The sequence below is a fragment of the Gorilla gorilla genome, chromosome 13, assembly GCF_029281585.2.
Source record: "Gorilla gorilla gorilla isolate KB3781 chromosome 13, NHGRI_mGorGor1-v2.1_pri, whole genome shotgun sequence".
NCBI lineage: Eukaryota > Metazoa > Chordata > Mammalia > Primates > Hominidae > Gorilla > Gorilla gorilla.
Genome location: NC_073237.2, coordinates 95,418,541 through 95,562,719, shown reverse-complemented (window position 1 = coordinate 95,562,719; position 144,179 = coordinate 95,418,541). Strand labels below are relative to the sequence as shown.

The 144,179-nt window shown below is 41.3% G+C and overlaps 3 protein-coding genes and 2 long non-coding RNA genes across 7 annotated transcripts; 1 reads left to right on the top strand and 4 right to left on the bottom strand.

The window, feature by feature from the left end:
- Positions 1-3,004: 3,004 nt before the first annotated feature.
- LOC129524460 (uncharacterized) lies at positions 3,005-9,029 on the bottom strand. Its single transcript, XR_008668225.2, has 3 exons — positions 7,260-9,029; positions 5,669-5,776; positions 3,005-3,277 (listed from the first exon to the last, which is right to left on the bottom strand). It is a non-coding gene; the product is annotated as an uncharacterized lncRNA (long non-coding RNA).
- A 4,132-nt stretch (positions 9,030-13,161) lies between these two features.
- SEC61B (SEC61 translocon subunit beta) lies at positions 13,162-21,560 on the bottom strand. Its single transcript, XM_004048347.5, has 4 exons — positions 21,411-21,560; positions 21,134-21,231; positions 15,769-15,870; positions 13,162-13,438 (listed from the first exon to the last, which is right to left on the bottom strand). The coding sequence occupies exons 1-4, from the start codon at positions 21,411-21,413 to the stop codon at positions 13,351-13,353; spliced, it is 291 nt and encodes a 96-aa protein (XP_004048395.1). The 5' UTR covers positions 21,414-21,560; the 3' UTR covers positions 13,162-13,350.
- A 248-nt stretch (positions 21,561-21,808) lies between these two features.
- Positions 21,809-27,373, top strand: ALG2 (ALG2 alpha-1,3/1,6-mannosyltransferase). The gene is made up of 2 exons (XM_004048346.5): positions 21,809-22,230; positions 24,949-27,373. Exons 1-2 carry the CDS (start codon positions 21,883-21,885, stop codon positions 25,849-25,851), a joined length of 1,251 nt encoding a protein of 416 aa, XP_004048394.3. The 5' UTR covers positions 21,809-21,882; the 3' UTR covers positions 25,852-27,373.
- Positions 27,374-37,207: 9,834 nt separating this feature from the next.
- LOC134756892 (uncharacterized) lies at positions 37,208-78,435 on the bottom strand. Of its 2 annotated transcripts, none has more exons than XR_010130298.1 (4): positions 78,352-78,435; positions 52,070-52,161; positions 49,210-49,294; positions 37,208-37,396 (listed from the first exon to the last, which is right to left on the bottom strand). It is a non-coding gene; the product is annotated as an uncharacterized lncRNA (long non-coding RNA). The 2 variants fall into 2 exon arrangements; XR_010130297.1 differs by lacking the exon at positions 37,208-37,396 and adding an exon at positions 45,347-45,726.
- Positions 78,436-90,847: 12,412 nt separating this feature from the next.
- TGFBR1 (transforming growth factor beta receptor 1) lies at positions 90,848-139,726 on the bottom strand. 2 transcript variants are annotated; one of them, XM_055350044.2, is made up of 9 exons: positions 139,540-139,726; positions 115,400-115,645; positions 111,764-112,006; positions 106,438-106,668; positions 101,839-102,006; positions 99,659-99,815; positions 97,929-98,053; positions 96,754-96,884; positions 90,848-95,353 (listed from the first exon to the last, which is right to left on the bottom strand). In XM_055350044.2, the coding sequence occupies exons 1-9, from the start codon at positions 139,634-139,636 to the stop codon at positions 95,228-95,230; spliced, it is 1,524 nt and encodes a 507-aa protein (XP_055206019.1). In that variant the 5' UTR covers positions 139,637-139,726; the 3' UTR covers positions 90,848-95,227. The 2 variants fall into 2 exon arrangements, with proteins under 2 accessions (XP_055206019.1, XP_030870590.1); XM_031014730.3 differs by having other exon boundaries at positions 111,764-111,994; positions 139,540-139,725.
- Between the last annotated feature and the right edge of the window lie 4,453 nt (positions 139,727-144,179).

Genomic DNA, 144,179 nt, shown 5'->3' with positions numbered 1-144,179 from the left:
AAAAGCCTTCACACTGCAGGATTTGGCTAGCTTGCTCTTCACCTCTTCTGCCGTATGAGCATGCAGCCCTTATAGTAGATGCAGTCTTACCAGACAATGAAACCGAACCTCCTAGTGCCTTGATATTGGACTTCAGCACCTCCAGAACTATGAGGAATACACTTCCATTGTTTATACATTACCAGTCTGTGGTATTCTATCATAGCAGCCCAAAATGGACAAGCCAAATGCCTACTTCAAGACTTCTTTTACCTGAGAGAAAAACCTTAGACCTCATTTAAGGCATATTTTACAGGTCTCTGTTGGGCCAAAATATAGTTTCTAAATGATAGAGAATTGATGAGCTTAGTGATTCTGTGTTTTGAAGTGAAGAATGGGGAATTTCTGGGATGAACCCTGCAGAAAGGTTCTCTAAAAAGAAGAAGCAACAAGCAACACAGTGATGCAAACTTCTCTTTCCTCAAGTCTTCTATAATGGCAGTTACATGTGTGTAGATGCTTGTGTGCTTATGAGGGGAAATCAAGGAAAAGGGGTTGCATTTCCTCAACAATGTGGTATGAGACCAGAACAGCACATGTGAGAAAGCAAATTGATCCATCCACGAAATTAATTCAAAATAAACAGGATCTCAGAGGTAGAGAGGACAAGGAAACATTAACATCTATACCCCCCTCCGACCCTCTTTCCTACCCAGAAAGTCTAGAGAAGCTTGTCTCACTACACTGGGGTGGCTTTTGAACCAATACCATTTGCATCCCACAGGACAGGTGCTGAAGTTAGCATTGGGATAAGAGGAAGTCAGCTCATTTTATAATGAGGACCAGAAAGGTGAAGGGACAGCTGGATTGAAAGTCAGCTCTTCCAGCTTCTGCACAGCAAAAGAAACTATCATCAGAGTGAACAGGCAACCTACAGAATGGGAGAAAATTTTTGCAATCTACTCATCTGACAAAGGGCTAATATCCAGAAGCTACAAAGAACACAAACAAATTTACAAGAAAAAAACCCATCAAAAAGTGGGCGAAGGAGATGAACAGACACTTCTCAAAAGAAGATATTTATGCAGCCAACGGACACATGAAAAAATGCTCATTATCACTGGCCATCGGAGAAATGCAAATCAAAACCACAATGAGATACCATCACATACCAGTTAGAATGGCAATCATTAAAAAGTCAGGAAACAACAAGTGCTGGAGAGGATGTGGAGAAATAGGAACACTTTTACACTGTTGGTGGGACTGTAAACTAGTTCAACCATTGTGGAAGACAGTGTGGCGATTCCTCAAGGATCTAGAACTAGAAATACCATTTGACCCAGCCATCCCATTACTGGGTATATACCCAAAGGATTATAAATCATGCTGCTATAAAGACACATGCACATGTATGTTTATTGTGGCGCTATTCACAATAGCAAAGACCTGGAACCAATCCAAATGTCCATCAATGATAGACTGGATTAAGAAAATGTGGCACATATACACCATGGAATACTATGCAGCCATAAAAAATGATGAGTTCATGTCCTTTGTAGGGACATGGATGAAGCTGGAAACCATCATTCTCAGCAAACTATCACAAGGACAAAAAACCAAACACCGCATGTTCTCACTTGTAAGTGGGAATTGAACAATGAGAACACTTGGACACAGAAAGGGGAACATCACACACCGGGGCCTGTCATGGGGTGAAGGGACGGGGGAGAGATAGCATTAGGAGATATACCTAAAGTAAATGACGAGTTAATGGGTGCAGCACACCAACATGGCACATGTATACATATGTAACAAACCTGCACATTGTGCACATGTACCCTAGAACTTAAAATATAATTAAAAAATAAATAAATAAAAATAAAAAAAAGAAAGTCAGCTCTTCCAATGTCAAGGTTTGTCTGTTTTTTATAATGCCTTAGTTACACCTGGACTCAAGAGGAAGAGGGAGAGAGGAAAGAGAACAGCCACCTAAGCAACCAGATAGGCCATGTGGGTCCTGGCGGCCAGTGACAACAGCTATCACTGCCAATTCCCTTGTCACAAGCATGTTTACGTGTACACGTTGCCTCCCTCTCATGGAGGTGTGTATATGAAAGCCAGGTACGTATAGTTATTTTAAGAGCTTCTTATTATGGTAGCAAGAGCATGAAGTGTAAAAATCTAGGCTTGAATCCCAGTTCTGCCTTTACTACGTGCATGACCTTGGGCAAATTCCTTCCCCTCTCTGGGCCTCAATTTTGTCATTACTGTCAGGAAGGAATTGGTCAAATTAAGTTCTAAGGTCCAATCCTGCTCTAACCTTCCAGAAGCTTATATAAAATATATCATTAAAGTAAGATAAAATCTTTTAAGCACTGAGGCCTGGCGTAGTGGCTCACGCCTATAATCCTAGCTATTCAGGAAGCTGAGACATAAGAATTGCTTGAACCGGGGAGGCGGAGGTTGCAGTGAACCGAGATTGCACCACTGTGCTCCAGTCTGGGCAACAGAGGGAGACTCTGTCTCAAAAAAAAAAAAAAAAAAAAAAAAAAAACTATTGAGCACTGAGAATAAACTCAGCTTTTTATAAATAGATGTGGCATAACAATGAGAAGCCATTATTTCACAAATTGCAGTTCTTAGGGGAACAGTACAGATCTATAACTAGATGAGCCACGAATGCACAGTTGCTTATTCCTATACTATCCTTAAATCACTCCATTACTATTTTGATAAATATTACAGCACATTTCTAGGTCTTCACACCTAGGTACCTCGGTACCTGCTTTAAACCTTGAAAATAATTTCCTTTAAATAAAAATTAAATAGACATAGTAAGAATTTAAAATATGTTCTGGTACTGGCTCAATAGCACAAGAGCATGTGACACGAAGCTATTATAGTAACATCAGCAGGGCCATGGGAGGATTTTATTAGACATATCATATACTTTATTAAACACCCAGAGCCTTCTCATCATAAATGCAGCCAAGCAGCCCCAGAATGATGGGGAGGAAGCCCCTCGTGAGCTCTAATCTCTTTATTCTGGTATTTAATAAGTATGAATAAGCAGGGATGGATGGTATCGTTTATAAGTCGTCATGAACCCAGGAAAAGGGTGATTTCAAAGGTTCCTTTGGGGTCGTTGAGGCCTTGTCTATAAAATGTGCCTGGATCATCTGGGTTTCTCTTCATCCGCAGTACCTCGTCTTCCTCTTCATCCGCAGTACCTCGTCTTCAGCTGCACTAGACTCCCAAGAACTAGGTAAAGGGAGACTCTGGAGTCTGGAACCCTCACCTGCAAGTACGTCACTGAGTTAGCCACAAAAGCCTTCTCCAATTGTTCGATCTTGTTCCCTAGCAGCCTACATTATTGTACCTGAATAGGGAATAGGGAAAGGCTTCCTGTTCCCTGCAACTGGAAAGCAGTTTAAATACATCACACATGTACACAGAGCTCTTCCTTGACATTTACAGAGTGACCCAAAGAAGGCAGGGATTCCCCAAGAGCTGTGAGCTGCCCCATCACAAAAGGTCTCCTAGCAAAGTCAAAGGCTGAATAGAGGATTTCATAATCAAATTGGGAGTGGGGAGGAAAGGTTGGCCTACAGGACTTCAGTTTCCTTTTCAGTCCTAAAAGTTGAAGATTCTATGACTGATGTAGGACCAAATGCTACTCAATGTTGATAATATTTGTTATTTAAGGCTTATGTGCCAGGAAACTGTGCTGAATACTTTACTTCAATTCTTTCATTTAACCCTCACATGAAATAAAAGTCAGCCCCGCATCCCTTCTATATGGTTCTATATCTGATTATCCACAGACCAGGGAACTGAGGTTCAGAGGCAGCTGAGCCACGAGATCACATGGCTCATTAAGTGCCAGGCAGGGTCTAAAGGCCCCCCCAGAGCCTGTGCTTTCTACCTTTCAGGGGTGCTTCACCCACACAGGGGCAGAGTTACACAACTGGATTGTAAAGGGAGCTTGCCAGAGCTCCAGCCTGAAATCGTTCCTCTACCTCTGGCCACTATTTGTCAAGGATCTGTACAGGAAAACAGGAGATCCAGGGGTGACAGAGGTGGGAAAATCAAGAGTTTGTGGGCTGCAGGGAGAAGACTCAAAGGTCAAAGCCTTTTAGCTGCTGTACAGTGAACGTGAGAAAGATGCTCAGGAGTAGGTTTATCCCCAAGAGGGACATTCCAGGGAAGGGAAATTCTAACCAAAAGTATTCCTTTTTCCTTTGAGTCACAGGCTTAGTTCCTCTGGGGGACCTTGGCCAGGCAGGATGTTTGAGGCTAGAGCCAGCCCTTGTTCCCCCTCTTCACTGTGCAAATCCCTCCTGGCAGAAAGCCACCCTCTCTCAAGCCTGGGCTGCTGTTTTTAGAGCCCTCCCTACAATCCGTTCATGGCCTGAGCCCACCTGAGGAGCCAGAGGTTCTCTGGCTATTCACAGATGCTGAGATTAGAGTCAGTAGAAGGTGGAAGACAAATTTAAGAGGCCTGGCTTTCTCTCTCTCTCAAAAGGCAGCCCCCAGCAGTGTTTGTTCTCAGAGCAGCCCTGGGAAGAAGGATGGTCACTTTCCTTTCTCCCAAAGATAATTGAAGAGAAGTAAGAAAGTACCTGTGCTTGAAAGCAAAATGACAACAATTAATCTCTAAGCACAGGGCCTAGCCATTAAATTCTTTGCAGAAACAACTTTAGGAGTTTAACGACAATCAAGAGCATAAAATTGAATTAAGAGAAATAGTAATTAAATCAGGAAAGAAGTTTTTGCAAAGGGGATGGTAAAGGAAATTAAAACCAGTAATGTTGAAAAATGTGGTGGGCAGAGCTGGGGGAGGTGGGGCTTGGTGGAGAAGAGCAAAGAGCCAAGCACAAAGCAAACTAGGTTGGGAGATGCAGAATGTATGGCACTCAGAAAAGGAATTTGGAAATTGTTCTCCTTGAAAGACTAGGTGTCTGGCACTTCCAATTTGTGTCTAAATATGCCCAAATCCTAAATGGGGACAAGCTTTCTTTTATGAAAATAGAAGCATCCACTTGGATAAAGTATTTTTTTTAAAAGCTGTAGACTTAAGTAGGGTGACCAACAGTCCTGATTTGTCCAGGACTATCTCAGTTTTAGTACTCAAAGTCCCATGTCCCAGGAAACCCCTCAGCCTGGAGAAAACCCCTCAATCCAGGGCAAACCAGAATGGTCACCCTAACTGGGAGGCAGACAGCCCTGGCTCCCCTCTCTGCTATACAGTCAGTAGCTATAGAACTTTGTGTGAGTCACTCCACCTCTGTGGGCAACAGTATTCTCACCTGTAAAAGAGGTTGTCATGAATTCCTCAAAAGAGTACAGAAGTTGCTATATGTCAAGATATCTAGAACAATGTGAATGTTGGAAAAGCTTTCAGTAAAAGTTTGATAAAGCAGAATTGAAGTTAAGAATATTGATAAAGAAAATAAAATATTAGCAAACACAATCCAGCAGCACATTAAAAATAATACATCATGACTTTTTTGGAGGTCCCCACGACCACCACATATTCAATGATTTTCTAGAATGACTCAGGTTTCAATATATAATTGTCCTCACAGTTAAGGATCATTACAGGGAAATGACACGTATTAGTCTGTTTTCATGCTGCTGATAACGACACACCTGAGACTGGGAAGAAAAAGAAGTTTAATGAACTTACAGTTCTGAATGGCTGGGGAGGCCTCACAATCATGGCGGAAGGCAAGGAGGAATAAGTCACGTCTTACATGGATGGCAGCAGGCAAAGAGAGCTTGTTCAGGGAAACTCCTGTTTTTAAAACCATCAGATTTCATGAGACTCATTCACTATCATGAGAACAGCGCAGGAAAGACCTGCCCCATAATTCAATCACCTCCCACTGGGTTCCTCCCATGACACACAGGAATTGTGGGAGTTACAATTCAAGATAAAATTTGGGTGGGGACACAGCCAAACCATATCAGGACACAACAGAATCACCAGAGGAAAAAGACATGGGTGGAATGGAGAAATCCATGCACAGTCTTCCTATATTCTCTCCCTTCTGTAAGGGACACTGCAAGCAAGTTCCTTTCTCCAGCAACAATCAATGCAATAATGTTTCTGCCAGGAAGCCTGTTAGAGACTCAGCACCCAAGGTTTTTTTGTTGGTGGCTGGCCACATGGGCCTCTTCTGCCTGGCAACTACCAAAATTCCAGACTCTCAGAGGAATTCCCTTCCTCAGAAGGAAAGCTGGTGTACTGGATAAACCACATTGTCAATCAGCCCAATCAGCCTTATCAGTTAGGGAATGATTCAAATGCCAAGTTTTCAGACACCAGCCAAGGGCCAACCTTGCAAACAGAACATTCTAGAAATAGCAGGGTCTGGCTGGCTATGATAACTCTTTTCAGCACAATGACCAAGTGGAGTTCATTCCAGGAATGAAAGAATACACATAAGTGATCACTAGAATCTGGCTCCCTAAGCTGCTATGTGTAACAGCAAATCCCAGCTGGCTCTGCCTTCACTGGTCCAAGTTCTATACATGGTGATGTGAATGCCATCAGCTCTGCTAAGCAAACTGGTCACTACCAGATTCCCTGCTAAAAATTTACCATCAGCCAAGGCCTTCTTGGCTTCTCAAATCAGAACACTGGATTTTTCTCAGTTCACCTGGAGATGAACAACTCAAGATGACTAGATCCAGACCAATCTAAACAGAAACAATGCTTGCCTCATGCATAAAGAGGCCAACTTTTTATTTACAATGGAGGATATATCCTTCTAGTGAGCCAAAATGCTTGTGTTTCAAATGTGGGGTACCAACTTTCTCAAGAGTAAGATATCTGGAAAGCATAATCAGTCATCAGAAAATTGCTTTAAGCCAGGCATGGTGGTTCACACCTCTAATCCCAGAACTTTGGGAGGCCAAGGCAGGGGGATCACTTGAGGCCAGGAATTTGAGATCCTACCTCTACAAAAAACAAAAAAAAGTTAGCCAGGCATGGTGTTCATGCCTGTAGCCCCACCTACTCAGGAGGCTGAGGCAGGAGGATTGCTTGAGCTCAGGCAGCATGTCTTCTGATATAGCTTGGATATCTATATATAGTATCCCTGCCCAAATCTCATACTGAAATGCAATCCCCAATGTTGGAGGTGGAACCTGGTGAGAGGTGATTAGAGTATGGGGGTGGTTTCTCACACTGCTATAAAGAAATACCTGAGACTGGCTAATTTGTAAAAAAAAAAAAAAAACAAGAAAAAAAAAAAACAGTTTAATTCACTCACAGTTCCACAGGCTGTACAGGAAGCATGGCCGGAGAGGCCTCAGGAAACTTAGAATCATGGCAGAAGGCAAAGGGGAAGCAGGTACTTCTTACATGGCCGGAGCAGAAGGAAGAGAGAGGCAGGGAGGTGCCATACACTTTTAAACAACCAGATCTCACAATAATTTACTACCACAAGAACACCAAAGGGGAAATCTGCCCCCAGGATCTAATCACCTCCCACCAGGCCCCACTTCCAACACTGGGGGTTACAATTTGACATGAGATTTGGGCAGGGACACAGACCCAAACCATATCACCCAGTCTCAGGTATTTCTTTATAGCAGTGCGAGAACAGCCTAATACATCCTCTATAAAAAGAGGCACTGCTATGCAAAAAAGAACAGAATGAAGGGCTCTGTGGTTTCTCAGGACCTTCCAGCTCTACAGCTATGACTGTGCATCCCAGCAGGTGCTAGTACACACATGAAAAGTGTACTTCCCCAGACACAGTGCAGACAACGCAAAACAAATAGTACCATGGTTACAACTTCAAAGAAGAGAAAGGAGGACAAATTTAACACACCTGTTTGGGTGATGGGCCTAGAATAAAGTATATGCCCAGTGACCCTGGCCCCACATTGTGATTTCTGCTTTGGGCTCCTGCTTTAGGGAGTGGAGACTCCCAGTTGAGTGATCTCAAAATCTGCTATGTAGCAGCTGCAGATTCCTTCCAGGTGCCCCTGATGCATGTTAAAGTTTGGGAACCACTCATCTAAGCAGCAAGTTGCTCTATATTCTACAACCCAGACCAATTTAGATAGATCCCTAGAAGAATGAGCATGTTTTCTTACTGGCAACTGTATTATTGAGTAGAACAGGAAAGACAATAGAGCACGCGACTACATGATTCATTATCTACGATGCGTGTGACCAGAGTCAATGGGAAGAAAAATGAGTATGCATGTTTGCAGGACTAATTTAATCTTTATATATGTAATTCAAATTCTTCCCCTCATGTCTTCATTTGCTTTCTGAGGCATAAACTTCTAGACCTTTCCTTAAAATGGAGCAATCCAGACTTTGTATGACTACACCTTTGATTCCGATTTGGTGCATTTGCATGTTTTATCCTATTTTAATGCCTTCAGCATTGGGAAAGAGACCCAGTTGCCAGAGTGACCAGGAATAGCATTTCAACAGTTTAGCCCTTACTCAAACCTTAACCCTACTTGGTCAGTTTCACTGTGTTCCAGGCTCACCTAACATTTGTGGTCACAAAAATGCAAAACACTGCAGTTCTGCTAGCTGCTTCTCCCTATTTTGTCTCTATAAAGTCTCATGAACTTGACTTTCTCCTAAAGTTGCTAACATAGTTGATTTTATTTTTTACTAGCTAGTCTTGCTGTCTTCACTCCTTCCCCTTTGATTAACAATGCCCACTATTCAAAGCCTACCACTTAGTTTACCTACTTCCAGAGCCTACCCTCTAGAGAGGTCAACAGGCTTATGCACAGGCTCAAAACTGGGTTCATAGTGCAGTACTGGGAAGAAGCCCTGGTCTGGAAACAGGAAAGACTGGTTCTGGCCTCTGTTCTGCTGCAAACCTGCTGCACAATCTCAGGCAAGTCCCTTCCCCTCTCTGGGCCTGTCTCCTCTGTCATACAATGGAGAAAACCCAGTGAACTCGCAGCCCTTCCAGCTAGGGCATCTCAGGATTCTCTGCTTTTCCTCTGTTGGACAAGCGATCACACAGTATGGATTTCCTGGGGACAGTGCCAGTTTTGCAATCCCTGGCACCACAGCCCATACACCATGAGCATACTAGTTCTTAAACTGTGGTCCTGACTATTTGATTTCACCAGTGGCAGGGGGGTTTGAGAGGGCTCCCTACTGGTTTTTCCATAATCACATAGCCATTTCTAATTTGTAGCCCCAGATAGGAATAGGATCCTAGTATACAAATGCCCAGTCCCTTTAAGCTAATGACCTTGCCAGGTCATTTCTAAAACCCCAATAAAAGGGCATGGCACACAGTGCTCAGTAAATGTCTCCTGATGCCTAAACACTATGCTTTCTCTATAACTGCAAGAGCTCCATAGAATGAACAAAGCTCAGAAGGACTGAAATACAAAAACCAATTCCTTCTGCAGAATCTAAAACCTCAAACTAAAGCTATGTAAGGCTTGAATTACATCAAACAATAATGGGGCATATTCTTGGGACTGTTATTTTTAAAGGCACTACCTTTCAAGCTCTATTGTTGTGACATCCTTCCCTCACCCTAAATACTTAAGAATCCCATCTACATAACTCTAGTAGGTCAGTCAAAGATCTGCAGTGAAATCGCAGCTCTTCCACTTATCAGCTGAGTGGCTTAAGCTTCAGTTTCCTCCTGTGTAAAATGGGGCAAAGAGCAAACTCCTCATTAGATTGCTTATTAAATAAAAAACCGTCTCTCTAAAATTGTTGCAAATGAGCGCTTGTTAACTGTCAGTCAAGGAGTTAAGGATGATCGACCCCAAAATATGCCGATTTGATATATTGATTATTTAACGAACTGTAAGCACTTAAATAACTGTAGTTGTGGAAAGGGTTATCTGACCTGTACTTTCCTACATGTAGCAAACCATAAAATATCCTTTGAGGAGGATGCCTTCCCCATACCAAGGTGAGAAAATATCAGGCCCTGAGCATTGCTGCTGCAATGAACCTGTACAAATAAACTTATTGAAGAAACCCTTATCTTCCACTATCTCTACAACCCTCCACTCCATATATCTCTTGGTGACTTCCCTAGAATTTACTGCCCCCATCTCAGATCCCTTTGCCCTGTCATTTCTTCACAAATTTATTGTTCTTTGTCTAAAACCTGTAAGTTTTCTCCCTTGGCTATTTCCTAGGGTCTTTATTCTCTTGTGAGGGTCCCCATGTACAATGTAAAAATTAATACCATGTGCATGCTTTCCTCCTGTTAATTTGTCTTGATCAATTTGATTCCAGACTCAGCTGAAGATCCCACTGAAGAACTAAGATGGTAGAGGTGATCTTTAGCTTCCCCTACATTAGCTAGTTAACGCAGCATTCTTACAGCTTTCTCGTCAAATCTCTTATCTGTTGGGAATTATCACACCTATACTCATTTATGCATAAGAAAAGTGAGATCCAGAGAAGTGAGTTGCCCAAGATCACACAATTGCTTATGTTTTAGGGCCAGCAGTTGAACCCACGTCAGGAACACTTCCGATCACAGAAGATGGAGTAAAGTAGATTCGCTAAGTTTAGAAGGTGCACCCAAATAATCAAACAAACTTGGTCCTGGCCCTCCTCCGGCATTTGAAGAGAGGGACAATGGCTCTGGAGCTACCAAGGGGCAGCTTTATGGGAATCAAGAGCATGGCTCCCTGCACATAGGAGCTCCACATGCTTGACAGTATTTTCTGTTGAATGAATCCAGCTTTGTGGGCATTTTCATCTATTTTAACTTGATGCCAACATTTGCATGATTTCAAAACATCCTTTTCAATTCTTTCTGTGGGGACACTGGCACCTGGAAAAAAAGACTGATACGGACAGGTGTGAAAACAGAAGCTACAACATATTTAGCTTCTCCCAGGCACAGATGCTATCCTCATCCACTGTCTCACTGGAACACGTCTACGGTAATATTAGGGCCCACAGACCCTACTCTTTCTAATCCCTACTAGTTTCAGGGACTCACTGGGCCTTTTCTCTAACATATTTTTTCCCCAATGGCTTAACAGGCTCGACCCAAACTGCAGTTATAATGTAACTCATTTTTCCAGTTTTAATTACTTAGAGCTTCTACTCAGCATGTGCTAGCTTATGCATCCATCAGAAATGGTTAGAATTATAGTCCATGCTCAAGGGAGACTGAGGATTTGTTGGGCCAAGGTAAAGATTTAATTAGGCTTTCAGACTTACTATAGATCCCTATTCCCTAGGGCTCAGGAAACAACAATCTAGGAATACCTATTAAAGAGAATACCTTAAAGAGAAAGGAACACTTAAATGTAGTATAGACACGTAATATTATTGTTCAGTCTTTAGAAAGGAAATTCTAACATATACTACAGCTTGGATCAATCTCGAGGACATTATGCTAAGTGAAACAAGCCAGTCACAAAAAGACAAATACTACATGATCCCACTTATATGAGGTCCATATGGACTGGGGCAGGGAGAAGGAGTTATTGTTTAATTCGTGGAGTTTTAGTTTGGTGATGGTTGCACACTATGAACGTACTCAATATCACTGAATTATATACTTAAAACTGGTTCAGATGGTAAATTCTATGATTTATATTTTACAATTAAACAAACAAAAAAAAGGAACAGATTGGACACGATTCTCAGCTATGTATGAGCATTGTATCATCAGAGCCCAAAGCAGCTACATAATAGATGTTGTACATCTTTATGCCCAACCCCCCATTTTCCTTCTCTTCCTTCTGCTGAATGAAGCATCTCCCTGTTCTGCCACTGAAACTAGCATCTTATAAATCACTAGCTCAGAAAATTCAGTGACTTTCAGCTAGTAGTCCACTAGAGACCATGGCTAGGAAGATGGGTGCAGCAAAGAGAATGCACCCCTCACAACCAAACAGCTCCCCCATGTGGCTGCAGCATCTCCCCCAGAGGAAAAGGCCCCTCTGGACAGAGGGACAGATTTCTTTTCCAAATTAAAGGCATAATTTTTAGCTATAATTGGTACCATCAAACTCGGTATCAGGGAAAAAATCCATTATGGGTACTATCATCTTTAATTTCTTCCAAATGAAATTGAGACATTTTTCCCTGCATTTCAAAAATGAAGACACCTGTTTCATGTAATAAGCAACTCACAGGATCCAAGAAAACCAGTTTCCCATCAATTTTTTCCCAATAAAATACCATTTGTTAGAATTTACAAGAGCTCACTTACCAATATATTTCCCTAGGAAATCTTTTTTAAAGATACATATTCTCATCATTTAAATTTGACACTTTGAATCTAAAAGTACTTTACAGCTAGGATTTTAAAGAACACTTAAGAAACTGCTTAACTGTTCAGACTTTTTCTCAAAAATAGGCTTAGTGTATGAAAAAGATGTTTTTAAAATTATCTGTTTTTTCTTAACTATTAATAATATACCTCTTTATCATTTTGTGACTCTGTTGGACAACTAGGACACTTCCCAGGGAATGCCCTCTCTTGTCAGAAATTCTGGCTTGGAGTTCTGGCTGGAGTATGCTACCTTTGAGCAATTCTCAGTATTTCCTAGGGCGTACCAGAAACTGACTATTTATACCCAGTATGGCAACATAAGCTAAGTGAAACTTAAGTTTTATTTCTGGTTAGAATTATATCGACTCAGTGTAGAAATGCTAGTATCTCACTCTGATTAGATAAGTCTTACCAAATTTTGAGAAATCCAATTTATCAAATGGATTATCTCAAAATGGGTTTAACAATAAGAGGTAGATGAATGGAAATCCCTGGTCTACACTCATAAAATTAAGAACTGAGAAAGAAGAGGCAAAATATAATCTATGGCCCTATTAAAGACAAAGAACAGACTGCGCCAACATTTCATCCGAGATTTCTGGTTTCTTGTTTGATTGTTCTCCTAAGTACTAGCTTCCTTTGGACACAGATCTGTCTGATGGAGTCAGAGACACACTCCTTGATAACCACAGAATACCCAAAAGGACAATTGCCAGGACAGAAATACCTAGAAGAAAACAAGCCAAGGGCAATTACAGAATCTTGGACTTGAATAACCACATGGTCATGTGAGGAACTGTCAATCCAACAAAAAACTCAATATTCACCAGACATATTTGCTACATATTTACTTACAAATCTAAAGGCAGAAAGACTAAGGGCCCTAGCAGTGAGGCATCAATGATCAGACTCAGTATAAGTGAATTAAAAAGTTTATTAGCCATAGAAAAAAACTGATTCCTCAAAATCAATTATTGATAAATCCCCCGTAAAACAGCAAGCTTACAGAAAATTTCTCTCATGAACAGATAGTCACTATACTTTTGGTCCAAGAAATGTTGGGTTTTTTCCTCCTTCTTCAGATGACAGATGGATGTAACTGAATCTACGAACGAGTGTACTTGCCCCAAATGTGCAACATAAATACAGAAGCGATGAACAGAAGACTCATAACCAATACTGGAACAGGGCCACTAGAAATAAGAAGAGAAAGCATGCTTACTTTTAGTAATAATATATTATTAGATCTGCAATACTAAAGATTGCCTAGGGGAAAAGTAGAAGTAAGGTGGGCAGCACTCAAGGTTCATCCAGAAACATTATTTGTATCATTTTAAAATATTTCTAAAATTATTATTGTGGATACTTTTGAAGGTTTGATGATGGCACTGCAATTGTGTTTAAAAAGGACGAGTCCTTATCTTTTAGTAAAACATACCAAAATATATACAAATGAAATGATCTGATGTCTTGGAGACATTAATCTAATTTCATGTATTTGTTGTCTTCTCAAATAAAAAGAAGAAAAACTCTTTCAGTGCAAATGAACCCATTACCAAACTTTTTTTTCAAATTAAGATTTATTTAAAGACAACCTTCTGAATAAGACCTAGTATTTGCCAGCACACCAACGTGACTATAGTAAAAAATAATTTAATTGTATATTGTAAAACAACTAACAGTATAATTGGATTGTTTATAACACAAAGGATAAATGCTTAAGGTAATGGATACCCCACGCACCCTGATATGATTATTACACATTGTATGCCTGTATCAAAATATCTCATATAACCCATAAATATATACACCTGTATACCCATAAAAATTAAAAATTAAAAGACAACCTTCTTGAGAAGGGTTTAAAATGAGTCCCCTGAAGAGCAATGGGCTACAAATGTTCTCTCTGAGGTTCCCTCTCATGCCTATAATCCCAGCACTTTGAGAGGCTGAGGCCAGGAGTTAGAAACCAGCCTGGGCAACACAGTGAGATTCTGCTTGTACAAAAAACTAGCCAGGCATGGTAGTGTGCACCTGTAGTCCCAACTACTCAGGACTAATTAATCCAAATTTATCCAATTTTGTCTCCTGGAGTAAAGATCACTTGAGCCCAGGAATTCAAGACTACAATGAGCTATGATCATGCCATTGCACTCCAGCCTGGGCGACAGAGCAAAACCCTGTAGCTAAAGGAGAAAAAAAAATTCTCTCTGAAATACTCAAACTACCTCCACCAAAGACCAAAAGGTTGGCAGTCAGGATACCCCCACCTCACATATCCCCAACCCCAAGAATTACTTCCTAGATATATTCTTACATTATCATATAAGTCTCCAATATAAGAGAAAACAAGAATTCCAGGGAAGGCTTTGTAAACTAAATTTGTGATCCTTTTGTGACTTTGTAAACTAAAGTCAAGGTGCTGGTCAAATTAATTAAAACTAATTAAAATTATAAAAACTAAAATTAATAAAAACTTTACAGATTTGTAAAGTTACAAATTTGTGACTTTGTAAACTAAAGTCAAGGTGCTGGTCAAATTAATTAAAACTAATCCAAATTAATTCAATTTTGTCTTTTTTTTTTTAACCAGATGGACAATATGCAAAGAGCATAGGACTTAATCACAATATCCAGTTCCACCTCTTGTTGTGTGTCTTTGAGCATATCACTTTGCCTCTCTGAACCTGAGGTCCTCATCTACAAAATGGTAACATCTCTCACCTCACTGGATTGCTGGGCAGATCAAACTAGACAACAGACATTGAAAGTTCTTTGCAAAGTACAAAGTGCTATGTAAATGAGAGTTGCTGTTATTATTTCGAATCCTCATCCACCGAGTTTAGTCAGGAAACAGTTGTAGGCAGTGGTGTTCTGGAACCTAACAGAAATCTGTGGGATCAGATCTGCCACACAGCACCAGAAACCCTGAGCAAGGCATGGGGACAGGGGTCCCTGGACACCCATTTCCCATCACCTAATGAGCACTCCAAGGCCTAAGAACTTGAAAGTGTTATTATATGTTCACCCTCCTGAGTCTACTCACCACCCACCAAAGGCAAAGAGGCCAAGGAACTCCTGGTAACACAGCCTAATGGGAAAACGCCATCAGGTTGTAGTAATATCAGCTTATGCCTTCAGGAGAACTTTGAAAAATCACCCAATTCCTATTCAAATGATTACTCCTATTTCTTAGTACGGGGCAAGAACACCAAATGAAGAGCAATTTCATCTAATTAAGCAGTTTTCCCTCCAGTTCTCTCTGTTCTCATTTATTTTGACATAGCTCCATGAAGAACTTCCTTTCCTTTCCCTCACTCCATGAAAAGATGTCATTCCTGGCCCTACAATGCCTAATCGGTTGATAAACAGGCAAACCAAACCCAGTCCGCCTGGCACAAATGAGGCTGTTGTGTACAGTAAATCGCATCAAGGCAAACGCTATTGGTGACAGAGACAGAGCGCTGCCACTGCTGCTCTGCTGCCACTGGACAGAAACACAAGGACTGTTCCTAAGACTTACACTTTGAGCCCAGGTGAATCTTCTGTGTAGAATCGCCACATCCCCCCGGTGCCTGCCGAGGTTGTGCGGCCTGCACTTCTTGTCCCACAGCTGGCATTTTTCCTGAAAGAGAGGAAAATGTTACAAATGGCCTTTTCTGGAAATTATTAGACTAGCATTATAACATATGCTACCATTATTACACAGTTAAGGAATAAAAAAAAAAAAAAAAAAACTTTCTTTGCTAGAATCCACCCAAATTCCTGCTTTTACTCCTTTGATCATGATAACCACAATGAACTAAGTGCCTACCTGATGCCAATGCATACAATAACCCTGAAAAGCAGTCACGATTTTTCCATTTTATAAATGAGGCAAATTGGTCTCAGAAAAGGTTAAGCAAAATATCTAAGACCCTGCAGCCAACAGGTGGCTGAACCTAGCTCTGACCCTGGAGCCCATCTGCATGCCCAAAACATCCAGCTGTCTCATGTGGACAAAGCATTTCACTTTCTCCTCACATGCATTTTTCATGAAGCCAAATAATAAATCTCTGTTTTAAAATGCCCTGAATCCATACAAGCTGATCTTAAAATGGCTACTTTAAAAGATGTATTTTAAAATTAGTATATTTACTGCAAAGAGACAAAAACTTTAAGCTTTAATTATACCCAGGGCCCAAGATAGAGTATACACTTTATAAAAAATTACTTTGTTATGTGCTGTCACTAGTTTTTTTTTTTTTTTTTTTTTTTTGAGACGGAGTTTCACTCTGTTGCCCAGGCTGGAGTGCAGTAGTACAATTTCTGCTCACTGCAACCTCCGCCTCCTGGGTTCAAGCAATTCTTCTGCCTCAGCCTGCTGCTTAGCTGGGATTACAGGAGTGCGCCACCATGCCCAGCTAATTTTTATATTTTTAGTAGAGACAGGGTTTCACCATACTGGCCAGGCTGGTCTTGAACTCCTGACCTCATGATCTGCCTGCTTTGGCCTCCCAAAGTGCTGGGATTACAGGTGCAAGCCACCGCACCTGGCCGTGTTTTCACTGTTTTAATATAGTGATCACAGATCTTGCACAGAGAGGTAGAATGTAAAAACAACGCAGGGAACACCCAACCAAAACGTGTCTCTCACAAGGGGATCAAGGCTTGTAAGATACACTATGTAATACACGCAGCCCTGGCAGACAGAAGCACCCTAGCAGCACTTAGGACTCTGCTGCCAAGGAATAGGCCCAAGGAATCCTTTCTCTCCTCTTTGGGAGAAGCCCTCAGTCACCGGGGAACCCCACCCAGCAACTACCCTTCCCTGCAGTACTTCCCCAACCCCAGCTGCTCATCGTGCCCCATGTTGGAGTGGTACAATATGGGGGTAAGGGGCAAGTGGTGAGAAGTCACAAGCAATTTTCTTCAGACCATGTATCACCAACTCAGAAGTCCTAGTGGGGAGGAGAGGGGAAGCCTATCTCATTGCTGCCTGCACCATTCAGCATCAAATCCCAGTATACCCTCCCTCAAAATCTCATTCCAGTATCTGTGGGCTGATGATTCTGGATTTTTGAAAAAGGGAAGGGCATATAGGGAAAAGAAGAGAAGTGAAAACCCTATCCCTACCATCTCTTCTTGCTTTCCTCCCCATTCTGGTCCTCATGCCTCCTTTACCCAACCACAGTCTTTACTCCACACTCTGAATGCAGGAAGCACTGTCTACAGCACGGGGAGCCTGCCCTGCTACATGACGGAGTGGGAGAGTGCAGTCCTGGTTCTAACAGGAAGAGCTGTGTTCATGCCAGAACTTTGAAAGCAATCAGTGCCAAACCATGATTTGGGTCTATTGTACTACAAGGATTATATTTCAGACACATTAATTATGGGCTACGTGGTAGCCTGGGAACTTAAAACTTCATTGTGTGACCATTCCTATGGGAAAACTGATTGTAAATGGCAAAACATAACTGTACAGGGATTTACAGAAAGATTCATGCCCTTAGAAAAGGTTTCACACACACAGATATATGTCATTCCATCTGTGGGGTATGCAGCTGAAATCTTCCTCCTTGTTCATTGAAAAGGATTTTAAGCTAGAAGATAAACCCAGTGTGAACATATTATAGTCATGGACTGAGCCAGGACTTGGACGCATGCACTTCCTACTATTCCCACAATATCCCACCTCCAGTTCCTGACTTCAAAGTTTCCTGGAATTACAGGAGCCCCAGAGGAGTCAGGCTGGCTTCTCTTAAGATTTCTTATTTCTGCTGGCGCATGGAACATAGAAGAGTATTTGAAAACCAGAGCCCCTAGAAATACTAAAGTGTACTCAAAATACCTCCCATTCCCTAGGGGTAGCTAGGTAAAGGTTAATAAAACACATTGAATCTCTCAAATTTGTATTTGGGGGCTATTTTACCCTTTCTTTCTGGCCACTGTATAACTGCCTCTCCCTTCTATACCTCAACACAATGGTTTTCATAACTAACCAGTTACACACTTGGTTCTAACATGGTGCTTCTGTTGCTCCTCAAAGCCAACCTCATCGACCTCAGAATCTTCATACTTACCCACTCCTTTTGCCTAGGAGGCCTATTCGTCCCCAAACCATTGTGTGATTTGCTCTCTTGCTCCTTTCAGGTATCTACTCAGGTATTACCTACTGTGAACACTCTATCTAAAACAACTACCTACCTTTGCCCTATCCCCACCACTCTCTATCCCCCACCCAGCTTTATTTATCTTCATAGCCCTTATTGCCTGAAATTACATAGTCTTATTTTCCTTGCTTTTGATCTCCCACACTGGAATATAAGGTTCATGAGTACAAACCTTGCCTATCTTGTTCACAGACCCATCTTCGGAGATGAAACAGCATTTGGCATGTAGTAGACCTCAATACCTTGATGTCTATACATTGGTGGCTATTCCGCCATCTTAATATCCCTGATTCCCATTAATCCTGCTAGAACACTATGTGGCACTTCACACCTTTACAGTTTATAAAGCATTATTGCTCCTCACAGCAAGTTCCTTTTATATTGTATTTAGGAGAGCAAGAACACCAACTCTGGCCTGAGCTTAAATTTAATAACATTTCTCCTCCAAGGTAGTATCTATCACCTCATCAAGCATGGAGAAGGCAACTCTACAGACAACATAATCCAAAGCACTATTATGAATCATTAACTTCCAATGTTTTCTCAAAGACTTATAAAGCAAAGATATTCTTAAACAACCAACACTTATTACATTATACTCATGAAATGATACTTAATCACTACCATTCTAGAAGGAAACACTGTCAGGTCTCTCAATACATACAACCATGGTCTTTCTAGTTACACTAGCTCTATCACACTGAATCCTAAAAGATGACACCAACACCCACGACTTTAAAAACTGCATCTGTCTGTCTTCAAATGTTTCAGTTCTCCATTTCACTTGTGCATCAGTTATTTCATTTTTACTATTAAATAAATTATTTCATTATCATACGTACATTTGATAAATATGTGCTTTTTCTTTTATTTCTTTACAAATTCTTGGATGGCCAAACTTCCCTGCCACAGTATTACCAATTCTCATTAAGCAGAACCATTCCCAAGGAACCGCACCCACAGGACATGTTTTCCATTCCTGCATGAAAAATCTCTAAAACCCAGGGTGGGAAGGGGACAGCACTCAAAGCCCATATAAGTTAAACCACAGCCTGATACACTCCTCATGAACATCCCAATGACAGGGAACTCAAAATCATTCAGGATAATTTTACATTTCTGCCAGTTCTATTAGAATGTCTTTGTTCTGATGTGAAATATTTCATGTTAAGTTCAAATCATCAGTTTTAGATTTACCTATTGCAGCCAGAAAACGTCACATCCCTCTTCACATCCTTCAGAAGTTTCCATGCATGTGTTCAAGATTTTTTCCTCCCTAGATAAAACCCCACTAGTTCCTTCAAAAATCCCAAAACAACTTGGTTGCTTGATTCCTTCCTTCAGTCATTATTTATTGTGTCATGCCTTATGGTGGGTACCTGGGATAGAAATGACTTGAGCAGGTTCTCTGTTAAAGTCTCATGAAGGAGATAAATATGGAAACATCACTGGTCTTAATGATATGAACAAAATGCTGTGGGGCAAAAGGGAAAACTAATAGCTACTGCTGGCTTACAGTCAGAGAAGGCCTCAAGAGGAAATAACCCCTGAGCTTAGTCTTGGAAAATAAGTAGAAATTTGCCTTGAGATGAGGGAGAAAGTTTGTGAATTCAGAAAACAGTAATGAGTTCACGAGTGCTGGATCATAGGACAGCAAAGAAAGATTAGGCTAAAGGCCGGGCGCAGTGGCTCACGCCTGTAATTCCAGCACTTTTGGAGGCAGAGACGGGAGGATCACAAGGTCAGGAGATCGAGACCATCCTGGCTAACAAGGTGAAACCCCGACTCTACTAAAAATACAAAAAATTAGCTGGGTGTGGTGGCACGTGCCTGCAGTCTCAGCTACTCAGGAGGCTGAGGCAGGAGAATCGCTTTAACTCTGGAGGCAGAGGCTGCAGTGAGCTGAGATCGTGCCACTGCACTCCAGCCTGGGCGACAGAGTGAGACTCCATCCCAAAAAAAAAAAAGGAAAAAGAAAGGTTAGGCTGAAATGACCACTAAGAGCTTTGGTATCCCCCTGGGTTTTTTTGGTTGTTGTTGTTGTTGTTGTTGTTTTTAGTTCAGCAACAAGAAAGTAACAGAAACTACGCAGAAGAGTAACAGCAGAGTGAACGATGGACTGGAAAGCAAACAGCCTGAAGAAAAGGGTTAAGTAGCAAATGCAAAGCAGTAGAAAGGGAGAAGGAAAGAGCTTATGAGAAAGCTTTCAAGCAGAGTTTAGAGTCTGGCATATGACTAGAGAGAGAGAGAAAGAGCATAAGAAAAATCCAAGATGACGCTGACGTTTCTGGCTCTGAGTAAATGAGTGTACAACAGTGCCATATGGAAGTAAGGAGATATAATTGAGAGTGAGAGAGCTGAGCTGAAAAGAGACTAAGTTTTGTGTAGGACGAGTTATCTGTAGGACAGATTGCTTATGGGGCCGCCAGATGGAAATGTGAGTGCAAACCTCAGGTCCAGAGACACCAGTTTAATGACATCGGTTTTCTCAAAGTTATCTCTGACTCTATTCCAGTTTGTTAACTTTCCTTTTTTAAGAGTGGTGCCCTAAACTGAGCAACGAGAAAAAAATGTCGCCTTCCTCCCAAAAGGCCTTTAACTACTCCCACGGCCACGTCACTAGAAGCTCATTTTGCCTTTGTCAATCTTCACATGCTAGGGTCTCCACCTCAGAATCAGCGAGGTTCTGGGTCCTATCTCCGAGTCTGGAAGCGAACGAACTGCAGGGTTCCTTACCTCTGCCGGACAGTGGATCCCGCCGCCCGGGCGGCCACTGCTTTGCTGGGAGAGCGCCCTGAGGATCCCACGTTAGTGCCACTGGGGGTCGGACCAGGCTGTAGAGGGAGACAAGCAGACAGACGGGTGAGCGCGGCAGGCCTGCCCCAGAACCCCGGCCTAGACACCCACACCCGAGGCTGGGGGAAGCAAGGGAGCTACACAGGAAAAGCACGGCGCAAAGCAGGAGGAGTCAGGGCTTCTGGGAGAGGCGGGGATCATGGAAAGGCCGCCATACCATATTGGAGATGAGGGTGGCAAGGCGCTGACGCGGACGGATAGAAAGTTACGGAGCCCCCGAAGGACCGGCAGCTGGCGAGACTGGCTCAGGCCCCGCCCCCGGACTTGCAGGCAAGGTCCTCTCTGACTCCAGGGACGCCTGGGTCGTCTCACGATATGCCTGTAGACAGTCTGCCACAGACAACTTAGTTACCTGCTGTATGGGAAGTAGAGACCTCCGGCCTCCTTCCTTTGGATCACAACGTCCTTCAGAAAGTCCAATCCCTACCGAAGGAAAAATATAACCGGGGTGAGACAAGCTATTTTCTCAGGCAGTTACTAGACCCTCACAGATTTGCGCTGATGTGGCCTAACTGACGCACGTACGGCAGGGCGGGGTCGGCCCGCAGTGGCCAGCTGGGAGCTACGGGCGCGGAGCTTGCGCAGAAGACCCCCATCAGGGTGCGGGGTGCAGTTGCGGCTCCAGGGCTATGGCGGAGGAGCAAGGCCGGGAACGGGACTCGGTTCCCAAGCCGTCGGTGCTGTTCCTGCACCCAGACCTGGGCGTGGGCGGCGCTGAGCGGCTGGTGTTGGACGCGGCGCTGGCGCTGCAGGCGCGCGGGTGTAGCGTGAAGATCTGGACAGCGCACTACGACCCGGGCCACTGTTTCGCCGAGAGCCGCGAGCTACCGGTGCGCTGTGCCGGGGACTGGCTGCCGCGAGGCCTGGGCTGGGGCGGCCTCGGCGCCGCCGTCTGCGCCTACGTGCGCATGGTCTTCCTGGCGCTCTACGTGCTGTTCCTCGCCGACGAGGAGTTCGACGTGGTAGTGTGCGACCAGGTGAGGCGGCCGCGGGGCCGGCTGCGCGAGTGCGGACCTCGCCGTGGAGGGCGGCCGCGGGCATGACCCGTGAGAGAAGACCTTCCCTGTCTGCGGTTCACAAAGATCGGAACTGACATGGAGAAGTCAGGGTTGTGAGCGAGCCTGTGGTTCTCTAACTTTAGTGTGGGCCCATTTAAAGTTGCAGATTGCTGGGGTTCCATCCTCCAGGAAGTTTTCATCCAGGTGCCCTGAGGTGGGGCCCAGAAATCTGCATTTTAACTGGGTTATAGGGTGATTCGGAGGTAGATAGTCTTTGGGGCTCTGAGAAACGCTGGTACTAGAAGTCAGCTTCATTCACCTTTTACTAATGAGTAACTCGCGTGTTGTCTTCCCACTTACCTGTTATTTTTGTTGACTCTCCTTTCAGGCCATTTGCATCCCACTGTCCTTGTGTTCGGAGCCAGGCCACACCGTCCTCAGCAGTGTCATGTGTTAAAAACGCCAAGCTGAATATATCATGCCCCTATTAAAACTTGTACATGGCTCCCCATTGGTTTTTGGAGAAAAGTTCAAGCTTTTTGCCTTGGTAAATAATGTCCACCTGGGTCTGCCCTGTAGCTATTCTTGACTCTCCTTCGTGCATTTTTCCCCATCCTAAAAAAGATGACTTTAAAAAGTAACATTTACTCGATTAAAAATTTAGTAGTATAGAAGGATGTAACCTAAAAGCCCCGTCCTATTCTACTCCCTGAAGATAGCCACCGTTAAGTTTCTCTCGTATTTTTTCAGAAGTTGTGGTGACACCAGCCTGTGTCTTTTCATAGGTATATCTATATCTTCTTATTGGTACATAATTGGTATTATGACATACCTAGTATTAGGCATCTTCCTTCTTTTTCAGCAAAAATTTATTTATTTATTTATTTATTTTGAAACGGAGTCTTGCACTGTCTCCCAGGCTGGAGTGCAGTGGCGCGATCTCGGCTCACTGCAACCTCCGCCTCCAGAGTAGCTGGGATTACAGGTGCGCGCCCCACGCCCGGCTAATTTTTTCTATTTTTAGTAGAGATGGGGTTTCACCATGTTGGCCAGGCTGGTCTCGAACTCCTGACCTCGCGATCCGCCCACCTCGGCCTCCCAAAGTGCTGGGATTACAGGCATGAGCCACTGCGCCCAGCCGGGACATTCTTATGTATCAATATTAGAGATTCACTTCATTCGTCATAGTGGCCAGAAAATCCACTTTTGTTTAAGTGTGTCATAATTAAACATTCTCCTTAAAGGACACTAATGTTGTGACTAGTTTTTTGTGAATAGATCAGTGTTGTAATGAACATCCTTTTACTTCTTTTTTTAAAAATATTTTTGTACTTCTGCAAATACGTCGTTTGAGGAAATTCCTAAAGTTGGTGGGTCTAAGAGTTGTTCATTTTAAATATCAATAGCTACTGCCAAGTTTGCCTACCAAGGAGGCTGTGTCATTTTACTCCCCCACAATGTATGATAGAGCCTCTTACTCCATGCTTTTGTCCGCCTCGGATATTAACCATTCTAATCTTTGCCAAACTGATAGGTGCAGATGGCATCACATTTGTATTTGTGTTTCTTTAATTATGACTCCTGAGTTACTTTTGATCATCCTTGCTTGCATGGAAGCTTTCTTTTTAAGTAACGTGGACATTTACCAAACATCCTGCATGTGTCAGTAGGCATAAGGCAGCTGAGACTATAGTGGGTAGAGGAAAAATTATTGGCTTGGAAATAGGCATCTTGGATTCAAGTTCCGTATCTACTGCTTTAATTAAGTGGCTTTGAATAAATTGCACATTATCCCTAAAGTTACCTTCTTCAGGTTTTAAGTTAGCTGAGACTAAAATGACTTGTAAAGATTACCCAACAAGAAAGTCTGTAGTAATGCCAGCATGTAGTTCATGCTCAATGATGACTAGCTTTAATATTTATTGAGCACATACTATGTGCTAAACTCCATGTGTTTTGCATATATCAGTGCATTTAATAATCACAAAAAGTATATGGGTTTTTTGAACTATAATTGTCACCATGTTACAGAAGAGGAAACTAAGGCCCAGAGTGGGATAAATTACTTGATTGTGGCCACACAGTTAGTAGAGCTGAGATTCAAACCCTGGCAGTCTTGAATCTAGAGCTTGTGCTCTAAACTACTATAGTTCATTCATTCAGTTCCTTAGAAGGAGAAAGATCCTAGAGCGGCACTGTTCAGTATGGTAGCCACTAGCCACATGTGGCTGTTGAGCACTTGAAATGTGGCTAGTCTAAGCTGAGATGTGCTGAAGTTAAAATACAAACCGATTTTGAAGATGTAATGTGAAATATATGTATATATAAAGTATCTCATTAATATTGTTTAGTATTGGTTACATTTTGAAATGATAATGTTTTGGGTAAATAATATGTTAAAATTAATTTCACCCTTAAAAACATTTTTAATATTACTAGATTTCTATTAGACAGCACTATACAAGAGGAAATCACTGGACTTGAAGCTTTAAATGTTTAGCACACATCTAGCAAACGTCTGTAGCCTTCTGTACACCAGGCATATGGTACTGGGTGAGAGTCTTGGGGAATAAAATAGAATCAGACATTGCCCATGAGGAGCCCACAGACTAGCCAGACAGGGTGGGTGTCTGTGTTTTTGGTTTGGTTGAAGTTGAGTTGACCACTTTATCCGCTGTTGATTTTTGCTTTGGCTAGGTGTCTGCCTGTATCCCAGTGTTCAGGCTGGCTAGACGGCGGAAGAAGATCCTGTTTTACTGTCACTTCCCAGATCTGCTTCTCACCAAGAGAGATTCTTTTCTTAAACGACTATACAGGGCCCCAATTGACTGGATAGAGGAATACACCACAGGCATGGCAGACTGCATCTTAGTCAACAGCCAGTTCACAGCTGCTGTTTTTAAGGAAACATTCAAGTCCCTGTCTCACATAGACCCTGATGTCCTCTATCCATCTCTAAATGTCACCAGCTTTGACTCAGTTGTTCCTGAAAAGCTTGATGACCTAGTCCCCAAGGGGAAAAAATTCCTGCTGCTCTCCATCAACAGATACGAAAGGAAGAAAAATCTGACTTTGGCACTGGAAGCCCTAGTACAGCTGCGTGGAAGATTGACATCCCAAGATTGGGAGAGGGTTCATCTGATCGTGGCAGGTGGTTATGACGAGAGAGTCCTGGAGAATGTGGAACATTATCAGGAATTGAAGAAAATGGTCCAACAGTCCGACCTTGGCCAGTATGTGACCTTCTTGAGGTCTTTCTCAGACAAACAGAAAATCTCCCTCCTCCACAGCTGCACGTGTGTGCTTTACACACCAAGCAATGAGCACTTTGGCATTGTCCCTCTGGAAGCCATGTACATGCAGTGCCCAGTCATTGCTGTTAATTCGGGTGGACCCTTGGAGTCCATTGACCACAGTGTCACAGGGTTTCTTTGTGAGCCTGACCCAGTGCACTTCTCAGAAGCAATAGAAAAGTTCATCCGTGAACCTTCCTTAAAAGCCACCATGGGCCTGGCTGGAAGAGCCAGAGTGAAGGAAAAATTTTCCCCTGAAGCATTTACAGAACAGCTCTACCGATATGTTACCAAACTGCTGGTATAATCAGATTGTTTTTAAGATCTCCATTAATGTCATTTTTATGGATTGTAGACCCAGTTTTGAAACCAAAAAAGAAACCTAGAATCTAATGCAGAAGAGATCTTTTAAAAAATAAACTTGAGTCTTGAATGTGAGCCACTTTCCTATATACCACACCTCCCTGTCCACTTTTCAGAAAAACCATGTCTTTTATGCTATAATCATTCCAAATTTTGCCAGTGTTAAGTTACAAATGTGGTGTCATTCCATGTTCAGCAGAATATTTTAGTTATATTTTCTCGGGATTATTGCTCTTCTGTCTATAAATTTTGAATGATACTGTGCCTTAATTGGTTTTGATAGTTTAAGTGTGTATCATTATCAAAGTTGATTAATTTGGCTTCATAGTATAATGAGAGCAGGGCTATTGTAGTTCCCAGATTCAATCCACCGAAGTGTTCACTGTCATCTGTTAGGGAATTTTTGTTTGTCCTGTCTTTGCCTGGATCCATAGCGAGAGTGCTCTGTATTTTTTTTAAGATAATTTGTATTTTTGCACACTGAGATATAATAAAAGGTGTTTATCATAAAAAAGAAACAGTATTAGATTTTGGTCTCCATAATCTATTTTGGTATTGTTACGAACATGGATATGACAACCAAACTGGAAATCAGAACACTAGGGTAAAGTGGATATTGAAATGAAGCAAGAATATTGTCACACATGTGTTGTGCATCTTGTTTAGGGTATATTTCTTAATGTCATCTAGGTCATTAGTTTTGTTAATATTTGTGTTGTCTTGACCAAGCTCCTACTAAGTATAGGACACAAATGTTTTTTATCTTCCAAGGCCTGGCTCAAATGCCACTGCTGCAAAGCTTTCTTTGACCCTCTGGCCACCTCCCAAGCCAGAAGTTATCTTCCCCCTCCATGTACTCTAGCCTTTTCATGACACTGATCTTTTCGTGACACTGACTTATAGTTCACTGTTTACCTGTTGGTCTAACAGCAAATCATAAACAGTAGTTTTCAACATACTTCTAAGGCTAAATTCATTTCCAAAAGTAGCAAAGCTTACTAGCCAAAGGCTCCACATTTATCAACTCTTAAGAGCTAGACTTGAGAGCCTAACAGCCTATATGATTTTGTGTAAATTGATCTCTATACCTCAGCTTCTTCATCTGCAAAGTGAGATAATTGTACTATTCTACTTTCCTCATAGTGCAGTTATAACAGATTATGATAATATTACAAAGTACTTAATACTTGGCATGTAGTATATATATTAGCTATTAGTATTTTGCAATTTGGGGATATTGAAAATTAGAAATTGCATGTTAGTTCATGCTGCACTACCATATTGTTCTTTTGGGGCTCTTCAATGGGTGAAATTCCATTTTACAGTTTATCATGTGCATCTGTATCACAGGAGTATTTTTGCAAAATGATTCTGTACCAAAAAGGAGTACTATAAAATGAGTACTATAAAATGAGACTCCAAATATATTGAGTCTTTTATGGGATTAAAAGTTCTGTTGCATTCCATTTTCTTTGGCATTGTGAAAGCTTACCATGTAGTACAGAAGGTATGATTTGGTTCATGTGTTTCTGAGAAATGCAGCCTTTCCAGGAAGCCTGGTGGCTCTTACCATGGAGTTTAGCACAGATAGAGTTGGCCACACTGTGACCTACAACATGGTGCTTACCTTACTAAGCAGCACTAAACATTTGCATATTTGACCATTTTTATGCAAATCCTTTCAAATGGACTACATGGGTTCATGGACCCTGATTTTAGCTTCACTTCATTGTCCTAAGCCGGAGTGAGTGACAATAAGATTTCACAGGTCTTGGAGGGATAGAGTCCTGCCTGCCATGATCTTCCAGCTTCTGACCATTAGTTCCTGGTTCCTGGACCCTAGAATGGAACTTTGCCCTTAAGAAGTGTTCACACCTTCCAAAACTAAGCTGAAGTTAGGGAAAGTAGAAGCATGAAACATTGAAGGTGAATTGTTGGGGCCCTATCCATAGTAATTCTGCTAATTACTTTGTGCAGGGCAGGAAAGGAGATACATACATAGCAGATGCTTAATCCTCAACAATTCACTGAGATGTAGGTATTCTTCCCTTTTAGATGAATGTAGTTAAGCAAGTTGCCTGCGTCCCATGGCCTTGAAGAATGGACAGAATCTCAAGGCCCTCTGATTCCAAAGTCCAACCACTTTACTATTCTTCAGTGTGCCCTCACCCTAACCAAATTCTTTGTGTAATGTTTTTTCAGTACAACTCCCTCTGCAGCACTGCAGTTGTAGTTGTACAGGTCTTTGGGTTTAGAAAGACTTTGCTATTTACTGTCCATTTGCCTCTTCCCATCAGTCTTCTGAGGTGAGTATGATTATCCCCCATCTTACACACAAGCTCAGAGAGGTGAAAGACTTGCCTGAAGGCACACAATTGAAAAGTAACTGAGACAGCATTTGGCCCTTAGTTACCTGAGCCATCCGGGACTTTGCACATACCAGAATTTCTCAGTCTCCTCCTCTTGGATATGCATCAATATCATTTGTCTTTCATACATACACACACACATACACACATAAAAACACGATGGGCCAATAGAAGAGGGAGTATCATGTCCATAAAGAGACCCACTCAGCTAAGGGGGAGCAGTATTGCAGTTCTTTGATACAGTGACAAATGTCTACTGAACACGTATTTGGACAGCCTTTAGAGCTTTTGCAGAGCTCGTTAGAGGTTGTCTCATTTGCTCTTCATAGCATCATTTCAGGTAATTATTATAGGCATTTTTAGAGATTGAAAGTCTGAGGCTTACAGCTAGGAAGCAGTGGAGCTACAATTCAAACCCAGGTATGTCCAACTTGAGGTTAACAGTTCTTTTAGTTGTACTACAGTTGCCTCTTCAGCAAATGCTTCATGACCAGCCTGACCAAAATGGAGAAACCCCGTCTCTACTAAAAATACAAAAAAATTAGTGGGATGTGGTGGTGCATGCCTGTAATCCCAGCTACTTGGGAGGCTGAGGCAGGAGAATCGCTTGAACCTGGGAGGCAGAGGTTGTGGTGAGCTGAGATCGCACCATTGCACTCTAGCCTGGGCAACAAGAGCAAAACTCCGTCTCAAAAAAAAGAGTAAAAACAGCACCAGAGCACTTCGCTGCTCCACTCTGCTCACTCCATCTTTAATCATAACAATCAGCCCTTCTCTGTCCACCTTTGCCAGGGTCACTAATTGTCCTGTGATCTCCTTCCTTTGCATTTCCACCTCCCAGAATCAAAGCCAGTCAAATCTGACTGGGACCCCAGAGGCCACCTAACCTAATTTGGTATTGCACAGATGGGAAAACAAGCCCAGAAAGAGGAAGGGACCTGTCTGAATTCACACAGAGGGACAGTTGCAGCCCTCCTCTACTTCTATCAAAAACCACTTATATTCTATCAATCACTTCCTTTGAACCCCTTACTCCATTCCTAACCTTAACCCTCTGGAACTCTGTCCCAAATAGCCTGAGAAGGTGCCACCCTCCAGACACCAGTGCTCTCATGCCTCTCAGCTAAGGCGAGAGGAGTCTTCCCAATGACCCACTTTCTAAACTGTCCTTGATAAAGCATCAAATCTTGGGAGGTAGGGGAAGGGAGAATTTTACCATCCTGACCCCTGAGCCAAGGGGCTGCTGGAGCCAGCAACTCTGTTTATGCCAAGAGGACTGGAGTTTTGGTGTTGGTATCACAATGAGAGTGTCCGGGCCAGAAATTTTTTGTTTATGGTTTCTGATATTTCCTAAGTTAGATTTTTTTTCCTCAGAAAAGAGAAATTTGAGCAATAAACTATAAAATAGTCTTGTTGGTCATTTGTGTCTACTAAGTTTTCAACATAGTAGACATTTGTGTTTCCAACTAATGCCCTGTTTGAGATATATAGTTTGTTCTTTATAATCCTTATTATTATATATTGAGATTACTCCAGCTTTTTTCTACTATAAGCAGTCCAGAGGAAAAACAACTGACTTTAAATTCTAAAAGCAAATATTTAAAGTTTTAAAAGGCAAATTTGAAAAGCAAAAATGAAAAATCTAAAGAAAAAAAGACATGAAAAGGTTGCAAAACTGCTTAGGGTACACCAAAAAAAAAAAAAAGCAATTATCAAAAAAAAATCACTGGTGATGTTTATTTTCAAACCAAATGATCATGTTAACCAGTTTGCTTTCAGCCAAATTGTATGCTTCCTTTGCATTATAGAACCTGGAAACCTAACTTAACACTTCAATTCAATAGAGTAATACACGATCATATGTTAGGTTATATGGGCAAATATTTAAAAATTTTAACCCAACCCTAGCTTAGGCAGAAAGGGAAGATTTTTAGGAAGCTACTGGGATAGATTGTGTAATTCAAGGAAAGTTACAGAATTGAATCAACAGAAGTATGAGGATGTAGCTAGGCTAGATGTTCAAATGAAACCAGGAATTCAAATGCCACCAGAACACCATTTCTTTATGTGATACTTCATTGTCTTTCGTTATAGACTAACTTCTCTTTTGTAGCAGGAAACATGCTACCAGTGAAGCCAAGCCCTCCACCTTAATACTTCTACTACCAAAGAGGAACTGGCTCTCTTTTGCAGAGTTTGAAAAAATAACAGAGAAGGGTTAAGATGGACCTTTCCTGGTTCAGGTGCCCTTAAATTAGTGAAGCAAGGTTGAGAGGCAAGGTACTATGGGTTGCCAGATTCAGGTCAGCAATCTAATCTTGAACCCATCAATTGTGGCCAAGATCTAGGATCATACAGCACCAGAAATCATATCGCTGGGAGAAGGGAACAGAGTGTATATTGAGGAAGAAATTGGAAGCTGTTCCCAGAAGAAAGTGAGATAAAGTAAGAGATCCCTTAAAAACTTATACCTAGTTGGTGGTATGAGTCATCAGAGAAAGGCAAAAGCCAACTAGAATAGTTCCTAAATGCAGTTTTAATCTTGTTTGCAATTATTTTGAAGGGGTAAGACCATCTGGATGAGTCCTAATCATCCAAGAGAAGATATATTATTATTTAATAGAAACTTGGTCAGCTGAGGCAGCTTAGGGACATAAGCCTGGGAAAAAGAGACCTAGGGGAAGGCTTCAAAATGGCTGACTAGAGGCATTTGAATAGAGCATCCAAGAGAACACTAGAATTCAACAGAGAAGTGACAGGAAACAGTTGAGGCATGGAAGGAGAGGGAAATTAGGTAACTGGCTCAGCCAGGATTGGCTAGGTGCCCAGAGAGGCTAGTGTGGGGAAAGGGAGAGATCCCCAGTGAGAGATCCCCAGTGGTCCACATTCCCACCACAGACTTGCAACCCTAGCCATGGGACAGCCCCTGGATCTTCATGGGCCCAGAGACCTAACATAGGGAGCTGCCTAGAGACCACGCAACAGCATTGCTCAAGGGAGAGAACTCATGCTGGGTCCCATGTGCTCCCTGAGTCCTAAGCAGCTATAGCATGGCACCATTTTGCAAGCCCAGCCCACACCAGACTGCATTCTACCCTGGGGCACAATGGCCCCTGCATCTCCACATGCCTGGAGCCCTACTGATATACCCCCATGTACACCCAGAGGTCTACAGGAGCACAATACCAAATGGACCCAGCAGAATACCAGGGTTCCCAGCATTCTAACACACATAGTGTCCTACACCCTGGGGAATGAGTGGTGCAATGGACCAGGGAAGCTACCCCTGGGACAAAGGGTATAAAAAATGCATGTTCCCTAGGGCCTGATAACTGCCTACCTGGGAGAGCTACCACAAGCAGCAACTCAACTGCCCCCAGCAGAGGAGCTGCTGTGCACATGCCCTGAGGACAGGCTCTGCCACTGTCCACTGCAGCCACTGCTGCTGCCACTGGGAAACCAAAGCATATGCCACTGGCAGTGACTCCACCTGCCAACAGCAGGACCACTGCTACATAGTTGCATGTGCCCTAAGGACAGGCTCCCCCAGCCACTGCTGCTGCTGCAGCCACCAGAACATTCCACCAGGGGCCTGGGGAGCACCCTGCCCTGCCCAACACAGCCAGCACCTGAGGACACCACCAGGAGGCCTGAAGACAGGCCTGCCTGGCCTGGTACAACCCCCACCTGCCATGCTCAAGCACACTACCTGGGGGTATGGGGATTGCCCTGCCTCATTCACCACCACTGGCATCTGTGCACTCCTCCCAGGGACCTATGGATGGGTCTACCCAGCCTCCCCCTACTACCCCAGTGGCTCCCCCACCCCCACATGCACCACCTCCCAAGCCTGTTGCAGCCACCACTAACACCAACATAGGCTGTTTCAGAGTCCAAGTGTTGTGCCACCACTGCTACTGCCATTGCCTATGCCACATACATTATCCAGGGGTTCATAGACTCAGCCACACACCCAGCCTACCACTGTCACTGCCAGCACTATAGCAATGGCCTCCTGGAGGTCCAAGAATCGGCATGTTTGGACCCCCAATGCTGGTGTTCACATACATCTGGAGGCCCACGGAAAGACACACTTGGCTCGCAACTGGGGCATAAGGACTGATAACCTGGCATCCCCATCCTCAGTAAAACCTCACCACAGCCTCCACTAACAACTACAGCCTAAGTCACTGAGGAAATCACAGACACTACCAATGCTTTTTACACTAGAAGAAATCATATGGAGACTACACTACTGCATGCACCCAGAAGCAAAGCTAAAGTGCTCTACCCAACACCATAGATACATCTTTAGGAAAGAGTCTCTCCCTATCAAAACCAATCCAAAAAAATGGAAGAAGTTACTGTTAAAACAGATGCACAGATGTCAAAGTAAGGACACAAGAAACAAGAAAAAGCAAGGACATATGACACCTCCAAAAAAAACCCAGTAATTTTCCAGTAATAGATTCCAATGAAAAACAAATTTATAAAATGCTGAAAAAAGAATTCAAAATAATAATATGAATGAAACTCAGTGAGATACAAGAGAACACATTAACAATTACTTAATTGTATTGAGATTAACAATACAATGAAATTTTAAAAATTCAGGATATGAATAAGAAATTCACCAGAGATATAGATAGCTTAAAAAAGAAACCAAACAGAAATCCAGGAACTAAAGAATTTAAGGAATGAAATTTAAAAGAATACACTTGAGAGCTTCAACAGTAGACTAGATCAAGCAGAAGAAAGAATTTCAGAACTTGAAGACAGGTCTTTTGAAACAAGCCAGAAAAAAAAAAGAGAGAAAGAAAGGGGAAGGGGAAGGGGAGACAGAAAAGCAACAGAAAAGGAGAAGTATGAAAAAAGAAGAAAAAAGTGAGCAAATATCTGAACTGTGGGTGTTCCAGAAGATGAAGAGAAGACCAAAGTTATAGAAAACCTATTTAATGAAATAAAAGTTGAAAACTTCCCAAATGTACCAAGTGTACATCCAGAAACAGGATACAGGAAGCTCAGAGATCCTCAAATAGATGTAACTCCACAAGTTTTCTCCACAGCACATTCTAGTCAAGCTGTCAAAAGTCAATGACAAAGAGAGAATTCTAAAAACAGCCAGAGAGAAGTCACATATAAAGGAACCCCCATCAGACAGCCAATTTTTCAACAGAAACCCTACAGGCCAGGAAAAAATGGGATGATACATTCAAAGGGCTAAAAGAAAGAAAAGAAAACTGGCAGCCAAGACTACTCTACCAAGCGAAGCTATCCTTCATAAATGAAGGAGAAACAAAGTCTTTCCCAGACAAGCAAAAACTAGACGAGCCCTACAAGAAGTGCCTAAGGGAATTCTACACCTGGAAGCAAAAGGGTGATTATCTACTATCATGAAAACACACAAAACTATCAAACTCACTGGTAAAGCAAACAAACGAGGAAGAGAAGGGACTCAAATGTTATCACTACGGAAAATCACCAAACTGCAATGATAAACAAGAAAGAAAGAAAGAAAGAAAGGAACAAAAATTATATAGAACAACAGGAAAACAGTTAACAAAATGACAGAAGTAAGTCCTCACATATCAATAACACTCTTGAATGTAAACAGATGAAATTTTCCACTTAAGAGTGGGAAAAAACTGACGGAACGGGTTTTTTTTTTTTTTAATGACCCAACTATATGCTACCTATAAGAAATTCACTTCACCTGTAAAAGACATGCAGACTAAAAGTAAAGGGATGGAAAAAGATATTCCATTCTAATGGAAAGTACAACAGGCAAAAGTAGCTGCATTTGTATCATATAAAATAGATTTCAAGTCAAAAACAGGGTGATATATCCAGGTAGTTGTGGTGATGCTGGCCAAATAGTGCTTGGCAGGTGAGAATGTAAACCCAGGTTCAAGTGAAGTAATAACAGCTTGAATGTTTTTTCTTTCTTTCTTTTTTTTTTTTTTTTTTTGAGACAGAGTCTCGCTCTGTTGTCCAGGCTGGAGTGCAGTGGCACAATCTTGGCTCACTGCAAGCTCCACCTCCTGGGTTCATGCCATTCTCCTGCCTCAGCCTCCCCAGTAGCTGGGACTACAGGCGCCTGCCACCACACCTGGCTAATTTTTTTTCTTTTTTTTTTTTGTATTTTTAGTAGAGACGGGGTTTCACCATGTTAGCCAGGATGGTTGTGATCTCCTGACCTCGTGATCCGCCCGCCTCGGCCTCCCAAAGTGCTGGGATTACAGGCGTGAGCCACCGCACCCGGCCAAGAGCTTGAATGTTTTCATGTGCTAATGTTGCACACTTGTAAAAAAAACTTTGGAAATGGAAAATATATATTAGTGCACATTGACATGCATTTTGAGGCAAAGACATATTGTTTGGTTCCACGATTTGTCCTTAAAGTGAAAGAACATTTAAAGTTTAGAATTAACCTAGCTGTAGCAATGCTGTTCTATTAACAGATTAACTAGAATTATGTTCACATTTAATTTATGTTAACTATGTAAAACCTAGTAGTGAGCATAATAGTCAGTAAATGTTTGGATTCCTCTTACCCCTCAATAAGTTTATTTTTAACATATTCCTGCCTGCCTTTCTGACCCTGTTGAATCAGCCTGTGGACTAGAGTGTTAATGAAATGTTATTGCCAAAAAGATTATGAGAAAATTGGTATATCATGTAGATATCATACAAAGTCTTCTTGTAACATAAAAAAATGTAGTTTTATTATTGTTTGTGCCTCAACTATTTAAGTGAATATTAAAGGGCTTAGGAAAAAAAAGTCAAAACAGGAAAAAGAGACAAAGAGTGTATTATGTAATGGTAAAAGGATCAATTAAGCAAGAGGATACAGCAATTCTAAATGTACATTCACTCAATACTGGAGCACCCAGGTACATTCAGCAAATTCATTCGATCTAAAGGGAGAAGTAGATGCCAATGAAATAATAGTTAGGGACTTAAACACCCCACTCTCAACATTAGACAGATCATATAAATGGAAAATTAACAAAGAAATAATGTATTTAAACTGTGCTTTAGAAAAAATGGACCTAACACTCATTTACAGAACATTTTCTCCAGCAGCTGCACAATACACATTATTCTCATCAGCACACAGAACATTTTCCAGGATATATAATATATTAGGCAAAACAAGTCTTAACAAATTTCTACAAATTGAAATTATATTAAGTTCTTCTCAGACCACAATGGAATAAAACTAGAAATCAGTTACAAGAGGTACTTTGAAAACTGTACAAATACATGGAAATTAAACAACATGCCTCTGAACACCCACTGGGTCAATGAAAAACTTAAGAAGGAAATTTTTTAAAATTCTTGAAACAAATGAAAATGAAAACACAACATACCAAACCCTATGGGATACAGCAAAAGTAGTACTAAGAGGGAAGTTTATAGCAATAAATACCTACATCAAAAAGTAGAAAGATTTCAGATAAACGATCTAATAATGCACCTTAAAAAACTAGAAAAACAAGAACAAACCAAACCCAAAATTAGTAGAAGAAATAATAAATATCAGAACAAAATTAAATGAAATGGAAACCAAAAATACAATACAAAGGATTAATGAAAAGTTGGGTGTTTTTGAAAAGATAAAATTGATAAGCCACTAGCTAGACTAACCAAGAAAAAAAAAAGAGAGAAGAGCCAAATAGACAAAATCAGAAATGAAAAGGAGACATTGCAACTGATAACACAGAAATAAAAAAGAACATTAGAGACTATTATGAACAGCTATACACTGACAAACTCAAAAACCTAAAGGAAATGGATAAATTCCTAGACACGTAAACCTATCAAGATTGAATCAGGAAGAAAGAAAAACCCTGAACAGACCAAGTAACAAGATTGAATCAGTAATAAAAAGTCTTCCAACAAAGAAAAGCCCAGGACCACGTGGCTTCACTGTTGGATTCTACCAAACTTATAAAGAAGAACTAACATAATTCCCCTGAAGCTATTCCAAAAAACTGAAGTGGAGATAATTCTCCCTAACTCATTCTATGAGGCCAGTGTTATGCTGATACCAAAACTGGACAAGGACACAACAAACGAAGGAAACTACAGGCCAATATCCCTCATGAAATAGACACATGATAGTTTGTACATTTACAAAATACTAGTAAACCATATTCAGAAGCACTTCAAAAAGATAATCCACCATGATCAAGTGGAATTTATCCCGGGGATACAAGAATGGTTCAATATACGCAAATCAGTAAACATCATATATCACGTAAACCAGTGGTCCCAACCTTTTTGGCACCAGGGACTGGTTTCGTGGAAGACGTTTTTTGTATGGATCGTATGTGGGGGGTGGGGGTAGTTTCAGGATGAAACTGTTTCACCTCAGATCAGCAGGCATTAGATTCTCACAAGGAGCACACAACCTAGATCCCACACATGCACAGTTCACAATGGGGTTCTGACTCCTGTGAGAATCTAATGCTGCCTCTGATCTGAAAGGAGGTGGAGCTCAGGTGGTAATGCTCACTCACTGACTCATCTCCTCCTGTTCCAGGAGGGTACCAGTCTGTGGCCCAGGGTCTGGGGACCCCTGACATAAACAGAATGAAGGACAAAAGCCATAAGGTCATCTCAATAGTTGCGGAAAAAGCGTTTAGTAAAATTCATCACCCCTCATGAAAAAAAAAACAAACTAGGTGCAGAAGGAACATACCTCAACATAATAAAGCCCATATATGACAAACTCAGAACTGACATCATCATACCAAATGAGGAAAAGCTAAAAGCCTTTCCTCTAAGAACTGGATCAAGACAATGATGCTCATTTTCACCACTTCTATTCAACATAGTAGTGGAAGTCCTAATGAGAGCAATCTAGGCAAGGGAAAGAAATAAAAGGCATCCAAATTGGAAAAGAGGTAGTCAAATTATCCCTCTTTGTTTTTTTTTATTATTTAAAAAAAAGTTTGTAGAGATGGGGTCTCCCAATGTTGCCCAGGCTGGTCTCGAACTCCTGGACCCAAGCAGGCCTCCCTCAGCCTCCCAAAGTGCTGAAATTACAGATGTGAGCCACTGTGCCTGGCCTGTTTTTCTTTGCAGACGATGTGATCTTGTATGTAGAAAAACCTAGACTCCACCAAAAAAAAAAAAAAAAAAACCCTCAGATCTGATAAACAAAATCAGTAAATTTGCAGGATGTAAAATCAACATAGAAAATCAGTAGTTTTTCTATACACCCATAGTGAACTAGCAGAAAAAGAAATCAAGAATCCAATCCCATTTACAATAGCTATCAAAAATATATAAAATACCTAAGAATAAATGTATCCAGCAAAACACTGATGAAATAAATTGAAGAGGACACAAACAAATGGAAAGATGTTCCATGCTCATAGATTGGAAGAATTAATATTGCTGAAATGACCACACTACCCAAGGCAATCAACACATGTAATGCAGTTCCTTACAGTGCAATCCCCAATGCAATACATTATAGGGCTATAGTAACCAAAACAGCTGAGTATTTGTATTAAAAACAGACACATAGATTAGTGGAACAGAATAGAGAACCAAGAAATAAATCCACATACTTACAACCAGTTGATTTTTGACAAAGGCACGAAGAACATACATTGGGGAAAGGACGCCCCCTTCAATAAATGGTGCTGTGAAAACTCAATATTCCTATTCAGAAGGATGAAACTAGACTCCTGTGTCTCACCATATACAAAATCCACTGAAAATTGATTAAAGACTTAAATCTAAAACTTGAGACTGTGAAACTACTGGAAGAAAACATAGGGGAAACACTTGAGGACACTGGTCTAGGCAAAGATTTTATAGCTAAGATATCAAAAGAGTAGGCAACAACAACAACAAAAAACAGACAAATGGGACTATATTAAACTAAAAAGCTGCACAGCAACAAAAACAACAGAATGAAGAGACAACCTGTTAAAATAGGGGAACATATTTGGAAACTACTCATCTGATAAGGGACTAATATCCAGAATATACAAGGAACTCAAACAACTCAACAGTAAAAAAAAAAAAAAATCCGACATTTCCCAAAAGACATACAAATAGCCAACAGGTATATAATAATATGCTCAATATCACTAATCATAGCTCGTTAGTGATGTTGAGCACTTCAACATTTTACCTCAGTTAGAATGACTGTTACTAAAAAGACAAAAAGAAAAAAAAAATTGGCCAGGCGTGGTGGCTCACACCTGTAATCCCAGCACTTTGAGAGGCCGAGGCAGGTGGATCACCAGGTCAGGAGTTCGAGACCAGCCTGGCCAACATGGCGAAACCCTATCTCTACCAAAAATACAAAAATTATCCAGGCATGGTGGCAGGCACCTGTAATCCCAGCTACTTGGTAAGCCAAAGCAGGAGAATCACTTGAACCGAAGAGGCAGAGGTTGCAGTGAGCCGAGATCCTGCCATTGCACTCCAGCCGGGGCAACGAGAGCAAGACTCCATCTCAAAAAAAAAAAAAAAACAGAAAAAGAAAAAAAAGTAGATGCCGGCGAGGATGCAGAGTAAGGGAACTCATACACTGTTGGTGGGAATATAGATTAGTACAAGTATTATGGAAAACAGTATGGAGATTTTTTAAAATAATAATAAAAATAAAAATAGAGATACCATACAATCCAGCAATCCCACTACTGGCTATTTATCCAAAGGAAAGGAAATCTGGGCCAGGCTCAGTGGCTCATGCCTGTAATCCCAGCACTTGGGAGGCTGAGGCAGGTGGATCACCTGAGGTCAGGAGTTCGAGACCAGCCTGACCAACATGGTGAAACCCCGTCTCAACTAAAAATAAAAAAATTAGCTGGGCTTGGTGGCATGCACCTGTAGTCCCAGCTACTCTGGAGGCTGAGACAGGAGAATCACTTGAACCCAGGAGGTGGAGGTTTCAGTGAGCCAAGATGGCTCAACTGCACTCCAGCCTGGGCAACAGATCAAGACTCTGTCCCCCCAAAAATAAATAAATAAATAAAGGAAAGGAACTCAGTATATCAAAGGAATACATGCACCTCCTTGTTTATTGCAGAACTATCCATAATAGCAAAGATATGAAGTCTTTGAAACATGTCCATTAACAGATGAATGGATGAAGAAAATGTGGTGTATATATTCAAAATGGCATACTATTCAGCCATAAAAAAGCATGAAGTCCTGTCATTTGCAGCAACATGGATGGAACTGGAAGTCATTATGTTAGGTGAAATAAGCCAGGCATAGACAGACAAATACGTTCTCACTTATATGTGGGCACTAAAAAAGTTGATCTCAGCTGGGCGGGCTGGCTCACACCTGTAATCACAGCACTTTGGGTGGTCGAGGTGGGTGGATCACCTGAGGTCACGAGTTTGAGACCAGCCTGTCCAACATGGTGAAACCCCGTCTCTACTAAAAATACAAAAAAATTAGCTGGGCGTGGTGGCGGGTGCCTGTAATCCCAGCTGCTCAGGAGGCTGAGGCAAGAGAATCGCTTGAACCCAGGAGGCGGAGGTTGCAGTGAGCCGAGATCCTGCCATTGCCCTCCAGCCTGGGCAACAGAGCGAGACTCGGTCTCAAAAAGAAAAGAAAAGAAAATTGATCTCATGGAGATAGAGTAGAAAAATAGTTACCAGAGGCTGGGAGGGGGTCGGAGGGATGAAGAGAGGTTGGTTAATGGATACAAATATACAGTTAGATTGAAGAAATAAGTTCTAATGTTCAATAGCAGAGTAGGGTGATTATAGTTAACAACAATGTATTGTATATTTCAAAATAGCTAGAAGAGAACCTGAAATGTTCCCAACACCAAGAAATGGTAAATACTCAAGATGGTGAACACCCCAAATACCCTGACTTGATCATTACACATTGTATGCATGCAACAAAATGTCATGTTACACTGTCAATATGTACAAATATTGTGTGTCAATAAATTTATTTTTAAACTTACCCTCAAGAGGTCCTTGCAGGCAAATCATGCCTTCTCACATACCTTTCACTCATTGCTTCCACTTCCACAATAAATCTTACTCATATATATTTAGGACCTACCCTGTGCATAGCACTGAAGATAAAGAAATGAAATTAGCAGTTTAATATTCTTTGACTTACATAATTCTGCATTGTTCAATACTAACATCCTCAGACCTGACTTTCTCTTTGTTCACATTAAATAATCATATTTTACCCATATTTTAATTTTGAATATTTTTTGGTTTGTCTAATAAATAGAGAAATCTTAGATTTAGTGTTCTTTCTTATAGTATTGGCTTTTAATATTTTATTAAAGATTACTGAGGTTGCTCTTATTACACCTGTGTGTGTATATACACACACACATATATATATACACACACACATATATATACTCACACACATATATATACACATATATACAGACCTGTATATATGTACACACACATATATATACACACCTGTATATGTGTACACTGTATGTATCTATACACACAAGTGTAATACATATATACATAATATATATGTGTATATATCCTTTGTACCATCCTTTTTTTTCTTAAAAAGGACACTAGCTTTCCCTTCTGATTTTCTTCATTCTTCTGCTATTCATTGATGTATTTCATTATCCCATTATTTCAATATAAATAATTTCTTTCAAATATTTTAATTTTTTTATTTCAAGTTTGATAATATATTTACTGCAGTTGTTTGGACTTACTTCAGTACAATCAACTGGTCTCACTGGTTTCTACCTTAGATTCATTGTTCCCTTTCTATGGAACACATCTTTGAATAACATTTTTTCAGAGAGAATATATGCATTTGTATAATTCCTATTGTCTTGCATATAAATAGCTTGATTATATATAAAATTCTTGAGTCACATGTTTTTCTTTCAAAACTTTGTAAATGTTTACCTCCTAGAGCTGCTTTTCCTATAGTATGTTCCAGGGAAAATAAGCTGTAAAAAATGCTTCAGGAAAAAGGGCTCCATGGTTATATAACTATAGGAAAAGTTCCATTCCAATAGGAAGGGTACATTTTCTATCGGAAATGTACCAGGGAAAGTAGCATAGTATAGGCCATGAGCTCTCCTGAGGTAATGAAAATGGATTAATTTTATTTCCAGTGTATCCAAGCTACTTGACCACAGTAATACTGAGAGAAAGCAAATGACCAACAATACAGTAACAGGTAACTGGCACTGTTCTAGCACTTAGTCTGTGTACATTATCTGATTTAATCCTCACAATAGTTCTAGATGGGTGGTAGAATTTTTCAATCTGTTTTAACAAATGAGGAAACAGAGGCACAAAGAACTTAAGAAAATGAGCTAGAAAATGCTGAAGCTAAATTGAAACCCAAGTAGTTAGCTCCTGAACCGTTATTCATATCCTTAAGAGTTGGCAGGGAAGGGCAATAAAGGCAACTTCTATATCTTTCCTAAGCCTGAAAAACACAGCGAAACATCTAATTGTACCAGAAAAGAAAGGGAACTTTCCACCAACCAGAAGTACACTCTGCTAGACTGTCCTAGAATTTGCTGCTGAATTATGGCACAGGCACTTTGGGGGGTAATCTGATGATCATCCATGCAAGTGCTCAACCTCTGCTGTTGGCCAACATCCAGGACCCATCATTGAATACTCATCACCTCATCAATTCATCCTCCTCAACTGACGGGCAAAACAACATCCAAATATTCATTGCACATCTGTGCCGGGCAGATTATACATTAGCAATTCAAATCTGGCCGGTGTGCTGGCCGTTCCTGCAAATGCGTCTGTTTGGGTGAGATGCCTTGTTGTCTGGGATGGATAATAAGGCAACTCGGTCTAATCTTGAAGAACAATCAACCCATCTTGCGAAGGTGACTGGCTGTGTGTGTTCTTGCCCTGGCAGCATTGGAACAATGGCCCCATAATGCACTCGACTCAGCTGGCAATGAAGTCCCATCCTGATTAGTAGCCGTGGCTGGTGTCAATCACCACAGGATGCATCATTGTCCCCTGGTCCCCAACACAGTTTATTTACAGGAAAACAAAGGCTTTGGGGGGCCATGGCTGCTTCCCAGAGATTGCAAAATAGATTGAGCTGTCAAGCACACAAAGTAGATGAAGATTAATGAGTTGTGCGGACAATAAATATGAAGAGATGACCATGAATATGCTAATGGGCATTATCCATATACACTGTAATTGCTACCAAAATTAAAAGGTGGCGCGAAGAAGATGGGTCACAGGGTGACAGGGAGATAATCTTGGATGCTTGAGACACTCACTCAAGATAAGGCTCTCTACAGGTTTCCTTTTTCCCCATTAAACCATCCTGAGGCATCATTATTCACAAGCTATCTGAATAAGCTCCTTTTAAACAGGGATATAAGGGGCAGGGTGAGGGTGGGAAGCTGGAAAAGTTACTTTAAGGAAAGGTGTAATTAGAATAAGAAAGGCTTATCAAAGGCAAGAAGTGATCAGCTGTCAGTCTCCCACTTTATCCCCAGGGGCAGAATTGATGAGAGATGTCACTTCAAACTTCAGATTCCCCACGATAAGAGCCACAGGGATTATTGAGAATGGTATTTAGAATACCTTTCAGGGCGCACTGGGTGATTTTTCAAAGTATTCTAATATTCTGATTTAAAAACAATAATAATAATAATAATAAAGTTGAATAACTTAATGTTTCAAGGCAAATGAAATCTTGCGATCATGAATGATTGGATCTTGGAAAAGCTATGCTCTGTAGTACTGTGGCATGGCCGTGGCATGGCTGAATCTCACCCTGCCTTGCAGTCAGTCCTCACAGTCCCCCATGTGGCAGGATGGTGGTCTCTGTCTCCATTCAACACCTTTCTTCCTTTCCACGCGTATGTCTGTGGATGGGGCTTAAATTATCCTAATAACACACCTAAGTAATGCTATGAGAGGCCGCAAATAACAGAAAGAGAAAGAAAGGTTTTCTTGTTTCATGGGTTCTCTGTTCTGGACAATCTGCTCCCCCAGAGGTCTATGAGATGCTTCCCCGGGTTGTGGGAACACACCTTTGCTCCTTCAGGATAGAGACCAAACATGTTCCTTGGCCTACCCCAGGTGAAGGACTAACAGGATGAAACCGCAGTTTCAGGATGAAGAGCTAAGGGTGAAAAAGAGGAAGTCAGGAAAAGGAAGGGGTTCCAGTCTGAGGCTGGACTGAAAATCCGCCTAACAGGGAAAAAAGGAAAGTTTGTACAAATGTTTGAAATAAGCTTACTGAAATGGGTGAGAGAAAAAGGTACTGAACTAAGTATAACTTTAGAAATGAGTGAGGCCTGGCCAAGAGAAAGGCCAAGGGAACGGCACATAAGCACTGTAGTCTAGTGACAAAGTCGTTTCCCATGGGGGTATGGGCTAACAATTCTGAAACCAGCACTTACGTATACTGGAATTAAACAATGAAGTAAATAGGTAGCAGATGGTAGAAGCCAGGTTTCTCACAGTTGGAGTGAGAGGTTACAGGTAAGCAAGGGGAAAAGGCTACACTGATCAATGTAGTAATAGAGCAGAGTTGAAGACATCAGCAAGCACTCATGTGAAACTTAATATAGATCCAGATGGCTACACAAAGAAATATTTATGGATATATAGATATGCACCGGTTAGTGTACACACATATATTTCCTTGCTCTGTCAGCTGAGAGGGCCTAGAAGCAATGACACTCCAGGGGCAATGACACCCTAGTAGCAACACCCATGCCTAGCACCTAGATCTTGATTTCTTTTGTTTGCTTGTTTGTGTGTGTGTTTTTTGAGATGGAGTTTTGCTCTTGTTGCCCAGGCTGGAGTGCAATGGCGGGATCTCAGCTCACTGCATCCCATGCCTCCCGGGTTCAAGTGAGTCTCCTGCCTCAGCCTCCTCAGTAGCTGGGATCACAGGCACCCACCACCATGCCCAGCTAATTTTTTGTATTTTTAGTAGAGACAGGATTTCACCATGTTGTCCAGGCTGGTCTCAAACTCCTGACCTCTGGTGATCCGCCTGCCTTGGCCTCCCAAAGCCAAGAGCACCAAAATAAAGTAGTACTAGAGTGTAACCCAAAGTGCAAAATAAATATCCATGGCATCACGCTGATATAAATAAACGAGTGAATAAATAAGCAGGAGAGAATAGAATAGATCTCTCACTTATTTATTCACTCACTTATTTATATTGGTTTGGAATAAATCTCCCTTGCAGAATTCCAGATAGCTTATGTGGGTACCCCACTCTCAAGGATGTAGAGTGTAATTCCCTACTCTAATTTTAGGATGTGTATAGTTCCTTCCTTCCAAAGAGTACAGTATGAAAAGGGGGAAAAAGAGTAACTTCACAGCCAAGAAACCTGACATCCGCTACCTCAACCAAGTGATTGAGGTCAATGTCTTATGTCATGTTGATAGGATGTGCCCTTGATCTGATGTAGCGAGAATGGCACTTCACCTCCGTGGTCTTCTTCCTCAAAACCCATAACCCCAATCTAATCATAAGGAAAACATTAGACACGTGCCAGTAGAGGGGCATGCTACAAAATACCTGACCAGTCCTCCTCAAAACCAAAAATAAAGCCTGAGAAATTGTCACAGCCAAGAGGAGGCTAAGGAGAACTGACAACTACATGTAATTTGGTATTCTGTATAGGATCCTGGAACAGAAAAATGACATTAGATGAAATGGGTAAAAATTAAGGAAATCTGAATAATGTTTGGACTTTAGTTAGTATTAATGTATCAGTAATGGCTTATGAACTGTAACCACTGTACTTTACTAACATAAGACGTTAAGAATATGGGAAACTGGCTATGGAATATATGAGAACCCTTTGAACTACTCTGCACTTCTTCTCTATGTCTAAAACTATTCTGAAATCAAAAATCCAGTTCAAAAAAAAAAAAAGTTTGCAGCATCTTTTGTGCTCAGTAGAAAGCTTTCAATAAGACTAGTCATTTTAGTAATGGATTGTGTCTGCATGCCCTTCCAGAAGTTGTGCATATAACAGCCAGGGTGCTTAGTTTGCAAGCAACAAACTAATTTTTCCTGATTTACACCAGAAAGGAATTTATTGTAGGATATTGGATAGCACACAGAGTATATGAGAAAGCCTAAAACCAGCCTTCGAGGCCATACAGCTGTGATGATGTTGGAAAGCAGGCTCAGAACTGGCCCTGTGCAGACTCCGCTGTTGCTGCTGTGGACCTGCAGCTCATAGTTTACAATGCCAGCCCTCTGCTGTTCCATTCAGATGCAGCCACCAGATCTGCCGCCTCGGGAAACTGTTGTGGCTGCTGTGGCTGCCAACACCCTTGCTAGAATGGATCCTGCAGGATCCCTCCTTCTCCACTTCATTCGCTTGTAATTCAGCTCAGGAGCGATGAGTCTGATTGGCTGAGCCCAGGCCACGGCTCTGCTTGGTGCAAGGGAGATTGGGATGTGTCTGGCATTTTCAGCTTCTACAGTGGGAGGAAAAGCCATGACTGGGCTGAGTTTTTCTCCAAGTTGTGAGAAGTTGGCATTTCCTTTCACTTACAGCCTACAACCAACCATAGGTAAAGCCAAGTGGGGAACTGAGTGACCTTAGTTAAGGGGGAGAATGCCACCATTGAAGAAAAGTAAGTAGCTAGGACATGAAGATCTAGATGGCTAGCTTCACTCTGCTGAGCCCAGCTTAGATGTGACCAAACAGTTTTGTTTTGTTTTGTTTTTTTAAGAAAAAAAAAAACACTTTGAACAGGCTTGCAGGGCGATTATTCTGGAGATAGCGCTGCTTTTGTTTTCTTTAAGCTCATGCCATCACTTCTGGGGAATGCTGTGAAGAGAACCATCATCATTCAGAAGCCACCTACATAGAGCTGGGGTCCATGCCTGCTTGGGTGTCACTGTTGCTCCCTCCACTGGCTGCTGTGGACGGCAGAAGGTGCAAGGGAAGAGGGGCAGGGTTCCAGCTTTGTAATTAGACAACTCACACTCTGAGTCCCTGCTCTGCCACTCTCTAGCAGGTGACATTGGGCAAGGTATGTTTTGGAAGCTTAGTCATTCACACCCTTCATCTATGCTCACACGCCAGCTCTCCTGGCGCACTTACCACTCTGAACTGGAACCATCTGTTAATGTATCAGCGAGCCCACTGGACTGTGCCCTGCTCATCCATCTCTGGACCCCTGGTGTTCAGCCCAGGCCTGGCACACAATAAGCACTCAGAGATGTTTGAATAAATAAACGTACATATAAGGGTGGCAAGAGAGCTGTGTGCCTTATAGAATGCCCTCAGTCAGTAAGAATTGCTTATTGAAAATTTTGTGAACTTGAAGTCAAAGAAATGTTGATTCAAGCTCTTCTTAGCAGCTTGATCCTTGGAGCAAATAAGAACTCTTCTGAGTCTCAGTTTTTCTTTTGTAAAAGGAGGGCCAATTATGAGGCAGACAGTGTTAAGTGGCCACCCGAAGGAAATTCCCAAATCCCTTCTCTCTTCTCACCACTACAGAGGCTAAAAAAGCTCAACACTCAGTTTCCCAGTCTCCCTTGTGGCTAGCGGTGACCAAGTAACACATGTTAGGCCAATGGGTTGAGAGGGGGAAGATTAAAGAGAGATAAGCACAGAGTGGTCCCAGAAAATCCAGTTAATTTAGGAAGTTTATTTTGCCAAGGTTGAGGATGTGCACCTGTGACACAGCCTCAGGAAGTCCTGACAACATGTGCCCAAGGTGTTCGGGGCACAGCTTGGTTTTATACATTTTAGGGAGACATGAGACATCAATCAATATGTGTTAGAAGTACATTGGTTCAGTCTGGAAAGGCGGGACAACTCAAAGCAAAGGCAGGAAGACTCGAAGGGGAAAGGGGGTTTCCAGGTCACAGATAGGTGAGAGATAAATGGTTGAATTCTTTTGAGTTTCTGATTCAATTTTCCAAAGGAGGTAATCAGATGTGCATTTATCTCAGTGAGCAGAGGAATAACTTTGAAAAGACTGGGAGGCAGGTTTGCCCTAAGCAGTTCCCAGCTTGAATTTTCCCTTTAGCTTAGTGATTCTTGGGGCCCGAGATATTTTCCTTTCACAACAGGAAAAGAAAGTTTCTCACAGCTATAGCCTCTACTCTGCCTCCTGTCTTTGAGTGCAGATGTGGGGCTCAGTTGCCATACTGCAGACGCTCAGGAATAAGCCCAGTGGAGAAGAAGAGAGCAGAAGGCTGGAGGCCTTGATGCCACCACTGGGCAGCTGAAATAAGGCCAGCATCCTCCTCCTCCATCATGTTAAGTAAAGGATAGATGTCTTGTGATTCAGGCCACCATTAGTTGGGTTTTGTTACTTGCAGCCTAAAGCATCATAACCAATCAACTTTTCTCATAGGGTTGCTGTGAGGACTAATTAGACTCATCCATGCACCTGGCATGCAGTGAGCACTCGATAAATGGGAATTTACTGTTATTGGTATGGACCACAGCGCCACCCACAGGGAGCTCTGTGTGGTTAAGAAGGCAGAGAGAAAAGGAAGGTGTGAGGAGGAAGAGCAGAGGGAAGAGGGAGGCAGAAGGGACTTATGAAGAGGTGGGGAAGAGCAGAATGGAAGGGGAATGAAAGGAGGTAGAGGGGATTAAGGGGAGTGGGTGGATAAAAGAAAGGGAAGGAGGAAGGAAGACAGGAAGGGGGACCGCAATAACAACTGAAGCAGAATGGTAAAAAAAAAAAAAAAAAAATCATGGTAAAACAAGAACTCAAAGAGTCCAAAGTTGACTTAAAGGAAATAAAGAATAATAACATTTCTTGTATACCCAGAGCCCTAAAAGGAGATATGGTCCCACTATATTCTGCAGAGTTTCTGTGAGTATTTAACAAGATAATTCATGTGAAAGGCCCCTGCACATGGTGGACACTTAATATTTTCCAAATCAAATGATATCAATTCAAAATTGGCAGCTGCAGAAGGGGCTGAAGAACCTAATTTCTTGCACCCCATTTCATCCTACCTGAGTGAACATCAATTGGTCCATAAGAAGAGAGCCTAAGCTCCTCCCAGGTACAGTTAGAAAGGGGAGGTGAAAGGGTCCAGCTTTTTCAAGACATGGTATTTGATGTTATTTAACAGGAAGGTAGAGGGCAAGCTTGGCAGAGCCTGGTGATTTTCTTTTAAACAGGACTCTGCAATGCAAGCAAATGCTATATGGTGAACAGACATGCCATTGGCAACAGTGATCAAAGGTCAGTTTTATTCCAGGTAAGTAAAACAACAACAATAAAATCAGAGTAGATTAAAATAGGTATAAAACCCATTTTCGGGACATTAGAATATAGATGATATTAGATGATTTTATAGAATTATGTTTAACTTTCTTAGTAATAATAGTAGATGGTAATAAAGGAATATGTTCTTACTCTTAGGCAATCGTCTTACTCTACTTGGGCTGTGATAACAAAATACCATAGACTGAGTGGCTTAAACAACATACATTTATTTCTCACAGTTCTAGGAACTGGAGGTCCTAAGTCAGGGTGCCAGCATAGTTGAACTTGGGTGAGCGCCCTCTTCCTGAAAGCTGTAGTCTCAGCTTGCAGACAGCTTTGCCTTTTTACTGTGTCCTCACACAACAGAGAGAGAAAGAGCACAAAAGCTCTCTGGTATCTCTTCTTACAAGGGCACTAATCCCATTGTGAGGGCTCCACCCTTGTGACCTCATCTAAACCTAATTACCCCCAAGTGCCCCATGTCCAAATATCACATTTGGGGTTAGGGCTTCAACGTGTGAATTTGAGGGGGACACAATTCAGTCCATAGCAGAGATTTCCATTGAAATATATAGGGATGAAGAATCATGATGTCTGAAAATTACTTTCAAATTATTTTGAAAATAAAAAGAGAAATAGAGATATAAGGTAAATATGGAAAAATGTGAAAGTAGATAATAGGCTTATGGAAACTGGTTAGCTTGATTTACTCACTTTTGAGTTTCTCTTCATCCACTCACTGCTTCCCTCCCAGATCCATTCTTTCATCTGCCTGGCCAATGGTGGATGCTCAATATGTCTGTTGAATTAATATTAAAAATAAAGTTCTCCTTACCTGCTAATATCTGCATGACTAAGTAGAGACGCGGTTTTAAGCCATTTGCAAAAAATACCCACAATGAATTACTTAAGTAAACATGATTTGCTTAAAGTCACAGTTTAACCTTGCTTTTTTCCTCCCAGCATTAAGTATCAGATGAAAGGGTGCTTGCTCTCTGTCCCCAGATGCCCCAGGCTGTCCCTCCAGACTCCAGAAGGCCAAGCTCCCTTTTTCTTTTTTTTTTTCTTTTATTATTATACTTTAAGTTTTAGGGTACATGTGCACATTGTGCAGGTTAGTTACATATGTATACATGTGTCACGCTGGTGCGCTGCACCCACTAACTCGTCATCTAGCATTAGGTATATCTCCCAATGCTATCCCTCCCCCCTCCCCCAACCCCACAACAGTCCCCAGAGTGTGATGTTCCCCTTCCTGTGTCCATGTGATCTCATTGTTCAATTCCCACCTATGAGTGAGAACATGCGGTGTTTGGTTTTTTGTTCTTGCGATAGTTTACTGAGAATGATGATTTCCAATTTCATTCATGTCCCTACAAAGGACATGAACTCATCATTTTTATGGCTGCATAGTATTCCATGGTGTATATGTGCCACATTTTCTCAATCCACTCTATCATTGTTGGACATTTGGGTTGGTTCCAAGTCTTTGCTATTGTGAATAGTGCCACAATAAACATACGTGTGCATGTGTCTTTATACAAGAAAAAAACAAACAACCCCATCAAAAAGTGGGCAAAGGACATGAACAGACACTTCTCAAAAGAAGACATTTATGCAGCCAAAAAACACATGAAAAAATGCTCAAGCTCCCTTTTTCTTTCCCTGTGTGCTTTCTGCCCTCACTCAGAGTCCCTACCACCTCAAAACCTTGGGAGCAAACCACGTGGGCAAAAGCAATTTAACGGAAGACAGTACAAATGTTGTACACTTTGAAAAATTATTTAAAAGAACTGGCAAGATACAACATTTAATTGCAAGTAACTTGTAAAAATAAAAGTAGTAAAAGTAATAAAAAACATTACCCAAGAGGCAGAGCTACAAACAGACTGTAGCTCATTGTTTGAGAATGAATTAGACCTTTATAAAACTCTGAACATTTCCAGATTCTTTAATTGTTATAACGCACCTTTTATTACTTTTCTCTTATTCCTATTGCTTTAGGTCCTTTCAGATTTTTTTTCTATGATAATGGTAATAGACATTACTACTGAGTGAGTGCCTACTGTGTACCGGGCACAGTTTAGCCCTCACAAGACTATGAGGTGGGTATCCCCATTTTACAGATGAAGAAATTGAGGCTCAAAGAGGATAAGTCACTTGCTTATGATCACACCACTAGAAAGGATAGAACTGGACTCAGACCTCCACATCTGCTCACCTCAAAAGCTCAAACTCTACACTACTTCCCGTAAGTGTGTTCCTCTACAAAAACAGCTTCTGTCACATAGTCCCCTATTGTTGGTTCATTATATTGCTTCCAGCTTGTATTTGTTTTTCATTGTTGCTGTAACAAATTAGCAACAATTAACACAATTAACTTTAGTGGTTTAAAACAACATGCATTGTCTTACAGTTCTGGGAGTCAGATGCCTACAATGAGTCTTCTGAGGCTGAAATCAAGGTGTCGGCAAGGATGGTTCCTTCTGAGAGAGGATCTAGAAAGAATCTGTTTCTTGCCTCTTGTAGCCCCTAGAGGCCGCCTGTATTCCTTGGCCTATGGCTACATGACTCAGTTCTCTGCTTCCATCGCCTCCCCTCCCTGCAACTCCTGTCTTCCTCTTATAAATACTCCTGTGATTATATTGCGCCCACCCAGATATTAATAATTCAGGATAATCTCCCCATGTCAAGATCCTTAATTTAGTTGCATCTGCAAAGTCACTTTTACCATGGAATGAAACATTCATAGGTTCCAGGGATTAGGACATGGTCATCCTTAGGGGACCATTATTCGGTTCAACATACAACTTTTTGACCCAAAGTGCAGAGCAGGAGTCACTGACTCTCCCATGAGTCATTCTCACCCCACATTTCAGGCTTCCATCAGGGATGGGCTCTTGCCTGCTCTGACACTTAACAATGATCTTGGATACTAACCAATCCCATTGCCTGCTAGGTTCCTCCAAACACAGTGGAGGCTTGTTTTTAAGCCACTAAAGTTAATTGTGTTAATTGTGGCTAATTTGTTACAGCAACAATGATGATCAATTCAGTATCAGGCTGTCCTATTTCAGATTCTCCTGAATCACCCCCCAACACACACACACACACACATTTTATTTCATCCTTCTCTAGAAGAGATGTATTGAAAATAATACCCCCTACCTTCTTAATGTTGTGAAACTCAAAAGTCAGCAGCAGCTTGGAGGTCTCCAGGTCTTGAGGGCCTCTCTGTTGCCATAATATTTAAGTGGAATGACTTTAACCCTAAATCCATATGTGATGGGAAAGAGAGAATCTTCCTAATATACTGAAGATCTTCAGGGGTAAGGGATTTCCATTTTTCTTAGTCACATAAATGTTCGCTTTTCTACTTTTCAATTCCAGTAACATGCAACAACTACCCTTTTCCCGTAACTCTTCAGCACACATCGAACACCCAATTCCTTCAACCTCCAAAGCACCATCAGTGCAAGCAGAGTGTGTGTAGTGGCATCTAAGTTCATTCCTGTTGCTATAACAAAATACTTTAGACGGGGTAATTTATGAACAACAGAAATTCATTGCTCACAATTCTGGAGGCTGGGAAATCCAAGATCAAGGTGCCAGCAGATCTAGTGTCTGATGAGGTCCTGTTCTTCACAGATGATACCTTCTCTGTACCTTTACATGATGGAAGGGCAGAAGAGGGTAAACTCACTCCTTAAAACCCTTTTATAAGGGCACCAATCCCACCCATTAGGGCAGAGTCCTTATGATCTAATCACTTCCCAAAAGCTCCATCTCTTAATACCATCACCTTAGAAATTAAGTTCCAATATATGAATTTTAGGGGGACACCGACATTCAGGTCATAGCAAGTAGAGTAAACAATTATCCACTACAACTTAGATGTTATAATAATAATAATAATAATAATAATAATAATAATAATAATAACCGTCTTCTCTGCAATATGTCTTATCTTGTACCCAAGCCTCTACCCTTTCTCTGATGAGGGAATTCAACCTAGGACAGGGGCACCTTAAGCTTCTTAATTAAAGGTAACTCCGTCTCTTCCCATTTAGAAGAGTCTCTTGGGTATGGTTTCAGTTGATTTAAAGTTAACATCCGTAAAGTCATAAGGTTTTCTCCATTCATAGGTTCTCCACTCCCCACCTCCTAATTTCTGATATGGTATCAGCATAGTGACGGGAAGAGTGACCTTGGATGCTTATGTTCCCCTCTGGGTCCTCACTGGCCTCTACTCCTGCATCCCCATTCTGTGAGGTCCTGGGCGTCCTGTGATGGGGTCTTCTGGTGCGGAGGGTAATTGGTCTGGTCTGGGGGTATTAAGCAGATAACTAAAGTCCTTCCATAGCCTGAGGTCCCAAGAACCTGTGCTTTGTAGCTCCCCTGTGCTGTCCCCTAATTGATATAAGTCAAGTAGTTCTCCTAGAGGTTTCTCATCCCCCACCAGGCCATGTGGGAATTCCTGGATCTCTATCCAGGAATTGGATATCCGTCCAGGAGCACTGTCTCCGCCCATCTATCCAGATCTCTCCTCTCTCTAGTGCTACCACTTCCATGTTAGACACAGCCTCACACCAAAGTTTGGCTTCTCTGAGAGGCTTAGAGTATCAGCCCTGATATCTTTTAGCTCCTCCACACTTAGCTGATACTTTCTTCTGCTTACACTTCTCTCTGAGGTTCAGCCCCAAGGTGATAATGTATTGGTCAGCTATTGCCACATGAATGCTGTGTAACAAGCCACCTCAAAACTCAGTGGTTTCCAACAACAAGCATTTTTTTTCACTTCCAGTTGTGTGGTTTGCCCAGGGCAGCTCTGCCTTAGGATGCAAGTCAGCTGGAATTGGCTCCAGGTTTGGATTGGGATCAGATTTGCTCCACATGGCCTTACATTCCCCTTGGAAAATCAAAGAAGCACAAAAGAACACAAGCAGTGCATTGCCTCTTAAGGCCCTGGACTAAACAAGCCACCTAGCCAGATTCAACACCAATGAGACAGGGAACCATATTCTACTTATTCTGTGTACCACAAGGCCACAAGACTACAAGATATTCAGGGTTTGCTAGAAAGTCAGAAGGGGGTTAAGCTACCTCTTCCCAGGGGACTCTGAGAAGGCTTCAGAGAGGAGATGACTTCTGAGCTGTTTTAAAAGAAGAGCAGTTTTTTTAACCAAATGGCTCTAAGAGGAAGGGCATCCTGGGCAGAGGCTGCAGGTTATGGAAAGGGAGCGAGAAGTGAGAGAGCCTGTGCTGAGGCTCAGAAGCCCACTGTGCTGGGAAGCGAGCCTGGAGAGTGGCAGAGGCACATTGCAGAGGATGCTAGGAGCCAGGCTAAGGATCTGGAGGCTTGGACTTTGTTCTAGAAACCATGGGCAGTCTGTGATGGGCTCTGGACCAAGGAGGAGGCCTGAACAGGGTTGGATATGTAAGAGTCACATAACTAACAGGCGGGGAGGAGGCAAACAGGGATCTTCCCACTCCCAAAGCCGTGCTTCTTCCATGAGGACCCCTGCCTACTTCCAGTCACGCCAGGCTCCAAATGCCAGTGCTTACTCCTCTGCCCTCCTCCTGTTGAGAATTACCACGGCTTCCTTGCCTTCATGGGGAAGGAAGAAGGGCCAGCAGAAAAGGACCCCAGAAAAGGAACTCCATTTCACATGACCTACTTACAGAACTCGGACAGCTGTAGACCATCAATATAAATTCCTAGTCTCTATCCTATTTATTTTAGTTGATGACTCAGAATGTTTGAATAGCATATTCATTTATGGCCAGAAAATATTAGCTTCTAAACGCTGTAACCCTGCCCCCAAATCACTTTTTTAAATTCAGATTGTTTTCCCATTCCATCATTTGCGATCAGAGTTTTCATCACAGACCGATTTTTATAAGTCAGCCCTAGACTTGGGATTTATTTATGCCCATAAACAAAACCCCAATATTAATCGCAAACTATTTCTGATTCTCAGTTAACGTCCTTAAACATCTTGTGTCCCTGGGGACTCTTTGCCCTGTCATATGAAGATGACGTTTTAAGATTTGTATTTCCCCAAAGAAGCAAGTAGATCATAAAACCTAATGTATTCCGTGGTTTGGAATGATAATTTCACCAAGAGGTGAGGGAATATTTCACTGCAGATCGTTACAACACACACGTAAGTTGTTAATATACTACTTCCCATTAAATATTCATCCAGCTTCTGTTTATGGAATGGCTCCTATGTCCCCAGTAGGGACTGTGGGTGGGTCTTGTATGTGCGGGGGGCAGGTAGTGCAGGACAAAGCTGTGGACAGCTCCCTGACTTGGGGTAAGAAGGTTGTGGATAGAAGGCACATCTACCTTGTGGAGCTAGAAAGCAAGAAGCTATGGAGGGGACACAGCCATTCATGGGCAGTGTGCTGGAGACCAAGCTGGAAGACAACTTTGGCTACAAGAGCAGGGCACCAGGCTGGCAATGCATGTGGCCACAAGGGTGCCTGTCCCTGAAGACCTAGCTAGAATGGAACAGAGGCATGTGCAGAGCCCAGATGCAGAGAGGTTGAAGAAAGGGGTGAGGAAAAGAGGCATGCAGGATTGGATGCTACCAGAATGCAGTGGGATTCCACTTCACCAACATTTTCTGAGAATCTCTGCCTCCGTCCTATGCTTCAATTTTCCCCACTGTAGGAATAGAGGCAGAGAGCTGCATGGCAAAGTGTCTTACAATGAAGACCACAATGAGGGAACCTGGAAGCAAAGGTGTAGGACCCTTGAATTCTGCCCCTTGGGAGTAATCTCAGAAAGCTTACCAAAACAATATGGTGCCATTGTGTTGTGATTAGGGGCAGTCTTTGAAAACAGGACTCAAATTCCTGCACCTTCGTTTCCTAGCTAGGTGTCCTTGGTCCTCAGTCACGTTAGTGCCCCAGTGCTCCTACCTGTACAAGGTGGGTAATATTATGACGCCCCCTCTGAAAGTGGTCAGGAGGGTGAAATGGAATAGTGTGTGCACCTAGCACTTAGCAATGAGCCTGGCAAAGAAGCAGTGAGAGCCTCGGGGCATTGATGCCACGCTTTATGAAAGGCATACAGGAACCACCAATATATTTAGGTAGGAGAGTGATGGGATCCAGTCTTCCTTTCAGAAAAGAGACTGGGGTGTGGACGAGGGGGCTTGTGCTGACGTCACAGCCAGGGAATAGGGTGGTTGGATTGTCCTGATATAAGCACAGTGGCAAAGGAAGCCTCATCTGAAACTGGGAAGATCTGTGCCTGTTGGAAGCCAAGAGGAGGGAGGTGGAAAAAATGAGATCCTGGGGGGAATGGGAGAGAGGCAGTCACAGTTATGAGTGGTGGAAGAAGTTGGAGAGAATGGGAATGAGCTGCAAATGCTATGATTTCACAGTTTTACTCTCAAACTAAGTCATTGCTTCTACAACTCTACACTCAATGATGGAGAAACCGAGAAAGAATCATTGAGAGATACATATATGTAGATGTATGTGTAGGTATAAAATTTTTTAGAAAAGAAAGAATATTCAGAATCCCTAGTATTTGTTTGCATTAGTTCCTTTACTGGAGCTATAGATCTGAAATATAGTTTGGTTATCTGTCCATCCACCCATCCACTCACTGTGTTTAGCAGCCCCTGACCATAGAAGGTACTCAACCAATATTTGCTGGGTAAATGAAGGAAAGAGTGAGCACCAAAGAGATTTGAAGAATGTGAGATTTAATTTAAAACTTTTCATGCCAGTGCAGTATTACAGTCTTGTTTTCATTGATTTCAATGGATAATTCAGGAAGTAACTTAGAAAATAAATCCCCACCACTTTAACTCCTATTAAAATCAAATCAATAGACCTTACAGGTGAGACACTAGCTCAGGGTACTTTCTCCAGTACTGGTGGGAATGAACATTGATACAACTTGTGTAGGCAGTTTGTACACTTTCTCAAAAGGTGTATGTATTATACACATACCCAGGAATTTCACTTTCAGGATGTTAGCCTTTTGATAGGCTCATCCATGCGTAACATGACATCTTACAAAGATATTCACAGAGCATTGTTAATAACATTAAAAATGAGAAACAAATGTCGCATAATAGCGGACCAGCTAAGTGATAGTATACCCATACGATGGGATACCATCCCGCTATTTTTAAGCAAAAGCACCTTTAAATAAGTGGTTAGGAATGATGTCCAAGATACAATGCTACTTGAAAGTAAAGGTATGTAAGCCTGTTTATGTTTTTGTATTCTTAGACTGCTCCTGTAAGAATACCTAAGAAACTGGCAAGGCGTTGCCTCCAAATTGGAAAACAGAAGTGAGAAATAGACTGACTTCCTGTATCCTCTTTTGTACCTACTTAGTCTATTTCAAAAACTAACAAACTTTAATTTCAAAAGCCAAATACTAGAGAAGGGTTTATGACAAAGCAAAATTCCTTTGTTCCATCCCTAGTCCCCCTCCCCAGTGGTAACCACTTTTGACAATTTTACATCTTAAATAATATGTTAATTTTGCTACTTCTTGGATTAACAATTCTGTATTACCTATTTATTTTATGTTCTAATAGTCGAAGACTTAGCTCGCCTATAACCCCGACCACTTCCTCTCCTGTCCTTTTAGTAAAGTTATATTATGTGCTAGTTCAGGATACAGCAGGTAATGCTGCAATGACAGGCAACCCCAAATCCCAATGGCTTCTATCAAGAAAGGTTTGTTTCTCACTCATGGGACTTGTCTATTACAGGTCCATGGGGGACAGGAAGAGGCATAATCTGTACACTGTAATTATTCAAAACCCAAGGCTGATGGAAGAGCCACCATCTCACATAATGCCAATCGCCTTCTAGAAGAAAGATTGATCCCACTGGTAATGAAATGCTAGCCCTGGAAGTGATTCCCATCACTTTAGTTCAGAACTCAATTACCAGAACTAATCTCATGGCCCCATCTAACCAGAGAGGGTCAGGAATTATCCAGAACAAAGGAGAACCAGAAATATCTTCGCAAGTGGCACTAATGACTAAAATAGTTACCTTTGCAGCTAGACATAAAATAGTTAAACCTCTTTTTCTTGTTCTATCAATGTTAGGCATCATTTCCGGACTCCTCATTTTGTAAGATGCAATTGTTACTGTTACTAGCAGCTTCTTTGCCTTCTATCTTTCCTCCAGCTTTGGTTCCTGACTTCTTTCAGTTCTACTTTTCCCCACCTCAAACCTTTTTTTATTTTTTGTTAGGTTTGCTAACTCTCCCATACATTTCAGTAACCATAATCAGCTCTCTTATGCTCTGCAATTCTATGACTATATAAATATTATTTACTGCAGAGCCAAGCAATGTGCTGCAATTGTTTCTTTCTTAGTGCATCTAATGTTACAGTCTCTGGTGCCACCCTAGGGAATTTTGAGATGGATTCTCCTACACTCCATAAACTTCAGTTTGCTTTGTATTTGCACTGAAATTTAAAAATCAATGGGAGCATTGCAAGATGCAGCTGAAGAAATATGGGCCACATAAAGTATTAATGGGCCATGGGAGCCACAAAAGGCCCATGTGCCACCATAGAGCTAACGCAGCCTCCATCGGCTGGAGGCTAGGACATCTGAGGCTGAACAAGGGACAGCTCCTGCAGGAACCAAAGGCAGAGCTTAGCATATGGGCCCAGGAGCCAGCACAGGGAACGCAGCCTCGTGCCTGCTCCTCACTGCCAGCCTGTGCTGGCCTCCTCTAATTGGATTGAGTGTTCTGTCATTTTCCCTCAGGTGCACCGTGTGGAGAAGGGCCACATGTGCATTCACAGTAATGGTCTCCAACCACTATCCAGTTGGGACACTTTGGGGGCACTATGGAGGTCAGAAACAGCCAAAGGGCAACATGTTTTATTTTGTTTTTTAATGGAATCAGAAGTATTAGCACCAATATAGGCTCTGTGCCAGGCACAGTGGTGGCACCCACCTGTCATCCCAGCTACTCAGAAGGCAGGAGGATCACTTGGGCCCAGGAGTTCTGGGCTTTAGTGCACTATGCCGATCAGGTGTCTGCGCTAAGTTTGGCATTAATATGGTGGCCTCTCTGGAGAGGGGGACCACCGGGTTGCCTAAGGGAGGGTGAGCAGGCCCAGGTAGGAAATGGAGCAAGTCAGAGCTCCTGTGCTGGACAGTAGTGGGATCAGCCACTGTACTCAGACCTGGGGAACATAGTGAGACCTCGTCTCTAAAAAAAAAAAAAAAAAAAAAAAAAAAAAAAAAAAAAAAGACAAACGAACAAGCTCCGTGTGTGTTTATTGGGACAGAAGTGAAGGGAAGCAATGGTTAGAGATTATCCAGTCTGACCCGCCCATTCCACAGATGAGACAGTCGAGGCCCAAGGAATGGGAGGGGCATCTCCAGGTTCTCGAGCATCACAGGCTACTCCCCAGCTCTGCACCAGCTTCCCACATCAGTGACCCCTCTCTCCCTGCCAGCGCCTCCCATGTCAAAACAGCTCAGAGGACGGAAAGCTGGAGATGCTGGACGTGCAGAGACCCACCACCTGCCCGCTGTACAGAGCGAGACACTCCTTAGCTTACACAGCGAGTCGCCGTCAGAACCAGGGCCAGAGGGTCGCCCTGTGAACTGAGACCAACCCTCTCCCCTGCCCTGCCTCCCTCTCGCCCTTGAGTTCTCAGATATAGGAAGGCAGCTCTGCCCTGCTGGCCCCAGAGCGGTCACCGTCCATGGCCAGGAGCCAGCTACGTCCTGTGTGCCCTCCTCACTCTCCGTCCTTCCCTGCAGACGGGAAGAACGCTGGCATCAAACACAGTAGGAGAAGCAGTGATGGCCGTCCTTGTACCGAAGGAGCCATTCTCAAACCACGCTGCTAAAGCCACTTTAAAGGCTTTCAGAGCTCTAGGGCAGGGAGAAGTGCCATCGCCCTTCCTTAACAAAGTCACCTTTCACAACCTCCAGATTCTCCAGGCGGGCGTTTTTGGCTGGCTCTTTGGGAAGATCCTATGTGTGGGCCACTATCGCCCTCTTGTGGCGTATAGGCGAAGCGCTTTACGGTCTTGCTCAGAGAACAAAGGCCGTCAGTCTCCCTCCCTTCTCCTGTCTCTGGCACAGGAAGGGGTGGCCGCGTCAATTTTTCATTCTGGGGTCCTTGGCCTTGGCTGTTGGAGCTTGATAGACTAATGAGATGTACATCAGCTCAGGAAACAGCTGCTGAGTGCCTGACGGAGGGGTTGAGTCAGAAGGAATGAACTGAAAAATTGATTTATGTCAGAGGCTTTGGCAGGCATTTGTCTGAAAAATCACTGGCCACCAGCGCTGCTCCAGTGCTCATGAGGCCACGCATGAGTGTTCACACCCCCTCAACACCCACCCCACCCACCCCGCACTTCCGCTGTCACTGAAACCTTACTTCAAGGCCCAACTCTCACGCCTCCTCCTCCAGGAAGCCCAGCTTGCTCTCTGCAGCTCCTGAGACTCCAAGAAGAGCTTGCAGCCCACCCCTCTGCTTCCTCCTCTGCTCTGGTTCAGCCTCTGCCACGGGTCGGAGCCAGCCGGGACTGTGGCCAATGTCTGCTCAACCTTTGAATCTTTGAGGGCAGAGGCTGCATCTTGTGCTCCTAGAGTCAGGCCAGGCCCATCCCTGAGTGGCTGAGTCTGTTGAATGAGAGAGGTCACTTCAGCCCAGTCATCGCCTCCGAAACCCACACCAAGCCCAACAAGAGATTCAGGCCCCTCTGGAGAAGGTGGGCTTTGTGGGTGCCCTGGCTGGCAGGGCTTTGCGACAGGTTTGAGGATGGGGCCATAGCAAGGGATGAACTGAACACTGACCCCCCCAGTGCTTGTTCCTTCACTTACTTTTCCAACCTCCACTTCCCCAAGGAGTCCCAGGCAATGCCTGTTCAGCTGGTCTCTCCTGGGGCAAGCCTCTGAGGAGGAAAGAGTCCGCTGGACCTAGGGTTGGCTCTGGGGCAGTTATCTTGGTCCCTCTATTTCCTCATCTACCCAATAGCAGCAAAGAATATTGATTGGCATGGTTTGGGAACATGAACAGAGATGACTGCTGAAAACCCATGAGCACCACGGTGAGTCTTTCTGATTATTTCTGGGTTCTGAGCACTGGGTAGGCTGTTCCCACCACATAATCCATTCAACCACTGCTGCAACAGGATGGAAGAGTGGTCCAGAGCCTGGGCCCTGAAGCCAGACTGCTTGAGCCTGAATTCTTGCTCTGACACTTATCAGCTCTGGCACTATCTGCATAGTATCTTAAAAAAGGGAGATAACCATAGCACTCACCTCATAGAAGTATTGTGAGCAGGAAGTGAGTTAACACATCTAAAGGAATTAGAGCAGTGATTGGAGCGTGGGAAATGCTCAGGAAAGTAAGCCCTTGCTGCAGTATTGCATGGAAGCTGCTTGTCTTGAGGTCATCTCCTCCTGGAATGGTGTATCACAAAGACAGAGCCGAGTTGCATTTTACATAAAAATCGATCTTTCTAATGCACACACTCGGCATTAGCTTCTTCATTCTGAGGTCAACATGCCACTGGTGTGAGGAAAAACCTAGTGTTTTAAAGACATTTGTTGATCTAATATCTACTGAATTAATTAATTATTAGGTTGTATTTTTCCTACACAGATTTGCACTATGTGCATGGATGAGGAAGCATGAGGATGCAGTAACCTACAACTGAAATGTTGGGCCTGATCTTCAACCCAGGACTACGCCAAGCAGAGGCTAGTGGCAGATATGGGAGCCATATACCCACCAAGAACCCTGAAGAACTTCATGCCAAGCCAGGACCATTTAATGTTTTCATTAATGGCTTGAAGGATGGAATCGAGACCCAGCTAATCAGATTTCTGGATGATAGGAAGCTGGAAGGGATCTTAGCTACTTTGGAGGACAAGATTAAAATGCAATCCAAGCTTGACGAATTGCAGAGATGGACCTAAATCAATAAAAAGAGCAACAATAAAGATAAATGCAAGCTGCTTGGAACAGAGCTGAGAAAATTATCCAGGTACCAAATGGTGATGAGAGAAATGAGTTTTGAGGGAGCCAGGAGGAGGTACCTGGATGTAAATTGATCAAGTCACGGTGTCTGTAAAGTGGAGGCACAACTCTGTCACCTGGTGGATCCCAAACTTCAATAAGCGTAAGACTATAGCTCAGAGAGCTTTGAAAATGCGGATTTCCAAGCCACAGGTCTGAGACTGTGATTCAGTAGTTGTGTAATGGAGCTAAGAAGATTCTAGTGCAGGTGGCCCATGGGCAGTGCTTTGAGAAAACTGGCAGGGTAAAGACGTAGCCTCTGACCACACCATTATTTCCTAAATGTTTACTATGTGGAATGTTTATCCCATGGGATTCTCTATAAGAAGTGAGTCCATGGTCAAATATGGGAATGTTCTCTGTCCAAAATTAAAAAAAAATCACAAGGCAAGTGAGCACACCAGTGACCCCAACATTTTCTGCAATCAAATAAACTGCACAACTTGGTTCAATCCAGAGTTTCCCAAACTTTTTGATTAGGGACTCATTTTTTCATGTAACATTCAAAAACATCTTGTGCAACACCGTTCAGAAAATTCTGAATTTTCTGAATTCAGCTGGAATTTGACAGCATTTAAAATGCTGCTCTGTCTCCTAACTACCCTGGATGTGAACTTTCCTTTAACATTTAGAAGAGAGGAAAGCAAGTTAACTACAGCTTGAGTCCTGGGCTTCTATCGCTTATTGATAGTGTCCCGTGTACCCCAGATGGGTGAGGAGGGCAGTACTTTTCCTCCTCTGTTTACTGTCTTCCTGGAGCTTGTGTCCAGAATCGCTAGTTGCCTTCTCCTTGTCTACTCTCTCCTTTCCTTTAGTAACAGAATCCCCATATTGTTGAATGTGGTAATGTGCCCCGCTACAAAACCACATTCTGCAGCCTCCCCTGCAGATGTGGTCAGTCAGTTGTACACAGAAGTCACTGGGGGGATTTCTGGGGAATTCCTTTAGAGATGCTGACGCATTTGAAAGGCACCCTTTTTGTTCTTCCCCAATTTCTTCTTCTTCCTGCCTGTAACACAGATAGGGTAGGGGTGCTGGCAGCCATGCTGGGCCATGAGGTGACCTTACAGATGGAAGCCACTCACTAAGGATGGCAGAACAGAAAGATAGAAGGAGCTCAAGATGTTGATGGCATTGTGAAGCCACCAGAGCAGTCCTGCCCTGCCTAAGAGAAAAAATGTACCCCTATTTTGTTTAAGCCACTGTTTTTCAGGCCTCTGTTGCTAGCAGTTGAGTGCAATTTTGAACTCACACAGGGTAGAGTCAGCAAAGCCTTTTTGTCATTTTTCCCAAATCTTAGCTCCTCCGGACTTCCATCCTGACCACATCCCTGGATGTTCGTGTGTGTGTGTGTGTGTGTGTGTGTGTGTGTGTGTGCACGTGCTTTCTTGCCCCACCCTCAGCATGAGGCACTGAGGCATGTGGCAGCCTGTGTCTTCGGCTGCCTCTCTTTTGTCTCCTTTACTGGAATTAAGCACAGAATGGAATTAACTCAGAATGACATATTCAAGAGTCTCACATCCCTGTAGACTGAATCCCTTTTGGAATCTCCGTGCTTTATTTCTAAATGTTTTGTAATCTACACTCAACATAGAATTCCTGTCTGAAATCAGTGAGTGGCTCCTGAGAAGAGGCAGGTTGAATGGAAATACAATCTCAAGAATTCCCTTCATATCACCCACGACACTTGCCAAAAGGAAGGGAAAACCAGGCCATTGCAAAGAAAAATGAGAAACAAGCACAACTGAGGACGGGAGGAAAAACACGGTCCCCTCCAGTGAATGAGAGATCAGAGGGCAGAGGGGCCCCTGCTGCAGTCTGTGTCCTCACTCCCCTTTGGCGACTCGCCTCGCTCTCCTGGCTTCTGGTCCAGGAGGCCTCACCCTCCATCAGAGGCCACGGCCCCTGGCCTGGTGCAGACCACATTCTGCCATGTAGGTGCCTGCCAATGGAGATCCATTAGAGTTTCCTTCTGTGAAGGCCCTGGTGGCCTCTGTCCTCAGAAACAGCACCAGTCTAGAACGGTCTCTAGACTTTTCTTCTCTGCTTGGACTGGAAAGTCCATTTCCAAGGAGCTTTTTCCCGAGTTCAGACCTACTAAAGTGGTTGCATTTTCTAAGAGATTCAAATGGGACATTTTCCTGGAGGAAGGAACTAGAATTCACTGGAAACCCATCAATTGCTTCTGTACATACTCCTCAACGATTGGCCAAGTCATAGCAAACTAAGAAGAAATTAGTGCTAATCCTCACTTCTGGGAGATACCAACACTGGGCCTAGACAGATCTGTTTGCTCAAGAATGTGATGATAAATAACAAAACCAACATATGAAACCTCAACTTGGGGCCTTGTGAAAATTGTGTAACAGAGAGAATAGGAACCAGGTATAGTAAGGTCCAAAGAAAACCTTTCCTTAAAAACACAATCACTTCCTGAAATAGAAGGAAAATTTGGGAATGGATAGGGGCATATTCTTAATGAGACATCAAAATATGGAAGTTCTATTAAATAAGAACTGAGCGAGGTAAGGAGAGAAAGTAAAGGAAAATAGTTTCAAGATAAAATGCACTGAAACCGGTAAGCAACAAATTTCTTACTTCAGATAATAAACTGATAAAATGTCTATTATAATAAACTTACAAGATATATTATAATAAACTTACAAGATGTTTCCAGAAATGAGATTAAGAAATAGAAAAGATGAAAGCGGTAACAGGGATGGCTATCAATCGTGGATCTCCAACCTATGAATAAAAGGTGCTACAGATAAAAACCGGGCTAGGTTAGCAGCAATACCAGAAGTATCATGGGAGAAAAAATTCCCAGATCTGAAAAAATACCCCAAATTCTGACTTTGTTACCATTGAATTCTGCTAAAAAGAAAAACCGAGCCTAAGATGATGGAAGACTAAGGAAGACTGGGAGGTACCGTGGGGAAGGAGCCGGCGAGGCTGAGCTCAGGGCCACGGACCTGGAATCAAGGTCTTCTCTGTCATTCGCCATCTGGGTGGCTCAGACAAGCCACTGCCCTTCTTCTGGGACTCAGTTTTCCTCCCTGTGAAATGGGACGGTGTCCATCTTAGTTTAGGTTTCCCAAAGAGCAGAACTGAGGCAACGACTTGGGTGCAGAGAGTTAATCGAGAAGGCAATGTCAGGCGGCAAAGCAAGAAAGTGAGGAAAATGAGACGGAAAATTGGCCTCCAGAAGCCAAGGAAGGCAGCTGTGGGCTCAGACCCACTGGGGACCCTCTGAAATACTGAAACCAGCCTCAGAATCATCCCACAAACTGGGGACTGCCTTTTGCAGCTTCAGGAGAACTCCAGGGCCAGAGAATGTGGGACAGGGTGGCAACAGGATCTACTGCCAACCCCCTGCAGGCCCAGCACTCTGATATGAATCAGAGGGATTCAGAGCGGAAGATGTGCTGTGACTGAGCACTGCGGGGCTCCAGGGTGGATGCCAGGCAGGGTAGCAATAAGACAAACGCAATTGTTCTCACACCTGTGTGTCGAGGTGGGCTGTGTCCTCCTTGGGGGAGATGGACCATGTCTGAGTTATCGCGGCAGCCCTGAAGCCCAGTACAGAGCCTGGCACATGTTAGATGCTCAGTCATTGTCACCCCCAACTGTCCCAGGGGCAGAGCTTAGACCCGTGACACAGGTTTCAGCTCAACAGAAGGAAGAACTTTCTAAGAAGTGGTGAAGGGCAGGACCGGCGCCTCAGAGTTTTGGTGCCCTTTCCCCAAGCTAGGCTCATTAGCGTCTCACTCTCCTCTGGCCTGACTCCCACTCCATACTTGAATTCCCTCAATATCACATACTCTTTCATTTCCTGTTTATAAATCTGTAGCAATGTGGTGCTCGCCACCTCCTAAAGTAGCTTTTGCCTCCTTCTTGTTCTCAGAAACGCCTTGTTGCAAAGGCCGGGTCCAGGTGCAAGCCTCAGCTCCATAAGTCATTTCACCACCCCGGGCCTCCGTTTCTTCTCCTGAAAAATGAGGGTGTTCCGACAGCAGAGTTGAGAGTTACATTTGGTAAAGAATCTAGCATAGCACTCATCACATCTACTTAGTCGATAACATTAGAAAAAATTAAATACTGGCCGGGCGCAGTGGCTCATGCCTGTAATCCCAGAAGTGTGGGAGGCTGAGACTGGCAGATCACTTGAGGTCAGGAGTTCAAGACCGGCCTGGCCAACATGGCAAAACCCTGTCTCTACTAAAAATACAAAAAATTAGCCGGGCATGGTGGCAGGCGCCTGTAATCCCAGCTACTTGGGAGGCTGAGACAGGAGAATTGCTTGAATCCAGGAGGCAAAGGTTGCAGTGAGCTGAGATCGTGCCACTGCACTCCAGCCTGGGTGACGAAGCAAGATGCCATCTCAAAAACAGTAAAAAAAAATTTTTTTAATTTAAAAGAAATGTTAAAAAGAAAAAATTAAATATATAGGTAGATGTGCTTTTATTAGGCAATACACGTTCCCTTTTTGCCTGGCAGTAGGCTTTAAGCTCGTCTTATGCTTCAGAGTCACCTTACCCTAGGCTTCTGATATAAATATTTCTCCCCTTCCCCAGCTTCGCCTCCTTCCTCTATTTGGTTTCTAACCTCTGTGACATCTCCTTATCTTCTTTGTAGGTGTGTTTATTAAACAGAATATCCACATACTTTGCAGAAGTATTTATGTTCACATCCAGCTGCCTATAAACTGAATCTGGCCCACTCACATGTTTTGTTTGGCCTGCAGAATGCTTAATAAAAATATGAACCAAAATTTTAAAATAGAAATACTTTACCCCCAAAAAAATCTGGATTTCCGACTTTTCTTGAAAAACTGGAAAACGTGGCAATTTTGGGCCACAGTGTTGGCAACCATTGGCTGGAGCTGAGGCAGCTGTTCCTTAGAGAAGACATGGGCTCTTCACTTCACCCCAGTTCTCACCACTCCCTATCGTCTCCCTGACGCAACCCCCGCCTCACTAACTTGGCCTGCCTGGCCTCTGTAGCTTTTCTCATTGTGACCCCCTGTTTACATAACACAAATCCGCACGAAGCATCTATTTTCTTCCAATAATGCAGGGGCAGGTATTTTCTATATCCCCAGTGCCTCCTTGTTGATTGAATGGATAAATGAACAAATGAATGGATGCTAAATAAATCTGAACAAATTAAATATTTAAATTTTTTTTGAGACAGGGTCTTGCTTTCCCATCCAGGCTGGAGTGCAGTGGTACAATCCTAGCTCACTGCAGCCTCAGTCTCCAGTATTCAAGCAATCCTCCCACCTCAGCTCCTGAGTAGCTAAGACTACAGGCACGTGCCACCAAGACCGGCAAATGTTTCTACTTTTTTTGTAGAGGTGGGATCTTACTATGTTTTCCAGGCTGGTCTCAAACTCCTGGCCTCAAGGAATTCTCCCACTTCAACCTCCAAAAGTGCTGGGATTTTAGGAGTGAGCCACTGTGGCTCACCTGAACAAATTAAGTATTTATCAACATGTACAAACTGCATTGCTGTCATAGGAATGAAGTTCAAGGTGAATCTCACAAGGTTCCCCTCGAGGATAAGCAGAACTCTTACTCCCTGATACTCAAAATAAAATACCCCACTCTTCCGAATAGCTCCCAGACACTATGTCCCCCTTGTAAACAGAACCGCTCCCTCCAAGCCCAGAGGTCAACTTCTTGAATATGTCATGCCATTTCTTCGCTCTCCTCCCCGGGTTGCTTCTCAGATGCTCTGTGCATCATCTCCTGCATCCCGTGGCCAAATAAACCAGTCAGTGCTCAATTCTCCAATTGACTGGATGGCTCAGGGAACAAACCCTCAAATCTGATTACAGGAAAATTCATTACTTTAAGTCCTCCCTCAGGGTTCAGAGCTCATAAAAGAAACCTCCAGAGGCCCAGGCCGAGGGGAAGAGAAGCTCCTATGCCGCACATCTACAGATTGCCAATAATTAACCTGAACTAATTATTGTTGAGCCCCAGGTCAGTCTTCCCAGATCAAGGCTCCCCTGACAACTGAGTTTTCAGAGCCAGAACTTTTCACTCAGACACAAAAGGAACATTCAGCAGATTTTAATAAAAAAGAGCATGACTCACATAGGATCCTCTGCTAGACAGAGACCCAGCCGGTTGGAGGCTCACTGGCAGGGACACGATTCAGGGCCCCCAGAGAGACACCTGTGTGAGGACTCTTTTCCTGGCCCTGTTTACAACCCTCTTAGGATTTTTGAACAAATAAGACCACGCATCTCAACACATAAAGACAAACAGCAAGTTAGGAAAAATATGTATATTCTATTCATAATATTAAAAGCTGACATGAAAAAATAAGACAAAAATGAATATTCCAAAGGAAAAAATAGTAAATTATAAGGAAAAATAATTCACCATGGAAACAATAGCTAATCTATATAATCAACATAGTTTCATTTCATGTTCAGCCTCACTCTAGTAATTTTTAAAAGTCAGTGAGATAGTATTTTGTTTTCTGGCCGGGCACAGTGCCTCATGCCTGTAATCCCAGCACTTTGGGAGGCCAAGCTGGGCAGCTCACCTGAGCTCAGGAGTTCAAGACCAGCCTGGCCAACATGGTGAAACTCCATCTCTACTACAAATACAAAAATTAGCTGGGCATGGTGGCACACGCCTGTAGTCCCAGCTACTCAGGAGGCTGAGACAGGAGAGTCACTTGAACCTGGGAGGGGGAGGTTGCAGTGAGCCAAGATCATGCCACTGCACTCTAGCCTGGGCAACAGAGCAAGACTCTGTCTCAAAAAGCAAAACAAAAACAAACAAAAAACCCATTTTGTTTTCTGAGATTGGTAAAATGTTTTGAGCTGGGCTTTTTTTAGTGCTAATGTTCATATTCATAAGGGTAGTGAAATTGAGCGCTATTATACACTGTTGTTTGGAGTATAAAGTGATAAATCAGTGCAATTCTGAGAAGGTAATTTGGCAATAGATAACAAAAACCTTAAAATATGCATATTCTTTAAACTTTTATCTTAAGAACTTTATCCTTAGGGCAATGGTTCTCAAGCAGGGGCAATTGTGCTGCCCAAGGGACATTTGGCAATGTAGAGACATTGATTGTCAGCATGTTGGGGAAGGGGTGCTGCTGGCATCTAGTGATGCAGGCCAGGGAGGCTGTTACCCATCTCATGGTACACAGGACAGCCCCCCAGAATAAGAATTATTGTCACTCTTGAGAAACCCTGCTTTAGGAGAAAAAACTCAGGCAAGTTGACAGGGGTATACAGCCAAAGATATTCAGTGAAGAATTGTTTAGAAAGCTAAAAAATGAGAAGCAGTGTGCATCACTAGGTTACCAATTAAATAAATCATATGCCATGCATACACTAGACCATCATAGAGCCATTAAAAATTGAATACACTCCAGCCTGGAAGACAGAGCGAGACTCTGCCTCAAAAAAAAATTAAATAAATCTGTTTATTGATGGGAATATATTCATTCTATAGTGCTAATTGAGAATAACTAGTTTCAGAATCATATGCCTAGTAGGATCATCTTTTTGTATGTGCATATGTATGTAGAGAGAAAAATCTGAAGGTGTTTATCTACCATGTTACAACTTTAACAGTAGTTTTCACTAGGTGGAAACGTTATGGGTCATTTTAATTTTTTTCTTTTTTTTTTTTTAAGATGGAGTCTCACTCTTGTTGCTCAGGCTGAAGTGAAACGGCATGATCTCGGCTCACTGCAACCTCTGCCTCCCGGGTTCAAGTGATTCTCCTGCCTCAGCCTCCCAAGTAGCTGGGATTACAGGCACGCACCATCACACCCTGCTAATTTTTTTGTATTTTTAGTAGAGATGGGGTTTCACCATGTTGGCCAGGCTGGTCTCAAACTCCTGACCTCATGTGATCCACCTGCCTCAGCCTCCCAAAGTGCTGGGATTACAGGCGGGAGCCATCACGCTCAGCCCATTTTAATTTTTTGTGTTAGTTTTTCAGTGTTTTCTATTTTTCTTTTATTAGCATGGCTAATGAAGGCCTTCTAACGCAGAGTTGAAGATCAAGGACATTAGAATCAGACACCAAGCATTCTGGCTGGGTCCTGTCTCAGCTCTGAGAAAAGCTGCATCCTTGCATGGCAGCCATCATCTGAAACTGTCCTTCACCCAGAGGCACCCCAATTCCCATAAAGTCACCCCATGGCAAGATGTCAGCATGTCCATTTTCTCTTCTGGAAATCATCCAAAAGCAACGATTTCTATTGAAATGTAGAGACAACCTAAACTCCAGGATGAAAACTATTTGGAAGGGCTGCCCAAAGCAGTGGAGATAAAACAGGAGATAGAACAAGGGGAGCACGTTGAGGCCGTGAGGGGCTGCAGGCCTCCAAGAGAGCCAGCAAACATAATTTTCTACACTGAGGGGTATTCCCCCAATGTGCAAAATGACTCACTTGTTCAGAACAGTGAGTTCATAGTAAGGGTTATTGCCTAGCATAAAAAGATTTTTCTGGACATGGTTTTGTTCTAAAAAGCAGAGGAAGGAAAAGGGGCTATAAATGAGAGCTCACCCAAACTAGCTATATTTGCAGGCAGTAGTTTGGGGAAGCAGCAGAGGAGAAGAGTGAATTTGCATTGCTAACACAAACAGCACTCCCCAAGAAAGCAATGAACAAAACCCAGCTTATTTCCACTGGCTTGGGAGCAGTAAAGGCTAAACAAACTCACATACAATACCTTGCATCACTTCATAATCAAAGAAACCATTGTGCTGGGGACATAGTGGTGAGGCAACTGATTATACTTCCTAGCCTCGTAGACCTCACAATCTGGCTGGAGGAGCCAGATGATAGCCAAATAATTCCATGAACCACGAGCCGCAAATGCAATATGGTGGGTAAGAGCTTGGGCTTTGAAGTGAGGTAAACCCAGGCTCTAACCCCTCACTCCTCCACCTAACGTCTCAGAGACACTTTGCTCATCTGCAAAATGGGAAAGTATAATATAATAGCACCTGCCTTCGCGGGTTGTTGTGGGGTTTACAAGAGATAACATAGGGAACACACTTAGTGCAGCGCCCAGCACATAGTGGGTGCTCAGTAGGTGTTGGCTTTGTTATTATTAATATCACTGACATGATCAGTAGCAGCAGCAGCAGCAGTAGTTGTAATAGTATGATGAAGAAAAAGCACAAGTTGTTGTAAGAACTTATAATGTTCTTATAAGGGCCTGGAGGAGGGCATGTTTAGATGGTGGTCATGGAAGCTTCTCTGGGGAAGAGCTAGAGGAAACAAAAAGAACATAAGTCTCCAGAATTTGCCATAAGTCACCCTGCATGGAATCTGCGCAGCCCCCTTCATGGAGACACAATTAAATCTACCCACATTAAAGGAAAATTCCTGCCACCCACCCAACACCCTTCTTTCACAAATACTCCCATTCCAAAGATGTTTGGTTACAAGTGTATATAATTTCAAATGTTTTGCATATTACAAAATGAATACAAATGTTTTCACAACATGGAAAAGAACCCGGTCTGATTTCCACTGATGTCTCTGCAAGTGGCTACTTTGATTTTCTGCAAGTCACTTTTGAGGACTGCGCTCTCTCTTTTTAAAGTGCAGAGCTTGGGTTAAATGATTTTAAAAGTCCCTTCAAATACAAAAATCTTGGGGATGATCCAGATTCCTCCAGTGAGTGGCAGGGGTATTCCAGCTGAGCTTAACTAGCTCTCAGGGGCCAGGAGACCCCTGCTGCCACTGGAGCCCTACCATAAAGCGGAGGTTCCCCTCCCCCTGCTCCGTTTGGCCTCTCCTGTCAGCAGGTGCAGCAGACTGGCAGGAGCTAATGAAATGTTTACTGAAAAGATTAGCTTGTCAGTGGAGCCTGGACAGATGGCTATTGATCCTCTGCTCATCTGTCACCCCTGTTCCATTTCAGACAAGGTGCAGGAGCAGGCTCTCTCTGATCCAGAGCTCAGGCAGGGGCTCAAGCCCCAGGTACACATCCCCGGCGGCACACAGGAAAAGAGGTTTGCAGTGTGAGAAGGTCTCTTAGATCTGTGGCCTGGTCCAAACAGTCCCTGGGTCACTGGAAGCCCCCACCTCTTCTCTGTTCAATTGTTCAGCTGAGGGATCCTGGCAAGAACATAGGAAATGTCAGACCTGAGTTCAGATCCTACCTTAATTACTTTGTGAACTTGTACCCTCTGAGACTCCATTTTTCTTACCTATAAAACAAGGACAATAACACCTGCCTCATAGAAGTATGACAAGACTATAATTAGGAAATTAGGATATCATGGTTCTAAGAACCAACACCATTGAGGGAATGTTTGTTTTATTCGTTAAAATGAAAAAGTTGAGGCCAAGATTAGAACCCTTGCAGAGTGCAGGAATTTTCCCAACGTGTCATGCTCGAGTGGTCTTGAGGAATCTGGCTTCTATGATGTTCTAAGTAGCTTGACCTTATCTTGAGGGCAACGCCATGCCACTGAAGGGCATGATGTGATGAAATATGAGTTTAGCAAGGTAGCTCTGCCTGTAGGGAGGTAAGACTGGAATGTGTCACAGCTACGGTAGTGGCAATGGGAATCCAGAGGCTTGTTGGAGACATAAGAAGGTACAAGACTTGAAGAGTGATTGATTGATTGATTGATTGATTGAACATGAGAGGTGGCAGCAGGGATGACTCCCCTGTGCATGGCGGCACTTCCAATGACACAGAAGCCCGGAAGTAGAAGCAGTACAGGGGAAGCTAATCAGCTCATTTTGAGCATGGCGAGCATGAGATGCCTGCAGGACTCCCAAGTAGGAGGACTCCCAGGTGGTTGATGGAGTTTGAGGCTCAGGAGTTAAATCTGGCCCAGTATAGAGATTTGGGAGTTGTCACTGTCATCATCTTCCTCCTCTTCCCCTTCTTCCTCATCTAGTTGGTAACGGAGCCACAGAGTGGATGAGGCCACCCATGGAGAATATGTGACCAGAAGAGAAGGGGCCAGCACAGAAAATCCTGTGGGGACTGGCAGAAAGAAACGCCTGGAAAACAAAGAGTGCTATCATGGAAGTCAGGAGTTTCAGAGGGGAGGGAGAGAGTGAGTGGGCAACAGCAGAAAATCCTACAAAAAGGTCATATAAAAAAACAAAAACAGAAACCTACACAGTGTCTCCTGGACTTAGTAACAAGGAGGTTGTTTTAAACTTGAGAAAGGCAGTTTCTGTGGGGCAGTTGAGGGCCAAAGGTCAACTATGGAGAATTGAGAGTGGGTGGGAGGTGGGAAAACGCAACCTGTGGAATGTCCCTTTGGAGAAGCTCGACACCAGCTGGCGGACCATGGGGGACGACAGGGCTGATTTAGGAGGGGCGTCCCCTGAGAGTATGCCCTGTGCTGTGGGGAGGATGCAGGGGAAGTGAGTGAGTGGAGACCTGCAGAGAGACAATGAGCCCGAAGGAGCCTGGAGAGGCGCGAGACCAGAGTCCAGATCCAGATTGGGGGTTGAGGCCAACTCTACAACCAACTACCACCAACAAGCCAGGCCCTGTAGACAGGGCAGGCTGAGCCCCAGAGGGAGGAAGGGAAGCTAAGCAGGTCCCTCCTGGTGGGCTTAAGTTTCTCAGGGAGGGAGGTGAGGTTGTCTGATGAGGACATTAAGGCAAGTCAGGAGGCTGTGAACAGTTGCCCTGGGGAAAGAAGGGTACTGGCCAGGGGTCCCCAGGGCTACCAAATGAGGAGGAGACCATGAGTATGCACAGGAAAGGAAGGCTGGGCTCGAGGGATGCCCAGGGTCAAGTGGGCAGGACCCTCCATTTGCTGGGCTGGGGGTACAGTTGCCACTCAACCCAACTGCACAAGTGGGGAGGGACAATGGAAGAAGGCCTTCGGGGCTGCCTGGAGACACCGCAGCTGCTCTCCATTTGTGAGAGGGAGTCCCCCTCCTCTCCATCCCTCCCTCTCTCCTCTTAGAAGCATCTCCCTTTCTACCCGCACCCCCACCCCCACCCCTGCTCCCCGGCTTCATGCAAGTCCACATCCTGAGTGCCTGGCATCAGGCACTGAGACCAGAGAGGACAGAAAGCATGTCACACCCACACACATCGGGCAGGGTGGATAGGAGCCCCCAGCCAGGAGGCCTCCAGCTAGTGTCTGACCCTGGGACCCTGGGACCCTGGGACCCTGAGGCCTTTCTCAGCCTGTTTCCCCATCTACACAGTAAGAAGGCTGTCCCCAGGAATCCCTAAGTCCCCTGGCCAGTGCAGACATTCTAGAGCGTGAAGATTTCTTTATGAGTGTGTTTTTCATCTGAGCTGCTGGCAAGGGAGGGCAGGGAGGTGCTGTGCAGGGCTGAGCTCAGAAACACAGACACAGAGTTAACTGCCGAACCGTCTAAACAAGATCTGAATGGAAACGCTGCCCTGTTAATTAATGGCTGCTTTTGAGGTTATTAAGTTAGACTGGGTAGGTGTGTGGCCTTTCTTTCTACTGCCCTTCCAATTAACAGGCACTTTGCTTGGTAAATGTTAATTTAGAGTAATTGGGCGTGCAGAGGAGGGGAGTGCAGGCAGGGGAAACAATGGTCCCTCTACTGTAGGTTAATTGCTAGTAAACGTTGTTCCCAGCAGCCCTGGTCCCAGATGAGGATGATTAATGGCCATGGAGTACTGGCTGAAACCCTCAGGGGTCAGCAGAGCTGCGGCAGGTTTAACCCCTCAGTGACCATGATGAGGGCCAAATCCCAGTGACTCCTACTGGGTTTATGAGCAAGAGAACTTGAGGTGTGCTCCTCACCTGTGAAAGAGGCTAATGGGGTCGCTTCTTGCAGGTAAGTTAGGAAAGTCAAGCATCACGTTGGCAAAAAAAATGCTTCATTCCACTGATAGATGGAATAACTCATTGCAGCCGTGATTACCATGGGTAGTATCATCTAAGGAAATAACATTGATTTCCAAAAAATAACAAAACAACAACAAAACTCCAACACCCCCCACTTAGCCTCTGCTCTCACACAATCTGTTTCAGCCAAGTCAACCTGTGACAGTCAGTTTGATGTGTGAACTTGTGAACAGTCCCATATTTAAGCAAATGCTACTCTAGGAATTGCTATGAAAGTATATTGTAGATGGGGTTGAAATCAGTGGACTTTGGATAAGAAAGATTGTCTTGGATAACCAGGGTGGGCCTGATTCAATCAGTCGAGCAGGGCTGAGGCTTTCCTGAAGAAGAAATTCTGCCTGTAGACTGAGGCCATAGATCCTGTCCCAGGGCCCCAGCCTGCCTTTCCTGATGGCCTGCCCCTCGGATTCCGTAATAATGTAAGCCAATTCCTTGCAATAAAACTCTTAATCTATATCCCCATCAAGTTCTTTTGGAACTCTGATTGATACACAGCCCAAAAGTGACTCGGGCTGGAGACAATGCTCTGAGCCAGGCTTCTTTTCCCTGCCTGCCTCTCTCAGAAATGCAAATGAGAGGTGGCTCATCTCCCAGCTCTCAGAGCCACCTGGTAAGAAAGTTCCTGCACTCACCTGGGTCCCAGAGCCTCCCAAGCCCAGCTGTCTTCTGGGCTAAGGATTCTATAATCACCAGGATAGTTTCTCCCCTGAAAACTTCCTCTCAGGAAAAGGCCATGGATACATTTTTCTTTGGAAGAAAAATAAATTATTGTAACATGCATGGGATTGTACCTATACATGCTTTATTGTGAAAAAGCAAATGGATCAGTATTTTAAATTTATTAATTTTAAAATCTCTAGGTTATAATGGGGAAGAATAAAAGAACATTGGATACTCTGTGTAAGAAGGGAGGGAGGAATACAAATATATGTTCACATTTACATAAGAATCACTGGAAGGACAAACAAACTAACAAAGACAGTTGTCAATGGAGGTGATGGGGTGGAGTGAATTGGACAAGGGTGAGAGGGAGAATTCTCAGGGAAAGATACTCTGATTTTTTTTCTTCCAATATGATCTCAAGATGATTTTTTAATTAAGTGATTATCTATTCAAAAAATAAAATTAAAAACATACTCATTTCACAAGAAGCGCCTAAGCACCTCTATGACGGACTCTAAGAACCGAGAAATGAATCAGAAACAGCCTGTGTGTGTGTGTGTGTGTGTGTGTGTGTGTGTGTGTGTGTGTGTGTATGAGAGAGAGAAGGAAAAACAGACAGACATTGCCACCTTGGACAGGGAGGCTATCTAGAGTGGACGGTATGAGTTTTGAGCTAGGCAGGATTCAGACAAGCAGAGGAGTAAGGACATTTGGTAATATTATGATGGCCAAGGCCGCACAGGAGACGGTCATCTGTAGCATCTCCCAGCTCTAAGACTCACCCCATTCCCCCTCCCACACATACACCTTTTCCTTCCCCTGCCAACCTGAGTGGATTTCAGACTTCTCCCTCCCTTTTAGAAAGAGTAGAGTTTGGTGGAGATACTGTCCAATCTCCTGTGCTTTTCTCTTACAAGATCAGTTCAGGGCACTGGACCCAGGATGGGAACGTGGCTGTTGGGGAGAAGATGAGCAGAGAGGAAAGAGGCCATTACAGAGACCGTCAGCAATCAGCTTCATTCTTTAGGAGACATCCACATCCAGGGCTTCCAGAGGCCATGGCAGGGCTGGGTCAAGCCCTCCTGGGGGAGGAGGGGGATCCCCTGGGCATCTGCCTGGAGTACCAACCCCTGTCACTCAGAGACCCCAGAAAGATGAAAAACAGGGGGGAAAATGCATTGGAATTGTTTACAGGGAGGCTATTCTGTGGCTAGAACATTTCAATAAACCTCTTTTTTAGGGGGGAAAGGGTAAGAAGGCGCTGAGGGTTGTGCTTGAGTAATAAACTGCCTCAGAGGAAAGCGGGTTCAGTAGCTGCAGGGTTTGTGGTTTGCTAGGAGATGGTGTATATTTGGAGAGAGAGCTCACCTTGTCAGCAAGAAAAGGAGAAGCTGAGCTGAGGGCCATTACCAGCAATCCTCCTCCAAACCAAGCTTGGCCTCTTTAAAGTGTAGCTGTTTGGTACAGCATCATTTATGTGAAAATGGAGAGGGGGCTACATGCATGGTTGGATATATGTGTTTATGTACATATGAATGCATTCATGCATGCATGCCTGTATACATTTGTTAGTTTATGCATGAAATATCCCTGGAAGAATCCAGCAATATGGTTACATTGGTTGCCTCCAGGAAGCTGAGCTGAATAGCCCAGAAATTATATCAATTAGCAGACAGACTAGGCTGTCTGTCATAAGAAGTGACCCCAAAATGCAAGGCTTAAACAAGATAGCATTTCAATTCTGTCTCACAAAGCAGGGCAGGTATAATGGTGACGAAGTGTCAGGGACCCAGGATCATTCCATTGTGTGGCTCTGCCATCACTACAGTGTTGCCTTCCTCTGCACGGAGGAGGATGGCTCACCATCACCTCTGCGATCCAGCCAATAAGAAAGGGGGAGTAAAGAAAGTGAAAGGCACATCCACGCCCTCTAGGAGAGCCACTGAACGTTAAGCACGTGGCCTCCACTCACCTCCCACTGGCCAGAACTCAGTCACTTGGACACATCTAGGAAATGCCCTCCTTAGCTGAGCATTCATGAGTATAGCTAAAATTGGAGATTTTGTTTCTAAAGAAAGAAGGGCAGAATAAATATAAGAGGACAACCTGTAGTCTTTATCTGGGATAGGATGAAAGGGACATTTTCACTTTATATATCCTTTTAGTACCTTTAAAATTTTTTTCCTGTACCCTCTTGATAGACCTTTCAGTATCTTCTGAACCATGTGAATTAGGAAAAAAAATTAAGTTTGAAAAATATATTAGTTTGGAAGTCACAAATTGAGCACATGCATCCACCTCTCCACTACACCATGGATCCATGGGGGTAAAATATAAAGTATTTTTTAAAGAGTGAAATCAGATCAGTGTTGGAAAACAAGGCAGGGTGCCAGCAGATGAGAAAGTCTGAAAAAATACTGGAAGCTAGAAAGTAGATGAGATTGGCTGGGTGCGGTGGCTCACACTTGTAATCCCAGCACTTTGGGAGGCCAAGATGGGCGGATCACCTGAGGTCGGGAGTTCAAGACCAGCCTGGCCAATATGGTGAAACCCCATCTCTACGAAAAATACAAAATTAGGTGTGGTGGCGCATGCCTATAATCCCAGCTACTTGGGAGGCTGAGGCATGAGAATTGCTTGAACCCAGGAGGCGGAGGTTGCAGTGAGCCCAGATGGTGCCACTGCACTCTAGCCTGGGCAACACAGCAAGACTCTGTCTCAAAAAAAAAAAAGAAAAGAAAAGAAAAAGTAGATGGGATCAGATCAACTGAGAAAGTACAAACGTAAACCACAGCCCCAAACACCAGGACCAAGAACTTTCCTTCTCAGCGGAGCCCTAGAGAAACCCCAAACTCAGAAACAAGAGACAGAAAGCAAGAGTAGGCCATAGGATAACCATCAGAGTAACTGAGCAAAGAGCTGCATTCACAGCGGCTGGGACATTCGGGGCCCCTCCCTTCTCCCTTCCCCTGCTCAACATATGCTCAACCCGTAAAGGAACAACTAGTGGTAATTTTGCCCTTTGGGTACCTAGGACCCAATCATTATTCTTAAAAAATGTGGGTGATCTATCCAGGAAGGGATCCTAATATAGGTGTCTAAAGTCAAGAGAGAAGCAGAACAAGAACAGGGTTGGAAGTCTATGTAGGCCTCCCCAACAAATATATATGGCAAGTTTGGGTTGAGAGGGTGTATTACTCCATTCTCACGCTGCTAATAAAGACATACCCGAGACCGGGTAACTTATAAAGAAAAGAGATTTAAATGACTCACAGTTTAGCACGGCTGGGGAGGCCTCAGGAAACTTACAATCATGGCGGAAGGGGAAGAAAATACGTCCTTCCTCACCTGGTGGCAAGAGAGAGACTGAGTGCTAAGTGAAAGGGGAAGCCCCTGTTAACTATCAGGTCTCATGAGAACTCACTCACTATCACGAGAACAGCACCGAGGGAAACCGCCCCCATGATTCAATTACCTCCCACCAGGTACCTCCCAGGACACGAGGGGATTATGGGATTACAATTCAAGATGAGATTTGGGTGGAGACATAAAGCCAAAGCATATCAGAAGGCATGGAGGGGTGGTAGAAAGTCCTCTGTCCAAAAGGAAATTATAGCTAAATACTCCAGTCCGTTATTTAAATACCTCCTTACTTTGGCAGGCGTGGGCATCCCAGGCTGCCTGCTGCAATCTAGAGGTGAGCCTGCTGACAATATGGCCCAGCCACTCAAGGGGACCTGAACTGGCCCTCCCCTTCCAGGGAGACGCCTCTTGTGGAAGCAGGCCACACCAGCTATCCATACAGATTAATCTAATCCTTCATTTAGGAAAGTGGACGGAGAGGCATGGAGCCCCAAATATTTGAGGGAAAGCCAATAGCACAACCAAGTTGAACAAACATGAGTAAACACAATGAGTCATCCTGGAAAAAAAAACAAGATGAAGTAGGTAATGTTAAAGATAAAACCCTAATTAGTATCTCTGGAGAGATTTGAGAGAATGAAATCTCCAAAACAAGAGCCAGCTGCCATAAAAAAGGAGCCATCGGAGAACAAGAAATAATTTCTAGAAATGTAAAATAAGGGTCAAAATTTTAAAAATTCAGCAAACAGGAATAATAGAATGGCCAAGACCAAAAGCCAGAGCAGTTGTGTGGAAGTCAGTGAAATCTCCAGAAATATAGAAAAAAGTCAGCATAGTAAAAACTAAAAGTCTAGAAACAGGAAAGCTCCAGGAGGCTAATGTCCATCAATTCAGTAGGAGTTTCAGAAGGTAAGAAAAAAAATCAGAGAGGTCGTGGGGGATAAAGTCAAAGACATAATAGAAAGTTTCCCTGAGCTGGGAAAAAATACAAGTCCTCAGATTGAAAGAGGCCACTAAGTACCAGGCAGGATAAATGAAAACAAAACCCATACCTAGATATTTTTAGAAATTTCTTTCAGAACCCCAAGAAGAATGAGAAAGTCTTAAAAGCTTGAATATTAGAAATGAGAATTTAATTAATTTCAGACTTCCCATGAGAAATGCTTTAAAAATCATGCCTTTAAAACTCCAGTGGAGGCTGGGTATGGTGGCTCAAGTCTATAATCCCAGCACTTTGGGAGGCCAAGGCAGGCAGGTCACTTAATGTCAGGAGCTCGAGACCAGCCTGAGCAACATGGTGAAACCCCATCTCTACTGAAAATACAAAAATTAGCCAGGTGTGGTACCACGTGCTTGTAATCCCAGCTACCCAGGAGGCTGAGGCAGAAGAATCACTTGAACCTGGGAAGTGAAGGTTGCAGTTAGCTGAGACTGCACCACTGCACTGCAGCCTGGGTGACAGAGAGAGACTGTCTCAGAAAATAAAAAAGAAAAAAAACTCCAATGGAATATGAATTTGAGCCGAAATGATACTCCAGCAATGCAAGGAAAGTTTATCATGTGTGCACTCGAATGTAAAAATTACTCACGGAAGTACTTGTGCAAAACAAAGGGAATGAAAGAATGAGATTTCAAAAAAATGAGACTGAAACAAATAAAAAAAATGATACCTGAATAAAAGTGAGGAAAGTAAAAACTACATTAAAAGACCAAGATTTGAATGTTGACAGCTGTATGGCTGGTATTAAATACATGGAATATTCTTTCTTTCTCTATAGATTTTATCACACTTTGTTCTGCAGTGATTAATATTTATATAACCACAATATGGTAAATGCAATTTTTATTTGGTTTAAGTATTCAAGCCTAGAAGACTTGACTGTAGTTCCGGAACAGAATGTAAATGTTATGGGAGGCCGAGATGGGTGGATCATTTGAGGTCAGGAGTTCCAGACCAGCCTGGCCAACATGGTGAAACCCTGTCTCTACTAAAAATACAAAAATTAGCCCGGCGTGGTGGTGGGCACCTGTAATCTCAGCTACTCGGGAGGCTGAGGCAGGAGAATTGCTTGAGCCTGGGAGGTGGAGGGTGCAGTGAGCCGAGATTGTGCCACTGCACTCCAGCCTGGGCAACAGAGTGAGACCCTGTCTCAAAAAAGGAAAAGAAAAAAAAGAATGTAAAAGTTTTGTTATAAGCCATGAAAGTGGGAAGAATGGTGATCATATATATTGATGTGGAAGAACAAACACTATGTAAAGAAGCAAATGTAAGCTGCAGACTAACATGGTTAATATGACCTCATATATATATGTGCCATATATATGAGCATACAGATAAATAACAGTTATATATAAACATACAGATATATAACATTTACATATATAAACATACAGATGTATAACATTTATATATAAACATACAGATATATAACATTTTTATATAGAGTCATATTATCCATATTGTTCTCTATTTATATATATAAATGTTATATATCTATATGTTTTATAACTATATGCATTTTTATGTGCATAGCAAAACACCTGGAAAACTTTCACTCACTTTTTACTTTCTACACTTCTGTAGCTTTTGAAACTTTACAACCATGAATAATTGTTATAATTAAAAAATGTTAAATAATAGAATACTAGCTTGAAGATTTACCACATTTTTAGCTGGCATAGGAGATATTGATTTTGGTATGGCCTCAAGAAAAATAGTCTGATTGAGAACTACATTTAGTAGAACTCAATCTAAAACTAGGTAGAAACCTCAACTCTTTTCTAATATGAAAACAAAACAAACAAACCAAAACACTCCCGCAGACCAGAGACCAAAGAAAGATCAACACTGCCACCTATTGAGGATTTATTGGAGAACAGGCTAAGTTGAGTTTTTTTTAAATTGTGATTTTTAAACAACTTTTGAGATATTTTGAGATCTGCACAGACCTGAAATCTGGGTTATCTTCCACCAGGCACACGGATTCTTAGCCATAGAAGTGAGGAATCAGGAGCATACTGAGGGATGCTTGGGAAGGTATGAGTAACAGTTTAAGAAACAGACTCTGTTCAGCCTAGTAAAGAGCCTACCCAAAGGGACTTGGTCTCAGTTTCTTACTTGCTGTGCTAGAGGACAAAGGCTGGGAGTGTGGGACCCTGGCAGACGAGTGGGGAGGAGATATGGGCCAACTTATGTCACTGTGCTAGAAAGAATGTTTTAATTGTTACTTTCCAAAAATAAGATAATGTTCTGTGAAAACAGTGAATGCACCCTGCTCACTGAATATATGTCAATAGAGAAGCACTGTGACCCTCCATCCTGGAAGTTACAGAAGAACATCTGCATTTCTGAGGGAGTTAGATTACAGTTAGATTATCTGCATGCACTCGTGTATTCAACCAAATACTTATTGATGCCCACTCTATGTTAAGTACTATGCAGGGCCCCTTCCACCCAGAGTCACAGATCCCATTCGACTGGCTTTTGGAATGACTCAAACATAGCCAAGGCATGAGATAGTCCAGGAGGAATCAAGCTATATATTTGGTGAGCCATCCTAAACCCAGCCTGTATTTGGCAAGCACCGAATGTCCATATCAAACTTAACCAAGCTTAGGACACATTCTTTAAAAAGGTAGGCAGTGGCCGGGCGTGGTGGCTCACGCCTGTAATCCCAGCACTTTAGGAGGCCGAGGTGGGCGGATCACAAGGTCAGGAGTTCGAGACCAGCCTGGCCAACATGGTGAAACCCCATCTCTACCAAAAATACGAAAATTAGCTGGGCGTGGTGGCAGGCGCCTGTAATCCCAGCTACTCAGGAGGCTGAGGCAGGAGAATCACTTTAACCTGGAAGGCAGAAGTTGCAGTGAGCCGAGATCTCACCACTGTACTCTGGCCTGGGTGAAAGAGTGAAACTCTGTCTCAAAAACAAACAAACAAAAAACATAGGCAATGAGATCTGATGAACCAAACTCTTGTTCATTTTTAAAGGTTGACAATGAGACACCATCTCACACCAGTCAGAATGGCTCTTATTAAAAGTCAAAAAATAATAGATGGTGGGGAGGCTGCAGAGAAAAGGGAATCCTTGCACACTGCTGCTGGAAATATAAAGTTCCACCACTGTGGAAAGCAGTTTGGAGGTTTCTCAAAGAGCTTAAAACAGAACTACCATTCAACCCAGCAGTTCCATTACTCAGATACCCAAGGGAAAATACATTGTTCTATCAAAAAGATGCTCACATGTTTATTGCAGCACTATTCACAATAGCAAAGACATGGAATCAACCTAGGTGCCCATCCCCGGTGGATTGGATAAAGAAAATGTGGTACATATACACCATGGAATACTATACGATCACAAAAAACCAAAATCATGTTCTTCGCAGCAACACGGATGCAGCTGGAGGCCATTAACCTAAGCGAACTAACGCAGAAACAGAAAACCAAATATGGCATGTTCTCACTTTATAAGCTAAACACGGGGTACACATGGACACAAAAATGGGAACAACCAACACTGGGGACTGCTGCACGGGGCAGGTAGGAGGGAACAGGGGCTGAAAAACTATGCACTGGGTCTATGCTCACTACCTGAGTGACAGAATCAATCATACCCCAAACCTCAGCATCATGCAATATAACCATGTAAAAAATCTGCACATGTACACCCTGAATCTAAAATAAAAGTTGAAATGTTTTTAAAAATCACATAAAAAGGAACTTGAGAGAATAAATAAATGAATAAAGGTTGAAAATATGAACATCCCAATAAGATCAAAACAGATTTCATTCAATCATTGGTTAAAAAAAAAAGAACTATATGAGAATCGCAAAATAATAGAGCTGGAAAGACTTCCAAAATGACCTGTATCACTCTGCTCATAAGCTGGGCTGGTCTAAATTGCTGTGAATAAGAATTCTGGTTTTCATTTGGGAGAACAGTACAAGAAAAGAAATATAAAGAGATGAATAATATGTACAGGCTTTATTATACAGTCAATGTGCAATAAAGAGAATGCAAAATTGAGAATAATTATCAAGAATGTAAAAATATTCTTTCACTTTATATAATTCAAATCAGAAGATCCCAAACTTCCATCTTACTAAAAGGTGCTGGGTTCTGACTAAGGAGAGCTCATTGTTTTAAAAAGAATGCCATCAAATACGAGAAAAATATAAACCAATAAAAAAAATGGAAGTAGTTGATGGAATAAATAAACGGAATAGCAAGGGGAGGCCAGAAATTGGTGGGGCAGTAAGAAATCCCTTTATAAAAAAACTTGTAGGCCTTGCATTTGGGGAGCCCCAGGATGAAGGACTCTCCTTATTGATGAAGTAAATATCCATCTCCATAGCGACATTCTGTTAGATTGGTTCATATTCATTTGGGATTCCTTTAATTGAATATTCGTTCATTCAACAAGCTCCTCTTAGTGCCTGCTCTGAGCCAAGCCCTGGACTAGGCAAGAGCTTCACAGAAATGAATCAGACAGAGTCCGTGTTCTCCAGGCATTCATAGCTAGTTGCAGCAGCAAGCCTTGGAACAACACAGAGACGTAAAATTAATACAAGGGCTTAGAGGGAAAAATGTGTACGAAATGATGCGGCATTGGAAATAGAGTGTGGTGGGAGCCATTTAGGGAAGACCCCTAAAAATTTGGACAAAGCACCCCAAACATGCCAGACTCCCGGAGCATCCAAGGACCCAGCAGAGTTAGCACCAAAAATAAGCACTGAAACTATTTTGTTAATTTTCACGTTAGGTGCTTGGACAGGAAAAGACATAGAAACCGTCTGCTTCTCTCAAGGGAAGAGAGGGAGAGCAAGAGTCCTAACTCCCTAAGGGGATTAAAACATGAACGAGGTGCAATGAAATGAGGTAAGTGATTTGGAAATGCAGCAGGGGATCAATGATTTGCCAGCAGGCAGGATGCGCAACAATCGTGGAGGAAATGCCTTCCGACCTGAGCCTTGGGATTGATTCAAGTTAGCAAGGCAGAGGAGAGGGAAAAATGCAGTTCCAGCGAAGGGCGGAGCCTAGCAGAAAGGCCGGAAGCAGGGTGCGTCGGGACATGCAGCATGGCGGACAGATGAAGGAAGTATGGTGGGTGGCAAGAATGGCAAGGTGAGACCCGGTGCAGTGGCTCACGCCTATAATCCCAGCACTTTGGGAGGCTGACGCGGACGGATCACCTGAGCTCAGGAGTTCGAGACTAGCCTGGGCTACATGCTGAAACCCCGTATCTACTAAAAAATACAAAAATTAGCCTGGGGTGCTGGCGGGCGCCTGTAGTCCCAGCTACTCGAGATGCTGATGGGCGAGAATCACTTGAACCCGGGAAAGTTGAGGTTGCCCGGAGCTGTGATCTCACCACTGCTCTCCAGCCTGGGTGACAGAGAGAGTCCCTGTCTAAAGAAAAGACAAAAAACAAACAACAACAACAAAAACTGGCAAAGGCGAGTTTTACTTTTTTTTCCTTTAACAGACTTATTGAGATATAGTTTACACACCATAAAATTTCCCCATTTCATGTGCACAATGAATGATGTTTAGTAAATTTACGGAGTTCTGCATCCATCACCAAAATCAAGCTTTGAAACATTCTGTCACCAGTAGAAGGTCGTAACTGCAAGTTGTCCAGATTCCTGGCGTTTTGAACAGAGTTGAACAAAACGCCCAGCAAAGCAAAGAAAGAATGAAGCAACAAAAGAAGGAAAGCAGGGATGTATTGAAAACAAAAGTACACTCCACAGTGTGGGAGCAGCCTGAGCAGCTACTCAAGAGCCCCCAATACAGAATCTTCTTTGGTCCAAATACCCCCCAGAAGTTTCCCATTGGCCACTTCATGCATACTTCATGTAAATGAAGTGGTAGCCCTCAATCAGTCTGATTGGTTGCAGAACGCAGCCAACCAGAGGCTGAAGTTACAAAGGTCACATTCCTGTGCAAACATCTGATTGGTAAAGGCAACCGATCAGAGGCTACGGTGAAGTTACAAAGTTATACTTCTGTGCAAATGAAGACTGACTAAGCCCGCAATCAGTCTGGTTGATTGTGGACGGCAACCATTCAGAGGCTGGAGCTAAGTCACAAAGTTGCAAACGAAGACTCCACTGGTACTCAGTCTGATTTGTTGCAGACAGATTTCCCATCTGCAGGCTCTGGTCCTTTTTTTACTTAGGCGTGGAAAGTTAGGGTTTTCCTTTCAATTTAGTTCTAGGAAGTCAGGGTGAAAGAGCCTTAGGTTCCCTGCCTCCAGACGCTATTCTCCTGCCTCAATTCCCATCATCCGAAAAAGCTCCCTTGTGCCTTTTTGCAACCTTTTCATCCCACTTCCTTCACTTAGCATGAGGGTTTTGAGGTCATCCACATTATAACAAGGATCAAGCAGTCTTATAAACCATGGTATAAATACCCTACCTCTTAAATATCAATTCACCAGATGATGGACATTTAGCTTGTTTCCATTTTTGACTATTAGGAATTATGCTGCTGTGAATATTCACCTACAAGTCTTTGTGTGGACATATGTTTTAATTTTTCTTGGATTAGAGTTGCCAGATTTAGCAAGTTAAAATACAGGAAGCCGAGTTAAATTTAAATGTCAGATAAACAATACTTTTTTTTAGTATAAACATGTTCCATGCAATATTTGGGACAAACTTATACTAAAAAATTGTTTTTATCTGACACACAAATTTAACTGAGCCTCCTGTATTTTATCTGGCACCTCTACTGATACCTAGAAATGATATTACTGGGTTACGTAATAGGTTTCTATTTAACCTCTTAAGATACTGCAATCTGTTTTCCAAAGGGACTGTTTACATTCCAGCAATGTGTGAGATTCATCTTTTTCTCATCTTTATTGACACTTGGCTATCTGTCTTTTTAAAAACTATAATCATTTGAGTGTGTGAGGAGTGGTTTCTCATTGTGGTTTTAATTTCATCTGGTCTTTATAAAGAATTATGTTTATTAGCCATTCATATATCTTCTTGGGAAAATGTCAAATCTTTTGACCAGTTTTTATTTTTACTTTTTTTGTCACAGTCCTACACATAATTCATGGTATTTAGAACTTCACTTTATCAACTGTTGCCGAATTACCATTTAAACATTAATACCCAAATACAGAATTTAGAATTAACTCTACCATACCCAATCTCTGAACAATGAATTTGTTCACCAATTTTTAATTGGGCCATTTGTATTCTTATTGAATTGTAAGAGTTCTTTATATATTCTGAATACAAATCTCTTATCAGATGTATAATTTGCAAATACTTTATGCCAGTCTTTGGCTCGTCTTTTCATTCTCTTGTTTTTTAAAGCCCCAAATATTTTAATTGTGGTGAAGTCCAATTTATCAACTGGTTTTTAATAAATTTTGCTTTTGAAGTCCTATTAAAATCTTTGCCTAACCTAACATCACAAAGATTTTCTCCTGTTTTCTTCTAGAAGTTGTATAGCTTTAGCTCTTACCTTTAGGTGCATAATGAGCTGAGGGTCTAATTTTCTTCCTTTTCTCCTTCCTTTTAAAATACAGATATCCAATTGTCTCAGCACCATTTATTGAAATGACTGTCTTTTCTCCTGTTGAATTATCTTTGCACATATCTTGAAAGTCCGTTGGTCGTCTGTGAGGGCTTATTTCTGGACTCTTAATTCTGTCCCGTTGCTGTATATGACTGACTATCCTTGTGTCAATAAACAGTCTTGATTATTGTAGCTTTACAGTAAGTTTTGAAATTGGGTAAGGCAATTCCTCTAATTTTGTCCATTTCAAAATCATTTAGGATCTTTTAGACATTTTGCATTTCCATGTTAAGTTTCTTTTTTTTTTTTTGAGACGGAGTCTCGCTGTCGCCCAGGCTGGAGTGCAGTGGCGCGATCTCGGCTCACTGAAAGCTCCGCCTCCTGGGTTCACGCCATTCTCCTGCCTCAGCCTCCCGAGTAGCTGGGACTACAGGCGCCCACCACCACGCCCGGCTAATTTTTAGTATTTTTAGTAGAGACGGGGTTTCACCGTGTTAGCCAGGATGGTCTCGATCTCCTGACCTCGTGATCCACCCGCCTCGGCCTCCCAAAGTGCTGGGATTACAGGCGTGAGCCACCGCGCCCGGCCCCATGTTAAGTTTTAGGATCAGCTTGTGAATTTAAAGAAAAACCTTTCTGGAATATCGCTAGGGATTGAGTTGAATCTATAGAACAATTTGGGGAGAATTGCCATCATAACACTGTTGAATTCTCTAATCCATGAGCATGGAAGTTCTCATTTAGATCCTTTGATTTCTCTCGCCAATATTTTTTCAATTAAATAAATGTATTATTATATTCTTTTTGACGCTATTCTGAGTTTACTTTTGAAGGTATCGTTCATTGCTAATATAATGTCAATTTTTAATATTGATGGTGTAGGCAACCTTGCTTGCTGAATTAGGTCTCGTAGCTTCAAAAAAAATTTTTTTCCGGTGGATTCTTTAGAATCTGACAGGTAATATTTCTTAATAAAGACAGTTTTACTTTTTTCCCCAACCTAATGTCTTTCTAGTCTTTTTGTAGGGAGAGGGAACAGGGACTGGATAGAACCTCCATGACAACCTTGAATAGAAATGATGAAAGGATGTTCTCGACTTGTTTCTGATTTAAGGAGAAAAGTATTCTTTCACCATCAAGTATGTTGGCTGTGAGTTTTTTGTCGATGCCCTTCACTAGGTTGAGGAAGTTGCCTTCTATTTCTAGTTTGCTGAGTTTTCATCACGAATGGGTGCTGAATTCTGTCTAATGTTCTTTCCTTTGGCTATTTAGTTATTATAATAATATGGGTTTTATTGTTTCTTCTATTAGTATGGTATAATACATTGATTTTTTGATGTTAAATGAAGCTTACAGTCCTAGGATATGGCCCATTTGGTCCTGGTGTATAAATCCTTTTATCTGTTGTTGGATTCAGTTTCCTAATATTGTGTTTTAAGTATTTTTGCAGCTATCCCCACTGGCTTTAATACTTTTAAAGTATAGGTATTTAAAAGTGTAAATTTCCCTTTAAGCAGTGCATTAGCTGTACACTGTAAATTTTGACATGCTGTACTTTTTCATTTGTTTAAAATTTTCTAACTTCCTTTGTGACTTCTTCAATACATGGTTTTAGAAATGTGTGATTCAATTTCCGAATATTTTGGGATTTGCAATTTTCTTTCTGTTGACTTCTAATTTAAACATGGTTGGAGAACATACTTTCTACTATTTCAACCCTTTTAATTCACTGAGACTTCTTTTATGAAATAGCATGTGGTTTCCCCTGGAGAATGTTCCATGTGCACTAGCAAAGAGTGTGCATTCTGTTTGTGGCGGGTGGTGGTAAATGTTTGGACAATTTGGCTGACAGCATTCTTTTGCATGCCTGTGATTCTCAATTGAGTCGTTCTGTCTATTATTGTAGGTGTCAAAATCTCCAAATATTATTAAATTGTCCATTTCTCTTCTCAATTCTATCATTTTTCTCGTTATTTTGGGGTCCTGTTAGGAGCATATACATATGTTAACTGTTATATCTGATATATTGGCTTTTTAAAGTATATTTCCAGTAATATTTCTTGTCTTAAAGCCCACTTTACTGATATAGACATTCCAGCTCTCTTACGATTACTGTTTGCATGTTATATATTTTTCCATACTTTCACTTTACAGCTATTGCTCTTTGAATCTACAGTGTGCCTCTGTGAATACCATATAGTTGATTTTTCTTTTTAAATCCATCCTGACCATCTCTACCTTTTAACTATTTAGTCCATTCACATTTAATGAAATTATTGGCATGATTACTTATGGCTGCCATTTTGCTATTTGTTTTCCAAATGTCTATCATTTTGCTCCTTTCTGCCTTTTGTGTTAAATATTTCTTGGTGTACCATTTTGTTTTTTTAAATATATTTTTAAATTGATACTTTAGTGGTTACTCCAGGCTCTACAGCATGCATTTCAATTTATTACAATCATCTTCAAATTAGGACTAATTAATTCTAATAAAATACATCTTTGTCCCAATAGAGTTCCATTTCCTACCCACTCCTTTGTGTTATTAATATACACTGCACCTATACTGTAAACCCAACAGTATGGTGATGTAATTACTATATAGTCTTATGCTACTGAAAGATAACTTACATTTATTTTGGTAGGCAAATATTTCCCCAAGATTCCCATTCTCTAGTTATTTAATCAAATACTAGTCTTGGTACTGCAGTGAATGGACTTTGCAGGTAAAACTGAGGTTACTAAATAGGATAATTATCCTGGATTATCCAAATGGCCCCTGAGTAATCACATGGCCCCTTAAAAGCAGAAGCATTAGAGAGATGCAGTGGAAGAGACAGTGGAGAGATGAGGCAGAAGGGGAGATCCGAGAGAAGTGCAAGGACGATTCAACCCATTGCTGCTGGTTTTGATGATGGAGGAGGGAACCACGAGCCAAAGAATTTGAGTGGCTTCTAGAAACTGACAACAACCCCTGGCCAACCTGTCTTACAACCATATGGAGCTGAATTCTGCCAACAACCTCAATGAGCTTGGAAGCCTATTCATCCCGAGCCTCCAGAAAAGAATGTCGCCCAGCCAATGCCTTCATTTTGACCTTTTAAAATATGGAGCAGAGAACCATCTGAGCTATGCCTAGACTTCTGAATTATGGAATTCTGAGATCATAAATAGGTGTTGCTTTAAGCCAGGGCATTTGTAGTAATTTATGGCAGCTATACAATCATACAGTCTTTTCTAGTTGTACACATATCCACCATTTCTGGTGCTCTTCATTTCATCCTGTGGATTCAGGTTACCATCTGGTGTCATTTATTTTCTGTGTGAAGGATTTAGTATTTCTTGCAAGGCAGACGTCCATAGGCAATTTGTCTGGGAATGTCTTTAATTTCACTTTTTTTCCAACTTTCAACAAAAGCTTCATATCCTGGTGATGTCTTTATTATAAGAAAAAAAAAATCCCTAAATCCAGCCTTCAAATTGAAGTAACTATCTTTAATGTGAGAGCAATCCTATTCACAAAGCCCCTCCCCAGAGTCAATCAAGGGTTTGGGGACCACATCTCATCATTTTTCCAGTTCTCTTGTAAGCCAAGTTTTCACCCCCAGGAGACTAACAAATGTGCTGACCCAAAGGCAACAGAGATCACCTGTAGACGGGTCCATCATGCCCCACTGGAAGACCCACACCCCTAAGCATGTGGAGAAAAGCCCCCAGGCACAGAGACACACCTGCAGACGGGAGGGCACTCCCCGAACATACTATAATACTGTAACTTGCACTAGGCAGGGTTAGAAAACTTCTAAAGACTCTTGTAACTCAAAGGTTCTAGTTGCCATCTACAGCAACTACATATGGCATGACTCATTCCAACATATACACTTTATTTTAAAATATGCCACTGGCACTTGGGAAAAATGTAATTTATTTGCACTGCTTCCATTCTTCTACTGTAGTGTTAGGACTTAACATAAGCATCACTCTTCTATTTCCTATTTACATTCTTTTGGAATATTACTACAAATACAATATACAATTTAAAAAAACTTATGGGGAAACACAGCTTATGTTTTTTTCTCCTCTTTACAGGCTTCTCAGTATCATTCGACTTAAATGGAAATTTATATGGACATTTTCTGTACATATCTTAAAGGGCAGAGATTACACTGATAAAGCCTAAAGAATCCTGCACAAATACAATACAGAAAACACAAAGTACAGATGATGTTATTTGGGGTACAAATATAAACAATACAGTACCATTTGAGTAACTGAGCAACATAATACCCATACTTTATAGAAATAAAACTGCAAACCTGGAGAATGCTCTGACAAATATTAAACATTATATACACAATGAGGTAAATGTACCTTGGTCTCTTGAGAGGTAATTTAAGTTTAAAGCAATTGACATTTTGAAGCATCTCCTTAACATATGAAGAAATATCAAACACCCCATTCCGTTGGCACAACGTGAAAAAGGGGTATCAAAACATGGTTCATGATATTCAGTTCACAAATCTTGTTAAAAAATAAAAACAAATTCACTGAAGTTCCTTTTAAGTTGTAATAAACAGGTTGAATGTTATTAACCGTATTTTTAAAAGTTTACATTTACAAACAAGATTGCATAATGGGATTGAAAAGTTTAATGTACTGACAATCATCATAATGTCCTAGAAGTCCAGCAATCTTGAGAGGGCCCATGGGTATTCCAGTAATCCAAAACAGAGACAAGAAGCTGCAGTACATGTCCAAAGATAATCCTTAGTATCTCAAAATATCTGAGTTGGCATTTTCTGCCAAAGTGTTGACAGAACCATTATTTGGAATCACTACCATTTGGAGCCAGAACACTGCCATGGTCAAGAAACAGTTGACTTACGATTCTTCCAGTGCAAGAATAAAAATAAGCTTTTGATGATGTGTCTTAATGGGATAGTGATTTTGTTGTGCACTCTAACGATCTCTTTGCCATCTTGTTTTAATCTGACAGTTCTCAGACATAGAGAAAAAAGGTAACTCATGCATGTACTACAAAATCGCCAAGTGACCACTTACATTTTGTAATAAAACCTGAAATCTGGGATTCTTGATGGCCATGGCACTGTACACCAACTCAAGGCACTTCTTGAGCACTATCATTATTACAGCAGAATTACAGGCTCAGCTCTTCGGACTTTACCCTGTCTTATAGGAGATACAACTGGCCACTGTTTCTGGCACAACTCCACCGCCACAGGAGCCACCTTGCTGCCATCCCACTCCTCATCCATGGCTGAAGTCAAAGCAGGAGCATCCCAAGCCTCATCTGCTCAATCTCCAAACTTGGAGACCCCTCCCTTCCACCTCTAATGACTGAAGGAAATGGAAGTGGGTCCCACAACTTCCATCAGCCATTTTACTCTAGGTCTCCAGAGCAGCTCTTCAGTCAAAAGGCTGTGGGGGAGGCAATGGTCTCTGTGTCAGGGACCAGCAAGCAGGAGAGCAGGTTGCAAGAAACAGCTGGAGACAGAAAGGATGGATCAGGGATGTCTATGCCCCACTAAGTCGTATTTCCCCCATCCCCATTTCTCCTGGCTACTGACAAAATGAATATGGACGCACAATTTACCAGAAGATGTTTTAGCCACGTTGAATCTTGGAAGGTGAGCACCCTACGATGGGCAGTATAAACAACTGTGTTTTTAAACGACAAAATTATTACTCTAATCAAATTTATCTGCAGTTATCGACAGTAATCATGATCCATCCCACCTTTTCTTTCATTTTCAATATCAGCCAATTGTGGTTTATCAAACCATCCCTAGCCAAAAAAGGAATTAACTGCAGTAATACGTAAAGTCAATTTAGAACTAAACTACAACTTTAAAAAAATTCCCTGATTCATCAAAAGTACATTTTATCCACTTAGGTAAGAAAAGTATAATTGTAACTCAATCTTTGATTCAATAAAAAATATCTTCAGCAAAAGTGGATAACCTTACATGAAAGTGAGAAATCATGTATTACAACTTTAAATCAGACAACTTTTGGTATATTCTTAAAATTATATAAAAATAGTTTTAGTGATAAAATGCATTGGTCCCCTGGATTTCATAAAGCAGTTCTGGTAGGCTTAGAAATGGCCCAAACAAAAAACAAAAAACAAAAAAACCCCACAAAAAAAGTACCTGATCACAGAATTAGAGATTATTATTAAACAAGTAATACAACACAACTATAAAAACAAACCTCTCAAACTCATTCATTTGCTTCAATGAAATTATGGTAACTACAGAAAAAAACTCAACTTTGTAGTCAAAATAGTAACCTCTAAGCATTTTTCCCATGATGTTTTTAAACACATGAAATTGACACTAAATTCCTATGTAATATGTCACTCATTCTAAAATTACTTTGGTTTTAAGATCAAATAGTCTTTCAAATTTATTCTACGTATAAGAGATAAGACATTATCAGAATGCAACTCATTCAGTGTAAATGGCCACTTTCTCTTCCTGACCAAAATACTGTATGGGTTACTCTGACCCTGTATCGGGGAACTGATAGCACTATAAAGTCGAAGTCTTGCCTCACAGCTATGATAGTTTTTTCTCCCCTCAGAATAAGATCACAGTGATAAAAGGACTTCGAAAACTGTAAAAGCCCTGCAGAGACTTCATAGCATTGGAAGTAAAAACCAGTTATTATAAGCTAGTTTCAACTTAATGTAAGACCATGACAAGTTTGCTTTCAATATTTAACCAAAGACATCTGTAAATGGAGAAAAACCTATACTCAGAATGTTCTTTAGCTACCACCTCTCCCAAGTAACAAGGGTGCACTGAATGCATTACATAAATTACATGTAAAGTAAGCAGTTGCAATGTACGCACACATAAGGAAACACTGAATTAAAAGCTGCCTTCCTCAAAGTGTAGTGAGACCTCAAAACCACACTAGCTCTAACCTCAGTTACAAAGACAGAGGATCCACCGAACGTTTACTCCTACATACATAACAAATGTGACTTTCTTGCACATCTGTTATCTATTCAAATTATTAACTACCTTCGCCTTCCTAGAAAAAGGCCTATTATTTAATATTAACCATATTCTAATTTTAAATGTAATTCATGTCTTAAAAAAATAACACTGTCTTTGAACAGATAAAGAAAAAAATGGCTTACAGAATACCACATAACTTTTCACAAGCAGCTAGACAAACTTTCCCTTTTAGAAAAATTAGTCTGTATGCTACAAATATTAAAGTACTATAAGCATCTAGAGTGCCACTTGATTTTTTAAAAGTATAGACAACACAATTAAAATGCAAAAGCTTGATGTGAGAATATTCAAACATGACCATGCTAACAATTTACTAATTAATGCCACTTCATTTCTTTAGTGGCTTAAGCACATTTTGGTAGGAGAAAGGCATTTTCAAAATATAATACCAAATGACATACCACAAAAACCCTTCCAAAAAACAAAACAGAGAAAGTTTGGGTTACCCAGATAAATAAGCTTTTTGAATTCAAACACTATAGGTTTTAACATAGACACTTTCAGCAATTCTACTCATTTCCATTAGAAAGACACAGAAGTGGCACTTACTGGTATAGTACAATCCCATTTTGAAGGCATGTAATGTTCTGAATAAGTGAAAGAACAATAATAGTATACAAAATACAATTGCATAAATTATGTTCCTCACTACTATATGAGGTCATTTTTAGACTCAAGATAAGAGTTTTATAAGTGTTAGTTTTAAGATCCTGAAAAACTATAGAACAGTACATTCAAAGTCTGAATCAAGGAAACTCTAGTGGTTCAGAATCCTCTGAGAATGTACTAACCAGGAGTAAATCACTTTCTTTAGTAATAAGACATGTTTCATTATAATTCAGCAATCCAACTCCTTTGCCCTTAAAGATGATCTCCAGCACAGCAGAGTTACCTAAAGTTAAGACCAGCAATCATCTTTTTAAAAAACAAGTTTTGTTAATAAAAAATAAAGGTAGACTACACAACATTTTCTGTCCTGGGAAAGAAGCGTTCATAGTGCACAGAAAGGACCCACATGGCTGTTTCCTGGGTCCAAAGAAATCCTGGGAAGTTTTTAATTGACTTTATTACACTGCTGCAAAAGGAAGCAACATCCTTCTGTTCCCTCTCAGTGAGGTAGAACAATTGACCTCCCAAATTAAAACCCAGGAGCAGATCTGAAGAAAAAAGGAGAGTTCAGGCAAAGCTGTAGAATTACATTTTGATGCCTTCCTGTTGACTGAGTTGTGATAATGTTTTCTTAATCCGCAATGCTGTAAGCCTAGCTGCTCCATTGGCATACCAACATTCTCTCATAATTTTAGCCATTACTCTCAAGGCCTACAAGAAAATATAAAAAAAAAAAATTAATGCATGCACCATTTTCCATTGGTCTGGATAAGAATTTTTACGTGTAAATTTTCTTTTTAAATGACATATACACTTGTTATTGTTTAAGCATTATTTGTAATAGCAAATGAGTAGAAATTACATAAATTTCCATCAATAGGGTACTGGTGCCAGTGCTGGAAAGCAGGTGGACAAAGAGTGACTCACTTAGCAAACCTGAAAAGGCCGAATCCTAAACCAGAGCTGGGCAAAGCAAAGAAGAAATCTGACCTCACACCGAAATTTTAAGTTTGTACTTTGAAGTATTCACATCAAATTTTTCTTTCTTTTTTTTTTTTTTTTTGAGACAGGGTCTCACTCTGCCGCCCAAAGTGGAATGCAATGGCATGCCCTCAGCTCACTGCAGCCTTGACCTCCCAAGGCTCCAGCAATCCTCCCACTTCAGCCTCCCAAGTAGATCAAATTTCTAAAAGACAAAATCTAGCAGCACTCTCATTTACTAAACTATGTCACATGCAAATTCCTTAAGCATGCTGAAATACATTTTATTTATTTGGGCCTGGAGACGTGATTTTGTTGGAGGTAGCAAGCTCTCTTGCTTATCAGAGGTTCTACTGAGTCCTACAATAGTTTAAGACGTAAAATCAACTACTGAACTGAACAGCTTTTTATAGCCTTTTTAAGCTACAAATCTTCAAACCTGGAGGAATATGCCCTGCTTCACCAATATTATAATAGTAACAGCTAGCAATTAAGGAGAGGTTAAATAAAATTCATCTTACGAATCTTTAAATTTACAATTACAAAAACATTTCTAAAACTTTTTGTTAGAGCTGAGGTTGAGAAGCTCAGATACTGCTGGAAAAAAGCATTTTCCCTAAATTCCTGGTTAATGGTTATCTGGGCAATCAGATGAATAAAACAGAAAATCATTTGAAACACCTTTGTAATCACCTTATCTGAGTTCCTCACCTTACAAAGGGATATTAAAGTCCAGAGAACTGAAGTGATTTGTTCAAAGTCAGACCCTTGAAATGGTAGCCAGGCTGGTCTAGAATACAGGTCTCCTCATTCATGTCCAGTAACTGTCTAGTATTCTGGGTTGCCCTGGCTGAAGGGAGGCATTCAATTAAAAATATGTGCCTTAGTTCGCCTGGCAGATCTGAACTATGTTCTGATACACTAAAGGCCACTGCAAATGTTCCATGGCCCTTTCAATGTGCTTACAATTGAATATGAAAACCAAATTATTCTGTTTTTACACATTGGTTTGACTGCTATGAAAAAGAAAATTCTTAAAGAAAAGTTTTCCTTAAAGAAAAGTAGCAAACTTTTGCTTACTAAGCAGAAGCAGTTTAGAAAATTGCCTAACATCAAAAAGAAATACTCACTTCACAGCTCTGCCATCTGTTTGGAATATTTGGCCTTAACTTCTGTTCACAAACAACTTTTCTCATTTCTTCAACTGATGGGTCAGAAGGTACAAGATCATAATAAGGCAGCTGGTAATCTTCATGAATTCCTGTATCAGTTTAAAAAAAATTAAATTTTGATGAATTTATTCAGCTAATGCCAAGGCATTAAAAGATCACCTGAGAGACCTATTACAGTGTTTCATTACTAAAGTAGGTATGTGGAACAGAGATTACAGCTTTCTCTATCTCATCCACATCTGTATCCACAAGCCACTTCCCTGAGTTGATATTCCACCCACACCTTGAAACTAAGTATTGCCATGAGATCAATAAAGCCTATTTGAAATGACAGTAAACTATGAGCTATGATGACCAGATTGACATTTTCCCCTAGAACCCTATTGTGCAGCAAATGAGATTCTATTCTGTAAGTGCACAGACTCTCACTTGCACAGGGATATATATACCCTATCAGTGAGACTTGAATCTTATGAGGCAAGTTTAAGGTGCCAAGTCCCTTTCTCTATTTGCATCTGTCAATAATATATCCTATTTACTACAATACAGAGAAATACTCTGTCCCTCACTGCTTCAAAAACCTAAGGCACTAGGTCTCAGCCAAGTCTAGGTCCCCAAGCCTAAGAGACTGTTTCCTGAGTAAACATTAAAAGTACTCCATCTAAAAAGCTAGAAGTTAAAACAAACTAACTCTAGAAAACAACACAATGGTAACATAATTGTATTCTGTGTATGTAATCTGTAACTATCAAGTTGGAGAAAATAACCACAATCTCAAAGAAAAAAAATAAGTTTGACACCCAGGTACATGCTAGAAACAGCTTCCTAGGTGAGCCTCTCAAGCAGCTGTCCATCCTAAAGAACTATATTCCAATATAACAAGGGGTTGGGTTCTGATGAGTCTCCAGATTCAAATGGAAACAGGAAGAGAATAAACTAGGCTAGAGCTGTGCATGTGCACACCATGGCACTGTCCCCTCCCAAAGGTTTCATCGCCTTTGTTTTCTCTGGCACTCGGTGACATCCTGTTTCAGATAATGGACTGTACATAATTTCATTCAATTAAAAAAGAAGACAATTCTTGAACAACTTCTGCTCATGACAAACTATTGGGGGAGAGGAGAGCAATTTACCACCAATGGAACATCGTCGAGCAATTTCCCAGAATACTAAGCCCATTGCATAGATGTCAGCACGTTTGAAGGATTCAAAATGTTTCATATTTATGGAATCATCGAGAACTTCAGGGGCCATGTACCTAAAAAAAATTTGCAAAAAGAACTTTGAAAATCATCCCCTTACTGCCACATTTGGATGAACATCCATTCAGACATTTCTCTATACATAGACATATGTACACAATATTACATAACAAATATTAGACTCAAGAAAAATATTAAATATCCACACTGGTTTGCACATTAATGATGTCAACTAAATCCCACAAAATGCTAAAATAGCAGTTTCACGCTATCTGCCTCATGATCTTGGTTTCCAATGAAAGACATACATAACAATTGTGACTGTTAAAGGTGTCCGAATGTACACCACCTATACACGTACTAGGTAGAAACCATGCATTTTAATTTAGAAGTCTTCTCACTGAGGATGAAAGGAAGGGCACGAATATACTCCAGGGAAAAAAATAATAGATACAAAAGAATGCCAGTCCTCATACTGAAGCTTCAAAAACCTACCAAAATTATGGGTCAGGACCCACAGAGACCTACAGCAACCACTGACGAGGACCCCTTAGCTGGTTGAGAATTGAGAGTCATCTGCGGCCATACCACCCTAAATGCGCCCGATCTCGTCTGATCTTGGAAGCTAAGCAGGGTCGGGCCTGGTTAGTACTTGGATGGGAAAATTGAGAGTCCCCAGGGAATCCAGAAATCTCAAAATTACACATGCAATTTGAATAGACTAATGCTGCTGGCTCTCCGGCTGTCTCCAAGGCCAAGGCCAAGGCCAAGGCAGTAGTTTGAAGAAATGCTGTGACAGCATGTGATAAGGGGTTTGGGTCAGAAATGCCCAGGTTCAAATCTCAGCTCTTCGGCTTATCATCCACATGAAGCTGGCCATATTATTTAACCTCCTCAAGGTGGTTTCCTCATCTGTGAATTAAAGGGTAATAACACCTACCTAATTAAGTTCTTTTGAAGACTCATGGACTCAACAAATATCTACTGAGGATCTACCATGTATTAGGCACTGTGATGGATGCTGGGAATACAAGGCTGCTCTCAAGCAACTTGCACCTAATAGACTATATAGGCAAATAAATAAACAGTTACAACATAATGCATAAGTGCCTCAATGGTCCCAGTTCAGTGTGCTATGACAGTCCCTGGCAGGGACTCCTAAGATTTTTGAGGACCAGAAAAAACTTCCTATAGGAAAGGTGGGTATGAGGCTGAGAAACAGTAGGGTAAAGTATGCTCCAGGAGACAGCATGTGCAAAAGTTCTAAGAAAGCAAGAAAGGCATATTTTTAGGAACTGAAATATGAAAATAGCAGGGCTAGCTACTGCACAGTATTTGAGGAGGGATTAAATGAGGTAATATACGTAAAAGACCTATTAGACGACTGGCACATAGTAGGTGCCCTATAAACGTTAGTTACTACTGTTATTATAATTAACATGCCTAATGATATTTTCTGGAAGGGCAACCTTTCATCAGCAGGCATCTTTTTAAGTCAGGTAACTTTGGCTTCAGAGCAGGCAAGACCATGAGATCTTACCTGTTGGCAATCTAATAAAGTGCAAGTTTAAGCTGAGTTTCAGCAACGATATGTATATATGAAAGAGAAGGGAAAAAAGGTGATTTCAGAAGATATTAAATATAGTTGTTCAAAAGTATACCTTTTTGTTCCCACTCTGTGGTTTGGAGCAATATCAATGGTATCTGTGGCTGAATCATGTCTTACTGCCAGTCCTAAGTCTGCAATACAGCAAGTTCCATTCTTCTTTACCAAGATATTCTTTGATTTCAAGTCTCTATGAGCAATGGCTGGCTTTCCTAAAGAATCAAAAATTAAACATGACTGCTTAAAAGGTAATACCAATCACAACTCACATCTTTAGGTTCAAGTCTCTTCTCCCAACCCAAATTATCAAAGCATTTCAGCCCACATGACCTACAATACTTACGGCATTATTAAACTCAAGTGAATCACTACACCAAAAGTCACTGAAATTATATTTCTTTAAAGAAAATGTGGACAATAACATGCTTTAAAAGATGAACAACTCAAAGACTGGGGCAAAAAAAAAGTTATCAGTTTATCTGTTGGTGCCTTATGAATTCTTTTTAAGAAACTTAGCCATAGACTGATATTCCAGCAGCCCAGGAACCAAGCATGTAGATCATCACTTCCCTATCAACCGCAATGTACTCAGTATTAAGTATATTATCTTTGATGCTAACCACTAGAAAATGTTATTAAAAATAATAATTATAATGTGGAAAACTTGGAACCTTCATACACTGCTGGCAGGAATGTAAAATGGTTCAGGCACTTTAAGAAAACAGTATGGCAGTTCTCCAAACCATTAAATAGAGTTATCATATGATACAGTAATTCAACTCCTAGGTATATACCCAAGATAACTGAAAACATGAAACTACATACAACTTGTACACAAATGTTCACTGCAGCATTAGCTACAATGGCCAAAAGAAACAAACCAAATGTCCATCAACGAACGGATACATGACATATGGCATATCCATACACTGAAGTATTACTTAGCCATCAAAATGACTGAAGTACTCATACATGCTACAACATAAATGAACTTTGAAAACATGCTAAGTGAAAGAAGCCAGTCACAAAAGGCCACATATTGTATGATTCATTTATATAAAATATGCAGAATAAGCAAATCTATAGACAAAAAGGAGCAGTTGTTGCCTAGGGCTAAGGAGTTTGGGAGGAAAGGGGAGTGACTGCTAGTGGCTACAGGGTTTCTCTTTGGAGTGAAGATATTCTAAAATTGACTGTAGTGTTTGTTGGCTGTACAACTCTGAGTATTCTAAAAACCACTGAATTTTACACTTTAAGTGGGTGAACTTTATGATGTGAATTATAACTCAATAAAACTGTTACAATCAATAATAATAATAACTACAAAGATGGAGCTAAGATGTGAACTAGCACTTATGCTGTAAGTGGGGAGTGGGGGAGCCATTGGGTTGCAAGTGGACAACTGCTAGAGCAGAGAGATATACTGGCATCTGAAATCCCACATGGTACAAAAACTATAGCATACAGATGTCATAACTAAAACTTAGTATTTAATTTTTCAACTGTAAAACTATCTCATGCAGTCTCCTTATCTCAAGGTCAAATATAATTATTAGATGGCCAGATAACAGTTACATAGCATGTTGATGTTTACAAAGCACTTTCACATTTCATTTGATACTATACATAAAAATATATTCACTTGGACCTGAATTCTAAAACTGAGATCCTCAAAAATCATAAGATTGAATGCTACTTTTAAGAACTCAAAAAAAAAATCACAGTTTTGTTACAACGACTAGAGAATCTCTAAACAAATTTCCAGATTCCTAGCTCTACCTGAAATTTTGAACTGAAAGATAAAATGTTCTCATCTAAAAAATTTGTTTTAAATATCTCCAGTTAGGCCACCTACTGTTTTCTTTTTTTTTTTTTTTTCTGAGACAGGGTCTCTCTCTATTACCCAGGTGGGAGTGCAGTGGCATGATGTCTGCTCACTGCAGCTTCGACCTCCCAGGCTCAGGTAATCCTCCTACCTCAGCCCCCTGAGTAGCTGGGACTACAGGTGCATGCCACCATGCCCGACTAATTTTTTGTATGTTGGTAGAGATGGGGTTTTGTCATGTTGCCCAGGCTGGCCATGAACTCCTGAGATCAGGCGATCTGCCCACCTCAGCCTCCCAAAGTGCTGGGATTATAGGCATGAGCCACCAGGCCCGGCCTCCACCTTCTATTTTCATAGACATTATTCACGAAAATTTAAAGCTTAAATAATAGAACTGCTTATAGAATTACCTTGGGTACCAACAATCTCCATGTGAAGATGGGCAAGACCGCTCGCCGTGGACAGAGCAAGTTTTATCATTCCTTCCACAGTAACTGTGTATCTGTTTAAGTAATCAAAAAGGGATCCATGCTCATGATAATCTGACACCAACCAGAGCTGAGTCCAAGTACCATTGTCTGTAAAACAGAATTAACATTTCGGTTGGGCTGCAGACCATTTATGATTTATTTGTTCAATGGTTATTACTTTTTACTCTCAATCCTGAGTCACACACTGCAATATAATGCCACCGTAAGTCTGTATTTCCTTCACATTTTCTTCTACATTGTTTGTTTTATACTTTTATGTACACATCCTTTAGTTCCTCAGAGTAAGCCCCTCTTCTTGAGATAAGGCAAGTATAATTAATCCCATTTAAGAGACAAAGATGGTGACTTTTTTGAGTCTTCACAGATAATTAGTATCAGAGCTGGCACTCTTAAGTGCCTAGAAAAATCTCTGGGTCGGGTTGGGTGCTCAGTGGCTGTTCCTGGAAGGAGAGAAGGTTAAAAAAAAGGAGGGGAACAGAGAAGGAAGCAAGGAGGTGAGAAGTCTCCAGAGACCAGTGTGGCCACAGTGGGAATGGAAGAGTATGGGACAAAACTGAAAGTGAATTTCAACAAGAAATGACAAGCTTTAGTGACAGATTGTGTACACAGTTCACAAAGACGCAAGACAAGATGATTATGATTCCAAGGTTGCTAGCTTAGAAAAACAGAAATAGTGATACCTCTAACACATGGGGAAGCTGAAATAGGAACTGAAATGTCAGGAGCAAAACTGGAAAAGCTGGGACTAAACTCAAACAACGAGGAACGTGGGTTCCAAAATTTCCTCTGTAAGCCAAAACACGAGTTTAAAACATGTTTTCTCATAGGAATAATGGTAAAGACACTAGCTAGGCTCCTAAGCTAGACTGGTCCACGACAATCTAATTTAACCTAGAAGTAGCTGAAAAACCACATACTTAATTAAGCCATGAAGAAAAAAAGCTTTACAACATTAGGAGACAGCACAATCCAGTAAAAGATGGACGCTTAGAGTCATTCTGACCTGGTTGGAATCCACGGCCTGCCTGTTACTGACAAGGAGCCTGTTTCTCCTTTTATACAAGAATAACGTCTTACTTTTTAAGACTGTTAAGATTTAAAAAACAGATACTAGATTCTTTAGGTAAGAAGTACATAAACTGTGCTCTTTCTTTCCCTGCTGGTTGTAAAACAAAAGAAAAAATCCATATTGACATGAAACAGCTTCTATTTTGAAGGTATTTGGTTGAAGAAGAAAACCAACTCTGATTAGAAGAGATTAAGAAAGGAATAGAAAATTTTCAGAAGGTTCTGGAGGAGATTTCTGGGTACATTTAAAAGGACTTAGTATTAATTTGTTCTTCATGAACTTTATAAAACTGATTCTGACCAAACTCGCACCCTTGCTTTTCCTTGATATAGGCACATCACTAGCTTATTTGCATGCCTCTTAACCATTACTGAATTTTGAAAAACTCACAAATACAAGAAACAAAGTGGAAGACAGGCAGATGGAAGAAAGGGAAACCGCAGGTTACGGACAAGACAGAAGGAAGGTTATATGTAAGGGGCCATAAATATAAAGGGCTGCCGGGGTTGGAATTAACTAAATCAGGAGAAGATAAAGGAACTGTGGTGGAGGGGCTAGGCTCAGAGAAAGTACATTAACCCCTGACAAAGAAGAAAGAAGGGGAGTAGGGAAGAGCCAGTAGGGTCAGCTAGTTCCCATGGTGACCACCAGATGACAGCATCAGCCTGGTTAGAAGTTCAGGGCACAGACTCACCAACATTTTGTGCTGCTGTGTTTGTAACTTGGAATGTGACAAAATCCAGACCCTGGGTGAGGTTTAAGCTTTCAAATGGAGATTTGAGTTGCCAACATGGTAGAGTTTAAAACCATGAATGTGGCTATGTTCTTAAGGAAGAAATTACCATTTATAAAATCAGTACCTTCATATGAACCAGTGAGAAGAGTAAGAGTTGAGAAAACAAAGACAACTACGAAGAAGTAAGAAGGAACAAGGAAAGTCTAGGGTCATCAAACACAGTAAATAAAGAAAAGGTTGTTTTAAGAGTCGGGGGAGGAAATAAATGGTGTTAAAGGCAGAAACGAAAATGAGAACTAAGGATTTGGTCAGACTGATTACTATTTTTTGTTTTGTTTTGTTTTGTTGTTGTTGTTTTTTTTTTTTTGAGACAGCGTCTCCCTGTGTCGCCCAGGCTGGAGTGCAGTGGTGCGATCTCAGCTCTGACTGCAACCTCCACCTCCCAGGTTCAAGCAATTCTCTGCCTTAGCTTCCCAAGTAGCTGGGATTACAGGCACCTGCCACCATGCCTGGCTAATTTTTTTGTATTTTTAGTAGAGATGGGGTTTCATCATCTTGGCCAGGCTGGTCTTGAACTCTTGACCTCATGATCTACCCACCTTGCCTTCCCAAAGTGCTGGGATTACAGGCGTGAGCCACTGTGCCCGGCCTGTTTTGTTTTTAACTTAAGAGGTATTGCATTGTCAGGTGCCACTGATAATCGCTACCTACATCCATCATATACATCACTGCCCCTGTCTTAATCAAACACTATATACCTCCACATATGATACAATAGGATGTATATAATATCCTTAGTATGTATTTTGAGAAAACCAATAAAACTCCAATTAGGTTTCGCTTCTAAATCTAGCTACCAGTTTTTAGAAAAGATAGAAGAACAAGTTAAGAGACACTAAGGAAATGCAACAGCAAAATCCAGAATGTGATAGGCCCTTCAGGATAAACAATCCAATTTCTTCAACAAATAAGCTGCGAGAGGAGAAAAAAGATGAAGGGGGGACCTAAATTTTAAGACACATAAGAGAAATATCAACTAAATATAATGTGTGGACTTAGAATCATAATTTGAATAAACAATTTTTTTAATAGGAGACAATTATAGAATTGAACCTAACTGGATATTTGATAACATTTAAAAAATTGACAAGGGTAGTGTGGTTGTTTCATAAAAACATTTCCTCATCATTTGAAGACACAAATTACATTTTATAAGTGTTTACAGATGAAAACATATTGTCTGGGACCAGCTTCAAATAACACAGTTAGGGCAGAGTAGGTGGGATCAGACATCAATTATGATTGGCAGTGACCTGACAACTGTTGAAGTTGGACAATGAGGGATCACTGTAACTACTCCGCTTTTCTACATATTGGAAATTTTCTACAAATAAAAGTCAACAACAAAAACAAGCAGTACATGCTTGTAAATAAATTTGAAAACTCAGAGAAGCTAAAAGAAAAATAATAAAAATCACCCACAATTACCAACTGAGGTTAAACACTGTTAATATTTGAATAAATAAATATTGCTGAAGTAAATGGAAGGTGGGAGAAGGAAAAAGATGACTACAGGTCTGGCCAAGCTAAGAGATAATGACAGCATTTTTTTTTTTTTAATAGGAAAGCTGGGAAATACATTTGATTCAGGGGTAGGGATGACAAGAGTGGAGCTGAAACACAAGTCTCTGACAGAGGCAGTAAAAATAGGAATCGTGGGGGCTGGGCACAGTGGCTCATGCCTGTAATCCCAGCACTTTGGGAGGTCAAGAGATGGAGACCATCCTGGCCAACATGGTGAAACCCCATCTCTACTAAAAATACAAACATTAGCTGGGCATGGTGGTGCACACCTGTAGTCCCAGCTACTCGAGAAGCTGAGGCAGGAGAACCACTTGAACCCAGGAGGCAGAGGCTGCAGTGAGCCGAGATTGCACCACTGTACTCCAGCCTGGCTACAGAGCGAGATTCCATCTCAAAAAAAAAAAAAAAAGTAGGAATCATGGGCATAAAGGTATTAACGGAAGCTAAGAAAGTGGCAGCAGCACAGTCTAAGGTCACTGCTTGCAGTCCCCACTCATTCTGACTCCCTGCTGACAGGCTTCCTTCCTTCTTCAGCATCTGACCCGACGCTGGACCTCAGGCACCAGCATGATAGGCAGAAAAGTGTCCGTACAGTTACCAATGGCAGGGTGGTTGAAGAAACAATTTATTTCTTTGAGTTTGCCAGAAGATTCATCTATTTAGCCCTTGGCAACTCAGAACACTGACAAGTTATTTTTACTCTCCCCATTAATAAGGTCAATATACGATATTGAAACATCCTACTGGTCAGGAAGAGATTAAAAGGAAACAGCTATCTGAGCCCTATTCTCAAAATTTTGAGCAAGTTTATATATCTTTTCTATATCATGAGTACTCTCAATAACTAACTGCCCTAAACTAAACCAACAAAGTACATGGCTTTTTAAAATAGCTCTTTTATATTTTATAAAACATTAAGAGATTTTAGGAATGCTATCAAGAGTCAAGAAAATCTTTAAGAAGTTCCTAGTTCTAAAAGTTACTAATATATTGTATTCGACTTAATGGGTCTAATCTACATGACAGACATCTATGTCTCATCTGCTTTGATGATGGTTAGTCACCATATCTGTAAAGACTTAAAGAGATCTTGTTATATATAACATAAGGAAAAGCAAATGTTACAGACCTTTATTGTCTGCTGCTATAAATCCCAGGATGTTTTCATGACGTAACATTACAGTTTGATAAATCTCTGCCTCACGGAACCACGAACGTTCTTCTCTAGAGGAGAATATCTTAACAGCAACTTCTTCTCCCCGCCACTTTCCTCTCCAAACTTCTCCAAATCGACCTTTGCCAATGCTTTCTTGTAACACAATAGTTCTCGCAATTGTTCTCTGAACAAGCAATGGTAAACCTAAAGGTAAAAATAAATAGTACTCAACACAATCAACAATATTACATGTTTCAAACATCATGATAGGCACTAATGAGTGACCCAGAAAACTGACACTTTAAGCTATCCCTTTAGGAATTTATCTCACTGGGGAGATATTATATTTGCAATAAAATAACTAATTAAAAAAGGAAAATAAGATAATAAATATAATAAAAGAATCCAGAAACTCCTGCTAGAGGGTCAAGGTAGGCTTTGTAAAAGTAAGTTGAATTTTGACTATCCCTTAAGTACGGTGGTTAGGCAGGAAGAATGTGCAGGCAAAGGTAGAGGGAAATGAATGACACATTTTTAGGGAAGCAGCTTGGGCAATCAGAGAGAGGATATATGTGGCAAAGCAGTGAAAGAGAAAGTAAGCTGTCACCAGAAGATGAAGAGTACTGAATACCAAGCTCAAAATAACCAATGAAGAGCTTTAGGTAAAAGAGGAACCTTTAAAGATTTCTGAGAAAAAGGGCCATAGCTGGAAGCAAGATAATTTTAAAATCTTATTTTAGAAAGATGAATCTCGTAACAGTTTCACTGATGGGAGGAAAAAAGGATGTGAACGCAGAAACACAGAAGTAAATTCTGGCTTTTTGATAAATCAGTAAAAATCACCACAGAAACTATTTCAAGGAAAGCAATTTACTTGCTAACAACTGGCTACATAGGCAACACTAGTATCTTGAAGAACAAGGCTAAGTAACTTACCTTGGTAATGGAGCACTGTTTTTCCACTAATGGAACTTGGCTTTCTCCAAAATATGTATTTTTAAGTATTGCCATACTTACTTCATTTAAAAGGGTTTACTAACTTACCTGCAACATTTAAGTGGCACTATATGTAAGACCATCACTTAATATCCTATCCCCCATCTGGTAAGTGTCATTTTAAATTACACTGACACTAACAAAGAAAATGCCAGTGTACATCATGTTCCTCACTCATATCTTATTTATACAATCTATGTACATATAAATTGGTGTCATTTATAATCTATACTCAAAGCTGCTTACTAGATCAAATTAACCCAATGACAGTAAATGAAATTATCTGCTCTCTTTGGTTCCCTGATGTGAAATGCTTACAAATCCAAATGGTAAATCTTTAAAGCGATCAGAAGCTCTTCTTAAGTTTCTCAAACGGGTCCTTTCTTCCTCTTGCTCTACCCTCCCCACCTCCTGTAAAGTAGTTAGCAGTATAACTATAAATAACTGTTTGTGTTTATAAGGAGGCTGCTAGTTAGAAACAGATCTGTCAGAAATCCTTATTTAAATCATAGAGCTCTTTCGCACTATGTATAATCGATTCTAATTATGTTGTTTAGTGTAGATACTAATTTATTACATTTTATGAAAGCCTTGTAGAGGGCCACACCACAGACTTAAAAGTACACTTAAGAGTTAATTTCAGGAGACTAATCTGGAAATTGCAAAGACAAGTAATAAAAAAGAAAAAGGAATCACAAACACAAATTCTGAAAACACCTGACAGGTTCAGGACTTGTGTAAATGGTATGGTCAAGAAAGGCCAACAGGACGAGGAAAGGTTTTGTCTTCCCCTTTATCACTGGATTCTAGATGTCAATTAAAATTAAAAAGCAAATCTTGATCCACTGTATTATCTATATTGGTTTACTTCACATGAATAGTTGAGCATTTTTAAAAAGTTAACAATTGGCCAGGCACAGTGACTCACACCTCTAATCCCAGCACTTTAGGAGGCTGACGTGGTTGGATCACTAGAGATCAGGAGTTCAAGATCAGCCTGGCCAACATGGTGAAACCTGGTCTCTACTAAATATACAAAAATTAGCTGGGCATGGTGGTGCACACCTGTAATCCCAGCTACTCGGGAGGCTGAGGCAGGAGAATTGCTTGAACCCGGGAGGTGAAGGCTGCAGAGAGCTAAGATCCCGCCACTGCACTCCAGCCTGAGCAACAGAGTGAAACTCCGTCTCCAAAAAAAAAAAATAACAATTTTCTTCTAAAGACAAAACTGAATAGGCCTAATTTAGATCTCTATATTCTCTGCTCTACTCTTCTGTACCTTTAGAACTGTTTGAGAGAAAACTTCAAAAGGGAAACAGGGACTCCACAGCTTAACATGCAGTGAACAGGAAATAAGACCCGAACAACATGCATATATTACAAGCATATATTACAAGAGCTCATAAGCTGCACAAGCCATAACAAACACTGGCCTAGAAGACTCACTTTCAAAAGCTGGCACATATGCACATGTGCACACTCACACACTTGGCGTACAGCTGCCAGAACCCAGCTCTTCATTGTATTCCCTGAAGTTCCCAAGTTAAAAGCATAGTCTTTAGAGGTAGAGACAGGGCCTTTCCTTAATTATGGTCACGGTACTAAGTAATAAACATATGAATTCAGAATGTGAAATGCTTATACCTTTTCCTCAATTAATGAAAGAACTAAAAACAGAGTATGATAAACACACAGTTTACTTATTCACAGGCACTAGTCTCATGCCTAAGGTGGCATTAAGGATTTATAATGAATAGAAGGGAAACAGATGGCATTTTCTGCTATTATTCACCAGAATACGGCTTCTGCCTGGATAGGTTTGGAGGGAATTCAGTACACAATGAACTATGACAGGCAAAGGAGGCCTTAAACTAAGTTTTGTACAATGCGGTCAACTGATACTGTATGTTAGATTTTTCCTCCAAGTATGTTTTCAATAAGAGTAACACTTGTCATTTGGACATAACTTTACAATTTACCAAGTGCTTTCATGCAAACATTTTGTCTTGCTTGAACTCACAACAATCCAATGATGTGCACAGAATCCATCACTTTCATTTTAAAGATGAAATAACTCAAGCATGAGACTGGTTAACTGCCCAAAGCCACAGAGCTAGCAAGCAATGCAGACAAGTTTTTGCAGGGTAAGGCATCAAAGGAGGGAGAGAAGCTTTCAGAGAACAGAGAGCTATGGTCCCTCATGGATCTAGAAATATATATATATATATATAAAATGGAAACAGAATTATTCCATTGTTTTTCATGTTTATATCTTAAAAGGTTAATGAAGATATTCTTATTCAGTAATCAACTGCCACCCACCCACCAATTCCTTTAATCAGTTAGGTGGGCTTATTCCACTGTGGCAAGTGGCATGAGTGCTGTGTCTTTCCGGAGTATAAGTTTAGAAACAAGAGAACAGGTTTGAGGGATTAATTCCAAATGTCTGTAGCCATCCTGATTTTCTGTGACTCTGGTCCTTGATTATCACAGTTTTGAGCAGGATGACTTCCAGAATGAGCAAAATCTTTTTGAAGATCTGAACTGAGAATAAATGGGAAGCCCCAGGAAAGCTCTAAAATAACCTCTGTCCACTACGCCTGCCTAAAGACTATCACACCTTCAGTACTAAGACTGCTTCATCTAAGTCCAAACTCTCATTGTCTTCCTTGCACAACTGTTTCAGGAATCCCTAAGCTTGCCTTCTGGGACCTGAGCTCCAGTGCAAGCCTGTGTGTGTCCTAGTAGTCAAGGAGAGAGCTCTCTTATTGAATACATATGGCCAAATTCTATAGAAGAATAATTCAGGTAATAAAATCAGTTTCTTCATTCTTAAATGAATGGATATGCATACATACCAATATATATTCATTTCCTTAAAATAAATAGACATTTGTCATTATATGAGCTTTCTGCAACATTAGATGTGATTTTATGCTTCAGAATTATATTCTTACCCAGTCACAACTTCTGCTTTAATATTTCTTTAATATCACTCAATTATAAAATTAGCGAAAATTTTTTTTTTTTTTTTTTTTTTTTGAGATGGAGTCTCACTGTTTCCCAGGCTGGAGTGCAGTGGTGCGATCTCAGCTAACTGCAACCTCCACCTCCCAGGTTCAGGTGATTCTCCTGTCTCGGCCTCCCGAGTAGCTGGGACTACAGGCGCATGCCACTACGCCCAGCTAATGTTTTTGTATTTTTAATAGAGATGGGGTTTCACCAAAATTAGTGAAAATTTCATTATATACGCTTTACAAATTTTCACTTTATTCATGAATGTAGCCCTTATTTGAAGATGACTCATACTTTTCAAAGGATAGTACATCTCATTTAAAAGTCTTAACAAACCACTTGAAGTGTTTTTATCAACAGTATGGGTTCCATATTTTTGATGAGGAAACAAGCCCAAAGAGGAAACACGTTCTAACCAAGGTTATACAGCCAATCAATGACAAAGCTTGCCTTGAAACCTAGATCTATTTATTCTTCGCCAAGTGTCAAATTCTAAAAACACAGGGGATAGGAGTGTTCCTCTCTTAATATTTTTCCAAACCACATGCAAGAAAAAGTAAAAGATAACCCCCTTTCAATTTAAACACGAAGCACTGCTATGCCAAAATCCACCTTGGGATGACTCTGACAATTAGCTCATCTACTTCTGATGCCACAAATATCAACAAATAGAACTGAGAAAAGAAAACCTCATTAGGGGCCAAAACTACATTAAATAAGAAGGTGGTTAGACATTTTTCTCAAGTGAGAAAATGACATAAGAGTTCATTAGTTTAATTTAAAAAAACCAGGCCTATATGAAAGACAATTTCATATAATGTTTAAAAAGCAAATAACCTTCACAATTCTGAATACATTTCTGTCATGCCTGTTTTCAAATATAAACATCAAGCTGCTAAACAATCCTGAATAGAATGGGTTAGCTGCAGATCATGTGAATATCTTTGACCTTCAGCTTCATCTATATGAGAATAATTGTTCTTATCCTTTCTACCTCACAGTGATGAAAAGCAAATTAGATTATACAAGTGAGAACGCTTTGAAATTTATACCACCATGGAGCTGACTTACTGATTTGCTTTAACAGTTAAAGTTAAGTTCCAATCTATTTTAAACCAGCCACAGTCATATATACATCAAGCTTAAAAGATTTTTATTAGGTTCAAACCTGCAATGTTATTTATACTATCTCACATTCTAGCAAGTTGGCTTATTAGAAAACTAATAAAATAAGTATTGCTTAATTTTAAAAAGACGTCTTAGGAAAAAGGAGAAACAATTACGTTACCTGAGCCAGAACCTGACGTTGTCATATCATAAATTAAGTCTTTCAACGTAGTACCCTCTGAAATAAAAGGGCGATCTAATGAAGGGTCCTCTTCATTTGGCACTCGATGGTGAATGACAGTGCGGTTGTGGCAGATATAGACCATCAACATGAGTGAGATGCAGACGAAGCACACTGGTCCAGCAATGACAGCTGCCAGTTCCACAGGACCAAGGCCAGGTGATGACTTTACTGAAAAAGGGCCTCGAGTGAAATAAACATCAACAACAACAAAAACACTGTAGGTGGCAACCCCCATTTTCCTAATCCTATACAATTCCTGCAGCTGGCCACTGCCACCACTTAGCCAAAGAGCCTCATTACAGCAGTTTATAGGGCTCAAACCCAGAACAAGTGAATCAGTCTTCTCCCACTAGGCCTCCTTTTATGCACACAGCTCTGTCAGCACCCACTTACTCCTGTATTCTTCAGCCATCATTACAAGGCCAGCTGCCGCCAATATCATAGGACCTTCCCCACTTATCACATCAGGTCACTAATACCAATAACCTGTAACAATACCTATTAACATCTCCTTAAAAATCATATTTTTTTTAATGTTTAGCTTGTCTTCTTGTTCCAAGGCCAGTACATGCTCACAGCAAGAAAAACAAAAAAAAAAAAACAACAAAATATCAAAACAAACGAAAAAAAAAACACATACATCTTCATCACTTCCAAACAACTCACATTTCAGTATATATCTCTCCACCAATTTTTTTTTTTTTTTTTTGAGACGGATTTTCACTCTTGTTGCCCAGGCTGGAGTACAGTGGTACGATGTTGGCTCACTGCAACCTCTGCCTCCCGGGTTCAAGCAATTCTCCTGCCTGAGCCTCCCAAGTAGCTGGGATTACAGGCATGTGCCACCACACCTGGCTAATTTTTGTATCTTAAGAGAGACGGGGTTTCACCATGTTGCTCAGGCTGGTCTCGAACTCCTAACCTCAAGTGATCCACCTACCTTGGCTTCCCAAAGTGCTGGGATTACAGGCATGAGCCATGCCCGGCCAATAGCTCCACCAATTTTTTAAAGGCAGAACATATCTTTTACTTTTTTTTTTTTTTTTAACAGAGTTTGCATATATATACTTTTTATACTATCTTAACCTCCTGGACTTTTAAGTCCAGATCATTTTCTTGTAACTTCTATTAATAATTAAGATTTTCTGGTTGTTTCAGAAAATTACAATTATTTTGACATTCATCCTGAGTCTTACTGGTTTACTGCTTACCACCATTTCTTTCATATCACATCTTTCCCATTCTTAAGATCTTCAGTAGATTAATCTCTTATCATACAGAATCCTATTTCTAGTAATTTCTTTCAGGAAGAGTCCATGCGTCCTTGTACACTGAACTTAATGGTGGCAAGAAGGCTGTTGCCTTTGTATATGAAAAATCTTGGCCTATTTCAAGAATTTTAGGTGACCGTAAAAATGTTCCATTTGCCCTTTGATATTTAAGCAGAAAATCTGAACCTTTTTTTTTTTCACCTTTTACAGGTAACCAATGTTTATGTGTGTTAAATGCTTATATAATTCTTTTGTTCTTGAAATTGATACTTTTTATTATGTGTGTTTGGATTAATATTTTTTCATTAATTTTGCCTGGCATTCTGTCTTCTTTCTGATCTCATGCCTTTTTCTGGAATTCCGATAAGCATATTGGATCATCTAAATCTGTTCCCTATATCTCTTAATATGCTCACCAACTGTCTTTTCTCTGAATTGTAACACAGTTTCTTAAACTTGTCCCAAACTTGACTATAAAATTATGGCATCCAGTCTGTTGTTCGCTCTCAATAGTGCATTTTTAAAAACATTCATCAGTTGGGCTTTTCTTCTGAAAGCAACCTTTAACAACTGTGAAATGTTCTCATTTCATAGTGAATAACTGAAAATAGACCCTGGACTGTTTGAAAGTTCTTCCCTATCATGTGGTAAATCTATTTCATAGGATGACATCTAATCTATCTAGTTCAGACTACTTCTTTTGAAATCCTAACTTTTCATTGGTAATTTTTTGCTGTTTGCTTATCCTAGAGCTGGAAATGAGAAGTTTATATATGTTCATTAGAAACATGAGAAATAAGGTGACTTCTTCACAAGGTTTTGTAAATATCTATTTAGATATTTCAAGCTCAAATGATGGAAATGGGAAATTCTGGAATTATCCTTTTCTTTGCCACATTATAACTGCAGATGCTTTCATCAGTCACAAAGATATTGTAGTCTGACCAACCCTTACCACAGGGGAGCTGCATTATCATGCTGAACAGGTGGAGGACTGGCCTTTTCCTTCTGCGCTACAGCAGTGCTTCCTCCTTTAATTAGCACAAGGCCTGGACCAACTTTGAGTGGAAAGTGAGCAACTGTGTCTGCTCCTCTGAGCACTGAAGCCAGGTGCTTCCTAAAAGCGAACTGAGAGTTTTCCCCCATACCCTAACCTCACCCCCCAATCCCTTGTCTAAGTTATTGGTTGGACTTTTCGATGACTAACCTTTCTTATATGGCTAGTCAATTCTTAACTAGTCTGGTGTCATCTGTACTATAAATTGCAGAAGTTCCTCACAAGTGCTGGCATGTGGGTGGCATTCTACCATTAATCCCACTAGCATTAATACATGTTGCCCTCATTTTTATATTCCTTTGAGATCTGGGGAAAGAGGTAAGAGTTAAATACATGTGCTCAGACTTCCATATTAAACTGGAAGCTTAAAATTAAAAAGTTTATGAAGCCTTCAAACTGCTGGTTCTGCCAGGAAATTTTATTTATTTATTTATTATCTTTTTTTTTTAGACAGAGCCTCATTCTGTCACCCAGGCTGGAGTGCAGTGGCACAATCTTGGCTCACTGCAACCTCTGCCTCCCAGGTTCAAAGACTGTTGTGCCTCAGCCACCCAAGTAGGTGGGATTACAAGCATTTGCCACCATGCCCAGCTAATTTTTGTTATTTTAGTAGAGATAGGGTTTTGCCATGTTGGCCAGGCTGGTCTTGAACTTCTGGCCTCAAGTGATCTGCCCACCTCAGGCCTTCCAAAGTGCTGGGATTACAGGCATGAGCCACCGCACCCAGCCCCAGGAAATTTTAAATGTAAACTACAGGTGAAGGACCAAAAATCTAGAAATCATGTATAATTAATTTATGCAAAAAGATCATAAAACAAGCTGAAATTACAAAATGAAAACATCTAGACTGTTTAGTGCTGCTCTGAATCCCCACTCATTAAAAGACTGTGATTGCTTTAAAAGATAGGAGGATTATACAAGGAAGAAGAAATTCACTCTGAGAACAAAGTAGAGACAATCTGAAGATGTTGTTGTGGGCTTTGTCAGAGTTTGCTTTTATCTACCCTTTCAGGTATAACAGACCTCAGAGTAAGTCCACCCTGGAACCACCTTGTTAAACAACACATACCCAGGAGGCAGGATCTTGGTTACTCTTATAAGTCTGTAACAATGGACAAGTCACTTCTTGCCTCTAAACGGAATGAGCTGGATTAGACAATTTCTATGATCCCTTCCAGTTCTAAAATCACAGAGTATGAAGAGTTTTTCTTGTAGTATCTAGGAAAAAAATTTTATACAACTTACCAGTAGTTGGAAGTTCTATTTTATTGCAATGGTCCTGATTGCAGCAATATGTTGTAGTCACAGATCCAGTTTTTGAAGAGGGTGCACATACAAACGGCCTATCTCGAGGAATTAAGTCAATTTCAGCTATACACATGCTGTTGTGTATAACTTTGTCTGTGGTCTCTGTGACAGAGACAAAGCAGAGCCCATCTGTCACACAAGTAAAATTGTCTTTTGTACAGAGGTGGCAGAAACACTGTAACGCTGGAAAAAGAGAAAGATTCTTAGAAAAAAATCTCAAGGTTAACAGTTTGAAATTATCCAATATTCACTCTAATAATACATTCTTGATCCTATTATCACACAATTTCTATGCACTGTTTGTTGCTCTTAGAAGCAAAAAAACAACTATTTGTTGCTCTTAGAAGTTTCAAATTATATTAAGAACCACATACACGTGGAAGCCAAAGGAAATGTAGTAACACTTGGACCCAGGTTTTTTCCTGAAGTTTTTTGCTTCCAAGTATAGAAAAATTTTGTTATGTTCAATTTCATCAAAGCAAGGCAAGCATTTGCCTTCCCATTAGAAACAAAGTACATTTAAATTTGTAATGGTTATACTTTTTTTTTTTTTTTAACCAGGCCCAAACTAAACATTCACATACTCCTCCTTTGAGAAGCAACGTGTGAAAACACTACCACCCATTAACCGTGGGCTAATGCCATTTCAGTGGCTTTCTGGATAATGGAGTAACGGAAACAGATTTGTACTGAGTCAGACACTCTCTATTCCCCTTGGTGCAAACCCTAAAAAAGACATGTATATTCTGGCCAGGACTGGGGCATTCTCTTAGGGAAGCCAAGCAGACTACACCCGTAACAATACATACAAGCTCCAACCACATAGGCAACCTAACTACAGAAATGACTGGCAGCAAAACACTAGCTTCATGCCCACTTGTGTCTACTTGATCTTTATGGCTCAACCCCAGGAGTGACCTCTTTAGGGAAGCCTTCTAATTATCACCAACACCTTCTCATACACACAGATACACCTTCAACCATGCTCTCTGATGAAGTTAAGTGCTCTCCAAAACACACACTGCTTACCAGAATTGCTAGTTTTGTTTTTCTTTCTCCTATGAAACTGTAAACTCCTTGAGGCCAGATACCTGTATTAGTCATTTCTGTCAATCTGCCATCTAACACCATGCCTCATGCACAGCAGCATTCAAAAAATACTTGTTGAATCACAGTGATAGAATGTGTGCATAATTTCACCATGGTCACATGAAATTGCAAAGCACAGACATGTTCTTAAATCCAAACATTCCAATTACTTGTTGGCAAAGGAATAAAAAGGAGTCTAGGTACATGGAATGGCCATCTATGATGTGAGCAGCAAGGTCCACTCTATCTAGAAAAGGAGTGGCTAGGCAGACAGGGGCAGGATAGACAGAGCTAACTCCCTGAAGAGCTAACTTGCTGTACAAGAAAGGGTTAACTCAGCAGGACTGAGTTGCTCAAACCCTGCATATTCCCAAGAAAGACTTGTCTTCAAAACTGGCCTTGGCTGGCTCCTGGTAGATGAGCTCTGAACCTTTGGAATATTCTCCCTGATAAGAATATTTCTGTATGCCTGAGGCCTTGGGTCGCATGGTACCAATTTTGTCAGACAGCTTATTCTAACAATGTGATTTACAGTGAACACCTATTACTGCTGGGGGGCCAGGTAGGAGAAGTCTGAGGGGCTAAAGCCTGTCATGCAGGTGCTGCAAGCCTAAGTGACTGACCAACAGTAAAAACCCTGGACACCAAGGCTCAAGCAAACTTCCCTGGTTGACAACTTCGTGCATGCTGTCACACATTGTTGTTGAGAGAATTAAGGCCATCTATGCTATGCCACTGGAATGGGACACCTGGAAACTTGTGTCTGATTTCTCCTAGACTTCACCCCGGGTGCCTTTTCCTTTTGCTGATGTTAACTGTATGGTTTTGCTGTAATACACTATAACCATGACTGTAACAGCTTTTCTGAGTCCTGTGAGTCCTTCTAGCAAACCAAGTCTGAGGATGGCCCTGCAGACTCCCAACTCACTTGCTCAACTCAAATTCAGGAATGTCAGGTTCTCCCTCGAGTAGCTGTTTCTTGGTTGCTGGCTTAATTCACATACTTGTCTATTATCTTTACAGACCAGTAAAGTTTTACCTTAATCATTATTAAAAACGCTTTCTTTACTCATAGACAGGTCAGTTATTTGCTTCCTAAGTATGAAAGAAACTCAAGGAAATGACAAGAAAGAGACACAATCGTAATAAAGACTGCTAAAAGAGACAGTAATTATTCATGACAAGGTGTGATGGTGATGGCTGTCTGGGTATGATTTCCTAAGGAGGAATTCTGAACCAGGAATTCATGGACTGGCTTCAGAGGTACATGAATCCCATAAAACTATAAGCCAAATGTTATATGTATTTACATTTTCAAGGAAAAGCTTTCAAAGTCAATCACAATGGAGTCTGTGACCCACAAAGCATTAAAACTACCACCGAAGGACATTGTCATAATTCTCTCCTAAATCCTCTTTACTCATGATTAGTCATTCAACCCATGTTTTCTAAGCATTACTTTTATCAGTTACTCTACCAAAAGCTTAGTACACAAAGATTAATAACTAATGGTCACAGCACTTGAAGAGCTCCAATGACAAGTGAAGGAGAACACTGTAATACAATGTGGTAACTGCTATACATAAAAAATATCACCCTGAATACTCTCCCAGTTCTCAGATCACCATGGCTCCCCTATGCTGATGAGATAAGGGCTAAACACCTAGCCTAACAAGACTTTTAGTTTGGGGTTCCAATTTACTTCTCACATGGCAAATGCTATCTAGGGCCACACACCTCTCACCATAATAATAATAATGTCTTCCATGACCTTGGTCTTTACATATACCATCTCTCTGTCTAGTTTAAACCTATCTTCTTATCTGACTCATCCTTTAAGACCCTGTTTCAACAGGATCTTTGCCATTATGTGCTCTAAACCTCGCCCTTACCTTCACAATAATTGGTAGCTCCTTTCAATATGTTCCATAGTGCTCTTTGCATACCTTTAGAACAGCGCAAATCAATCTATTTACAGCTTGCTGTTAAAGTGTCTTTCATTGCCTTAGGAAGGGCCAAGCTTGTTTTGTTTTTCACATCTCTGAATCCTGGCTCCTTAGATAGTGATCAGAAAAATATTTGCTAAAACAATGTCTCCCAAATATGCTGGGAGAAAAAAAGGATGTATAAGTTGGGTACAAGGTTTGAGAACATATTTTCACTTCAAAGATAATCTAAAAACAAGGATAAACATTCAAGATCATGAGTAGCCACTGTCTCAACACTGGCACTAGGCTTTCACTGCTGCTTCTTCAGCTGTGTGAAGATCCCCTTCAGGCCAAATGTCCTTGTGGCACACTACACACAGCATAAGTTTCATGGTCATTGTAAAAGAAAGAGTAAAAAATAAAGGGAATTTGAATCGACCATATGGCAATACAGGCATGGCATGTATATTCAAAAGCCAGTAGCCTAACAGCCAATACCATATATGTGCTTTGTTATATGCAAGTGCTATATGGGTCCTACATGTGTAGTACAATTTGCAAACATTTGTTAGCAGTAAATATAATCGTAGGTATGCAATGTTTTTCCATTCTCATTTCCAGCAATAACTGGTTTAGAAAATCATTTAATGAAGATTTCAATAATGTCAAGATATTAACCTTATCTTCCAATGAACAAAATGGATGACATCTCAGTAAAACTTATAAGCCTGCATTTGAGGAATGCTTGCTGTCAAGTGTTTTGGTTAGGTATGATGTCTCATCCTGAACTTACCAACAAGGCCTTGAAGTCATTAATGCCCTCCTGCATAACATTACTGATAAGAAGAGGCACTACTCACAGCTTTTATTATCACTGAAGTTAAAATACAGAAACACATTTAAAATGGAATTAGACCTAAAGCTATTTTTTTCTACTGCAAAACCTAAACATCATCTGTCACATGGAATAATTGTATTCATTTGAATTTTGTTTTTTTTGTAGTTGTCTTTGTATTTAATTTGCAGATTTGGTTTATAGTGGTGTATGAGCCAAGAACATAAGGGTTTTATATCTAGTTTCATGTCTACAGAATTTAAGTAACATTATGAAAAATACACTCTGTACTTCTCCTTTCAAAGAGGTCATTACATTACGGTAAATTTGAAAAAGTCAGTGCTAAAGGGTTTTTCTTAACTACTCTTTCAATCAGAAGAGGTCACCAGACAAATAAAAACATCAAGATAACACAAAACTTAACTAGGTAAAGATTTCTCTCTTCAGGGAATTAAAAAATTCCATTTCACCACTTGAAGTCAGTCTTGATTGACTACAAGACTGCTGTTATGTGATACGGCAAGATCGTTTAGGGAAAAACTAAAACAAGAACTTAATTTTTTCCATGAACATGAGTTTTAATTGCCATTTTTTTTAAAAATTCAAATTTATTTTATTAATAGATAGATTTGGCCCCTGGATACTGCCCCCCCGCCCGCCCCCACCTTTTATTCAACTAGGTTTTAAATTTTTAAATGCATATACATGGCAAAATTTCAATCTAAAAAATGTAAACGATGACACCTCCTTCTGCCAGCCCAAAGCCCAAGTTCTCCTCACTCTGCAACACATCACCTTGACTCTTTCATTTAATTCTGCAATTATTTACTAAGCATCTCTATATGCCAGGTACAGTGTGGGCTATGAGGTGCAGAGATGAGTAAGAAAAGGTATTTGCACTTCCGTAGTTCACTAGGGTGGAAGGGAAAGGCATTAAACAGATGATTAAAATCCTGAGTCCTGAGGAGAATGATCAAAGTGTTTCTACTCTGCTGCGGTAGAAGAGATTATCAAGAAAAGCTTCACCAGCACTCAAGTCAGAACTTGGAGAATATGTACAATTTGTTAGATAGATAAGGGTGAGAAAGCTTTCCTGACTGGGTTTTCTTTCTCAGTGGCAGGATTTCATCCTTAGTGGCTGGCATACCAAGTAAGATGATCAAATTTAAATTGTTCAAGATGCTAACCACCATGTTTTATTTCATCAGGAAAATAAACATAATACCTCTCTGACCTATTTCATCATCTGACTGAGCTAATCAAATGAGATACTGTACTTTATTAACACATTTGGAAACGAACATAAATGATTATATAAACACAAAGAATTATCCCATATGATAAATGGCATTGTGCCAATGTGGTTTTTATTCGTAGGCCACCAAAGGTAAACTTCTTCCCAAAAGTAGTGACAAAATTCCACTGTAGAATCCCAGACTAACAGAACCACATGAAACTTTGACTATCATCTAGGCAATTCAGTTCTGTCATTTTATTAATGTAGAAACCAAAACTTAAAAAAAGCAAAACAATTTTAAAAATTTTAAAAAGAAAACCAAAAAACAAAAATGATTTATACAAATATTCTACCCAGATTACGGAAGGATGTGAATCCTCACTATATTATCACCAGCCCACGAGTGAAATCTATGGAACTATTTGCTATACCACTATCCCCATGCTAAGTAACCCTAAACTTTAAAGACTCCCAGGTGGACCGGATTTGGTTTAGACTCCTACAGTTTTGGCTCTTCTGCTTGATAGCAAAAATAAGAACCAAATCCCCTGTTTAGGACCTTTCTACTACACTGTCCAACTTTGTTTCCATGCCCCAGTCTTTAACAGTGGGCATAGCTTTCTTAATTTTGAGATGCACATTTCTCTAAGCTTTACATTTCTAAAATCTGAATACAATTTACAATCAAAGTAAAAACTCCAGCCTCCAGACTGAAAGGTTAAGACATGATGAGTTGTTGTAACCTATGTATGTGCAAACTTGGCTATACATAGAAAAGATTACAAGTTGAGTATCCCTCATGCAAAATGCTCAGGACCAGAAGTGTTCTGGATTTGGGATTTTTTTTCAGATTTTGGAATATTTGCATATACATAATGAGACATCTTGGGAATGAGACCCAAGTCTAAGTATAAAATTCATTCATGTTTCATATATGCTTTATATATATAGCCTGAAGGTAATTTAATATAATATTTGAAATAATTTTGAGCATGAAACAAAGGTCATGTTAAGTACTTATGTGCAGAATTTTCCACTTGTGGCATCATGTTGGTGTGCTCAAAAGGTTTTGAATTTCAGATTGGGATATTTGACTTGTATTCACTTCACCATCACTGTAATTATTTGTCTTGATAGCTCCCTTGCAACTATAACTTAGGTTAAACAAGGATTTCAGTGTGATTCAGCACTAAAAGGAAAAGCTACTGTGTACACAGAAAATTATATGAGAACCATGCCAGGAAATACAATTACTAGCAGTGAAATTTCCAAATATTGCAGAATAAATCAGAATTTTCAAAGTTTGCAGATGTTAGCATGGTGACATTTAGTACCAAAGGAAGTGACATGAGGAAAAAGAGACAACAGGACCCTTGGGGTTATTATTCATGGTATTATAGTATCAGGGTAACAACTCTCGGGGTAACATATCCCAAGTTGAGATCTTGGCTCTTGGTCCCAATATAAAGGATTTCCTTGGTTGCCTCATTTCAGTACGTCTCGAGGTCACATATGGAAGCACTATTACTTCTATCTAATGCCAGGGCTACCCAGGGTTATTTCACAAGCCCATATGTCTTGCTAGAAAAGCTGAGAGGTAAACAGTTGTGTATAGTATTAATATATGGAACAGATATTTCTATCACCCTTGTTAAAGAAATAAAAATTAGCACCGAAACCTTGTCTTCCCAGGCTTAGTGTGTCATCATCTACACAACCTACCCGTAGTCTTTTTATGCATACGCTTGAATACTCTTTCCTTTTTCAACCCTTGCTTGTTACTGGCCCTCTCCAGCCTTCTATCACCCATCTTCCTCCAATTCAGAGCTCAACTGAAATCTCTCTTTGAAATTCACTAGCAATGCCCTTCTGGTCAAATTCAATATTCTTTTCAAAACGTTTCAGGATATGAGACAGAGTACCACCCCTTCTTTATTAGTTTTTATATGACACTACACTTCCCAAACTTACTTTGCACTTGGCCCTTTGGTACATCTCAGATCTACATCTCCAAGCCTCTTGGCCTTTTACCTGTGCTCCAAGCTTGTATTTTAACTACATCCAGGAAACACTCTGCTTGGCTTACTTATCTATGCAAAGTCAAGCAGAGTGTTTAAAATCCAGTTTTTTCATCACTCTGACTTTGCTGGTGATGACCCTTATTTTCCTCACCCTACCCACTACAGCACAACTATACTTTTCTTCGCAGTGAGAGTATTTCCAAATATTACAAACATGTACCAACAGGCAAGTAAAAGACCTAACATGCACAATGTCCTTTATGCAGTTTGCTTCACTACAGCTGAAAGCAGATCACATCACTGCTGGCAAAGGTGAAGGCAAAAGTTGGAAGTTATTTAAAAAAAACTTGCAGGGACTAATGTCAGCCCCTTTTATCACCCAACCTATTCTTCTACCCCAGTTCTTCTGAGTAATCTGCCTTACCCCTTTTCCCCATTCTCAACACATGCCCCCTTCTCAAGGAGATGTGTCCTCTTTTCTCCCTCATCCAGCTTTGGAGTAAAGCATACTATATAGATTCCCCTTTTCTTTTTATTAAATATGTTGCTTATCTCTGTATACATGGCTAAAACCCTGACCTCCAATTCCCTCCAGCCTACTATCCTAGGTTTTGTTCCTCAAAATACTCAGTTCTCAATTCAACCCTCCTGGGGCTACCCTGCAGCAGTAATATCAAAGTAAGCTTGTCAAAATAGAGAACACCATATAATGTACATAAAATTTTCCTCTAGTCCAGATAATATTTCACCCCTGAATTCAGGGCATCAGAATAAACACCTGATTTTTTTCCAAATAAATTCCATTTACTTCTGCCACTTTTCAAGAATTTAAGATGCATTGTTTATCATTTAACCCACATCACATCTTAAAAGAACAGGGCACTCCCAAATTTACAAGCTCTTGTTTTTCCACATTATCTTCATTTTCCAGTCTCCTAGTTTCTATGGAATTAGCCAATATAATGTTAACTGATATCAGAGAAAACACACTAAGAATAGGCTGCCCAAATGGCAAGATGGGATTTAACAGGGCAACTAATACAAAGGCTTTCACTTAGATTCGAAATAAATCACACAAGTACAGCATAAAGATCTGGTTAGTAGATCTGAGGAGTTTAACAACACATTTTAAAAGAGTCAGAGCCTTTAAAAAGTATCTTTTAATCCATCAATTATACTACTTAGAGTTGTCTGAGGAAACAATAGGTGAGAGCAAAAATCTAAACTTGCAGATGTTCATTACAGTATTTTATGATTGAAAACAACCTATGTGAATGACAATACAATGACAGAACGAATCCTTATACAATCATAAATGAAAGACTATATAGCCATTAAAACTGGTATTTTAGAAGCATGTTTAAGGACAAGGGAATGGTCCTACTACTAAAGGGCACAAAGTAAAGCTGTATAGTGTGATTACAATTACAGTCCTGTCAAGTGACCTTGTTTTTGTTCTACTTCAATGAGTTGAGGGGATATTTTATTTATTTATTTTTTTTATTTTTTTTATTTTTGAGACGGAGTCTCGCTCTGTCGCCCAGGCTGGAGTGCAGTGGCGCAATCTCGGCTCACTGCAAGCTCCGCCTCCCGGGTTCACGCCATTCTCCTGCCTCAGCCTCCCGCGTAGCTGGGACTACAGGCGCCCGCCACCACGCCCGGCTAATTTTTTGTATTTTTTAGTAGAGACGGGGTTTCACTGTGCTAGCCAGGATGGTCTCGATCTCCTGACCTCGTGATCCGCCCGCCTCGGCCTCCCAAAGTGCTGGGACTACAGGCGTGAGCCACCGCGCCCGGCCAAGGGGATATTTTAATATACAGAGCAGATGTGTACACTTTGCCTTACCCCAGGCCCTGAAAAGAAATGGAGAAACTTCTATGTCTAAAGGTGAGTGCTAAAACAATAACCGAATTTCTTATTTCCTCTCAATCTAAGTAAGCTTTTACACAGTTTCTTATTAGATTTTAATTTGACTAGTGGGTAGGTATTATAAGGATATGGTAGTTAAGTTGATGGAACTCAGAGACAGAAAAACTTAAGTTAAAATCCTATCTTTGCCAGTCAGGCACTGAGTAATCCTGAGGAAGTCACTTAACTTACTTGAACCTAAATTTCTTCAACTTACTTCCTAAATTTATAACATACTAACAAACAGTACCAATCTCAGAAGGTTTGAGGGTTAATGAAATAACATACATAGAATACTCAGCACAGTGCCCAGCACATAGTAAAATGTTCAAAAATTAGTTTATGCACTTTTTCAACAAGTATTTCTTTGGAGCTCCTATTACGTGCCAGTCTCTGGTCTAGATGCTAGACAGAGAATCAGAGCTAATGTTGAGACAGCTCTGGTAGGCAATACTGACACAGAACACAATATAAACCATATGCATATACAACAGTGAATGTTCATGGTACTTATCAGCTCTTTCTCCTTCATAAATATTCATACAGTTTTTCAACAATGTGACTGAACAGACCTGGCTCAAGAACTTCACTACAGGAGCATTAGGCACACACAGAAAGTATATTTTCAGTTCCAACCCAAATTAACAGTGTAGGGACACACCCAGTGTGTATATGTAATATCCCTAATAAATAAGTTAATATCTAATTAGCCATAAAATGTTCATGCTGGAAGGAATGTGAACAGAAATATCAGATGCCAGCTCCTTTAGAGATGAAGAAACAGAAATGTCCTAACAGTTACATCAACATAATCTAGATTTATTCCAAAAGTACACAAAGAAAAAAAGGATTACTTGATAACCTACAGTGATTTCCACCCCTATTCCCCACAACCCCTCACGTAGGACAAAACGGAAAATTTCAACCTTTCCCTTTGGAAAGCACGAGTGGCTGTAGGAGAGACTGGCTTGGCTGCACAGATAATAAGGTGTAATAATGAACGTAAATGAAAGTGGCTGATCATCCTGGGCTAGGAGAATGACATACAAAACAGAACTGTGGTAGAGAAGGAACTGTGGTAAGAGAAGGAAGTGGTAACCACTCCCAGCTGCCACTGACTCGGGGCAGAGGAGAGCAATACCTGGGCCAGCAAACAGCGAAAGATCTGTTGGAGCCACAGTTGAAGAAATGAACGGATGGTCCTGGGCAGTTAGTAATTTTAGAAGCAGAAAGCAAGACCTGAACACCTTTTCTCAGAACATAACAGTGAATGTAACCTGCGTAGGAAGAAAGAAAAAAACCTTTAGGAGGACAGAGATAATTAGGATGAGATTCCTGCCCTCAAATTCACAATGCAGAGAACACACCACTGATAAATGATGATGCAAAGTGCACAGATCAGAGGACAGAAAAGGGAGATTTCTCTGAAATATGACACCTAAACTAAGACTTAAGGAAAGCTAGTGAAGAAAGGAAAGTCATTTTAGGTAGAGGATATACAAAAACATTGCACAAAAGATGCCAAAATAAAAGTTTGAGCCAGGCGTGGTGGCACGCACCTGTAGTCCCAGCTATTTGGGAGGCTGGGGCAGAAGGATCACTTGAGCCCCAGGAGTTTGAGGCTGCAGTGAGCCATGATCAGGCCACAGCACTCCAGCCTGGGCAACAGAGTGAGATCCTGTCTCAAAAAAAAAAAAAAAAAGAAGAAAACAGCAAGGGAGTTTGGCAGTTTAGGTGATGTAAACAAAAACAAAAAAAAATGATAAAATTCAACAGCTATTCATGATTTTTAAAAATCTTAGTAAACTGATAAAATTCAACAGCTATTCATGATTTTTAAAAATCTCAGTAAATTGCAGAATTTAAAAAAAATTCTGAAATAATCAGATTAAATAAAAGGCATAAAAGCAGGCATTACATTTAATGTTGCATGACTGTCACTTTCCCTTGAAATCACAAATAAGAAAGAGATATCCATCACTACTTCTCAACATTGTATTAGAAGTCTGAGTGTAGTAAGTCAGAAATAAACAAAAGGAAGATAGACTGGAAAGACACAGAACTATCATTACTTGCAGAGGACAACTATGTACACGGAAAATCCAAAAGTGACCTACAGATCAACTATTAGAATCAATTAGTAAATCTAGCAAGGTCACTAATACAAGGTTACTCACTATACCAAAAAAAATTAAATTAAAAAATCATTCTTAAACCAGCAATAAAAAGAAAACGTTTTTTAAAAATCTAAAAACTGGGAATAAACCTAACAAAAGACAGGTAAAGACCTCTGCAGAGAAAGCTTAAAAAATATTACTCATTGATAGAAATCACAAAGGAGATAAAATAAAATTTTAAAATGTATTTATAAATGGAGAAAAGTGACAAGTTCCTAACTGGAAGATTCAATACTGTAAATAGGTCAATATTCCATAAAGTGATCTGTAGATTCAATAAAATCAAATCAGAATCCCCACAGGGTTTTTTTATTCAGTGGGAACTGACAAGTTGATTCTGAAATTTATATGGAAAAACAACATCGCAAGAATAACCAAAGCAATCTTTGAAAGACTCGATATCAAGACTCCTAACATCATAATAATTAAGACAGTATGGTAATGGCACAAGGACAAATGGGCAAACAGAACAGAGATTACAGAGAAACAGACCCTCACATATACAACCTCTTGATTTATGATGAAGGTGATCCTATTGTACACTGGGGGAAAAAAGGTTTTACCAATAAATGGTTCTGAGTCAACTAGATATCCGTATTTTAAAAATAATAAAAATCTCATACCATAATAAATAACCAACTCCAGATGGACTATACATCTCAATGTGAGAGGTAAAACCAATCTTTTAAATGAAAACACAGGAAAACATTTTTAAAACATTTGGGTCAGAAAAAGTAAGCAAACAGGATTCAAAAAGCACTTAACCTTAAAGAAAAAAATTGAAGGCCAGGCACGGTGCCTCACGCTGTAATCCCAATACTTTGGGAGGCCGAGGCAGGCGGATCACCTGAGGTCAGGAATTCGAGACCAGCCTGGCCAACACGGTAAAACCCCGTCTCTACTAAAAATACAAAAAAAAATTAGCCAGGCGTGGTGGCGGATGCCTGTAATCCCAGCTACACGGGAGGCTGAGACAGGAGAATCGTTTGAACCCAGGAGGCAGAGGTTGCAGTGAGCCAAGATGGCGCCACTGCACTCCAGCCTGGGTGACAACAGTGAGACTCCATCTCATCTGAAACGTTCATCTCCCTTGTCAAACAAAATACCAAAGCAAAGCAGTTAAATTGTGGTTGCAGTCTCCTAGAAGAACACAGCTGAACTGAACCAAGCAAGGACAGAAAAGCCCACCAAAATGAAGGAGCTTTTGTATTATTTCTATATTTGCATTTTTATAATATTTGTAATCATTAAATTTTGGACTCCCTTGGAGCCTAAAGATATATAACCATCTAGTGTTGACTGAACTCCTTTCAGGGAAACATTTGCCCTTTGAGACTAAACTATGTGTATATGAAAACTTAGGCTTGAGATGTACTGTAACCAAGCTAATAAAGTTTTCAGACCTCAAAATCTACATGCCGAGACTTGGCATTAGGAATATGGGTTTCCAATTGCTGGTAGCATTGATACAGTAGCATCTTGGCTACTGAAGAAAGTGGGGGGTTGGTTATTAAAAGATAAGGATCTATCCAGGCTCAGAGGCATTAAGGGTCTTGATGTTATTTATACCTTGCATAACTGATGATACAACACCGAAGACTATCTTGCAGAATTATGAAATCTGTGTGTAAGTCAATAATCACTAGGCTCTAGATAATAGTTTAGAATGGTTCACAGGTGATTATACTCATTTCTTCCATAAGATTTTCCTTTTTCCCAGTTACAGAGACTAAGCTAAATCAGATGGAAGCACCCAATTGCTTAGGGCAACCACACTATTTCCTCAGGGACACACCATCTGTTTGCAATGCACAGCTAATTCTGAGCCTGTTGGTCCTTGCAGAGTTTCCCTTAAGACTTCTGCCTGATGCCTAAAATCCCTTAAAACTCCTCCCTCCTTTCCCTTCTCCCATGGTAAGGCAAGAGCAGGCTGGATCTGACAAAACTTAAATGATAGATGAGATCTAGATAAAATACTTATGTGGCCTTTTTTTTTTTTTAAGAATAAAGTGAAGAAACAATTATGATCATGGGGAGAAAGAATGTGAGAGCAGAAAGGCTCAAGTTTATACATGCATTGAAATAAGAGGGAAGAAAACAAAAGGACAATGCACCATGGAAAGAAGGAAAGCAAAATAATGGAAAGGGAGAAAAAAGGAGCATCTCTTCCTAGGAAAGTAATCTACGATGCTGTGTTAATCTGCCAACGCTTTGGTGGGACTGGCAATCAGAAATTGTCTTTCCTCATTGACAAACACGACCAGACTCTGGCCCCTGATTTGTAATTTTTTTCCCAAATGTAAAATGAGACAAAATAACTAAAACTACTTTAACTTGTTTATTTTGATAAAATAATTATATATAATTATTGTTGAAGGAAATCTACAATACACAATCTTGGGTGTTTTTATTTAAATCTATCACACATTGAATAACAAAATTAAAATGTCAGTTTTTCAACTGGAGAAAGTACTCAAATCAACAACCACGTGCTGAACAAAGAGACCCAATTAGAGCACATTATAGTTTGATTTGGAAATGAATACATCAAGCAAAAAATAAAAAACCCACACATATATCGTGTGCATGCATACAAATGAAAGGGCAGTTGCTGCTTTTCTATCTCTGTATGTCTTTTCAAGTTTAACTCTATCATCCATGTTCAGTGCTCCCAAATATCTACATTAGTCCTAGTTTCTCGCAGAAAAAGCCATTTGTTTTTGCCTTTTCCCTGGGGACCTATTTGTAATTCAATGCATATTTAAGAATCTTATAATGTAGAAATGTAACAGGATGCCTGAACAAGGTGTCCTAGAACTATAAATATACACTATTATGTAATCAGTGAGGTTTACACCTAGGAAATCTAGATGGAATGGTTTTCCTGAAGCAAATGAACAAAAATAAGGAGGTTCAGTCTTGGTGGTGAGAACAAGGAAACACTGGAACAGACCTGAAGTAGTACAGCAACTGCAGAAGAAAGGAAAAGTGAATCCTTACAAATCATGAGTGATAAACCCGAATTGTTCACTTTATTTTTCAATGGCCCATGTACAAAGACTTCTATAAAAGCTTCTGCTCAAGAACAGAGAGAAGCTTGTTTTTCCCAATGAAATCAGAATGCTTCTAACCACCGAATGCCCTCATGCTAATGTACGTGCCTATCTTTTCCATGAATACTGGGATTACTGTGAGACCAGTACAGTAGGGCCACACTCTCAGATAAGTGTGGTCTCTCCTAAAGTAATCATTCCCAACGTCCATTACTCAGAAATGAAGCAGTTCTTCAAACAAGAAACCCAAGCAAAGACACTCTGGATCTTACTGACTTGCACCTGTTTGAAGGTAAATGTCTGGCTCTGCCTTTGGTAGCAGTACTCAGATGAAGTGTATCAAATGGAGACACACCAAAAGATAAGGGCATGAGAAAAATGTCTTTGTAAGCCAGACTGAATAGTTTCATGTTGCTCTCTATTCATTATCCTCTAGCTTTTAGCAAAGCTTGATTTAAATGTCCTAGCCTTACATCAGCTGTTCCATTGGCATTAGGGAAAGACTAATGTGTTCATACTTGGATCAGAGACTTAAACTGGAGAAGAAAGACGGAGGCAGCAGCACTAAATTGAACCCTCAATACGTGTTAAAAGGGAAGCCTCAGAACAAGAATCAGATTATTGCCAGATCCAGCAATAACCCCTTACCACTTGGAGATTCTCCCTGTATTACAATCTTGGCGTTTGGGGCTCCACTTTATTAAGGAAGGTGGCAGTCTCCTCATGAATTCTCGACAGGCAATGAGATCTATGCAAATTATCAGTCTTCCTTACCTGCCTCAGTTACCAGAAAACTCAGAGCTAAGTATTGTGTTCAACTTCTAAAGCTTTCCTCAGCTAAACTTATGGATAATTGTTCTCTTTTTCTTTCCCTTTTTGACTTACTGATTCTTATCTTTTGTGGTCAGTAGATTTGGTCTTACTGAATTTGCTATTATTTCAAGCTTCCAAAATCCTTTTTTGGAAAATGACCAAAATACAAGCCAATCAATGGATAAACTAACTTTTCTCGTATAATACAGGAGCAACAAGATACTGCTCATCTTGAAGCCATGAATCCTAGGGATATTTAGACTATATTTGGCTAAAACCAGTAAGCAAGGAAGCTTGGATTATGCCCAAAAGTACAGAATTTTAGAGGAGAAACAGAGCTTAGAGATAAACAAGTCCGACCTCCTACTTAATGTAAGAAATTCCTTCTACAATTTCTCAGACAGAAGGTTATCTAGCCTTTGCCTGAATAGTTCCAGTGTGACAGGGAACATACTACCTTACAATGTTCCATTTTGACAGCTATGGTAGAGAGTCATTCCTTACATTGAGCTGAATTCTGCCTTTCAGTCTACCAATTAATTCTAGTTCTTCATTACACAGACATGTATTTCTTCTTTCAGAAGACATTCTTTCACTTATTTAAATATATAATAATTCCCCTTTATTGAACACCTACTGGTGTCAGGCTATGTACTAAGTGTAAATACTACTGTACACTATCTTCACAACGATCAGGTAAATTAGGAACTATCCTCTTTTGAAAAGTGAGTCACAGATACACTGATTAGACTCTAATTACAGCCAGATATGTTGGTGCTTATATACTACTCCTATAAACAAAGATTTCATTAAATTTCTGACAACCAAGTCACATGAATTTAATCTGCCTTCAAAACTGAAAGAAAAACTTAAGTTAGATCAATCCAAATAGAAAAAGAGAGATGGTCTAGGGATACAACTGCACCAGTGTTTGGTTCATTGAGAAAAACAACAGGAAAAGCATTTAAAAGGATAGCCATCAGGGAGCTCCAGGAGATAGTAAAGCTGACACCTGTAACATCAGCAACCATGACCTGAGGCCTAGGCCACAAGCAGGAAACTTCCTCTCTTTTATCTCAGCCAAGAACCACACTCCCAAAAGATCAAACGCATTACTGCAGAGAAAGCAGCACTGTCTGAAGGTTAATTTCAATACAACCAGAAGATCACAAGTAATTCTGAATATATACATCTTTACTAAGAGAGGTGGGGGAAAAATAGAAAGCATGAACCTGCAAAACAGGAAAGAACCATATCCCAGCAAACGGACCAGGACTCCAGATACAAGCTAGGACTTCAGGGTCTAAATACAGACTCCATTTAAGGTATCGTTTTAGGACACTAGAATCCTCCCACCCCCAAAAGAGAAAGACAGAGAGAGAGAGAGAGAATATGAGGTGAATGCTAGATGCTAGTAGCCATTTCTTTGCTTAAGGTTCTCTCCCATTTCCAACTAGGTTCCATTTTTTTTTAATCTCTGCTGACTACTGAGCAATTTTATTTGGCTACCTTCACCTCAAACTCAACATGCTTAAACCAGAATTCATCCCCCTTAATCCTCGTGCCAAATTACTCATTAAGTTAAAGGCATTATCCAGCCTAAAAAAGCTTGGAGTCATTCTTTTTTCTTTCATGGAGTCACTCTGAATTTCTGTACTCCACCTCTTTACAGCTAAGACCTACTGCCACTCAACAAATATTTACTGAGTGCCTAGGATGCACCAGGCACTTTCCATACACTTGAGATACATTAGTGAACAAAACGAAGACATCCACTTTCACAAAGCTTAGAATGATAGGAAGGAGACAATAAACAGTAAATAAGTACATATGATAAGTAAATAAATACAGTATGTTAGAAGGTATTGTTACAGAGAAGGAAAGCACTGTAGGATGATGACAATATTTTAAAAGGTGGCAGGATAAGCCTCACTGAGAAAAAGGTGTCATCTGAGCAAAGACTTGCAGGAGGTGAGGGAGGAAGCCATGCAGGTATGTGAGGGAAGAGCACACAAGCAAGGGAACAGCCACACACAGGCCCTACTACTAATTCCTCTGATTTCTTTGTTTCAAATGTCATACAGTCACCATTTCACCCCGTTCTCAATGCCATCAAACCAACTCCAAAATCTCCCTGGGTAGCCACCCTGATCCATTCCCTCTGTGGCACAATTAGACATTCTTTTTCCACATTAAAACCACTCACCTGATTTTCAAGGCCCATAATTCTGAGCCCACCCTTTACACCATGAACTTCCATTTCTCCTCTTAGAAATCCTGAAACTTAGAATGCTCTTTCTCCACACATGCCATCCTCTCCAGCCAAGAAGTGCCTCCTTTCCACCACACATCCACTCAAAGCCCTATCCTCCTGCAAGGCAGAGAGATCAAGTCCTACCTCCTCTGTAAAGCAGTCCCTGTGGTTGCTAGTACTGAGTCTGTAGTCATATTTCCTCAGCACCAACTTTTTAAAAAGCAAGACTGCCTCTTACTTTTCCTATATTTCTCATCATGTTGATCACTACTAAATACTTGCTAAGAATAGATGAGCTATTTCCTCTGTAAACTGAAGCTCTTTCCTCTGTAAACTGAAGCTCTTTGTCAATTTAAACACTTTTATTAGCTTTCATAAACTGCTGAAATAGAATGATTAAAGAATGGTTTGTTGCTGTTTTTTTGTTTGTTTGTTTTTGTTGAGATGGAGTTTCACTCTGTCGCCCGGGCTGGAGTGCAGTGGCGCAATCTCGGCTCACTGCAAACTCCGCCTCCTGAGTTCAAGTGATTCTCCTGCCTCAGCCTCCCAAGTAGCTGGGATTACAGGTGCCTGCCACTACGTCCAGTTAATTTTTTGTATTTTTAGTAGAGACAGGGTTTCATCATGTTGACCAGGCTGGTCTCGAACTCCTGACCTCGTGATTCGCCCACTTCGGCCTCCCAAAGTGCTGGGATTACAGGTGTGAGCTACCGTGCCCAGCCCAAGAATGGTTTTTTATACTCAAAAAAAAAAAAAAAAAAAAAAAAAAAGCATGGGTGCAGGATATGCCAAAATGTTAATAATGGCTGGTGATGGCTTTTTTCCTTTCTCTAATACAAATTTTCAGTCCTGTGCTTATGTAACTTTTAGAAGAAAAGAATTTGCTATGAATATATGTATAAATCAATACAAACAGTAAGTGATCAACTATCATTGGACTCGTCAGGGAGATTCAAATTACCTAAAAATATAATGTTAAAGAAAGACTTAGTATCTGAATGGCCTGCAGTTGCAAAGAAACAGTAAAACTGTAATCAAGGCAATCTGAAGCAAATTCTCATGGTTTGCAAAAAAGGGAAAGGAAACTTTCCTGCTGAAGTGGCTCTAACAATGTATTTACTCTATACGAAAGCAGCATGGACGTACGTGACCCCATCATAAGTAGAGGAGCATTTGTATAGGAAAAGAGTACATACCCTGGAGTGCTTAACTGCAGGCTCCACCTTTCATTAACAGCATAACTTCAGTTTCCTGGTCTATAAAATGGAAACAAAGAGGGTCTTCTTTCATAGATATGAACTAGGTTCCAATCTGAGCAAAATTGTGTCAATTCTGCCTACCCAGGCAGATGGGGTTTATGGTAATACAAAATCATTTGAGTCTCAGTGGCTGAACTACTGTTAGTCTACATCTGTGCCATTCAAAGCAGTGTCTTTCTTTTATATATGTATTTACGATTAGAGGATGAAAAAATACTAACACCTTTAGATAATGTTTAGAGTTGAAAAGAATCTTGGGGTAGACCCGATGTTATCAAAACCTACAGTTATCTTCTGAGCACTGGTCACCTGTATCTGGGAACAAATGGACTTCAGAGTTTGGAAATTAACCAGCAAATAAGTAAGAAGTTTTGGTACTCTATACAACTACCATTCAAGGTTGGTTATGAGAATTAAATGATGCCGTATTAGCCATGGTCAAAGAAAAAAAAGAGAGAAGAGAGAATTAAACGAGACAAGACAGAATATGTAGCATATTCTTGCAACCCTTCAAGAAATTTCAAAGCAACCTGTGTGTATACTTTGCAAGTCAATTTTTTTTTAAGTTAGATTAGAAATCATTCTTTGAGGGAGCAGCTTTACAAAAGACTTGATCTGATCTATAAAACTGGACCATAAAACCAACTGGACTTAGTCCACTAGTATTTAAGAAAGTGATGTCTGAGATGAATAATTAGAAGTCTACCAACCAATTTTCTTCATGATGAAGAAGGGTAGCCACAAGAAACTTACCTGGAAAGCAAACAAAACACATAAAATTGGATCTAATTCAGAGCGGTAAACAATTTTAATGTTTATGGAGACTGCCTGGATTTGACATTGAGAAAATTCAGCTAAGAATGGCATTAAATATAATCCTAAGTATTGGAGTTAGGCTGGGTCAAAACAGACCATAAATTTTCAGAAGACTCCAAAACTTTCCTCAAGCTGGTTCTATGGGACAAAGCATAAAAAAATCCCAAGAAATATGCCAGCATCTGCCCTCAATTCCAGAAGCAGGAAGCAAAGATGTGACCCAATCACATGATATCAAACCACAGTCCATCTGTTCAGAGAACTCTGTGTTACGTAAGCCATGACCAAGGAAGAACTGCAAAAGGCAAGAGGTTTGTCAACATTTGCAAGGGGCTCTGTGGTTTGAAGAGACACGTTCTCACATCAGAAGGGCCATCCATAGGATAACAGCATTTTCAAAATTCCATTTATTACACATGAACATATTTGGTGCAATAAAATGACACTACAAGAATGGTGTTGAGTCCCTGTAACTGCTCAACTAAGGCCTAGAACCTTTTGACAGGGGTCTTCCCTACATGAGCGGCCCTCCTCACAGGAACAAGATTTATCTTCCTCTTGATTATTTTTTTGTCAATTCCTCTCTTAATTTCAACAACAAAGCAGATCATCTAATATTCTAAACCAAAGCCGCCTAATTACACCCCAATTCAATTAACCATACTTACTCAACACCATCTTCCAAACTACTATAGGCCTACTTTTCTCAATCAATAAGTATATACCAGGTCCTTTTATCAGCAATTAAAAAAAAAATTGACCTTTCCCTTGAGAACTTTAAGGCTTTAATCATTCCCCCTCCCTTCCACCTTTAGAATTCACTTTTCATAAATTCTGTGAAGTTCAAGGCCTACTTCACTTAAGGAAGTCACTCATCCCTTCGTGGATGCCAACCACCTATCCCAACCCTGTCCCACTCCCACCTCCAAGTCCTTCACATTTTAAAGCACCATATAGGGCACAAGATGTGGAATCAGAAAATCAAAGTTCCTGTCTCTGTTCTGCCCCTGTGCCACCTAAGAAATTCACTTGAGTCGTTTTTTTCATCTGTAAATGGAAGTGATAATATACTTAGGACTTCCACCATTTGAATGCCTAGCCCTACTGGGCATCCCATAATGTTATTCTCCCTCACTCATTCCACTTTGATTACTTCTATGTTTTGTTTCCAGCTATGTACTATAGCTTTTAGGATTGGGGAAAAAATGATAGAGGTTAATACATCCAAATTCCACAGTACAGAATAAGGAACCTAACTCTGAAGAGTAACTTGCCAGTCAGTCAGTAAAAGCCTTGTTTCCTCCCTTGGAGTAGGCCCCAGGACAGCTGGGGACACAACTTTAAAAGAACTTTCACACTCATCAAATCCCCCTCTGAATTCTACCCACCCTTCAAAGTCAGTTTAAGTCCTAAAGTGTCCAAGAAGCCTCCCCCAATCATTCCAGCTTACACTAATCATTTCCCTTTTTGAATACTAATGCCTCCCTATAGAAATGATATTAAAAATATTTAACAACTGGCATTACAAGGGTACCAACCAATCAGAAAGGATGTTTAACCAAAACACACACGGCCCAGTGGGAACTGCTTATTGAACATCAGTCCTGCTCATTAGTAACAACACAGAATAGCAACCTCAAACTCAAATACCACTTTCTCATGTGATCTTCACAATCTCATGAATTAGGCAAAAGTAGGTATTGCCCCTATTTTCTGCATAACTGCTGGTGAAGGTAGGACAATTAACCAATTGCTTTCAACATGCCATACAACTTTTCCTGATTATTTATATGGAATTACAAGTTAATATTGCATAAACTGGACTTACATAAAACAGTATAAATATTAAAGGAATGCTCAAATAGAAATCAACAAGCATTTATGTGGAATAGAATATAAAACACAGTGCTAAGTTCTGAGGCCACAAAAGAAAGAAATGGCATGAATCTTGTCCTCTGGGTACCTATAACACATTCAAGTAGAGTTAAGTAGCAGCACAGGCAGTAGAAATGGACAACACAAACTGTTAAGTGTTGCAGAGTTCTGGAAGACAAAGAATTCAAGAAGTAAACCAGCACAGGAAGTCAGGTCTGAGAACTTCTCACACTCCCAAAAAAGGGGCAAAACTAAATGTGTAGTGAAAAGGCTGAACAGTCAGGAGTCAGTGAGAAAGAGAAATTGCTCCAAGGTCTGCAGTAATGAGAAATGAGATCCCTGGTAGGATACTCAGAGATGGCCCCAGTCATAAGCTGCTAAGTGTTGTTCTAAGTGCTGAATACAAATGGGAAATCTTATAAACCTTCATGGGGATGGCTGAGGAAGATTAGTTTGGCAGTAGCCATAGAAAAGCCTAGATGAGAGAAACATGGGAAAGCAACTAGATTTGGAGGATAACAGGCAGGATTAAGCTGAAGGCTGCATACCAAGAAAGGAGGAGACATTCAAGAGGCATTCATAGAAGAGTTGGATTGGGGGCATGTTTTCAAAGAAAAAAAGTTAGGAAATGGCAGAAAGGAAGCGAATAGCATTCTCAGATGGGATATACATATAGACATAGTGGTACTAAACTGTGCACTAGGGACAAGGAATCAATTTCCCTAGAGAAACCTATGTTGGAGAGAGAAGTTGGGCAGAGAACAATAAAACATACTCAGAACATAAAAAGGTGCAAGTCTTTAAAAGGGAAGCCAAGTTACAGAGGAAATAAAAAGCATTTGACCTTTTTCAGAATGTCTTTTAAGGGTGGACTGAGGCATCATCATAACCAACAGGGAAGGCAGACAAGCTGAGGCAGTCTGGGCTTAGAGTAATAAGCACCTGGACAGCTTTGTATTTTGTGCATACCATGGAGACTGTAAACTCCTCCAGGACATGGACTGAGCAATGTTCTGTGTCTTCAACTAAGTCCACTACTGTTACTTGAATACATGAACGCTTCTTGTGCTACTTCTGGTGGAAAAGAGTGCACTGTGTTATTCAAGTTAATAGTGGTGTGGAAATGTTACCTGTGTTTCATGCCTACTTATATTGATTCCCCCAAATGTCCACACAGTTATCTTGCCTTCCTCCCTAGGCCAATGTCAAAAATCCATTGTTTCCTCTAATGCAGGCCCACGTGAAGGGACTCAAGAATGTGCTAAGAGTCGGAATGAAGCCTAACTGATATTCAAATCATGAGGACAGAATCCAAAGTGAATAATAAAGACCAATTGCTCATCAGACGACTGAAGAAGAAAAATGGGCTACGCCAGATAGTATGATGTATACATATTTATATATATATATGACATACAGGTTTTGGAAACTGAGATCTGAGTGAAAATCCTAGCTTTAGCACTTAAGTTATTGGGTACTTAACGTGTCTGTACCCCACTTTGCACATCTGTAAAGTGGGGCAAATGCCACTACTCCTGGGAGTTTACTTGTGGTGATTAAATAATGTACTTATACAATAGTGTACTTTATGCATTTACATCGTAGTAATGCACAATACATAGACGGTATCTATTAGGACTAATTATAATCGTCATCGTCAGTCTTGATTTTTTAAAAAAACTTCAACATCTTTTGTCCAGTTTCAGAAACAGAAATGTACTTTCACTGCATCTTAGTTGCTAATACTGAGGCTGTGTATTTTAGCTTCTAGTGTCTCAGTTCAGCTGCTAACGAAGTTTTTCACTCATCCCTTCGTGGATGCCAACCACCTACCCCAACCTGATTTACTATTTTGAAAAATCCAGCGAACATTCTTCCTTGAAAACCAGCTATACAAATGTCGATTCAAACTATTAACTGTCACTCAAGAAAAGGAACAACGCGAGTGATGTTCCTTCGAGGAAATAAAAAGCGTTTAATCAATTCACAGTCATTCCCCAAATTTCCAAAACCCGCAGAATGAGCAAACGTTCAACTTTCCACTACGAAAACAATCAGTAGCCGTCTGGTTACTGGACTCACTTCAACACTCCCCAGACGCACGAAAGAAGAAACATTCCGCGCATCTCCGCGCTTCCTTCTTCTCACACAAAGCCCCCCTGGCTGGAGGAGCAGCCCCTTCCAGCAGGGTCGGCTCTGGTCGAGCCGGGCGGGAGTCAGGGCGGCCTGCGGACCCAGGGGTCTCACCACACGTCGCCCCCGACTCCTACTGGACGAAGCCCTAGAGGCTCGGAGCTCACACCCCGCCCGGGAGCCGCCTTCCACCCCAACCTCAAACCCCGCCCCGGGCTCGGCAGCCTCTGGCACGGACCCTCTTGGGGCGGGGGTCCCCGGAACAAGGTCACGCCGTGCCCAGGGGGCGGCGGCGGGCAGCCACGGCTCTGCCATTCCCCGCCGGCCTCGCACTCTCCGCCCCTGGCCCTCGCCCACTCACACCCCAGAGGGCAGCCCCGGACCTCGGACGACTCCGCCCGACTCCACCTCCCCGGGGAGTCCCGAGCGGGGCGGCCTCGGGCAGCCGGACACGTCCGCCCGCGCCCGGACACACGCCCCTGCCCCGCCTCCGCTCCCCGCTTGCGGTTCGCCCGGCAGCCGCCGAGCCGCGCGGCGCCACGAGAGCCCGGCCCGGGCCCCGGCGCCGCCACCTGCGCCCCCGGCCCCGCGCCATGTTTGAGAAAGAGCAGAAGCGAGCCAGAGGCCGGGTCCGGCCCGCGCGCCCCGCAGTCGCCCGCCCGCCGCGCCGCCGCTCACCCGTCGCCCCCGGGAGCAGCGCCGCCGCCGCCGCCGCCGCCGCCGCCAGCACGAGGAGGAGCAGCCGGGGACGCGGAGCAGCGGCCGCCGCCTCCATGGTCCCGCCGCCACCGCCTGTGGCCCGGCCCGGCCCGGCCGCTGCCTCACCCCAGCAAGCCTCGCCTCGCCCCACCTCCCTAGCCGCCGCGGCGGCCTCGCTCCGGCCCTTTGTAACTGCTCGGGGGACGCGCGTCCATTGGCTGCCGGGCTCCCGCCGGCCCCGCCTCCCCGCCGCCGCGAGCGGCCAAGCGGGACCCAGCCGGGAGCCCCGCCTGCGGGCCCGCCAGGCAGCCAATCCGCAGCCGCGGGCGCCGGTTTCTGGCCACGCCCCACGCTCCCCGGGGGCTGGGCCGCCAGACCCCAGCCCCGGCCCGATCGGCTCCGGGCTCCGAGAGGCCGCGTGGGGGCGGGGTCTGCCAGCCCCAGCACCGCTCAGCCGCTAGCCCCGGAGGGCCGGGTAGAGCGATGGGTGTGTCTGTGTGAGTCTCTTTCGGAAAAAGGCTGTGGCGGTTCGACGCTCTTTTCTTCTAACCTCCTCTAGGCGCGGAAGATCTGGTACTGCCTCAGCCCCACCCTGACCCCATTCACAGCTCCGCATTGGCAATCCCAGCACATGCCACCCAGATCCGCTGCAGCGCCAGGCCCCTGCATCCACTTCAACTTCCCCTCTTCAAGTCCACGCATCAACTTCAGCATTCCCCCGAAGATCCCTCCTCAGTGCCCTTCACATGCGACTCACTCTCCTATTTCCTCCTGCTCCCAGCGGTCACCCCAAACCCAGCTCCCCCACCCAGTTCCAAACCCAGAAAGTCCTCAGATCCCAGCGTCAGACCCAGATCCTGAGCCCAAACACACCCCCAAATAGCCTCCCGCCTCCCTCCAGCACAGATCCAGGATGGGGATCCAAGCCGCACTCCTCTCAAACCCCTTCCCGATCCAGGTTGAAAAGGGAGGATCCCCACCCCAACCCCTCAAAGGAGGGGTTCCCCCTTCTTAGCACCTAGCTCCCGCGGGGCGGAGGGGGAGCAGTCATCATTACTTTGAGCTGTGTCTGACACTGCTGTATAATAATCCTGAGGTGTCACTAAAAACCCAAATAAACTCTACGTTTTCATTCTGAATTCCTAATTTACTGCGAGACGCTCCACCCACCTTCCCTCTGCGACGCCAAAATGAGCTCCAGATTTGTAATTCTTCCTGTCAGACTAGTCCTTTCTTCAGACACAAACACAGCCAAGGAGGCTGTTACGTAGAACAGAGAATATTTTTCCGCAGAACCTTTTAAGGAGGAAATTTTATTTTCTGTGTCATTTGAGCTTAGAATTAAATAAACCTTGATAGCAGGAATCAGAACCAGCCTCTAATACCAATTTGTGCACTACTTTAGAGTCACTGGGTGAGCATTTTCCCCACCTGTGAAGGCTTCCTTCTGGGAGATGAAAAGGGAAAAGGCGTGGATATTGGAGCTGGGATCTGAGACCCGCGCGCTTTCTGCCTCCTGTCTAGGACACTTAAGCAAGTCAGCTAACCTTTCTGAACCTCCAACAGGCTCAGAGGCCTGCAACTTGCTCTACATCGCAGCTCCAGCAGCCTCAGCAGCAAACTCCCCTCTTGCTCAGGCTGAGGGATTCCAGAGAGATGGCTTCTGGCAGGCTCCAGTCCCAATTTGCCCTCTCAGTTCCAGTTTCTTCAATGGAGATTTGGTGGACTTTGTGCCACCTGAGGTCCCTAGACTGCCTTTTTGCTTCTCTATTTGCAATGTCTTTCATAAGATAAGAGCTAATGAGATTTTTATTGTATGAATGAATGAATGATCTCAGAAAGTGACTGTTTTTCTCTGGCCATTAGCTTCTTCATCTCTAAAATGTAAATAATAATAGTACCTACCCCGTTTATAAATAAAAGGGATTGAATCACTTGTCTTGGGCCCCTTAAATGACGTAATGTGTCTGGTACAGTGTCTGGAACATAGTAAATATTTAGCTAATGCCATTTCTTTGCCCATCCCCTTCCAGCTCTGTATGATTCTAATCAGCATGTATGTTCATGTCAGTCTGTGCCTTTGACGTACGGAGCCTAGATTAATCAGTGTTAATCACACCTCCAGTTCCTTAACATTTTCCATGGAATTCAGTGGATTCAATAGGAAGGAGAAACAGACTATTTTTAAGTTGTATCTTCCTGATACTAGGAGGAAATTTCCATGAGCCACAGATCCATAAATAAACTACACTAGAAAGGAACACTAAATTATTAGTTTAAAATCATGGTTCCCAAATTGTAAAGTCTCTCCAATTACCTGGAGAGCTTGTAATAATACAGATTCCTGGGTCTCCCTCGGCCCTAGCAAGTCTGCTTCAGTTCATGTGGAGAAGGTTCAGGAATCTGCATTTGTAATAGACATCCCAGGTGATTCTGCTGCAAGTGGCACTGGGCCCGCTTCAAAAGACACTGCTTTACTTAAAATTCAGTAAATAAAAATGCATGACCTTATTTGCCTTTTGAGAAAGGTTGGATGGGCAGTAGAAAGAAGCCTCTGGCTTTGGAGGCCTACAGACCCTACTTGAAATTCTGGCTGCCACTCACTAGATGTGGGTCTGGGAACACTATTTGACTGCTTTGAGATTTAGCATCCCCCAGGGTAAAGGGAGATACTATTGTGAGGTCTAAATGAGCTATTGCACATTAAGGAATCTGTCATAAATGTTAATTCCCTTCAGTCTTTACAGACTTACTTGTTGTTTGAAATGCTTACATGTTATTTACTCCAATGTCTTAATTTAAAGGGAAGGAAACTGAGGATCAGTTCCCCAGCAAGTCAGCTGCAGAGCTAGGACTAGGAGTCTCACTCCAGTGCCTTGTACCCTGTGTAATGTTGTCTCTTAATCTTTATGCCAAGGACATTGTTTGCTTTTCCTTTTGGATTATTTCCTTAAGTAAGAGGATTTCTCCAAAATAGAGAGCAGAGACTGCTTGTCATCTAAACTACACCCATTCTTACATTTGCTTTATAATGGAGTCCTGATTTTCTTTGGGAAAGCAGTTCACCTAGAAAAAATATATATGTCAATTTCCCAGGCTCCTTGTACCTAGGTATGGCCATATGACAGAGTTCTGGCCAGTGACATGTAAACAGAAATCTACTTTCCACAAGGCGGAGCCTGTACAAAAGATACTTCCTAGTTAAAAAACGAAGAGACTCATCATATTCTCTCTCCCTGGAACACAGTTGCAATGCCTGGAGGTACAGCAGCCATTTTGTAAACATAAAGGCGATAGCCAAAACTGAGGACTGTAGAGAGAAAAAATGGAGAGAGTCTAGGTTTTTGATAAATTTCCTGAACAGTTGCACCAGCTCTATAATGCTTATTTCTTATTATATGAGAAAAATTAATCTATTTTTTATTCACTTTGAATAACTGCACCAGCTCTATAATGCTTATTTCTTATTATATGAGAAAAATTAATCTATTTTTTATTCACCTTAGAATGCTTCTATTCTGCTCATTTGTCCATCCTATTTATTGTTGCATATTTTATTTCTATCTTATTTTCTAACCTACAAGACATTATTGACTTCTGCCATTATTAGCTATTGCTAATTCTTGGTGCTCCTAACTGAAAAACAAACCACCTCAAAATTTAGTGGCTTAGAATAATAACTATATATCATCTTTCATGAGACTGTAGGACAGTTTTTCTGGTTTAGGCCAATTTATGCTGATTTCCACTGAGCTCACTTATGAGTCGGCTGTCAGGTGGAAGGGGGTGGAAGAGGGTAATGAGCTAGATCAGCTCCTCCATGTGGTTTTTCATCCTCCAACAGGCTAGCCTAGGCTTGATAACATGACATTCATTATCCAAGATAATGAATGAAAGCATGCAAGAGCCTTGAGTCTAGGTTTAGAACTGGCACCGGCCAGGCATGGTGGCCCATGCCTGTAATCCCAGCGCTTTGGGAGGCCAAGATGGGGCGATGGCTTGAGCCCAGGAGTTTGAGGCCAGCCTGGGTAACATGGCAAAACCTCTTATCTACAAAAAATACAAAATTAGCCAGGCATTGTGGTTCACTCCTGTAGTCTCAGCTACTCAGGAAGCTGAGAGGTTGGAGGATCGCTTGAGCCCAGAAAGTCAACGCTGCAGTGAGCCATGATTACACCACTGCACTCCAGCCTGGGTGACAGAGTGAAACCCTGTCTCAAAAACAAAACAAAACAAAACAAAAAAACACCCACTGGCACAACATCACTTCTACCATATCCCATTGGTTTGGGCATGAACTGGGGCTGAGCCCAAATTCAAAGGGTGGGGAAAAAGACTCCATTTTTTTTGATAAAAAGGAACTGCAAAATCACATTGCAAAGAGGCAAGGATATCAAGAGAAAATAAGTGTGTACATGTTTACGAACACTTTTTTTTCCACCCCCATGACTCATACACCTTCTGCCAGGCCCACCTCCAACATTGGAGGTCACATTTCTTTCTTTCTTACTTTCTTTTTAAATTATACTTTAAGTTCTGGAGTACATGGGCAGAACACGCAGGTTTGTTACATAGGTATATACGTGCCATGGTGGTTTGCTGCATCCATCAACCCATCA

Bases quoted from the DNA above. Each gene is read 5' to 3' on its own strand.
- SEC61B (XM_004048347.5), bottom strand. The intron at 15,871-21,133 runs GTAAGGAACCCT...CCTCTCTTTCAG, and splicing joins GGATCCACTGTCCGGCAGAG to GAAAAATGCCAGCTGTGGGA. The intron at 13,439-15,768 runs GTAAGTCTTAGG...TCTTATTTCTAG, and splicing joins GATTCACCTGGGCTCAAAGT to TGGCCCTGTTCCAGTATTGG.
- ALG2 (XM_004048346.5), top strand. From the start codon at position 21,883: ATGGCGGAGGAGCAAGGCCGGGAACGGGACTCGGTTCCCAAGCCGTCG. The intron at 22,231-24,948 runs GTGAGGCGGCCG...TGCTTTGGCTAG, and splicing joins ACGTGGTAGTGTGCGACCAG to GTGTCTGCCTGTATCCCAGT.
- TGFBR1 (XM_055350044.2), bottom strand. From the start codon at position 139,636: ATGGAGGCGGCGGCCGCTGCTCCGCGTCCCCGGCTGCTCCTCCTCGTG. The intron at 99,816-101,838 runs GTAATTCTATAA...TTGATTCTTTAG, and splicing joins GGAGATTGTTGGTACCCAAG to GAAAGCCAGCCATTGCTCAT. The intron at 98,054-99,658 runs GTATACTTTTGA...AATTTTTTTTAG, and splicing joins CACAGAGTGGGAACAAAAAG to GTACATGGCCCCTGAAGTTC.